This window comes from Perissodus microlepis, chromosome 18 (assembly GCF_051167445.1).
Source record: "Perissodus microlepis isolate ML-2025 ecotype Zambia chromosome 18, ASM5116744v1, whole genome shotgun sequence".
Taxonomy (NCBI): Eukaryota; Metazoa; Chordata; class Actinopteri; order Cichliformes; family Cichlidae; genus Perissodus; species Perissodus microlepis.
In genome coordinates, this window is record NC_140478.1 from 21,688,270 (window position 1) to 21,801,036 (window position 112,767).

General features: G+C 39.5%; 3 protein-coding genes across 5 annotated transcripts; 1 reads left to right on the top strand and 2 right to left on the bottom strand.

Moving 5' to 3' along the window:
- Positions 1-58,167: 58,167 nt before the first annotated feature.
- Positions 58,168-64,084, bottom strand: adcyap1b (adenylate cyclase activating polypeptide 1b). Of its 2 annotated transcripts, XM_084912754.1 has the most exons (5): positions 63,909-64,084; positions 63,552-63,656; positions 62,452-62,586; positions 61,913-62,017; positions 58,168-61,301 (listed from the first exon to the last, which is right to left on the bottom strand). In XM_084912754.1, exons 1-5 carry the CDS (start codon positions 63,911-63,913, stop codon positions 61,118-61,120), a joined length of 534 nt encoding a protein of 177 aa, XP_084768880.1. In that variant the 5' UTR covers positions 63,914-64,084; the 3' UTR covers positions 58,168-61,117. The 2 variants fall into 2 exon arrangements, with proteins under 2 accessions (XP_084768880.1, XP_084768881.1); XM_084912755.1 differs by lacking the exon at positions 61,913-62,017.
- A 6,112-nt stretch (positions 64,085-70,196) lies between these two features.
- yes1 (YES proto-oncogene 1, Src family tyrosine kinase) lies at positions 70,197-103,348 on the top strand. The gene is made up of 12 exons (XM_084913451.1): positions 70,197-70,602; positions 84,591-84,881; positions 85,837-85,936; positions 89,307-89,405; positions 91,494-91,597; positions 92,225-92,374; positions 93,664-93,819; positions 95,597-95,776; positions 97,489-97,565; positions 98,365-98,518; positions 99,003-99,134; positions 101,374-103,348. Exons 2-12 carry the CDS (start codon positions 84,599-84,601, stop codon positions 101,580-101,582), a joined length of 1,644 nt encoding a protein of 547 aa, XP_084769577.1. The 5' UTR covers positions 70,197-70,602; positions 84,591-84,598; the 3' UTR covers positions 101,583-103,348.
- Positions 103,349-103,412: 64 nt separating this feature from the next.
- clul1 (clusterin-like 1 (retinal)) lies at positions 103,413-110,179 on the bottom strand. Of its 2 annotated transcripts, none has more exons than XM_084913453.1 (9): positions 110,098-110,179; positions 106,879-106,990; positions 106,548-106,696; positions 106,287-106,457; positions 105,361-105,796; positions 104,913-105,035; positions 104,615-104,829; positions 103,806-103,984; positions 103,413-103,603 (listed from the first exon to the last, which is right to left on the bottom strand). In XM_084913453.1, the coding sequence occupies exons 2-9, from the start codon at positions 106,979-106,981 to the stop codon at positions 103,588-103,590; spliced, it is 1,392 nt and encodes a 463-aa protein (XP_084769579.1). In that variant the 5' UTR covers positions 106,982-106,990; positions 110,098-110,179; the 3' UTR covers positions 103,413-103,587. The 2 variants fall into 2 exon arrangements, with proteins under 2 accessions (XP_084769579.1, XP_084769580.1); XM_084913454.1 differs by having other exon boundaries at positions 106,879-107,014; positions 110,098-110,129.
- Between the last annotated feature and the right edge of the window lie 2,588 nt (positions 110,180-112,767).

The window sequence follows — 112,767 nt, forward strand, 5'->3', positions numbered from 1 at the left end:
TCAGTTAGTGCCAAGTGGGACTGCCTAGGCTGCCGTGCCAGTGACGGGGACAAGGTCAGCCAGAACAGTATGTAGCCATTGCCAAATCTCTGCCCAAAACTCTGTTTAAAATCATAATCAGCCATGATTATATTCACTGCAATTATACAAGCTAGGTTTTATGGTCATAAACTGTGAGCCTAATGTCTGCTAGTGATTAATTGGAAAGCATAATTAGATTTAGAGATTTGGAACATAATAATCAGCTCAACATAGTGAACAAGAATATGAAAGTGACAAATGCTTTGTTGATATGATTACCTGAATTAGATTAACATATTACAGCCTAGTGATGTTATTTGTTTACAAAATTCTTTCTTTGTACTGAACAGTTGTGAAACACAGATAAATGAAGAACAAAGTAAAACATTTTGCATTTCAAACTGCTGCATTTCATTTGTTCCTTTCAAACTATGGGTTTTAGGGTCGACCCAGTGGTGTGATCATTCACAATAGTTCCATCGCACGACATCCAGTGTCAATCAAGGAAAAATCCAACATGGCACGCTAAAGACAGTTTTCTGTGAAATACTTGCACAGTTTTCATTTTCCATTATCGGAAAGACAGTTCAGAAAGATTTCGGTTTAAAAAAAGCAACAACAAAAAAAAAATCATAAGAACAAAAAATGTAATTTTCTATCCTGAAAATTGCCGGACCTGAAAAGACTGAAGGTCCTTTACAAAAGATGAGCAAAAATATTTGTTAAAACCAGAAGTGAGTCCAAAGATGGAAAAAAATGTGGCTTAAGGGAAGTCCCTCAGGATAAAACTCAGTTGTGACCAAGGTTAGATGAAATTAGGAGTAAACATGGAATGTTCCACCAATGCATCCAAACATTTTCACAGTAATACTGACCTTTAGAGGGAGATTTTATTACTGTATCAAACATAGATCATGTTTTGCGCAGGTAGATAAAAGTGTTTTGTTTATTTGTTTTTTTTGGAAAACTATCTCCTTAGCTTCTAAATTGTGAACAAACTGGTCATTTTTTCATGTAAAGCACATTGGAAATCTTTTTTTTTTTGACATATTTGGACAAGCAAACATTTGATTTTGTTTGAAACAGTGAACCTCTGAACACTATGCTCAACTAAGTCATGTCGTTACATTTTTAGACTTTTTTTTGTTCTTTTTTCAGAGGCCTTAACAGTTTTGTATCACTAAACTGATGTTTTTATTCGTCTCATTTCTAATAATTAGCATACATAAAGTGTGAAGTTTTCACTTGTTCAGGCACTGTGAGTTTGTTTGACTTATTACCAGCAATGTGGATCAAGCTCCTGTAATGGATATATAGTGAACGAATCCCTCATAACAGTGAGCCGGGAACCCCATACTCCTGAACCACTCACCACAGTATACTTCTCTGGATCCATAAAACACATGTAGGTTGAGTAAACTCCCGTGTACCATTCAATATCCTTGAGAGGATAAAGAGCTGGTCCAGTGTTCTGTGACCAGGATGAAAACCGCATTGTTCCTCCTGTATCTGAGGTTCATCTAACAGATCTTGTCTTCTTTCCAGGACCCTGCCATCAACCTTCTCAGAGAGACTGAGGAATGTGATCCCCTGTAGTTGGAGCACAACCTCTGATCCCCCCTTCTTAACGAGGGGGACCACCACCTCAGTCTGCCAGTCCCGAAGCACAGCCCCAGATCTCCGCGCAATGTGGTAAAGATGTGTCAACTAGGACAGTCTTACAAAATTCAGGGCCTTAAGCTGAACCTCATCCACCTAATGGGCCCAGCCAAAGATTTAGCCAAAGTTTAACTGCCTCAGTGATGGGGAAGTTGTTCCCCTGGTCCCCATACTCTGCTTCCTCTATGGAAGATGTGTGAGTGGGACTGAGGAGGTTGGGACATGCTCCAGCCTCCCTGAGAATGCTGTAAAAGTTCTGTCAGAAGTGGGAGTTAAGATGTCAAGGACCAGCACCTCTTCCAGACATTCCCGGAACACCCTTACAATGCCTCCTCTGCCACCTCAAACTCATCATCTGATGTTAACCAGTTGACAGCTCAGCTCCTCTTGTCACCCAAGATCCAGAACATGTGGCTGCAGATCCAATGATACAAGATTCCAAGATTGCTCATTGACCTGCGACCTAGGGTGTTCTGGTGCTGTGTGCACTTATGCACATGCTTATGTTTGAACATGATTTTTGACCGAACACCACTTAGGTTCAGATAAGGCAGGCCATTCCTCCCAATCACGTCCCTCCAGGTCTTGCTGTCATTGGCTACGTGAGCATTGAGGTCTCCCTCTATGAGTTGCCAGATGGAGTACCCTCAAGTAGGGCTGCCACAAACGATTATTTTGATAGTCGACTAGTCTGCGATTATTTTTGCAATTAGTCGACTAATCAGATCATGCATCCATTCAACATAAAACGTACAGCTTATTGCACTAGCATGCATCTGCTCTTATATAACTATCATTAGCTTACAGCTTTAAGTGTTTAAGGTATGTGCTAACCAAAAATAAAGACAAGATGATAGTTTATTAAATTTTAATGAAATTTGCAGATTGTTTCGGTGGAGTTTAATAAACTGCTCCAAATAAAACACTGAAAAAAGCCAAACAACATTTTTAAGTTATCTAAGCGACTTATATATCATGTTTAACCTGAGTAGCGAAAGACGGCGGTGGGTTTGAAAACGATGAACCGGGAGTCCGGTGTTTTTACCAGCTCTAGTGAGCCTTGCCCCCGGCTAACTATCGAGCTGGTGGGTAACAGACGCCTCCGAAAACGTCGGAGCGCTTTTGAAAATATGTGGCGTCTTGATAAACTGAGCAGATATTTGAAGTTTACACAGCTACATTCTCGCCTGAAAATATGTAAAACGTTTATTTTGTGACCCAGAAAGAGTAATAAGAGTAATATTAAAACTAACCAGCTGCCGCCATTGTTGGAACTGAGCAGGGCCGCGATGGGCCGCGCTATGAATTCTGGGACACAGTTTTTTCGTCTTTGGTGTTTAACGGCAGCTGGCATCCTTGTACATGCAGTGCTGCCATCTTCTGTTTCAGTCCGTTATTACACTCTTAAATCCTACTACTTATTCCTGCGTCTTTTGGGATCTTACAAAGCTTCAAACGACGTGTCGACTATTAAATTAGTCGTCGACGATTTTGATAGTCGACGTAATCGTGACTAGTCGACTAATCGTGGCAGCCCTACCCTCAAGTAACCCATCCAGTGACTCAAGAACACTGGGTACTCTGAAATGTCATTTGGCACATAAGCGCAACCCATTACCCGACCCAATGATGAAGGGGAAGAACCCTCTTGTCCGCCAGCAGAGACTCCAATGTGCAGGCAGCAAACCGAGGGGATGCAATAATACACAGGACTGCTAGCGGCACTCTCACCAAGGACAACTCCAAACTGGAACAGAGCTCCAGCCCCTGTCCAGAAGATTGATCCCCTTGTTGGACATCTACATCACTCTACCATGCAAAATGTCTTCGGCATGCCTGTGTCCATACTCATAGGACCTCTCACCCCTTTGAATCCCCCAGACAGCTGAATGAGAGTCAAATTTAGGATCATTATCCTATTCTAAGATCAGTGTCTGGAAGCTCTCTGGTGAGCAGTGAAGCAACTCCAAACCATAACATTTCAACCCTCATCAGTGACAGATGATTATCTCATGGGAGGTTGTATTTATTCTTACTTTAGTCTGCTGTAACTCTGGTCAAACAACACCAAAGAAGGCCAATTCCTCGTAAGATTAATTATTATTTCCAGTATTATTTCCATATCACCAGTCTACTGGTGATCTTTCTAGGGTATCCCCTGTTTGAGATAAGCCCCCTTTTGACCCTGATATGGATCCATGGAAGAAAATGAATGGATGTACAGATGTAATGCTTATGGATCAGTGTCAGTGAAGCAATACAGAAAAAAAACTGACACAAATATTTGCAGAAAAAAACTAATTGTTTTTATTATAACACATGACTTTGATGCTTTCTCTGTATTTGGTGTTAATAGTATGTAGTGTTTGCATGGATCACATTATGTCCGATTATGCAACACTTTTTTGATCACTTTATCAAATTCTAATAGAGACAACAAAGGTCAGAATAAATAAAAATTAGTTTGTTGAATTTTCATTTTTAAATTTTTGCCAAAAAATTTGCACACATGCGATAGTTCATCCTTAGGGTGGATCTGCACCTACATTTGAAACTAGATGTACATATTATGGGGTTCTTAGACTGAATTGGGGCGTCACCACCCAGCCTTGGACAAACTTTGGGGTGATCGCCATGTTGCATTATTGTCCTCGCACTGAAATTACTTGTTCAAAACTATTTGAAGAACTTGAAATGAAATCTCATATAGTAATCATCCCCATCTCTCTTGTTTTTGCTGAAGGCTTTAGAACACTCTTGAGCTTAAGATGATGACAACATACACTTCAAAAGGAAAGATATCACAAGACAAATTTTCAGAGGTTTAAATAATACAGGTTTCATCTGTCACTCCCTTAGCAGGAGATTTGAAGGTATGATAAAGGTAGGGGTGTAGTTATGTTTTTACATGCAAGACCTTATTTTGTTTATATAAATAATAAAACATGAAATGACAACAAAATGTCAATCTTGTGTTTCATTTGTTTGAGTGTCTCACATTCCTATCACATAATAGGCAGTATTTCAAACAGGATCAAACGTTTCTTTTCCAGATATGTCAAAAAAGCCAATGTTTTTCTTCTCGTATGTTTATGAATGCAAGGGTGTATCAATCTTACTGTCATATTCCAGTGTCTCATGTAATGATATAATTTTGCATTTCAACATTTCAACATGTGAATATGTGTCCTGATTTGGTATGGCAGACCTCAGGCCACATATTACATCTGCATGCACACACATATAGGAGTGCATGTGTATTATTAAGTTCAGTGTGTAATATGTGGTCTCTAAAAATCATTGACCATATCACTATGGAGCTCACTCCTCTGACCTTTTCTTGTCTCATCCCAGCAATAGAGCCTAGATACATATCGATGTTGTCTAACTGCTGTATCCCAGACGCCTTGGATTGTCCTGTGCAACACGCTACTGGTGTTTGAAATAAACACTCACAGAGAGAAAGAGAGAGAAACTATGATTTTCATTGCTAAATTGTTCTTTAAAGTTGTCATGTTTGTCTTTTGTGTTAGCCATTTAAGCACAGAAAGCACTGATTTGTTTGATGTGCAAATGTCAGAACTTGAAACTGAGTACCTTCAGTTTGGAAGCCTGAAGACATTACTATGTGTTTTATAGTACTTTATGTAAGAGTCGATTTATGTAAGTGCATTTGAGGTTCATTGAAGTACTTATTCGTATATCTACATCATAAAACGTGTTGTTGTTGTTTTTACATAAAACTATTAAGAAAAAGGATTTTCATAAACGAATGTAACTACAGTAGGTGTGTGGGGTCATGTTATGCCAGACAAGAAGCACTCTATGATGAGCATTTATGGCTTATCAAGAAGGGGGGCTTAAAAACCGGAAGCCAAAAAAGTAGAAGGCCTATCTTCCTACAACGAGAAATGACAAGAAATACTTATTTTTAAAACCATCTGGTGAAAACTAATGTGGACCACACTATACCTTTTATATATGTTCAACAATTCACAGTTGCACTGCATGGTAGAGAAGCAGATATGCTAATAAATGAAGCGCTTAGCACAAACAAAGCTGATAATCAGATTAACATGCTTGACAAACATAGCAATGTCCCAAAATAATACTTTATGCTAAATGTTTGGAACATTAACAGATATTGCTTTGTTTACACCAATAATTCTGTGAAATACTTTGATTCCTCCTTATGGTTATAGAAACTAAAGCTTGCTGTTGATATGAGGCCAAACATGCATTACCTTCTTGAGTAACGTAATGAGGAAGCCCATTAATTAGCTAATGGAAACATGGCCTTTGTTATGTTTACTCTAACATTAGTGGTGAATTAACATGCTCATTAGATTAGTGTAGCTGATGAGTCTGGGGGATTACGTTCGAGTCATTCTCCATGTCCAAATTTTCAAGATAAAAACTAGATTCCAAGGTGAATAGACGAACATGCCTTCGATCCCGAGGACTCGGTCTGACCAGTGTGCCAACATGTCTGATGGCTGGCAGCAAACGGAGCGATGAGTCATTATTTCACTGCTGCAGTGCACAATCACACACACCTTTTGCAGCACGGAGAAATCCCTGTGTATTAAGCTCAAAGCAGATTAGCCAGTGGTGTATAAACATCTGAAAGAAAGATGGGTGACTTTGAGATGTTCGTTATTTTGGTTCACACAATATGTATGTTTTTGTTTTGGAATTTTGGGAAAATTATTTCACAATATTCTTTTGGGGAAGGATAATAATGTAACACTAGAATCTGTGAAAATGAATGAAAGTGTATGTAAATCAGGGTAAATGTGTTATTTTACAATATACAGTCGTATATAGAGGTTTTTTATTTTTTTATTGTCACTAACATTTGAGTCATTGTTTTTTTTTTCTTGAAGCCCCTGAAATATACATCCCAACGTAATGAGTCTAATACTGACTAAACATTTCAACACAAAAGTTGTTCAAAAACGAAACTTTTTTCTACTTCAACACAGTTGAAAAACACGAGACATGAGATTTTTTCCACAGGACCCACACTACAGATAAGCTCACTAAGGACAAGATGAAGTGTCTTTATCAACAAGTTTTAGTCATCTACTTCTTTTAAATGCTTAAAAGAGGGAACATTCAGTGGGATTCAACTGAAATTGTTTTTCATTAGTAATTAAAACTTTGATAATTTTTTCAATCAGTTTTGTTTATTTGTCAATAAATCATAATAATTAGAAAATAGAGAAAAAATGCCTTTTAAGATTTCCCAGAGTACAAAGCAATGCAATTAGTTTAATGTCACTAATGTTCAAAAATGTTTAAATATTAAAAAATACAAATATTTGTATGAAAAGCCAACGATCCTTCTAATTATGCTGCAGATTTGAGATGCAGATTATCTTTAAATCAAAATCTAATTCAAGTCTACTGTTCTTTGGCATCTACCTCCCCTCACCCCCAACTGGTCAAGGCAGATGATCACCCCTCTGAGCCTGGTTCTGCTGAAGATTTCTTCCTGTTCGACTTTTTCCTTCCCACTGTTGCCAAAGTGCTTGCTCATAGTCAGGTTTATAGACTTTATAATACACTGCATGGCTCTTAATTAAGTAGGCTGTTCTTATGTCATGTAATGTACAAACACATGTTCTAGATTTATAAATATAATGTTCCCGTTTTATAAACTCTGTTTATTATTGAGGCTGTAGTCGCTGTTGATTTTGTCTTGCACTCTAGAATTTATTTAGCTTTGTTTTCAAAATGCCTCCCCCCTCATATTGTAAATGGTTAGCTAAACCATTAGATGCAATGCATGATAAAAATGTGATGGTTGCTGAATGCTAGTAATTTCACCTCTGTACTGTATGCAATCTGGACAAGCAGCATATACCATTGTATTACCTTTATTATTATTGTTTTTTAATCAAAATTTTAGCAACATGGGATACAAAATATAAAAATATGTTTCTGAAAGACTGACACACAAAAATAGAAACATCACAAATCTGGCGTTGTCAGGAAATAAAACAAGGCTCCCAGCTGAACTTGAAGGCTAATGGGAAATGGGAAAAAACCCGTTATCATGTTACCAGCACAGTTAAAGGGAGAGCCCAGCCCACAGTTATGATTCCACTAGCCCTGAGACCTCCAACAAGACTTACCTTTTATCCACTCCTCCCAAGAGGAGAGCAGACACTATAACCTTTATTCAGCATGAGTTCAGGCCTGCCCCTCCAGACACAATCACTGGTTGAGACAACCTTTAAATTAAGACAGATCTGCCTCGCCGTCTCACTGTATACTCAGAAAATTGTCTGTTGGTCTACCCTCTGCTCTCCTCTTATGTTTCAATATTGCCATCCTCTCAAAACAAGTTAGCTCTGTGTCAAAAAGTAGACAATCGACTTGCCAGTGGGCAATTTGTTGAAATATAGACAGCAGTGACAGAGAGATCTGTGTTATTGTTCATTTTAGGGTGCCCATCATCAATTTTGCAAAGCAGGTTTTTCTGTCTCCCCTCAATTTGACCTCCTGTTCACATCTGAATAACAATAGCTGAAAGTGACAGTATCACATTATGATATCAGCCTGGGTAATCCTTAGTATGCCATGCAGCCTTGCATTTTTTAGATATTTAAAAGTACATCAACTTATACTGAAGCTGTTGACACAGGAAGTGATTGCAGCATTAATAATTCAACATTTTATTAACATTCTACAATCCAGACTGCTGGAATAATAGCAGCATGAATACTGCAAACCATTTCCATTTTAATGGCGCTAAATATAAAACCTTTTACCACTATGTCATACATCAAAATGGCAGCATTACAAGCAGGCTCACAGTTACGTTGAATGTTTGTGACTCAACAAGTGATTTTTCATGAATCATTATGTTTTCATCTAGAAGTTTTGATTGTTACTGTCGGCACTGCACTTGTGATATGTTTACCATATACACAGATTGTTTCAAGGGCTGAGAAGGCCAATACCAAGGTTTGGACCCAAATGCAGACATGATGGGCAAGTGTTAGAACAAAGGTTTTATTAAACTCGGGAATCTAAAGGGAAAGGTTTCTGCAGGGAGCGAATGTCACAGGAGATTTCATTGAAAGAGAGGAAAAGCTGGATTAATCTGCTGAATAAGAGCAGTGGCATCAAGGTAAGTATTTTGATGGCGAGTGAGAGGAATGAATTCTTCTTGGTGCAAAAGACAGCTGTGATTCCAGGAGGGGTGTCAGCCAGGTGAGCATCAGAGGGAGTGCGGGAGAGATGTCCAAGCTTTTTATGCTTCCAGAGTTCATGCTCAGTTTCAAGGACGACCAATCAGAGTTAATGAATTCACATTTATTGTTCCTAGTTGCTGCAGTGATTGTTAAGGTATCCCTTAAGAAGAGCAGTTCATCTTGGAGAACATTTCTGTTGTCCCTGTTAACTTGAACCCTCTTATTGCACAGTAAGCTTATAGCCACATTTTTAGAAGAACATATTTTCAGCACCACTACTTTAAAGTGCTGAAAAATAAGGAGATATAAACACAGATTGGAGCTCGGCTAATTAGGATGGAAATGCCAGTAAGTAGCAATAAACCTGTGCAAAAGTAAAATAAACTAACAAGGTCATTTAAATGTGAAAGTAATGGACTATTCTTTTAAAAAACCACAGCGTTAGCATCAACAAAACAATAGTCATCATGAAAACTATTCAGCTGTCTTTTTGTTTATCATATACTTGTTTACCTTTGAGGTAGCTTTTGAAAAATAATAGAGCATTTTCTCTCAGTATGACACATGTTTCTCTATACTGTACATTCAGTTAGCTTGGTAACACAAGGTGGGGGTGGGATGTGCGTATTAATATTTGAATATATGACAGGAGGAGAGGTGGAAACAATTCACTGGTGGAAAAAAAAAGGTTTTCATCCATGATTAGTCACTGTATGAAGAAATGGGCTGGTCAGATTAGGTCCTTTCTCCATGTTAGAGCGGCTCATGCGAAAAGAAGTCTTAGTTCACATGACCTCTCAACATCCCATTGCTGCTTTCGATTAAATCTCCCCTCAGCTATTTCTCCCAGCAATTTTTTTTCTTAAGCCACTTATTTTTTGTGGGGCAAAATATTTGAGCTTCATGGGTTAATTTGTCAATCTGCCATAAAGCAGTGCATTCAAAGTGGTGTCGTGGGCACAAGCTGACATAGCAGGCTAGCATTAACAATTCAGATACAGCATCATCCTCACATCTTGCTCCATATGCCTCTGGTTTAACCCGTCTGGAAAAAACAGATGGTGAAAGAGCTTAATAACACTTGAGTCCTCATCTGTCCCCTGGTCACACTCGTTGCTTTGTAGCTGAGATTTCTCTTGACTTTGAACTCTACCCTACAAAAAGAAGCCCTCCTTAACACAAAATGCATTCATTTTTCTTTCTTCTTACAGCATGTAGTAGCTAACTCCAGAACGGCACGTCTATTAAAAACTAACTCTTCAGCATAATTTAGACCTGTGTTATCATTAAAAACTAACGATGATCAAATGAGGTGTTTCCCCTCAGATTCAGCATCCCCAAGATGTAGAAATTGTCACAAACAAGAGATTTTTCTCACAGAGGTCATTCTTTACAAGGTTCCTATGTATTTTTCATCACCACCATCATTCCTCGATTCATCGTACCATGTTACCCCGGAGTCTGACATTATCACAGTCCTGACGGTGCTGAGGACATTACAAATTCATGTGCCCTATTGACTTTGGCAACTCCATCAGCACATCTACCTGCAGACACAGTACACAAACACAGTTTTAGTAATGAGAGCATGAGAAGTTTGGGGTTTTGTCACATTAGTTAGCACAATTTCGATCATGATGGCAATGGCAGTAATAGTGGAGATTGGAGAGTCCTGGGAAATAATAAGCACCTTCATTACCTGCAAAAAAATATACGGGGACTTCCGCTTGAATGTCAAATGCCAAGAAATGGATGTGTGGGAGTGTGCTGACAATTACAATAGAACGGGAAAAGTACACAAATGAATATCCATTTACAAAAAAATGTGCCTGTGCTTGTGTGGCTAGTCTGTCCTCTAGAAAGACACTTGAATAAAGCCACTTTATTTTTGCCACTAACATTTTGGAAGTAATGTATTGTGTTCATCTGTAGCTCTGTTTCCTCTGTTTTGTAGGTCACCTCCTTAATTTGAACGCCTTTAAAATCTTAGAGAGAAAATACAAACAATTTTATCATTCTGGTCAGGAAGTCAACATCTGTGGGCTCACAACTCAGTCTGAATAGCAGGTAAACAGATACGATTTTGCATCCAGGTAGTTTGGATTATGGTTCTCTCAAAATGTATCTGTATTTGCACATTAGTATAAATTCTTAAAATGCAGATTTGGCGTCTTTGTTAGGATTCTTTTGTATTAGCTCACGTGTGATAACATTCATTAGCTGCAAGTATTATCTTGATTTCATCCTGCTATTTTATCTCTTTGTCACTGGTTTTTGCAGCACCCTGAAGATCAATATCTATCTGTTTGAGCACTAATTGCTGGTTCTTCTATTGCTATTTTTATGGTTCATCCCTTACCGCGGGTTGATAGTCACCAAACAGAATTTTGTTATATCTTTCCACAATGACAAATAAAGAATCTTACTGTGTATATTTTAATTGTTTAACACTTCAAGAATTTCCAACTACAACAAACTCTGAAGAGTAGAATTTTAATTTTGAACAAGCCACTTAGGGTTAAGAAATGTGCATGTTTCCTAACCCTAATGCATTTATCCACAGAAAGAAGGCACCTGAAATAGAATCAGGCTAAATTGTGTGCATGATACAATTTTTCTTTCTATCTCCCACGTAACCATAGTGACAGCTGGTTTTCGCTCAAGACAGAAGTAACATTTTCTATATAATCAATAGTGCATAGAAATTCATTTAGGGAAAAAACCCAAAGTCTGCCTTCTTTTCTACTGATTAAAATGCCAGCGTGTCTCCAGTTAGAGCCATCTGATAGACATAACCTTTAGTGGGCCATTAGGAATATATTAAAAAAGACTCATTTCCTGGGAACATGTCACTGATGAATTATTAAAACATCTAAAACGGGCCACACCATTCTACTCCTTCTCCCCTAAAAAAGATCACCACTGATGAAGAGTTAACCCCCTGAGTGACGAACACATAAAATAAAATTTAAATTTGCACTTACAGGACACGAGCAAAGCTAAGATCAAGCTTACAAATCATCAGATACGGCCTCTGATATAATTTTCTTATCGATTTTGAACCTGGCCTTGCTGATTTCACCAGAGCCAATCCTTGCTCCGGCCAATCAGTATGCATTCGAAATCAATGGGTCGAGCAAACGCACAAGGGTAAAGTGGGATCTTTAATTGGCAACTGCGCAGCTATGTTTGACTGGGAAGAAATCAAATCCTGCTGCTTAATTCAAATCAAGCAATCAATTTTTGCATCTTTGAAGAGTAATTTAAGAATGGCAGCTTGAGAATGAATTACAAAGTAAAATCAAATGTCAATACAGAATGAGTGATAAGTCACAGCAATCAACAGACGTAAGCAAGGAGCCATGCAGATGAAAGGCAACACCACACTCAGGAATGATTCATAGTAAGTCCATAATCTCCCTCATCTGAAACCTCTCCTGATAAAACCCACTGAGTAGTTTTCTGTTCTTGAACTAATAATTCAAGCCAATAGCCTGTTTTTACTAAAAAAGCTGAAGGTTAGCATTTGAGGAGATATCTAGTAATACACATACAAATACTCTAAGGATCTTTTTTATTCCTCTGCTTGTGGAAACATTTCTTGAATAGAGAATGGCAGTATCAGTATCAGTCACTTTTGATCATATTTAAGAATGTGAATACTGATAATGATACTGAGGAGTACTCATCTTTTGACAATGGCATACAAAGTTAACTGGTTTTTCCGTATTTCAAAAGTACTTACTGTAGCATATTAACATCACTTCTTTAGGTCTGTGGCAAACTAAAATCGAGTCATATATTGCCTTCATTATTTGTTTGAGACAGATTTTGGAAACCTAATTTAACAGGAAATCATGCCTATGCTTTTCTTTAATAAACGGTCCAATACAAATGTGATGTAGTTTTTAAATGTGTTGGTCCGGTTTATTTTTATTTTTAATGAGTACACAACCCAAAGCAATGCCACAGAGCATTCACAGTATAATGTGATATGTTGCCCTCTGATTGTTTGTACTGCGTGGGCTGGGTTTGCGTGGGCTGGCTAGGGAGTTAACTGATGTCTGTCCATAACTGAGTTTCCACTCTCTGGCTCCAGACAGGCATGCAGGAAGTCCGGCAAACAAGCTGAAAGGCTGAAGCTCATAGAAGTGAGAGGAGGAGATGGCTAGGGTGGCTGAGCTGGCAGGGGAAGGATAACGACTGATGCATTGTGCCCAAGCAGCTTGGGCTGAAGGAGCGTGAGAGAGGCCAGCAACTGGCCCATGAGGTCCACAGATGGAGCCTCTGGATGGATAGAAGAGAAACCTGGTCAGACTTCTCAGATGCACTTTTGGATGACTCACAAGCCCTCAGTGTCCTATACACCGACACAGAGACATGAAGCAGAACGTTGTAGTGCAGCTTGCTGCTCGTGGAAACAGGAAAGGGAAGTCATTACTTCCTCTGACTCTCTCCCTGGACCACTTTCAGATTATCATACTGACATATGACTGTACTGTTGTCTAGGTTAACAACGTGAAAATTAAATCTGACAACTCAGATGGCATGACGCTATTCTGATGAAACATATATCCTCCAAAAAATGAATGTTTTGTTTTTTGGGGGTTTTTGTTTTGTTTAAAAAAAATCAAATTCATATCCAAATCTACAAATGAAATGATAAATGGTGATAGGTTAGATTACATACTTGATGGTTTTGCTTTGACACTCTTTAAGTGAGTCTCCCATACTGTATGTGGCAAAATCAGAAAATAATAATACATACTGTAGGTGGGTGTGAGTTAACTGCACCCAGCAAGGAGTTATTATTGCTGAGGAAGTGAGAACACAGTAGAGTGGAAATCCAGGAGATGTTAAATTGAATTTAGCATCTCAAGTGATGGTAAGTGGTCATTGCACAGCACTTGCAACAGATCTAAATCTTACTAAATCATTGCTACATGTACTGTGAAAACTTTTCTCATGGTCAAGTGGGAGTGGACTTTATTTTTGACAGCTCTTTCACTTCTAACATGTGGGTGTTTATTCGTTTTTTTTTTAAATTGGTTATCATTTTTGTTGCTGCTAGTGCAAATTGATTTATATATTTAAACCAATCATTTGCTGTTTATGCTGCTAGACGAGCGAAAAGTATACATAATGATCCATATTATAGATTGTCTTCCATGGTCCAAAAAATATTGGCTAAGAAAACAAGTAGAGGAAATGGTCTCTGTGAAAAACAGGGACACTCATAAATAAAAAGATCACAGCTGCTTTTTTTGTGCTATATTTGTTTTTTTTCTAGATTATGAGATTTTAAAATATTGCTTCACCATTAAGCCGTGATAGGACAGTAAATCAAACTAACTAATATGTAGTAATTTTCTTTCCCTAAATGAAAATGGCAGGGGAAAAATGGAAAATGCAAGAATATGTCATGATAACATGTGTTTTGTTACTGAAAGTCCATGAATTTCTGTTTCTGTCATGCACTGTAGCATGGAGACCACAGTGAGAATGATACAAATCCCTTCCTAAAGCTCAAAAGTCAATTTAAAAACATGAAGGCAAGAATCTCCTTATACTCTTAATGTCCTTTTCTTTGGAAAAAAACAGAGACCACAATAGGATTTATGAAACATTATGTTCTAAGACTAGATTTTAGGATGCATTAAAACACCCACAGCTCTGTATTTAATATAATTTCCACAAGCAATCCTCCCACTGAGTGACCCTGATAGTTCGGTTCACGTTCCTCGTGCTCTTCAACCTTTCAGACCACTGCAGAAGACGTCTGCAGTTTTAGCGTCATGAGGACCCAGTGTATCATGTGGAGCACACAAACCAAACACTCCCTACAGAAATAAACCAAGACCCTGACACACAGACCTCACTCTTGTCTTGCACTATTTGTGTTTTCTTGCCCATTGTGGCCCGCTGTAACACAATTCTGCCACTCAAACAGAGGCAATGACACATTAAACCCTTTATAGACACATCATGCATATTTGAAGACAAAGCATTTGGCCCATAAATAGCACACAGGTGAAATAACTGACAAAGCAGTTGGTAGACACGTATGCAAGCACTGAGATCTACTGCACATCCTGTATCTGAAGGTTAAGCAGAGCATGAATGACGCTATATTCGAGCAAATGGGAATTGCGAAAGTCTTACTATTAAAAATAAAATAACAGCGCTGATAAAGTTGTTTAGGAGATGAGTGATTGCAATTGTAAATTTTCTTGTGATGTCTTGAAATTCAGTTGCTACATACTTGCAAATTGCGACTGTTGTGGCTGTTAGGTTTGCTATGACATTAGAAATGACAGTAAACATATTGCCGTAAAGCACTTCTATGAATGATTTGCAAACATGGCTGAAATATGAAGTGATAACTGCTGTATAAGTATAATAATGTAGTATTATCTCTTCTGGTATGCAAATGTTATGAAACATAAACTGAGTTCTTTCCACTATTATTGAAAGTAAAGCCAAAAGCCACCATTGTTTAAGGAAATTGAATTGAATATATGTTTTATTTAATGGTCTCTTTTCACTCCCATTCACATGCACATCCAAGATATTTCGTTTTCTTCAAAACTATTGCAACATTTTTGAGTGGATCGGTACTTTGATAGTTTTAAAGCAGTTACACAAGCAAACAAGCAAACTTTATTTACCGCCTTAAACTCCTCCCACAGAGGAAAAAGAGGTTAACTGGTCATTCCAAATTGCCCATAGGTGTGAATTGCTGTCTCTTCCTCTTAACCCTGTAACCTGCCTCTTGCCCTTTGGGATCGGCTCCAGTCTTGACCTGAAAGGCAGCACAACGGTTTATTTATTTGCAAGGAAGTGCAAAGATGAGGAAGCGATCATTATGCAGCTTTAATATTTATTTCAATAAATATAATGGAAAGCAGTAAAAGGTATATTTTTGCACTATTTATTTCTTTTCGGAGTTCCTAAATTGTGATTCTGTGGTTTGATTTGCACTTCCTCATTGAATCTATGTAAAGTGTACGACATAGTCTAAACAAGTGGCCAAGTCATTGCCAGTTTTTTTTAGATGGCAGTGGAGTTTGTCGCTTCAAGTATGTTTATATAACAAGTAGCAAAGACGCATAGAGGGAAATGACGGTACTGAACGGGCCAATCACAGTGTTTGGAGTCTTTGTGGATACATTTCTCAGGACTGCGATATGTTTCATATATCCACTGTAAGTTGGCTGCAGGTGGAAATGTGAGATAGATAATGAATTAATGGGTACTCTTGCACCCAGTTTTGCACCTGGGTTGAAACGGTCCATTTTTGCACTATTACATTAAAGTTAAACATTGTCCACAGGGGCAAAGATAAGCACCTCCTGTCAAAGGTATAATGCCAGCACCACATGGTACTCCCCCCAGTGACAAGCAATTGTAGCCCTAAAGTTACAATAAGGTACTTTATTTTCTGAGAGTAAGGAGCAACTGCACAACTTTCACAATGGCTCAAGGCAGTTAAGGAGAGGGGAAAAAAGTATTATTTCAGTTTTCCTCACAGACCTCGCTAACTAGTTCAGGGATTCACGCTGGCATCCTTCTGGTCTGATATTCTTCGCTCTCACCTGCTGCAGGCTCACAGTGCTGTGTGCCTTTTTATGTTCCCAGCTCTCTGCCAGTTGTTTGAAATCCTGCAAAAGATTCATGTTCACGGTGAAAGGGAGAGTGCTGTAATAGGAGGCATGATTTCACAGCACATAGTGTTTTCTCGCACAGGGGCCAGATGAGGTCCAAGTCTGTTTCTCATACATGGGGAAAAATAAGTCCAAGAGTCGAATGAATTTTTTACTGAAAGTGCCCAGCCAAGAATGGGAATGTAACCTCAGTGTACCCTCACTATTCACTTTGTGCCACACGCATATCGCATCTTCCCTCACACAGGCTCACCCACACAGCAGTATACGCACATGCAAGCACAATGTAGGGACACGTACACAGAAGCACATATGGATTCGGCTGACTCCTGAATAATTGAGATGTTGCTATAAAACAAATGGTGCACCATATAGTGAGAGGTGGTGGCGGAAATAATTAGAACGCTCAGGGAGTGCCTGCAGGTGAGCGTTAACATGTGAACCATCATGAATGGGTTTTAACCAGAGAACATCACGCATTAGCAGTTTGATGTTCTAGCTGGATCCATGATTGTCATTTTTTTCCTTCTTTTTTCTGCCTTTATAGTGCAGACACACACACACAGACGCAGAGTTCAGTGCACAGCAAACAAGTCAGCTCAGCTGGAACAAATTTAACTTGAGGGCCTTTTTACTGCATCCAAGATTACGACTTTATAAAATATGAATATACAAATATTGAATTAATATGTAACAAAAGAGTGACTCTGGGAATGTAGCTTTGCTCAACATACTGTGGTAAAACGTAGAGAGGATTATGCAACCTAGAAAATGGGACCAAACAGTGCTAGTCATGTTAGCCAATGCTTTACACTTCTACTTTGTCGCAGTTCATTTCTGACTGCTTGTTGGGATTATACTTACAGGCTGAATCCATAGTGCTGCAAGCAAGTTTTTTTTTTTTTAGCTCAGTCCAGATTACTACAAACTCTGTGAGGCCATTATGATGGCATCTGCAGTGCTAAAGCTGGGGATGCACACACAGAGCAACAATGCATGTGTGTTTGTTTAATAGTGGATCAACAGAGTGGGTATTGACCAGGTGTCACAATTCCAATTCAATACTCCATTTATTTAGAAGAGTGGGGTAGTAATGATGAGATGAACCCAAGCAACAGCAAATGACAAAACCAATGTGTAATACTTTAAAGTGAAATATAACTCTAGGCTCCAGTGGACCTCCATTCAAGTTAATCATTTTCAAAGTGTCATCATGCAAATCTGCTCCTCCTGATTAGTGTGCTGGTGTTCATTTTAAAAAAATATGTCCATAATTAAGTACATATTACTCCTAGGCTTGGTTGACATGCGTGGTCTATAGCAGTTGACAAGCAATTTTGATAAGACAGTTCCGAGGGACACACGTACAGTTTTTAATTCAGGTGAAATATGAGTTTTATATTTTGTTTCATGTGTTCCACAGGAGGCAGAGCGATGCAGTGGTTAGGGGGCTCCAACATTGCTCTGCTGTATCCTACGCACAGCCTACAGACAGCTTTGCAGACTGTCTACATGTTGTACCTGTTTACAGTGTCACAAACTGGTCTGTGGGCTACTTGTGCCATTTCTGGTCCTTGGCAGCTGTAGAGAAAGAGCTCAAGTGAAACTGGTGAAACCAAGTGTGGAAAAGTGTCCACTGCAGCCACTGTCTGCTCTTCTCATGTTTTTTGTTTTTTTTCTTTGTGCATCTCTTGTTTGTGTTGAATACATAGTGGAGTTTGCATGTTCTCCCTGTGCTTGCATGGGTTCTCTCTGGACTCTCACTTCTCCCCACAGGCCAAAGACATGCATGTTAGGTTAACTGGTGATTCTAAATTAGCTATAGGTGTGAATGTGAGTGTGAATGGTTGTCTGTCTCGATGTGTTAGCCCTGCAACAGGCTGGTGACCTGTTCAGTGCCCACTGACAGCTGGGAACTTGATAAAGATGGACGAGATGTTTTTGCTGTGCAATGGCAGAGTCGGCATATTACATTTTCTGAAGTCTGTGTGCTGTTTATTAGCTTTTTTATTCATCTTCTATTCACAGTAATTATGGTTTGATCTTTGGATAATTGTACACAGTGACCCTCAAGAGGATGTGATGCAAAGTATTTCTTGTTTTTGTTGATGACTTCCAATTTTGATGAAATTCGTGTATATTTTGAAATATTGAATTAAGTAGAAAGTCACTCCATTCATTTAGAAGTCACAAGTCACGTTTCTGTGAACATAACAATCATGTGTTGCAAATATTGGCAGTGGATGTCAGTATCACTTGGTTTGTCCCCTCAATGCACAAACTGTGACTGTTCTGCTTTAATATAATTCAGAATAACAGTAGTTAGCATACAAGGTCCAAATGAGAAACAAATCTATATTTCTAACATCTCAATATCTGTTTGTGGATACAGAAGAAGAAAACTGAGTTACGCAAAGTACTTAAAGGATGAGCTGAGTGCCACAAGACCGAAAGGTCGGTACAAAAATTGGACTCAAGTGCAGGAACCTAGAGAAGAGATAACGGAAAGTTGAAGTTGTTAAACTCAGAACTTCAAAAGTGCGATAAGGGCAAAGGCAACAAAACACAGAACTTGATATGGCGAGGCCTAGCTAATGTGGCTAGGTGGACGTGGATTGGCGGGCGGGCGGACGTTGCGAGGAGGGGGGTTATTGGGCCAGAGATGCAGCCTGGAGCTTGGCAGTTAAGCAGTCACACTGAGGAGAGAGGAAAACTGAGTTGGGGAGGTGGTGGAGAGGAGCTCTGTACATGGTGAGTATATTGTACAACTTTTCTTACTTGCAGGTGGAGGAAGTAAGCGATGAGGGAGGAGTGATGTAAATCTGGAGTGAGGTCAACGGTGTGGAATGGCTGACCTGAGATCCAGAGGTTCCAGATGGTGTGCAGTGGCAGGAGGGCAGGCAGGTGAGGCACAGAGTGATTTACAAAATGGGGGTAAGGTATCCTGAGTCCGAGAGAGAAGCTTAAGCTTGAGGTTTAAGTCAAGGTGAGTTCAGGAATTGTGGCACAAGAAAACAAGGTTAGCAGGGTAAATCACAAAGAGAGCTTGAAACATACGAACCGGCTGCCAACGTGAGTTGATGACAAACTGGCGGTGAATGAACGTCAGCGTGAGGCTCAAATCACTCTGGCTTGATTGCCTGCAATCAGCCCCAGGTGTGTGGAACTGCGGAGGAGAAGATGGCCAAGGGCGGATACCAGGTAGACTCAGGAGCCTGATGGAAAATTCCAGCCACACACCCGGACCATGACATTGAGCCTCTTAATGGGGCTGAATGAAAGCCTTTACCTCAGCTGTCCTACACAGCGAAGACGAGAACAGTGAAGCCAGCTTTGTTTTAATTCATTTTAATCACAGCAGTGCAGTGTTGTTTGTCCTATTTCTTCTTAATTCTAATGTTACCTAACAACACATTAAATTAGCCAATCAAGTATGTATGCGTGCACAGTTCTGCTCCAGTTTCATCATAGTTTAATAAAGTTAAAGTTTTGGCACTTTAATATAGACTTTTAGGGCTTATTAAATCATGTGGCACATGTACAAAGATACTGAGAAATGACATAACCAATGAAAACACTTTAGCTTAATGTAGTTTCCTGTAGTTTTTGGTTAAGAAATACCCCAAACCCATGTGTGGCTTTTTATTAGCTGCTTTTGGGTATGTGGAGATTGCATTCACGGAGATGAATGAATATAATCTGCACGTACTGCGCATCATTTCTAATGGAGAGCCATGTGAGACTAGAAGCTGCACCAAAGTAATCTGGAGGTTGATTTTTTATACTAATTATATCCCCTAAGAGGCATCTATCGCAGCTGAGTGGGAAATGCAAAGTATGCTCTCCAAGTCTAACCGCATTACATTCTATTTATTCCAATGGATAAATGACCATCTTTATTGGCAAATGTGGTCTAACAAATTGTAGTGTCATGAATAGAAATTAAAAAAAAGAAGTTATTTCCAAGCCTTATAGTGATTTATTGTTACCCATGTAACAGAAATAACTTTCTGGCTGCACATCAATAAAGTTAGAATCACCATGGTAATGTAATCTACTTTTTCTAACTTCAACTTTACAAGTTTTCTTTTTTTTATCATTGCTGCCATGACAAAAGGGTGACAGGTTGTGACGCTCTGCTATTTATAAACAGCTGCTGCTTTGAATAAATAATAGCACCAGAATAGGCCTGTAGTATAGGTCACCTTGCTGCTCATTTCGTCAAGTTCGTCAAGATTTTACTTAATGTCTGCGGAAAATATTTCACTTGAGGTAGCTCAGTAAAATATGGATTTATGACACATGGCTGACCTTTGAGAAAATGCCTTTCACGGCTCTTTCTTTTCATTTATTACAAATATCTTAAGTTATTCAAGAGGGTGACAGATTTTTATGTGCTCTCCACTCTGCCTGATTGTTAGTATGATATCAAACACTTTATGAGGATGTCTGAAGCTTCTTTGGGGGTTAGAGCCAAATAGATACACAACACAGTCTGACTGTTTGGTAAGGAAGAGACAGGCTATCATTATTAGCCCAAAACAAAGGATGTGTGAGAATGCAAAAAGCAGTTTCTGCTTTCAAAATAAACATTCTGCCATTTCTTGTTCTTGTTATCTTACCATAATGTTAATGATGCAACACGCTGATGTTTTTGTAAGTTGAATTTGACAAGGACGCAGAAAATTCCAGGTGCATTAAGAATGAGAACAAACAAATACAACAACTGCAACACATTAGTAATAAGTAGCTAACTCAAAGGTAAGACATCTGGGAATCAGAAATAGAACTGAATTTAATATTGCATGCAAACACATGTTTCTATATTCCAAGCTTGATCTTCCAACAGTAGTTTGAAAGTCAACAAGTCAATGATTAAACCATGATTTCGATACCGTGTAATTCAATCAGCATCATCATAATTAACAATGCATTAAATGACTTGAACAAGTTCACGTCAGCCTCAGGTTCAGTCTCTGTGGTCCATCCACCCAACAGCCTGGTGTCATTGTTTGCTGCTTATTTATTTTAGCTACTTGTTCATTTTTATATAGTTATACTTAAAAGTTTTTCTCAACAGTGTTTTGTGGAGGTTTTGTTGCTCCTGTTGTGTGAAACTGGATTCAAAGAAGGTCCTGCACCAACAACCAATGATTGCTTTGGTTGCTGATTGATTGCCACAGTTGCCTGCAGATTTTCATGTTTGTGTGTAAATACTCACTAACTACTTGCAAGTTATACCTCAGTGCTGCAGCCAGCGTATTTCATAAGGAGCCACTTTTACTTTGAAGGTAAATGGTCTGTATTTCCAGTTTGTGTTGTACTTTTCACAGTTTCTCTACAGCTCAGAGAGTAGGTTCAAGGTTCAAGGTTCTTTATTTGTCACATGCACAGTTATACAAGTATAACACACAGTGAAATGTAACCTGACACGCTCCTCGACATGTGCAAAAATGGGGGGGTAGAGGAAGAACATTATATATATAGTATATACATTAGGTGAATGTGCAGTAGTAGCAGCAAGCAGGTGAATTCTGTACATTAATAAGAATAGACATCTGACTATTTTACAGACTAGACAATATAGACATATTTAAAATTAAAGGAATTTGAAATGTACATTGTGCCTGGGTTTAGAGTGTCTGGAAGAGAGTCCTGTCTCAGTCAATTATAGATGATGTGAGAGGACGTGTGTGTGTGTGTGTTTAGGGCCCGGATGGGTTGGGGATAGAAGCTCCTCTTGAGTCTCTCTGTCCTTGCCCAGATGATGCGGAACCTTCTACCAGATTGCAGAAGTTGGAACAGTTTGTTGCCAGGATGGGACGGGTCCTTCAGTATCTGCGCTGCTCTAGTCTGGCATCTCCTGGTGTAGGTGTCCTGAAGCGGGGGGAGAGCAATCCTGCAGCAGCGTTCTGCTGTATGGATCACTCTCTGGAGAGCTTTTTGGTCATTAACACAGCTGTTCCCAAACCACGATGGGATGTTCTGTGTGAGGATGCTCTCCACAGCGCCTGTATAGAAAATCCTGAGGATCTTTGGAGAGACCCTGAACTTCCTCAGTTGTAGTAGGTGATACAGGCGCTGCCTAGCCTTTTTGATCTGGACCTGAATGTGGGCAGCCCATGTCAGGTCTGAGGAGATGTGGACACCAAGATACTTGAAGGACTGCACCCTCTCCACTGGAGCTCCATTGATGATAATGGGCTTGTAGTCTCTGTGCTGACTCCTTCTGAAGTCCACCACCAGCTCCTTGGTCTTGCTGACGTTCAGCTGGAGGTGGTTGTCCTGGCACCATGATGCCAGATTCTTCACTTTGTCCATGTAGGCCGCCTCATGGACAGTGTTTATAGACAGCCCAATCATTTCCATTAAACTACAATTGCTGCAGTGTGCTAGCCACCAGAGCAATCACAAGGATGTTTCTGCCAAACGATTGGTTAATGCACATTGTTCCCTAGCGACATGTGCTTGGTAGGAGGTCAAAAAGCTGTAGACTATCTGTACGCTTGTGTCACTGGGGTTTAAGAAATAACTTTTTAAGCAACTACCACCAACACTCTGTAACTACTCACAGGTGGGTGGGGAATGCTTATTTCCCCCCTTATCACAAGTGATTAACTCCTTATCTCTAGGCCTGCTTCTGTAGTCTTATTCACTTTATCTATGTTGTCACCATATAGATCCTAAAATAGAGCACAAGACATCTGGGTCACATATCTGCAAAACCTCAAAATTAACGGTCATATAGAGTGGAAACAAGATTTCTTTTACTTTGTTAATCAGGTTTTTAAAGCTAACATGTAAACAGCTCTTCAATCACATTACAGTTTACCCCAGTAATGTAATGTGCTACATTTCACTTACAATTATGATGTTACTTATGATACAAAGCATGGTACAGCGATACAGCGATACAGGAGATCTGTATTTTTATTCCATAAAAGAACAAAGAGTGCAATGGTAAAGTGCAAATTGCATCCAGGACTGAAACAACTAAATTACACTGGTAACAGAACTTCAGCTCTTTGCAAACATCTGCATAGCCAGGATGCTAACACAAAGCTAGCGAAGAATCCAGAGTGATGATGAAGCTGAGTAAATGCCAACCTCAGCTCAGCAACCAGAGCTGAAAACAGTAATCATGAAGATGATCATTTTAAGTAACAGGTTACTTGCTACACATTCCTGCACCAAGAGGCATTTGCAATATTATTAATATTTAGACTAGATGATAGGTTCAAATACTTTAACATTACAAAGTATTTAGCTGTCATTATAGTAAAAACTTTTGAAAGCCTTTTTCCTCTTGTTCATTCATGATGCCACTGTAAATGGTGACTACAATGGATCTCTTTCCTAATAGCTGAGCATGCTGATATTGTTTCCTGTGCCCTTTCTCCTTGTGTAATGCTCTCATTGTTTAAACCTGCTGTGTATGGTGCTAGTGATGCACCACATCCTGGAGCTCATTTCAAGTGTGTGCCTTGGCACAGATGTGAAAAATACTGTGTCAACACAAGAGCACACATTAAATGTACCAGGACTATACATGTAACTACCAATGTATGGGAACGGCTCAGTGGACTTTGTCAGTGCGTATATATTTAGCCGCTGCAGTCCTTTTTCAGTGTGGTGACGTCTCCCACAGTCTCACCCAGCTGTTTTTATCAAGTCATTCTGTCAGCCAGGCAACCCCACACTGCTGCATTATTCATACTCTGCTACGGAGACAGGGGAATTGGAAGTCCCGACCACCACTTTGAAGACATGCAAAGAAGGGGGGAAAGACTCTGCACCGCTTACATCTGCTGTCACCGGTGCTTTCCCAGTTGCTGTGATCACGTTGAACGCAGGAAAATTATTAATGAGACTATACTAACATGTGGAGGTGAGATCTAATTGCGAATAGATGCTTACATTTATGTGCACAGGTATTTTGTGTGCATGAATGCATGCACATGCATGTGTGAAGAATATGCAATTTTGCTTAATGTCATTGTCACCCAGTTTTCCTTTTGGTTTTGTACTAATGTTCATTAAAGCCATAAATCATCTTCCAGGCTTTGGGTTTCCCTTGCACAGGCTACAAAAGAACACAGCTCCCCTCTGTACTATAAATATCTTAGATGGTGAAACACCCCTTTCAGGCACTGTCAGAGACAAATCTAACCACCATCTTGTTAAAAAAATTGTCTGTGTTCATTTCAGGATAATTACATAATCTGAAAACTCTGACAAGATAACGGATGTGATGGAAAAATGAAAAAACACGTGCCCCCCTCCCCTCACAATACCTCATATTTCTAAAAGTCTCCTTGTCATTTCAGTTTGATAGAGACTGTAGCTGTAAGGATTATGACTGATCTTCCATCACAGAGATTTTTTTTGTCAGTCCTAACATCATAATAGAAATACAGCAAAGCTGAATAGATTGACAGTATTTCGTAGATGCACACAGACCCGCACACAAAACAAAAGTAATATTCCAGAAATGAAAGAACGCATGAAACCCTGACGTAAATCTAGGCAAATAACGCCGTGACTGTGTATGCTGGTGTTTGGCGATTTGCTCGTGTTTGCATAAATGGGAAAGCCTGATTGACAGAATGACTTCCAGTGTTGACTCAGTGTGATTGAGTTGGAGATGTGAGTGCACTCTGCTGGCAGTGTTCTCCATTTGTCACCATCTTGAGCCATGAGATGGGCCGGAAGACGCCCGTTGGACCAGAGACCTCCTATCTGCCTTGCCGTAATCCCGCTCTTAGGATGTACAGGCACGCCTACGGCCCCCAAGAACACCCATCTCATGGAAACTAATCCATTGATCCCACTCTGTGTCAGCCACCAAAGCGGTTAAAGCTGCGAGCTACAGAGCTATGCTATGTCAAGTGTAGCTCTCATCACCAAGGATTCGACAATGTGAAGATATTGTGGAATGCAAATGGTCAAATGGCAGCTTTGTTTATGAGTAGTACACAAGAAAGAGGTTGTTGAAATAGCTTCTTCTCTAATTAAGACTCAAACCTTTTTATGAAATTGATTAACATGTATAACTAATGAATGGTTTTATATTCATTATAGATTTGTCTGTAACTTAAATCTAATCAAGTAAGACAAGAAAAATCAGAAACACCATTAATCATCATCTGTTTTCCTAATGTCTAAGGCCAGCTTTTTATTCCCCAAGTATATATCAAGTCTACGAATAAAACCCAAATAAAAATTGATATAACATGATTTATGAAAGAGGCTCATTGGAGAGTAGGGCAATGAAAATGCCATCCGCCTGAAAATCTAATAAGCATCCTCTCTGAATCAGCGAATGAGGCGGTGGCATGTACAGGAAGCCTTTCACAGGGTGATCATGTATTAAACAGACTTCCTCTCTTCAAATATTCATGGGCAGAGATTTACTCATTAATCTTTCATTATCTTCTATCTCTCTGTTTTGCATACATCAGGAGCTTGAAGCTGTTATTGGTTACAATCACCTTCACTGCATACATATTCCTACGTGCGGGTGCCTGCACTTTTGAGCTGATTATAGTGCCTACGTGCAGCAGATAATGAGTCAACTTATTATTTGAGCATCTGATTTTGCTGCTGCCTTTTCTGTCTGATTTAGGAATCAAATTTTTAAATATTTGTGATGAAGGAGTCAGAGTGTCTGGATGCCTAGCTCAAGGGTTCAGTGGGAGAGGTGTTTGGATGACCCACAGACTAACAGGATCTCTACATAAACACAGATGTTTGTCTCAAGGAGCAGATACACTTCAACTTGTCATTATGGCTGCAGACCTGTGCATAAATACAAACAGCCAAGTGGTGGTAGAAAAAGCTCTGAGATAATTAAACCTTTATTTACAGGAAAGTGAAACTCTTGAGATTAAGAAACTCATTTGCAAGAGTGTCTTGGGCCATCATGTGTGGCATGAACCTAGCATGTTTTACGTGCCCTCTTGCTGTGAGGGAACAGCACTAAACACTTCACCGTTCTCCTGCTTCCAGTTCGATGACCACCATGTTCAGATCCCCTGCCATTTGCTTTTGAAAGTGTTGTAGTGTATAAAACAGAAGAAAACAGACAGATTCACTACATGAGTAAATGTGCCTAACTACATTTTAGTACTATACAATGCAATAAGTAAACATTCTACTACTTAAATCGCTTTATTCTCATAAGGGGCAGTAAACAAACTAGATTTATGTTAACTTCAAAGCTTTATGATCTGAGCTCACATGATGCTGCAGTGTGTTCCAAATTAGACTTTGGGGGGAGACAGAGTAGGCTACAAACTATCCTCCAAGATGAAAGCAGTTTTGAAAGTCCAGTGAGGTCAGTGGTTCACTGGCTACATACTTGGCTTCCCAGAACCGCCCCCAGCATGATTAAGGATGTGCTGTGATGTGATCCCTCTGATTACCATAGATGACTATAGGAAGGCAAAGCTGTGTGTAAGACTTCAGGGGGACACTGGTGGGCAGCAGTTGTATCGACCTGCTACCTTGGATTCCTGTTAATAATATACAGGGACTTAACACGCCTACATATGTGAACAATGTGCAAGAAGAAATGCCTGGGCAAAGAGAACACACCAAGTCGGGAAAGCAGAGGAACAAAAAAGGCATCGAACTAGAAAATAAATTACACATGCACAAAAAGAAACACTTTTGAATGTAAGACGCGTACACTCCCGTTTCCTGCACATGAGGAAAAACTGCTTTAAATGAGGCAAAATCTAAATGTCGCTCCTGATAATGACTTTCGTTCTGCTATTTGTCCACTACCATCATCATCACCATGGTTCTCAGAAATTGGACCTTGTTATTCTGTCGACTCTCTTTCTACATGGTCTGACTTACTGGTAACAATGCAATTAATCAGAAACTCTGGATCGAGTTTCTTTTTTCTGAAAAACACAACTTTTGGTTTTAACTTTAGGGATGTGCAAAGGAGTTCTTTTCAGTGTCTTCAATCACTAGAAGCATTTCTTTAAAAAAAAAAAAAAAAAAGTTGCTCAGATGATTTGTTTGAGTCCACTGACTCACTCAGGGGACTCAGCTTCGTTGTGTAACCTGTTCAGTAAACGAATCACTGAACCTGCACCTTTCCCCTCGGAGTGACGGGATCTGAGACCGTCTTAGAAGCCACCGAACAACACTCAGGGCTGTCATTCCATGTGTGGTAGTTTCACATGAATCACTGAAAATATGCAGCTCTCTTGCATTGAGTCACGGCTGCTGAAGCACCAATGTGTAAGGTGAAACTAATACTTTGATTTAGCCTTTTTTAGGAAAGTGCGTTACCAAAAAACAAACTTGCTTTTGATTGTGTACCTTAGTATTCATGTGGCTTTGTAAGTGGAAGAACACGACCATTGAAGCCAATTATCTTGTGCTAACTCAGCCACATCAGTCTGGTTAGCCCTGCAAAGAGTCATATTTGTGTATAAGAATGTATTTGCTCATTACTTTGAGTAATGTATATACTGAAGACTGGATGCTAAACTGCACAACACTATATAATATTTTGAAAAGAAACAGTACCAGTGTAGCACTGACATCTACAGACAGTATTACAGTTGATGTTGCACGACTAGGTGTTTGGGCAGTCAGTTAGCCCAGTATAATCAGCAGCAGTTCCTTAAATCTTGCAATATGTCTTTTGGAAGAAGCACCCGACATTGAGTTGATAACATCTTTTGACATCTTTACTGCAAAAATGAACCGGAAAACATCTCAATTTCACAGTTTTGCCATTTGTAGATTACCCTGACCTTCTCCGGGAAACAAAATGTCTCTCCTTTCTGGGAAGGATTGGCTACGGATCCAGACTGTTAACAAGCACAGGGAGATCTTTTCCATCCCAACAAAGAGTGTTGTACTTATTTTTTCATATTTATTTTATGAGATACAAAATGTTTTCTGAAGTCTTCCTGCTAACACTGGAGTTTTCTGATATGACTAATGCAATAGTGAATCAGCATTGTACAGAACCTGGTCAGGCTCATCCTGTTTCCACCGCTCATCCGGCTTTGAAGAGGTACGTACGTCTGCCATCTGTTGTTATCTGAGCACCCGCTGACACCACACAAAGATTCATTCATATTCATTGATTGGAGCTTGTCAGGCCCTCTTCAATGTTAAAAAATAGATGAAGGTGACTTTATGTCCACACTGTCAATCAGAAAGTTCAGTAAATTTGAAAATATATCTAAACCTGACTATAAAAACTGGAGCCTGACCAATATCAGCCAAAACTAAAGTAACTCATCTGCTGAATAGTAATGCATTAGCAAGTGCTGTGTAAAAGTTGACATTTTGCTAGGAAAATGGCAAATAGGTGCAGCAATTTACTGAAAAATATGGAGAACATACATGGAAATACAGTACATAAGCAAACGATTTGTTCAGTTCTAACAAGCTTGAAAGTTAGTAATTGGTAGCAATAGCAATGACCACCTTTATTCTTCATAATAGCCTGGACTACGTTAGGCAAGCATGCTTGTAACAGTTCAGGAGTTCTTTAGGCTTCAAGGACATCCCAGATATCTTCTTGGATATTGTCTGCCTTTTGTGCCACCCTGCATCATGCTCAGTGTTCATTAGCGAGCGTCAGCGTGGAGTGCGAATTTGGACGTGTGAGTGACTGGCTTTGTGAAGAGGGCAGCCTTGATGTGTTTTCCCTTCCCTGGATTCCCTCGAGCCCCTTTCCCTTCACCACTGTATATAGCACTTGGTGTGACTCTGTAAATAAACTCGCTTTAATTGTTTCATTCAGAGTCCTGTGTTTGAGTCCTGCCGTTCACCATGATGCATTTCTATTCAGGTATGCTTCTACTGCATTGTCAGTGCATTTGGGATCACTGTCATGCTGAAAAAGGAACCCACTGTAATCAGATGCTTTCCGGATGGTATGGCATGTTGGATCAAAATCTGACGATACATTTCTGCATGCCCAATTCCTACAGTTTCAACAAAATCCCCAACACCACGGACTGAAATGCAGTCCCAAACTATGACATAGCCTCCACCGTGTTTTACAGGTTCCTGTATCGACTCACAGTTGAACCTCTCCCCTGAGCACCTCCATGCATATTGATGATTCATCACGCCATAAAACCTGTTGGCACTGATTCCCAGGCCAGCTCTGGTGGCAACTGGCCCATACTTATTTTCCTCTAACCTTTCCTTAAGAACATCTTCTTGACAGCCACTGATACCATTTCTTTAAGACCGACTCACTACCTTGGCAAAACATTACTCCATTGTGACTGCAAATCGTGGACAGTCAATAGTACTGCAGGCCAAAGGTTTGTATTTTTCACGTGTTTTGAGCAAAGACTACTTGGATCATGTATTCAGGAAGGAAAAACAAAGATATGAAGAGAAACTACAGATTTTGGGGACTTGTGATCCATACTCTGCCCTGGCAGCTTTATTTAAATCTCTCCTAGAGCTCCAGGATGGTGACATCTAAGTGTATCTTGTAGAGAATTGCTGATCTTCATTTATTTATTTTTATTTATACAGGTAGTCCCATTGAGACTTAATGTCTCATTTACAAAAGAGGCACTTCTAACACATTTGACAGGATGAAAGCTTTCAAAATACAGAAAAGCTACATGTATTTTCAATCTGGATGGGTAAATATTGCCGCTATGCAGGAGGTGAAAACAAGACGCTAACTACATAAAAACTAATGCACAAGGACAAAAGCTATGATGAAGTGTATTGACACTTTTGAAAATGTTCTGGAGAGAGGATATCCAATCAGAATTAATTAAGTTGTGTAAAAAGGCAGGATGGGCTTGGAAGTGATCCAATCAGAAGTTAAGTACTTGTGCAGCAAGGTTATATGCACACAATTTGATCAGCCTCCAACAAACAGGTTTTGAGGGGGTTGGTGAGGAAGCTCCCGTTGGGCAAGTTACTTTGAAAAAGTAATTAATTATAGTTACTAGTTAGTTCTTCAAAAATGTAACTGAGTTAGTAACTGAGTTACCAGATTCTAAAAGTAATTAATTACTTGAAAAGTAACTATTGCGTTACTTTAAAAAAAAAATGTTTAAGCTTCTGGGGTCCAGGTTATAATTGGCCATTTAACCACTTTTGATTTTACCTTGACATTTCACCTTTAAAAACTATTTACTTTGCCTTTTTTGGCATCATTTTTTCAGCACAACTTCATGTGTCTGAATTTACAGTTATGTTTTAATTTTGATATGCTGTATTAACACAACTGATCTAAAATCAGACAAAAAACATCAAATCCGAGTAGAAAAAGTGATATTTGCACTGTAACAACCACAAACATGTTCATTGAATCATCTTTCATAACCTTAAATGCAAATATAAATTGTGAATTTTAAAATCATATGCACAAGGTTTGCAAACAACAAAGTTTTTTGCAGCCATTTACCTTTTACTCTTTTTTTTTATAACCATTTCAAACTATTTACATAACCATCAGCTGTTCTGCATTCAATAAGATGCCACACAAATTATTTGTGCCACTCCAAAAAAATAATTTCTGTCCACTATAAAGGAGAACATCACAGCCTGATACCTGCAGGTCTGACAGCAGCAGGTGTAACACTCCTGTTTTCTACCTGGAGACAGCAGTCGCCTCATTGTTCTGACACACAACACAAAACTATCCACAACACTACATACTGACTACACAACACACAACACACTTAACTACACACTCCAAACACGCCAAACGTCACAAATCTCTCACATCTCAAAACTCGCTCTCCCTCTTTTTCTACTCTTTCTCTCTCTTGCTTTCTCTCTCTCGCCATCACTCCTAAAACGTCCCCCTCTTCCTAAACAACCAAATGTCATGTCGCCATATCATTTTTGATTGGTTGACATGGTGCAGTTTTCCACCAACACGAACGGGCGTTTTTTTGTTTTGTTTTTTTTACTTTTTGCTCATAAGCAGAGAGTGCTTGCTAGCGCTGTCCTTAGACAGTAAACGTGATGAAAATATTGAGGAAAAAACGCTGGTATATATTGTATCATGACTCTGGTTTTAGTGGCCTATCAACACAATTTAAAAACTGGTATATATCACCCTGTTGCTTTGTCATCTTGAGGTGGTCATGTGATTGGCTTACCACGACTACTTTATTCTTCCTCAGTCAAACAGCAGCAGTCACGCGATTGTTTTCCCCCCAGCTCCAGGTGTTGTGCCAAAAAGTGGTTTGTCTACCAGAAAGTGATTGCCGCGCGCGCAGCTGCTTAAAGCTGTAGCGCCCAGATTACTTACAGCTACTTCCTTTGCAACTGATATAAGCTGCGGTAAGCTGAAGACAGCTTCAACCTTCTGTTTGTTGAAAAATAGTAACGCGACCGCACCGCATTTTCTTGTTAGTAACGGTAACGGCGTTGTAACGATAGGAATAGTAATTAGTTAGATTACTCGTTACTGAAAAAGGTAACGCCGTTACTCCCATCACTGCTTCTTACCAACATGACATTCACATACTGTTTATCTTCTGTAAAACGTTTTTCAGGCCTTTCATTTGTTTGACAAACTGTGTTATCTTTGGCATTTTTTTACTAAAGAAATTAGAACAAATGATGTGTTTTTTCAACAAGCTTCAAGTAACAAAATCTCTAAAATGCTATTTAAAATTGGTTCTTTGCTAAATTGTCTGTAACAGTGGTTCTTTCCTTGAGGTAGATGCCTGTTTTATGCTTGAATTAATTATAGGTCAGCATTGCACAGCTTTCAAAAATCCTTGAAATGGCTGAAAAAGCAGCCAAAGTCCAAGGAAAAACTTTGAAAGACCTGTAGAAAACCTGGAGAATTGCTCAAGACCACCTTGAAAAATTACAGGAAAGTCTCTTGGCAAGAAGATAAAAAGAAATGTATCAAGACTTTTGCACAGTACCGTGGTTTTATATATTGCTTTATTTTTGAAAAAAAAATCCTAAATAATTTCAAAAGATGACTTATGTTTTCTATTTGTAAATTGGTTTCCATAATTTTTATGGCACTAGTAATAATATTGATTTCAAAAATCTAACCCTGGTAATGACCAACTCAGGAAAGGAAAGAAAACATTGTGAATGCAAACAAGTAAAAACAGAAATCAATAAGCAAATAAGTAAAAATGTGACTTTAGTTCAATCTGAATTTGATGCTAAAGGTCAACTCCAAAGCCCACACTGTGTTAACAATATCACAACAAACCCAAAGTATCACGATGACACCCATTTGAACACTTGTCACATTCACAGTAAAGATCCAAAGTGTAGAAGAAAAACAACCCACGGTGTATACAGCAAAAATGTCAATTCACACCACAAATCCCCCCTGTGGCCCACACCGTATGCTGTCATGAAAAAAGAGCCTAACTTGTCTCTCAGTGTTCAGTCATCTGTGTTCCACATGACCTGTTAGATATGCTTAATAGCTGAAGAACACTTCAAAGACACAATGACAGAGGACACACAAAGATCCCAGAAGTTTATTTGCCAGCTTTGGATGCAATCAGGCAATCACGACTTGGCTGACGGGATGTAATGGAAAGTCCTAAGACTCATAGTGGGAACAGCACAAACATCAGATTCAAACAACACAGTGCAGCACTGTCAGTAGTAGAGTGCCAGCTGAAACAGATGGGCAGATGAAACAGCTGTGTGCCTAAATTAATAGGGTTTTCAGCATCAAGCTGACAGCTTGTCTCGGTGGACAATGTGTTACTCACTGACTAAAAATGTAATCAGATTACAAACGCTTTTTAAAAATCTAAGTGATGTCTTGTTGGTTTAATTAAACACATTTAGCCCAAATTTTCATGTCGAATTTGATTTTTTTTTCTTCTTTTTGTAGACAGCCGATGAGTTTGTTCGGTTTGTTTTTCCTGCTGATTGTAAATTGGATTATAAATTGGATTTGTTTGTAGATAGTAAGAGCAAACATAAAAAATGTCATGATCAGTGGTTTGCCACCAGGTTTTGGTGTTATTGGAGTTTTTCTTTGGGCTTTCTGTGATCATTTTTGTTCCAGTAAAACTGTTTTTGTTTTGAATACAACCAAGTTTCTGTTCTGTATTTAGAGACTGGATTACTATTTGATTTGCTCATTATTATATTATGACCTTCTTTCCTTATCGAGTCCCTGGTTTCTGTTTTATTTATGGATTTTTAGGGAATAGTTTAGTTTTTTGTGTTTCACATCGTCTAATATTTGTAGATTGTTGTCTTGTGTTTATGCCTCAGTTCCTTTGCATTTCCTTGTCCTGTAGTTGTTGAAAAGTGTTTGTTTTTTGATTTGGGTTAATTTTCTTCAGTTATTTCCTGTTTTATTTTCTAGTTCTTTTTTTTTGTCTGTTCTGTTTTAGTTGCTCCTCCGATCTGTATTAACTTGATTGCTTGAATGTTTTCATGTCTTGTTTATTGTGTTCATTTCTCCTCCTGTGTCTCATCCCTAATGAGACTTTTCCATGTCTACGCCTTTACTCGTTGAGTCATCTTTTTACCTCCCTGTTTATTTGTGTGCTCCGTGTTTTCTTGCATTTTGTTTTCTTTGAGTTGTTGGACCTGCTTGTGTGCTTCAGGCGTCAGTCAGGGATGGAGGCACTGGCAGTCGATTCTCTGGCTATTGAACCTAGGTCCTGGGACATGGAACTTCACCTTTCTGGTGGGAAAGGACCCTGAACTAGACATTGAGAGATACTAACTACATATAGTCAGGATCACCTCAATGGACGAGACAGGTTGGATTAGAACATGTTTGCTGGAGAGGGTCTGGAGTTGCCCTCAGAGAGAGGCAACAAGTGGGGCTGGGTATATGTTATTCCCTCGCTTCCTGCCTGTATGTTGGAGGTTTCTCTCGTGGACTTCAGGATTGCTTCCCTGTCCCTCCAGTTCAAGGAACAGACTTTGACTTTAGTTTACCAAAAAGTTCTTTAATTAAACACTGGTCACCTGCTGACCCATTTGTATCCTTGAAATGTGACTAATTCCACAGAGGAAGGGTTTTGGAATTAGATCAGATTTGTCTATTTTTTAATTCAAAATTATGATTCAGATATAAGGGACATATTTTCTTGGCTATGAGTAGTGTGACTTATCCCACTCCTCACACCTCCTGAGTTGGACATATAAGTATAAGACTGCTTTTGGAGTGGAAACAGTGCAATCTATTTGCTAGTCTATGTAATTTTTTGGAGACATGGTAGTGTATCAACAGATGAATGTTTAATATTCATTAAGACTTGTGTCTATGGTCACCCAACTCACACAAATCCACCATTCAGTCTCCCGTTGGCTGCACTAATGGTTCACCCACTCCTGGATAAAACACTTGGCAGGCATATTGAGTATTTCTCAAAGCAGAGAGGAAGGCCTTCTGAGATATTGAACATCTTCAGTTCAGAGCTAATAATAATGACAGACAGGGTTTGAAACTTCTTCTTACAAACTCTAAACTGTAGATGTCTAGTTTCTGGTACTATGCACGTCACTTCTGGAATGGGCTGCATGACAGCGTTAGGTTAAAGACTCACAATCCCCTGTAAGCGAGAGACGTTAAATCTTTTGCATCTCATTTTTCAGAATGTTTTCATTAGTGTGGCGTGTCTGTGAGTGAGTGCTTGTTTGTGATAGATGTTTTAGTGTGAATGATTGTAGCACATGCATTAGTTATGTTTTTCCAGTTACTTGAGTATTTAATTCATCATCCACCCCAGTGCTTTTCTGCCCTCTGATCTTTACAAAAAAAAAATAATAATTATTATTTGTGTGTTAAGCAGTTAATTTACAAAATGATTTTTCCATACTTACGGAAAGTGATTTTCCTCCATCATACCCCAATGTTTCTGAAGTTTGTGTAAGTTTATCATTGCACTCATTGCCAGTAGAGGAAAAATAAGCAGTGCGGAAGGAAGTATTCTGAACTTGACAGTCTTTTGGGAATGACTGTCAGCATTCTAAAAGAAAATTCCTGAGACATTATTACTGCTCAGAAAGAGAGGGACAACAGCGAGGTTATGCACTGCAGACTATTTACTGACTGGAAATTTGGCCCACCATGTCTACATCATAGCGCTCATTATTTTACCTGATAATGAGCACTGTGATTAATGAGTAAATTACAAACCCAATAAATCACTTTACATTAAAACAAATGTCATTGTTGGTATTTAACTACACAATTCTATTGACTTCTATTAGACAACTGAGCTATAACTTCATTTCCATTCTAGTAACAGTTCACATCACCATTTTTCTCAAGGCAAGATAAAGATGCTGTAGTAGTAAAGGGAAACCCCGGTGATGAGACCAACCCCAATGACCAAGCGCTTGGCAGCAGAGGAAAAGAAGAACTCTCTTTTAATAGGAAGGAGGAGGCAGGGTTAAAAGGCGACCGTAGATATAAGTTTAATGTGTGAGCCAAAGGACAAACCCTGATCAAAAAACTACTCCGTACTATAAAGTTTACACTTTTAATTGTAACATTATGACTGAGTACGCATTTTTATTATAAATGTTGTCATTTAAATTCATGTTTATGGCATTATGTAAAAATGCATTTATACACTCCTCTTTCAGCCACCTTGAAGTGCTTTGTGTCAGCTGCCTGCAGCAGTGTGACCTTCCTGCCTCTTTCTCTGGCTTGCTATTTATATATATATATATATATATATATTAGATTGCACTTTCTTATAGAACTGGAGACAGTGTGAGACACCCTGTGAGCTTCACAAGAAGTGCATCATATTTGAACGTCTTGTGAAGTTTACTCCCTGGCCTATATTTTTAAATTCCTAAGCAATATTCAAGGATAGAAGAAAGGATTTTGGAGAAAGAGATTTTTGTCCTCTATTAACAAAGAAGCTTTCTCCTGTTTTATCTGTAGGGCATGTTTGAAAATGTGCCTCATGGATTGCTGGTCCATGAACGGGGTGTATGGGGACCAGATGTGTCACCAGGTTGATGACGTGTTACCACTGGGAAATGCTTCTGAGGATGCAAACTTTTGACATGTGGATTTGATACCGTCTAATGGTTTCTGATGAGCGGGAAATCACCTTGAGACTAAACTTTTCATATATATTCTTAGGAGAGGAAAAAGAAGCCAAAAAAAGTATCATCTCTCTTGTGTGTAGGTCAGTCCTATAGCTCATAATGCAGCTTGCAGGGACATGGAGACTTATAGTAAGGTAGACTTTGAGTTTCCTTTTAGAGGAAAGGGTCACCATAAATCAATAAAAAGTTGCTCTCATTGATCACCTTTATCCTTTGATGGTGTGGTGGTGTTTTCTTGCTGCTCACTTTAACAGGACACTGGGTATGAAAATTATATGCAATGGCATTCAAGGTCACGAGGTTTTAGGTCTTACATAGCAATTTCTAGGTTATATCTTTTGGAAGAACGGAGTTGCATCCCTCCACCTGTGTCACAGAAACTTGTGGGGTCAATGCCAGCATACACTGAAGCTGTTAGGAAGATATTTTAGGCTCGTTTTTCCTATAATTTTTCACCCCCATACCTTCAACCCCAGATGTGTCTGCCATACAGACACATAAAAAGAACAAAGGGTTGGAAGAATACTGTCTAAGGTTTATTTTTAGATGAAAGAGAAAATAAATAAAACGCACCTTTTTTGAACAGTTAGCGTCAACACCAACAGTCAGCGGCCACGTTTTTCCTCTAGGTTTTATCTGACTTGTGTTTGGATCTATTTGTGAACTCACCAGGGAAATGTTATATCAGCTCCAATCAGTCCCACCGACTGAGGGAACCAGCTGCAGCACTGCAGCATCACAGGAGGTTTAACTGTTCCTGCACTAGAGCTGGCCAAATCAACAAATCTGCTCTCTAATAAAAACTCGAGTGCAAAACAGTCATCATCTGGAGAATGCTGTGCTTGCCAATAGTGATGCATTCACTCTGGCTCTCTTGTGGTTCTTCCCTTTCTTGATCATTTACTTAAAAATCTAGGAGTCAAAGTCAGTTTATTTATGGCCAATGGTAAATGGTAGATGTTACAGAAAGAAGATACATTAAAATAGGCAAAGTTCATATCATGTTCAAAAAGATTCCAAACACATGCTAGTAAAATGAATATATTTTTTCATTTTAGTCAATGATCAGTCTCTTTTTTGTATTATTGGAGTAAGTCACACAATAATTTACACAGTTTCAAAGCTGGAAAAACTTTTTAATCTGTGTTTTCTTGCCTTTTTGAATCCATCCAAATATTTATTACAAATCTTTGTCAATCTTACTGAACAGGAGCCGTCGTGATTTCAGTGGGGCATTACAAAAATAATAGCAGATTGAATTTATTTATGAAGCTGCTTTTGAGTGAATTACTTTCAAGCCAAGATGTGATGCTGGCTATGTGTAGTGGTACAGCTGCCTGAGATGTTAAAGGAGCTGCTTTTGCCACCGTTAGCTATTGCAAAAAAATTCATCTTCATCCTCCAAAACATTTTCCCCACAAACATATATGCAAAGGACATCTGTACGAGTTTTGTCACTTGTGCTTTACATTTGAAATCCACAGATTCATATCTTACCTACAAAAGCTAGTTTGAAAGTGCATTATGTCATCACAAAATAACCAGGTTGACCAGGTGGGACTAAATGGGTTGAATCAGGGAAAAACATATAAAAGAATATGGGAGGAGGACAGGAATGTCTCTTTTTTTTTATTTCTTTCCTGTGTGAACATTTCATTTCATCTAGTTTTTTCAGCATATGGGCTACAAGCACGAAACAACAAAGAGTAATAAAAACAATTAATTTGAGATGTTATGTTAGATATACGTTATGTTTTACATAACATAATGATAGAAATAAGGACAAGGAATGTGAGACCACAGACAACAACATAAAATGGTCCCAGTGAGCCAATATCACCTCTGGTTTAAATTTACTAGTACACATATTGGATATTCCTGCTTTCATGTCTGTTTATTTCACATCATTGTCACTGTTAGTAAAAAATGTAAATTCACAGCTCTGTGCGCACAACAACTACAGTCTGTCCAGACTAAAATGCAAAGTCTGTATCCATCTCTGAGAGCAACCAAATATTGTCCAACTAAAATAAAGAGAAATAAGACATCTTGCCATCTGAATAGCAAAAGACTTCACCCTGCTTTTAACAAACCTCAGATTCCCAAATCAATCTGAATTAAAGTATTTGATTATCAGTTTCCTAGCAACCCAAGACCATGGCCATCTGTTGCTTCTGCAGGCAGACGAGTCGGCCGGCGCTGTAGCCAGCAGGGAGGAATTCCACCACCCTTTCCTTCTCTCAAGCTTCTGCAGAGCCCCTTGTTTTATTCCAAAAGAAAGAGAAAGACCCAAAAGGGTACAATTTGCAGTATCTGCAAAACCCATCACAAATACTACTTTCCTGAGTGCATTCTGTTCAATAATTCAGCTGCGGACAGAAGGAAGAAATGAAATATACACACAGATAAATGTCCCGCTCTGTTCCATGCAGGCCCTGGGAGAACAGCATACTTCTCCTAACACGATGGACTTGAAATTGCAGATACGTGAAGACAGGGTATCAGTTTGAGTTCATCTTATGACTGCACCTGCCAATGTAAATTTGCACCAAGCATGTTTGAGGAGAAGCAGTGAGAGAAATTCTCAGTAGTGAATATATCCTTTTCAAGCCTTTCATGAGAGTGAACCATTCACCACATCCACTTTATTATTCTCTTAACCGCTTAACAAACATAAGGTCACATGGGAGTAGGGATGGGTATCGTTTAGGTTTTATCCGATACCAGTACCAAACCGGTACTTTTGAAACGGTGCCGGTGCTTAAACAGTGCTCGAACCGGTGCTTAAAGAATGGAGAACACAAAATTGGTTCAAAAACCTCTCATGTTCAGCTGTTTTTTTGTAAAAAGATAACAATGTTAGCCTTTTCTGCAGCTATAGAGCATATATGGTATCACTCTTGGCTGGAAGCAGTGCTTAATCAATGGAAAAAACACCAATTTTGTCTAAAAACCTCTCGTGTTTAGCTGTTTCCCACTTTTTCTTTGGTCATTTTAGCCTTTTTGGCCAGGGTGAATGGAGTATCTGCCATCAAACAAGAAGACAGCCGCATGTAACTACGACGGTGTTTGCTAGTTCACCTTACGTGCATTAATGTAATAATGTGGTTAGCCTACTCAACGTAAATTACACACGAACAACATTAAGCTACTCACGCAGAGAAGAACGTCTGCTGCTGCGATCATCATCCGTCATCATTTCTGCTACACTGGCAGGGCTAGGGGCCAGGACTCTCCTCTCCGGGTTCTTCGGGTATGTTGCTAACTCCGGGACTGATAACAGGCACCACTCTCGCAATAGATGTGCACGGTGTGAGGTCTCGCAGCAAGCTATCAAATACTGTGCATTTCTCGGCTTTTAAAAAAACGCTATGCGTCGCCAGGTGTTTCATCAGATTTGAGGTGTTACCTCCTTTGCACAGTATCACCTAAAAGCACTTGTTGCAAGCTGCTGAGTTTGCATCTTTTGCTGTGAAGTACAGCCAGACTTTTTATTCTTTAGCTCTGCTCTAAAAGAACGTACGTACCTGGGCCCGCCTACTATCCTCGGAAAGGTAAAGTGATTGGCTAGAATCCAAAGTGTATGATGTCTCAGGAAAAAAAAGCACCGAAATAAAGCCCCGAAATGTGCGCTGCTTTTCGGTCTGGTTACTACCGTTTATGTCAGAACCGGTGCCATAATGGCACCGGATACCGGTACCCATCCCTACATGGGACACACAACCACATACTTGCACACCCACACTTATGGACAATTTAGAATCACCAAAAAACCTAAGGAGTATGTCTTTGGGCTGTGGAAGGACACCCACACAAGCACTGGGAACAACATGCAAATTTCACACAGAAAGGCTCGAGCTGACCAGGACTTCAAGCTAGGAACTTTCTTCCTGTAAAACCTCCCAGCAAGAAAGTTGTGGATTGTTTTAACTCCCTCAGTGGGATTATTAAACATTCACTGAGGCAGTGAGATGCTCCCACTAGAGCTGAGGAAAAGGTGCAAACTGTCTTCAATCATAAAACATAAGTACATAAATGAAAAATGGGGGAAATGCTTTACTCACTTGCACTGATTTTCAAAAGTCAGTTAGTGGTTCCCTGCAAACCACTGCTTGATCACCAAGTGTTATCCCCTAGCATTGCTGTGGAAACTAACTGTATGTTCCACGTGAATCTACACTTTATTTGGAATCCAAGCTCCCACCAACAACAAATCACTCCATGTCCCAATAATCTACACATATTGGCAATTTCAGAAGCCACAGTTTTTACTGGCCTTATCCAAGTCAAAGAAGAAAAAATGTTTCCATTTGGTTGTTCAATTTGTGGCCCTTCACTTGCTGTAAGCACTCTAACTCAGTCTGTCCCTCTGAGAAAAGATGTTTCCTCTCGGCAAATTAATATTCCTTTAGATTCTACAGAACTTGTCTGATAACTTTGAGTCTAATCCAAAGCAGGTTTTTTCCTGAAGGCTCAAACTCAAAATGTAAATTAAAGGTCACACTAGGATTCAGAAATATTTGTTGACACTGAGAGAGGCCCAATATAGAGCCATAAAAACAGAAATAGGACTGAATTTCCTCAGAGTCTAGATGCTGTTGGTGTTGGAGTGAGTAGGAGGAAATATGAAACCTTTCTTCTGAAACTAAAAGAACAATTTGAATGTGCAGTGTAGGTGGGGGATTGTGTAATTGTAGTTCTGTAAGGAAATATTGGTGCTTTAGAGCCAGCATCAATTGACATATACCTTTGAGAGGTTAAGGATCAAAGCTGGGATAGGCTCCAGTTTGATAAGTGGAAGAAAATTGATGGATATAAACTTAGAACAAAAAGAAAGGAAGTTTTGCTTGGTGGATTATTTCTTACTTGTGACAATGGTTCTTGTTAATAAAGCTTATAAAGTTGGAAAGCCTGTTTATTTCCCCTTAAATGGTGCCACATTTGTGTGGCAAATACATTTGTGGTTTGAGCAGCAGAGTTGAGTATGTGGGTTAGACCCAGAAAAACTTGCTAAATCTTTGCCAGTGCCAAACAATTTATTCTGCTACTGACTTTGAGCTTCTTGTACCCCAGATTCTGAAAATCAGGTCTCTGGTTGGTACCTGATGAGCATGGACCTTGCTACAGCAGCCAGTTGATTCTCTACTCCCAGCATGTCACATTCTTGATAGAGCCCTATCCATAGGGTAATATCAAACTGGTGTTTAACAAAGACAAGTTGCAGCATTATTTGGAGTGATTGCTAGTGCCATCTCCAAATTACAGGGCAAGTTCCATAACACAGGAGATGTCAGAGACAGACCAGTGGGGCCCCAATAAGACAACACGACAGGAAGCTGTTTCTTCATCATGTCAGCACTTAAGAACCGTAGGCAGTCTTCTACAGATTTGCAGGACGATGTGGCTGTCTGCTCTCTACCCAGACAATCCAGAACAGACCGCACACAGGCAGTCTCCTATCTCACAGGGACACCAGGGCAACTGCTGGTTGAAGAACGAGATCCCCTCCCACTACATTGTATGACCAAGTTGTTGACTAGCATGAGGAGGAGGTGCCAGGCTGTTGTGGCCATGTGTATATATACATCAGTCCTCATTAGCATAGTGATTTGTACCAGTGTGTAGTGACTATATAAGTTACAGAGTAAGCAATACAAAGAGTAACAGATTACTTTCTCCCGAAAGTGAGTAAGCAATGAATGCATTAGTTTTAAAAAAAAAAAAAGTAATGAGTAATGTGCAGTGCATTAAGTCTTTTGAGTAATAACCCCAACACACTACTTATCAAAATAACTCAATTATGGAAGATTTCCTGCCCTAATAAATACATTAGCCCAACTTAAGATACATTTTTGTATTACTGAAGTTTCTACTTATTTGTGTCTATTTGAGGGTCATATAAACTGACCTTACAGGTATTTTTAAACACATGAGTGACTAGTTCAGCAGATTTTGTCACTGAGTTTACAAGACTAGCATGAATAATTACTGGACAGTTTAATTTATATTTATCAAAGGTTGGGAGGAAGGTTTGATGAAGTGCCTGGACAAGGACCAGGAGCAGGGCTTTGATGTGGATGTTGAAGGGACCTCAGGTGCATAATCCTGTTCCACTGTCAGGCTGAGCCCTCAAGGATTTGTTTGCTCCAATTCAGTCAGTAAAGCATTTTTGACATTGTGTGCTGACATTGGGGTTCAGCTCAGTCCGTGTATTAATTTTGTGGTGTTGGTGTAATAGTATTGGCAGGTCCTGCTAGTAAAACATACAAAGCAAATTCCAACTAGTCATTGAACATTCTTGTTGTTTATTTGGGGACTGCCCACATAAAAAGGTTGCCAACAGCTAATTATATTATATGGAGCATAAACAATTGATAATTTTCTACATTTGCAACAGATTGTCTACTATACTCCAAAGAGAAACATGCTTTTAGGGCATCTAAAAAAAAAGTGCTGGCTATTTTCTTGCAGTAGTAAAACATCCAAGGTTTGTGCAAAATATTACCTAGGACAATTTAATCACCTTATAAAGGAAATCACTTTAAGCTCTAATACAAAAAGTCAAGATCCAATAAGATCTTTGGGTTAATAGATATACTGAGAGAGAGAAAAAGGTCTACAAATGAAAGTTATTGTTAGCATTATTTGTTTCATGGTTCTTGCATTCAAATAGCTTTTTGTGATCAAATAGTTTGTCTACTTTTTATCACAGTTTTCAATAACAAACAACATTTTACAAAAAAGGGAAAGAAATACTTTTATGAACTTTATATTTAATGCAGTGACCAGATGGAAACATGTGCTTTGATGTATTTAAAGCAGTGATACAGCTTAGTGATGAGAAGCACATCCATCTAGCGTCCTATTAATGGGTGATCTGTAGCTTTAAATCAATTCCTAAGCAAGCAGTATCTACACAAGGACTGTGATACATTGTGACACACCCGAATAGATTTGCTTTAAACCTATTATTGTATCTTCTTAGGAATATCCCATGGCTTTATGTGAAACCTCAGCTACCCGTATCTCTCCAAGAGCATATCAATAGCTGTAATCTATTGTGGAGAAGGAAAGAAAAGGTTTGATCATCATTTTCTTTTTACCTGTCCAAACTAAATATTTGTGGTGGAGGAAGATAAGCTCACGTTATTTTTGCCGACCACACAATTGGTCCAAATTTGACAAAAGCTTCATGCAGCTGTTTGCAGTCCTGCCAGCTGGAGATCCAGCAGCCCAAGTAACTTGATTTTTTTGTTTGTTTCTTTTATGTCCTTATGAAACAGCTTGTCTTTAATTTTGCTTGCGGTGTTGGATGCTATACGAGTCATGAAAACAGTTTCGTCCAACTGGGATTCAGTAGCAATCAATTTGGTAGTGGGACACCTAAGCAGTTTAAAATCTCTCTGTCGTCCTCTCTAACGCTAACCCTCCTTCTCCTCTCCTCTACCAGCCTCAGAGACAAAGTGATTTACTCCAGGGCTATGTTTAGAATCCACTGTCACATCACTGAAACACTCAGTAATGTTCGTCTATAATTAGAAACTCTAGTGTCACTTCTTGTATTTTTTTTTTTTCATTTCAGCCTGCTGTTGTCTTCATCCCTTGTTTGAGTATATGAGCTATACTTTGCCACCATATGGCTACCTGCAATATAAGTAACTTTGTAATATCCACAGTTTTGTTGCAGCACATTAATTTCCCTCCTGATTCTGTGTATGTCTGTAATAAACAGTATTCGCTAAGTTGCTGAACCTTTTCTAATTTATTCTTATTGGGGGAAGAACGTTTCCCGATTCTGTGTTGTTGTACACTTAGGTTAATTAATAAGAATGACATTTTCTGAACTTGCTTTTTCATTAATGTTAACCAAGTTTTGTAGCCAGATGTTCTGCATGTTTACACTGCAAACATAGAGTACTGTGCAAAAGTCTTGAGTCAACCTCAAAGGTATTTTTCTCTCCTCACAGACTCACACCAGGAACTGTTCACATGTTAGTTACAGGAATGGTTTAAGTCTGGCTCCTTTGAAGCGAAACATAAAGAAATCAGGTTTGAAACCAGAGTTTAGCTCAGTACTACATACAGTCAGAACATTTGGGAAACTGACATCTAAAGTATCAGCATTTCCTCATTTTCTTCATCAGAAAATATATAGACACATCTTCTTAAAAACAGGGCTGACATAGAAACACTTCATTCATTCAAAGGAAAGCACTTAAACATCCATCTTTGTTTGTATTAGCTGTTGTCTGTTTGCTCGTAGGACCCTCCCTCTCCCCTCCCTCTCCCCTCCCTCATCCACTGCTTGCCATTCTTCCCCGCTGCTGGCATTAAAAGGGGGGGGACACCACCCCCTTTGGAATCCTTCTTTGCCATCATTAGTATTCTGTGGGGAAATAAAAGGACCCATCTGTGGAGGTGGTGATGAGGGGGTGACAGGAGGAGGAGGAAAAGAGGGAGGGGGCATCCCCTGAGAGACCAGGGGATTAACCACTGACACATGGAGCCTGCTAATAAGGTGGTTTGGTAAAACCCATCCATAGGATCAGTATTTACATGTGTAACAGACACCAGGCGCACATATCCATACACCTACATGCATGCTACGACAACAAAATGGCTTATACACTTAAAAAAGTGTCAAAGTCTATCACACACTGCAGCCAGACACACACAGTAGCAGTGCAGCACCCTTTATTAAATTTGTAGTAGGGCCACATCTGGTCACATACATCCAGAGAACAAAAGGAGAAGTGGAGGAGGTGGGGGGCAGTGTCAGATATGGAGATTTCATTCCATGCTGTAGAGTATTAATGTGCGTGTGCACACGCCAAGCATCTGTCACGTATAATTGGAGGGTGTCAGGTGTGGACATGGGGCCAGATTCAGTCCACCCACAACATGGATTGTCTGCTCCCGTGACTGGTAGAATCTGTGTGTCAACATCTATATTTATTACGGGGCTGACCCAGAGGTTTGGGAAGATGACTGGCTGATAGCGGATGAATGACTCTTGAGATCGTCATGAATCATGTTGCATCACCCACAGATGCCTCTCATCTACAACAGCGTTGCAGTTGTTGATTTAATCGGAATTCATTGATTGCTCCAAACATTTCTCCAGAGGCTTTTTTTTTTCTGGCTAAGTAATAAAATAAATAAATACTCTGCTCAATGTCAGCTGTGTTCAGTTAGAGCATCTTTGTTAAAGCAGTAAAGCAGGACTTGTTTGTTTTGCTCTCCACATTATATTGTCACCAAGTGCGACATCCAAGTGCTTGAGATCATGAACATGAGACCCTTCCTCTCAGGAGACTTTCCTGTCACTGGCACCGCTCACAAGCCCCACAAGAGTCTCCAATGCAGCTTGATAGGAAAAAATCTCCACACCCCTCCTTTTGCGGGGAAGGTTCTGACACTTTTGCAGTTTTGTTTGCAAAAGCAGTCTCCGTGTAGACTTCGAGTTTCTGCATTACCAGACTGTTCGTGAACGTCTGCTGACACGAGGAAGGGGGATTGCTCATTACCTTCGGGTTTCATTCATGCTAGCTAGGTAATGTGTCGCACGGGTTGATAGCACCGCTCGGAGTGGGAATTTACTCATGGGATGAGGCAATTAACTGGGATGCAGTGCAAGCTTCACAACAGTATGACAAGGAGTTTTGCCTCTGTCAGTCTCTCCGTCTCACCTAAATTTAACTTAAATGACAGTCTAGTTTAGCAAGCTCGTATATAAATAGATCACTGCAAATTGAGGAACAACAAGGTAATATAGTGCCATTCAGCGCAAATCAGGGTCTGATTGGCTTCATGAGATATGCTGGATCTAGAAATAGAATTTTGCTGACAGAGGAAGCAGTTGGGACCAAAGATCGATACGCTCTCTCTCGCTCCCTCCCCGCTTTAAACCTTAGGCATTTTGTCTGAGCGCTGAATTTTGTTTTCCCTTTTCCTGTCTGGCCATGCACTGACTAAAGAGACGGTGGTTTTGATTGTAATAAAGTTTACCTCTGAAAGACTCTTGCGCCTGCAGAGTCAGCTTGCCTCAGAATTATGCAGACTGAGGTTTAGCCACTTAGGAAACATTAGTTTTAAATGTTTAGCATTAGTGCTCAAAGGTTTTTTGGTTTGTTTGTTTTTTTTCAATAAATCTGCCTAAAAACCAAGGAACTTAGACTTTTTTTGTCTAACTTTCTTTTTTCTTTTCTTTCTTTTTTGCATTACACTGAAATTTATGTCCGGTGGTGCTGTTTGAACAGCATTACCTAATGATTAGGCCACGTTTGCCTAACTGTAGTCATACAATCCTTACTTAATCATAATCATTAATAATAATAAAAAACATAATGAGGACAGTGTTGGCATGTGGAGATATTAGAGAGCAAAAGTATTTTAAAAACATTAGCATTTTATAGCTGCAGAACTTCAGTGTAAATTGAGATATTTTGTTTTTGTTTCTAGTGCAAACTTGGGTGTTTAAGCTGAGCCAGAAACGTTAATGAGCATGCACAGTGGGTTGCAGATTGCACTTCAAGAAAGTTTTTTTTGGCTTCTATGATAAACTTCTAGTTAAATGAACGAGCATCTACTTGAAGTTAAATATTTAATTTTTATTGTCATGGCTACCAAGTCCTCCTGTGCAGCACTTCCAGTTTCTATCTGCCTCTTTGGCTCTCTCCCTGTAAATGTGTGAATACACAGGGAGTATTACTTCATGTAATGTGGGAATTTGCATGGGCTGTCCTTAACGTAGTTATCTGGTCGTACATTTGTGAGAATAAAGTAATTTATTTATGACAGACAGTCATGTGACACTGGGTGCTGAGTCGAGTATTTATGTCCTGGCCTCTGTGGTGATTATAAGCTGTAAATTAATGTCCTAAACGAGCAGCTAGATGGCGTGTGTCCGGGAGGGTGCGAAATTTGAAACTGTGAGTCAAACAATAATGATTTTGCCTTGTGAAACATGCGCTAGTCAATCTTTCCCCATATGGCTCCGAACATGCTTGCAAGCTGCCGTCGGTCAGTGACGATTCCTCCTACACCAAACAGTGGAAGTGATCTGGGCCTGCACTGCACGTCCAGCAAAACAGCAGCAGATGGTGAGAATTCTGGATCTGCGAGCCTTTGTGATGGACACCTCTGAGACTCGAGTGAGTGACAGCTGTTTCTCAGTACGTGTCTGTTTACTGTGCAATCAGCTGCCCGGGGGGGGTTGGCACAAAAAGCTTAATCACAGATGTGATGTCATGAGCATGTGCCCTTCGGTGTATCATTAACTAATGATGTAGGAAGAATCGGCACAGGATAGACTTTTTAAAGAACTGCATAAAATGTCATTCTTTTAAAAAAAAAAAAAAAAAAAAAATCCTTTTTTGAATATAAAAGCAACTTTTTCATTCTTTAAAGAAATTCATAAATATTCAAAACACAGCCTCTAAAAATAAACTCATTAAGCTGCGTTGTTTTTCTGTAGCCCACTGAACACTGAATTATAATGGTTTCTGAAAATAGATGTGTACTGTAATAGAGCCTTGATTTTAGCGACTTTACTGATACCAGTTGTGGAGAGTTAAAACAAAACTGATGATATTATATTGATTATTTATTTGTATACACATATAAAACATATATAGACATGTGGTTATGCCTATACATGGTTATAAATGGGGTCTAAAGTCTGAATATATGTTTGCTTTGCTGTAATATACTACATATATTTTGTGTTCAGTAATCCATGATTGTGTCCAATATTTGCTCATTTAGAATGAGGTATTTCAAAACAGTCTGAACTCAGCTTGTAGTCACAGATGCAAAGGCATCCTCGTGATTTGATTTCTTACTATAGATGAACAAAGGAACCTTAAATTGATCTGGAATGAGTTCACAGATTCACTCTGGTTCCGCAGTATTTCTATACACTGTAATAATAATAAAGAAAAATATTATTTAAGTGTATACTAATAATAAAAGACAGCTGCAAGTATCTCCGGTTTGAGATATTATGTATCTGAACCATCTAAACACCCCATTTGTAAAGCAGCGGTTGATTACACTCATTGCTTCACACCGTGGGAAAACCTTAAAATTGGGAAGCTAATGGGTCATTAAGAGATTTAAACATTTTACTGCCTCATTTTCAATATTTATAGCCTTTGTTTACTGTTTTGTTTTTTGTTTTTTACATTATTTTCCTGTTTCGGAAGACTTTATTGTTTTAGCTGTTGTCATTTAACACTTATCACACAGTCATTTAAGTATATCATACACTAGCAAAATGTATGTGATTATTTGAATCTGTTCAACACTTAATTTGGACAAAGATGTAACATCGTAGATCCGGTCATTATGTAGCTTCTCATTTTTAAGTTTCTTCTCATCTGTGTTTTTTTTTTTTTTTACCTGACTTTTCCAACTTTGTTGAAAACTGTGATGTTAACCTCCAAGGTTTGGTGAGCATCTAATATTTGCTGAATGGCTTCACTAAATATTGATGCTGATTTTCCATTTTCATCAAGCACAAATAGCATCATTTTCACATGAAATAAACACTCATGAGCTCTCACTGGAAGAAAAGCATCTGAAAGCGTGGTGTGATCATTGCTGAGAAATATTTGACCAATCCACACAGGTCTTATGCAGGACTGACTGGGTTGTTGACCTTGACTCGGTCGATTATTGGTAGACTTAAGCAGCCCTGGCCCAAGTTTAATCCGGCTACTTATTTTTTGCGGTGAAAGAAAACCTGAAAATGCCTTTATTTCATCTTTGTGTCTTATGTTTCCACTCTTCTTAAGACCAGTCAATGAAATTATTTCTAAGTGATTATCTGCAGTCTGTTTGTTTGTATTTGGAGACGTCTTTGGTGCTTAGCAGTCATTGCCATGTTGTTTTCACTGCATTTCTCAGTAATCACTGTGCCAGCATGATGATGTCACTGGACTTGCAGCAGCTGCCAAACCTCCAAACAAACAGGCATGAGCTGTCCTACTGCAACTACAAATAACAGAAGGGATGAAATTAACACAGTGCCTCAGTGACCATGTCTGAAGAGACAAAAATATCTGCGACATGTTAAGGAAGAATGATTCCATGTCAAAAATGCTGCTTTCCATTGATTTGAGTTTGAAGCAGGCAGCTGGACAATTTTCCAAACCTTTTACATTGTTATTATTTTGCACCAAGTCTCATCTCTTTTCATTTCACACATGTTAATTTACCACAACAGTGTGTCATTACATTTTTGTCTTTTCTCTCTCTTATTCGGTGTTTTGTCCTGTCTGTCTATTCTCTCTTTATTCCTTTTCTCTTTCCCCCATATGACTGCCCCTCCTTCAACCTGGCTCTGCTGGACGTTTCTTTCTGTTGAATGGGAATATTTCCTTTGCACCATCACAAAGCTCTTGTTCATAGGGCGTGGCTTGATTTTCCAGGTTTCTTTAAGAATACTGTAATATCTTTACTCTGTAAAGTGCCCTGAGGCGACTGTTGTTGTGATTTGCACAATATAAATAAACCTAAACTGAAGTGAACTGAAAAGCTGTTGATACAACTTCTTATATTCTGTCAGAGAAGACAAAAGACTTTGTGTTTTCAGCAGAAAATCTAAAAAGATTTACCTCGGAAATTCTGCAGTTCATTCCAAGCCAGAGGCAGCATTAAGATTCAGTGTCAGTCTTCCTTTAGATTAAGTTTCACCAGGTGGAAATGCTCCAATGTCAGTGTTCCCTGTTTCCATTAAAAAAGTTTTGGGGGAAAGTTCCAGAAATAAGTCACCACTACTGCTCGAACGAACAGAACAAATTTTCTCAGCCAGCTAACTTTGGCATTATTGTAAAATTTAACAAGTTGCACCAACTGCGGCAAACTAACCATCACAAATTTAACATGAAACCAAAGCAGGTATAATAAGATAAGATTGCCATCCATGTGCAATACTGTGCACACCTCATTTCTTAATGTTTTGCCTCCAAGGAGTGTTTGTTGACTGAACAGAAAGACTGAACATAAATGACTGAATGACGGGAAACGCACACAAGGAGTTGACAACAATGAGACAAGGAACTGACAGAAACTGGACTGGTAAATGAGAATTGGAAACAGCTGAGAACACAGCTGGAATGAATCTAACTAATGGAACAGAGGAAGTAAAACAAAACATAATGCACATAAACAACAGGTTATCACAATAAAGCAGGAAACATACATAGGAAACTAAACAGTGTCCATACTGAAAACACTAGGTCAACAACCCAGGTACCTTGACAGTACCTGACCATTTTCAGAGGAACAGTTGTTTGTTTGTTGAGCCAGTTAACACTAACCAATGAATCCTTCAAGCATAAATATGGCACCAAACTTACAGAATGAACCCGTGTTGGGTTTAACAACAGTTTGTGGAAATGGTGGAGAAGTCTACAGCTTCTTAGGAGTGGAGATACAGATGTCACTTTTATTTTTATTGCACAAAAGAAGAAGATTACAATGGTGAAATGCAAACTGTGTCCAGGACAAAAACAACTGCAACAGCTGATACACAACTTCAGCTCTCTGCAAGCATCTGCATAGCAAAGTGATGTTAAAGCTGTATGCTGACCCCAGCCCAGCAGCCAGAGCCTCTACTTCAGTGGATAGTGAAAGCAATGAGAGTGAGCAGTAAGGCTTGCAGGACTATAGCCTCCTTTTTTCCGCCTGTACATGTTTGTACTGTATAACTACTTTGGTGATGCTTGGAAATCTGTTTTTAACTTTGCTTTGTGTTGTTAGTTTTGTGTTCATACGTGAAAAACTAAAAGAAAGTTGTGTGTGTCCTCATCAGGATAGGGATTCATTTTGGTGTGTGGGACTGTAGTCTCAGGTCATTTTATGGAGTAATGCAAAAGTAATGCAGTGATCTGTCAATCTATGGATGCACACAGCAGAGAGTTTAACAAAGAACTCATTTTAATTTGTATCTTTTTTGAACAGGGCACTTTCTTTAGCTGAAACTACAAAAACAATTATCCAACTATATCTGGCCTTATAGTAGATTCATGCTTCAAGAAGCCATTCTTCAAGGAGAAAAGGCTGAGTTATGCCATACTACCCAAGAACTCGTGTTAAAATCAAATGGAACAGGTCTAATGGACACAAATTTGTCATTTTTAGTGTATATGTTCATCAATATGTAAGGGAGAGAAACAGGTTCTGTCATGATTTGGGCAGCATTTCAGCCAGTGGTGTTGGAGATCTTGTCAGATCGATGGCATTATAATTGCAGAAAAGTACGGTCATTTTTGAGTCACACGCAATACCATCTGGAAACCTTGTAATAGGCAACAGCTTAATTTTTCAACATGACAATGACCCCAAACACACTGCCAATGCAGTAGAACCATAACTGGATAGAAAAACACACAATGCGGCACTATCAGTCATGGATTGGCCTCCCCAGAGCCCAGACCTCAACATTATTGAAGCAGTGTGGAATTATCTTTACAGAGAATGGACCAAAAGGCAGCCAAGATCCAAAGAAGAGCTTTGAATGTCCTTCAAGAAGCCTGAAGAACTATTCCTGAAGACTACTTAAAGTCCGCTCATCTAAAAAAGTTCAGGCTGTGTTTAAAAATTTGGCCCACTGTCTAATGTCATCAGTCCAGCTATCAAGTTATCCGTGCTGCTGTAGACAGTGTTGCTAAACCTTGCCACCACAGTAACGGTTTGTAAATGGCGGAACAGGCATTGTTGTCGTTTGTAGGTCTGCGATTGTGTAACAAAGTATGAAATGCAAATGACATGGATATCTGCCTTAGGAACATTAATGTTTCAGCAGTGTGTCAATCATTGTAACAAATGTTCCCTGATGGGAAGAGCTGTGTAGGAGGGCAACCCTTCCAACAAACGGAAGAGGAAAAAAAAAGAAGAAGCGAGAAATGGTGGGATGCGCAAGCACAGTCTGTTTTTCTACTACACGATTTGGATGCTTTACCCGGGGAGCACAGGATGCTGTTCACAGGTGTGAATGAAGAACCTGGTTGGTTGCCTCGCCTCCCTATGTTTCCCACTTACACTTCTCTCCTTATAACACAGCTTCACTTTTTATAGAGCTGCCACAGACAATTCCCAAAGAGTTGTGTGTTTCTCTGTGACAGGCATTTCCTTTTGTTTTGAATACGTGTGAAAAAGATGGGAAAAGCCTGCTTTGTGCCTCTGCCTCTCAAAGCGAACACTTACCTTTTTGGTGTGCGTGTAAGGATTGGGGTAAAGCAATCTCTAGGATCTCTATATGTGAACCCTTGGAAGCATGAGAAGTTTGTAAGACTGGAAGAAAAGGAGAAGATGCATTTTAGAAAGGCAGAAAAGGAAACTCTTCCTATTATAATCAAAAGATGTTGAAATAACACAGGTTTCTTGAATCTTTTGTGATGTAAACTGGAGAAAGGGGACTTTGCAATTTCTCTTTTCTCCAGCAACTTTTTCTTCAAACATTTGTTGTTTTCTTTGTCCACAAAACTTGTTTTTGTCAGGAGTCATGCATTCAAAAGCAGTACTGTTCCATCTGTCTGTATTCTACAGTCACCTCAAATATTTTGCCTATTTATTAAAGCATTTCCCAACCCTCACAGACACACACGCTCATATTGCGTTCATTAAAAGGAAAGAAGAAAGATAACATAACCACAAGCTGCGTGTCAGTGTGAAAATTTGACTCTCATGAGCACATAACCCATGAAGCCTGAGCCTGACAAGCGTCTCTCTCTGCTCTCCACTGTTCTCCATTCATTAACACTCATCTCATTCAGGAAATCTCTCACAACTTTAGAGACGTGAGGGTGAATGATGTGGAAAGGGGTGCAGCAGTGGGTGTCTGTAGGGGGAAGGAGTAATAGGCTGTCTTCCTCCTTCATTTTAGAGGCAGGTGAAAGAGATGGGGAGGAGAATTAAAAGAGCATGAACATATTTCTTCTCGCAAATCTCACACTGAGTCTTCGCACCTAACTTCACCAGCAGTGATCCATTATTCAGTGTTTGCACAGCCTCGCCCTAAACCAGAATGGGCACAGCGAATGTACGAGCTGCAAGAAAAATTAAAGGCGAAAAAGACGGTCAGGCTGCAAGATGCTGGTTTGTTTGCATCCCGCTGAACCTTTAAGGTCTGCGTGCGTAAGGTTTAGATATTGTCGTTCGTGACCCTGTTTCTTCTCTTCAAGAGCCAAAAATGTTCTTTGAGTTTGACGTATTAGCATAACAAAACGTCCCAGTACCTCTCCCACTCCCCAGGAAGTTCAAATGCAACCCACCCTGCCACTACCACTGCTACCAGCAGAAATGTTGAGAAGCACATGGGACAAAACAGCTCTTAGATCAAGTCTTTTGGAGAACCAAGCTGGGATCAGACAGCTTTAAAGAAAATTGTTTGATGTTGAACAACGCAGAGCCATGGGGTTTGGGGAACTTTTTTTTACAGTTAAATAGCAGCGACTAATGGGAATATAGGGAGTTCTGGGAATAAGCCAATTAAAATGTGTGTTAACAAATTAGGGTTTTCACTGGCATGTTGGACTCGCATGTGAGAGACAGTGTGCAAATAGTCTTTAACTGAGGGTCCAATTTGCAAACTATTCATTATTTTCTATTTATTATGTTTGAGCCTACACTTAGATCAATGGGTGTATGTATTGGCCTCCACAGACAAGATTATTGTCTGCACAGTCCCAGACCTTCTGGCAAACGCTTTGTCTTATTAAGTAAATCCACATCTATGTAGACTAGACCCAAGCATAACAAACACCCAGCTTTATAACACCTGAAGCATCTACAAATGGAAGACTTGATATGGCTGTTTGATTTCTTCTTCAGAACTGCTCCAGTCAATATGTTTATATTGACTGGATCAAATTACTGTGTGATATGAAAGGACATACTTGTACAGACGGTTCATCCATTTCCTGCAGCTCCGCAGAGGGTTTTAAAGTTCTACTGCTTATTGTTCAGATTTTTAGTTCGAGTGCAGCAACAACTTCACTTTCAGCCACAAAAGCAAGATGTTTTTCAGAGGAATGGGCAACCAGAGCGCTTAAGACAAAGATGTAGACAAACAAAGAAAGAAAACAAAAAAAGAAAGAAAAAATCAGAAGCTGAAAGGGTCTGAACTACACTTGGAGAGGTGGATGGAGACATAACTACACATCTGAGATCTGCTGCATATCTACAGGATATGCAAATAGGCAACTGTTTGCTAGCATAGAAGCTGTATAAGTTTATAATATCTTGTTTTTCTAGCCTTTCGTGCTAGCCTCAAGGTGTCTAGAGATGATTCATTTTTTCACAGATGTGTTCTCTGTTCTCTAAATAGGTTAGAATGTGTAATTTTTATTCATGACTTTTAATTATTTTCTTTTTGTTTATAGCAGGCGTATTGCTAAATGCACCATTCTTTAGTCATTTCATTAGTAGTCATCAGCAACAATGTAACCTCTTAAGAGCTTGAAAAATAGAAATCAATTGGACTTCTTCAAGTTTGTGATGAAGTTTCATGTGCTTCACATCCAAGACGAAACTTCAGTTGACCTATGTCCAAAGAGGTAGGTCTTTTGACCTTTGCATGTGTGTCACATGATCCAGTCTTTGGAGGTTAAAAGACAACAGTTGCCTTCTTTTTTTCAAGCTCTGAAGATTACTGTGAACTGAATGACTGAGGACCTGCACAGACAGTTACAATGTAACCTGTATCCTGTGTCCATTCTATTTTATTGGTACTTTGCACATTATGTTTTACATTACTGTACATTTTACTTTGCTTTCATTTTAATTTTTTTCTATTTTGTTGTTAACTGCTTTTCATTTCCCCTAATCTGAATCTTTTCTCACTTTTTTTTTTTTACCATGTATGAACTGATTTTATTATAGCTTCATTCATCATTTGTTCTGCCATTTTTAAAACTCCTAACTCCTAACTTGGCGACTGTTGGAATAACCACTACACGTGCTATTTTGAGCTTATTTTTATAAAGTCGGGTTGTTGTTTTTTCAAGGTGCACTCATGTTCAAGCTTAGCTTGGAGACGTGTACATTTAGTAAAGTAGCTGAGAAAATGATGGTTGAGGTGATTTTCTTTCCAGGCCAAATACCCTCATAATAAATGATGGATAGTTCTGGTCACCCATGATTACTCAAGCAGCACAGGTAAAGTGTTTCCTTCTAAGCCAGAAGCAACTCTTGATCAGTGGTCCATGTCTACAAACCCTCGCCCACATCTCCTATTTTCTCCCTCCCTGTCTTTGCTGTCTCTCTCTCTCTAACACGTTGCTCCCAGAGGGGTTGATGTTCACCACAGTGTGCCGCCTGCTCAATGGTAGATGTGACAGAGCCCGCCACAAGAAGGGATTTAAGGGAGAGGAGGATTGAGGGATTCGTGGCTGCCACAATCAAGAGTTTCATAGCAGGCATGACTAGACTGCCCCCCCACTCCGCTCAAACCTGGCCACTGAATGATTCATGGGGTAAAATGCGAGGGGGTGGAGTGGGTGGGAGGGTGATTGCATCACTGCTGTGTCTGGGCCTTTCTTGTACTCCTAACCCTGACATGCAAGAGAGATGTTACGGAAGAAGGAGGGGGCAGTGTTTGCACTTGAGATAAATAAACACACAAACACACACACACAAAAGTATTGTGAAGGGAAGGAAATGTTAATCATACACACAATAGAGCAGTGGTGCTCATTCACACACACATACACACTTCTGGCTTCACATGCTCATCAAAACATGGTGACAAAGAAAGATGGGTGTGGCCATGTGGGACTGGGAGAGGTGTGGGTATCCCCACTGGAAAAGCCCTGAACAAAACCTCTCCTTCCCCCTCTAACACTCCATACGTGATTAAGACGTGTCTGGAGGCAGAGAGCTGACTATTAAAAGCCGTGTTTGATTCCAAACTGTTTATTGAGGGAGTTAGACTCTAAATTTAGGAGCTCTTTCCATTTTCCCCCAAGAGAACGAAACAAAACAAAGAACCCAGAGAGACAACTCCTGCGAAAAAATCAGTTGTGGAACAGCTCAAAGATGCTAATACAGATTTAAGACGTAGAGTGCAGAGAGGAGAGATGATGCGGCACTATGAGGAGGGAGGAGCCATCTTTTATTGATTCAGGCATTAATGTACATTATGTACAAATTGGTCAAGGGTGTCCCCTTATGTGGAAGCTGTGCAAACAAATTGATGCATTTGTCTCAATATCCACTTGTGGGGGTGAATATCAAATCCAATTTATTTATGAATACATTTTTTGGTCCGTTTCACCTGCCTCATTTGCTCCATACAGAACAAGTCTTGCAGTCTCTGCTTGCCAGGTGGAGCGAAGCTGCTTTTCACTTTGACAGCAGAAGAGCAAAGGGGTAGAGGGGGTATAAATAAAGACCGGAGACAGCATTTATATCACACAGGTAGGTTTAGCACAAAAAAAAGGCCCCTGACAACCAACAATCTGTCAGCCTTTTCTTAGCAACAGGGCAACTCCCATGAATTGGTGTCTTCGGGGAAGAAACAGAGATGCGCGTCTCCGAATGAGTGTGTGGCAGTTTCTCATGGCTAACTCACTTTGTTGAATTTCATTAATCATATTTAATACCTGTGCTCCTCTGTGGCAGTGGCTGTTGGTGTTATTACTGTGTCTCTGATAGACACACATTGTGCATCTGTTTCTTCTGTTCAACAGGCAGCGTGTGCACAAAAAATGTAAGGTGTGATGCAGAACCCCATTCCAATGCAGAGCCCGCTCAAGGTCTGCCTGTGCAGTGCACACAAATAGCCCAAAACACTCAGACATGCACACAAACGTACACAGTCTCCGTCTTTGTCTCGCTCCTTTTTTCCACACATACAAACACACTTGACACATGCGTATACATAACCGTGTCCCTTTGTGGACCGTTGCCATGCAACATTTCTCTGATTGGGTTAGTTGAGCTCTGGTGCATGTGCACTCACAGACACATACACACACACATACTCCTGCTGGCTTATGAGTATCAGATCACACACATAATCCTTTGCCACACCCATCCTCCTCGTCTCCCACAGGACACAGCTGCACTTCCAAGGCCAAGGATGGAGTGAGGAGAAACACAAGGCAGTCCAGGAGGAGAGAAGCCCTGTGTGGGGCTCCACAGCTTCTCTTGATGAGCTCCTCAGAGATGTTTGATGGTTCTTCAGTTTGAATTGCAGGTTCATTTATTTGTGCATATTCAACCTTTTTCCTTTGCTCAACTTGAAATGCAAAAACACATCTGTGATTTCTCTTTTGACGCATTGCAAACGTGTCTTTTAAAAGTTAGACCATCTTCACACAATGCAGTTCTGCTGTGCAACTTTATGTTTGTTACAGGAGGAGATCTGTGCTCATGGAAATAGGTGGTTCTTCATGTAAGCTCAACATTCATAAGCGGGCAGTAAACTGCAAACAAAATATATATTCTAGTCAGCATGTGTGATGTAACTTTGGCTCTGCTGCACTTTCTTTGTTCAAAAGACACGTCTCCTCGAAAAACAAAGTGATGTATTTCAAAGATTAGACATTGATTAGAAAATGTTGTTGTTTACAAAAATTTATTCATACAAATCTTACAACACTTTCATAACAATGACAAACGTAAAACCCCATATAAGGACTCCTGTGTGTATAATGATGTCACTTGTACTAAGGTTCACTTTTAAAACACATTGTTTTCAGATAGATAAGAGATTAAACATTGAAGTAAGGCGTTGGGCGCTTTCAGAAATATCAACAACAGGCATTTTCTATGATCTGAACAACATCTCTATTATATTCTCAAACCCTTTTAAATCTAGATAGTGATGCACAAAGTTGTAATATGTAGGGGATATTTTCTCATTGATAAATTACTGACCCAAAATAATCGACAACACGTCATAATCAACGAACACTGGTCATTGTCTACTGTTCTCACAGACACTGAACACCCCATGCACACACACACACACACAAACAAGCAGACACACACGCATACATCGCCTGCTCCACCGACATACACATTCTATTCACTTTTTTAATATACTTTATACTCAACAAATCATTGCCATGCTTTAAAAGAAAGCCTAATTCTACTACTCTTGGGGCAGACTAAGCCGAGCGATTAAACAGAGGAAAAGGAAGTTTTAATGTAAGCTAATGGACTGCAGCATTGTAGGGCCACTAAAATTGCCATCTGTCACTTGTGGTGAATATTCTTTTTAGTATTTTTTTTTTTTGTATTTTTTTATGTTTTTCTCACGTCGAAGCAAGGCACCAAAAGCCAAAAGCTGTTTCCACCTCCGCATGCATGTTCAGTCACTCGTCCACACAAACAAACATTAAATGCACACACGCTCACAGATAAACGCAATATGCACATACGCACTCACGCAAAGCCTGTACGATGGAGCCAAATTGAAGAAGGAGTGTGTTGATAGTTTCTATGGGGGAACACAGGCCACTGATTAGATTGCAGGGGTGCATAAAGCTGCATTTGCATAATGTTGAATAAATACATGAGATATCTCTCTAATAAAAGTCATAGGGAATATCCCTCTGCTGTAGGGCTGAATTTCATACACCTCTGTTCTGCTGGTCTCATCCACCTTGACTCACATACTCTTAAACCTTCTTATGAAACCAAAGTGAAGGGAATTCAATGTCTGACATTTTTTTTATCAGACTCATTGACCCTGATCTCACTTCAGCAGGTGAGCAGAGGCAGTGGTGCCATCACTTGTTTTGTTTGTTTGTTTGTTTCTGTATTGACGTGTGACAAACCTCCTCTGGCTCGTGGGTGCTGTAACCTGTGTCTTATGCAACAGGCTACTTTGCTTGCCTTTCCTCTCTCATTCTCTCTCTCTCTCTTTCACACACACACACAAACACACACCGTCTCTTTTTCCACTGCCTTTTCTTCGACTCCACACACACATCTCTTTATCAGCTAACACTCTTCACCTGCTTCCTCACATACTCTAACACAGATCAGCTTTACAGCGAAACTAGAGCATTAACATCAAACCAGAAACTTGGCATGGCAATCTAGAAGCAAAAGAACTTGAACTACTACTACAACCAAGACAAAGGCAATCAGCATATAAGGGAGGTGAGGGGGGTCCAGTGTCTTGTTCTATGATATCCACAATGACAGCAGCAGGACAGGTAAAAATAAAATCAACAAGTCAGTGCAGTACCAGTTTCTACCACTTCTAGCCCTCTTTCTTCACATTTCTGTCACAAAACATCTGAAAGGGGGGGGGCTGAAAGAGGCTTAGCACAGCTCATCTCCTACACAGCAACAAAAGCACAATCGCATGCAGTTTGTAAGTGAAAATTAGCACGGTGTCAGTTTTCACATGCACCATTAAATCAGAAATAAGAGTCCAGTATCTCTAACCCCAACTCAGACGCTACCTTCCCTCTCCTCCTCTTTTGTCAAACTGCATCACTTTCTGCTCCTTCTGAGTCCTTTCTGAATATTTCTGAGCTCTGTCAAAATACAATCAACAGTTTAAGCATTTTTTTTCCTTTCTCTTCTCCATTTAATCCTGTTGACTGAACAGAGACAACACTGAGATGACTATGTGCTCTGTGTAATTTTTATACTGTACACAATACACATATGTGAAACATTCCTTAGACAGTTGTATCGAGCATAATTTATCTCCCACTGTATATGACTCTCGAGGCGAGTGAGCAAGCAGTGTTTTCTGCATACTGTTAACAGCAACTCGAGTGCTTCCTTTCTCTTTAGTAAAGGCATCAGTGCCCTTGCAAAAGCCTGCAATGAAATTGGAAAGAAGGTTGAATTTTTACCAGCACTTACATTGACTGAACGTGTAAGTCAATCGGTTAACCATCAAATGAGAGGCTGTGGAACAAAAGCCGTCTGAATTCCCCTTGGAGGGGCAGCAAGCTATACAAACCCACAGAGCTCCCATTAAGGGAGCGTGGAGAAGCGTGGACAAGGGCAACATCTATCATTTAGGATAAGCCGGATATGCCTCACATAGCATGCTCACTGCTTCTTTGGGCCTGTTTGGAAAACAAACAACACTAAAAAAATAGAACGTTGGTTACAAAAATAAGTATAACATTCAATACTTTGATTGTCTTTTTAAAATCTATTTATTTTCTGCATATGTAGATGACTTTTAAAGATTTCAAGCGCATAATGTTGAAGGTGCACAATTATCTCTTTTTTTTACTGGTTTCTTCTTCTTCTTCTTTTTTTTATCATTTTGTTTTGTTTTCAACATCGTAAACATGAAAATAAAATATTGGTCCACAAAGTATAACTGTGCGGTATCAAGTGCTTTTGTACAAAAAGAAAAAAAAACGATATTATTATTAAAATATTCATTTTAATGGCTTTACTTCATACATAAATACATGTTGAAAGAACACAGGCGCAATCCACTGGTTGGTCAGATATATCTGAATGACTTCGATTTAACGACTGGATGTATATACACAGGAGGGCAGTTTGAGCGCCTTAACAGCGCTACAAATAGGCAAGCCGGCGTCCTTTGTTCCTAACTCTCTGTCTGTACCTTCTACCCAGAACCGCTGCCAGGTATTTCTGCACGGCCATCTGCTTTCTATAGCGACTGTAGCTGTCAGTGAAGATCCCATCTGAGTGTCTTTTGGATAAGGGCTCTGATTCTTCCTCCATGCTGTTGTCGTCACTGAAAAAATACAGAAGATAAATAAAACAACAGTGAGATTAGTTAAAGCTGTGAGGTCTTGACTGGTTTGTGCTCTTTTTGATGTGGCATTTCAACTTTGATCATCTCTTCATCTGGCCAGTAGTCATTAATAATGCATTTATGGGCCTTTATTTTTTATTTTTTATTTTTTACGTTAAAAAATATATATGTGAGGAAAGATTTTGTGATTTAAGCGTTTTGGAAAGGTTATCAAATATTAATTTACATTACATATTCTGACGCTTGCTTTTTTCTCCCCCCCACCACCCATTAATGTTTGTAAAAGCAAAATCAATTGATAGGTAAGACAAGGGCTACAAATAGCGCTGTATTTCAGTATCTTATTCTTAAAGAACATAAATCGTGGATGCAATGTCACGCCACATCAAAATAGGAGCAAAACGGTGGAATGAAAATGTCCAGACGTTATATAGAGGGGTAGCATTTTTTAAGAAGAAGAAATAAACCACACACGCACGTAAAATGACAGACAGTGACACAGCAGCCTGAACTTGAGCAGCGCAGAAACATAAAAAAAAATAAAATAAAAATGATGACTGCAGGTGAACGCTAATAAGAAATGCCCTTACCCTGCACGAATTGTCATCAGAGAATGCAGATAATGTCTCGCTGTTAACTGACCCAGGATCTCCCTCAAGGCTCTATCTAATTCTTCCTCAGCATGCCTTTCTGGTCTGAGATGATAAAACGCCAAAACACATAGATCGTCAGTGACTAAAATAAAAATAAATAAATTAAAACAAAATTAAAAATATATATATATTAAAAAGCGCGGACAAAATGATCAAAAGTAGCCTAAAATGTTCCCGCCCACTCGCATGTCCAATATCACGTCAAGTGCAATAAATAAATAAGAAAAAAGAAAGAAAGAAAAAAAGGGATTACAGGCTATCCTTTACGAATCTGCCGACCTTTTTTTTTTTTTAATCTTGATTATCAACTGCAGGGAATCAACATTTTAGGCTACTCGGTATGAAAATAAGACAGGACAAATAACATGAGAAACTCTGGGAAAAATAAAGCAAGCAAACATTATAGCAAACAGCAACAAAGTCATTAAATTGGAATCCAGCCCAAGGCTTTGGCTGTGAAACGAAGGCGCATTTACCTCTTCTCCTGTGGGTAGTATAGGGTGTATGCGTCGTCGTTTAAGGATGGCGGGCTTCGTATAGCAATCTGATCACTATCAAAACCCATGTCGGATAACGAATTCCCGTCCTCATCGAATGCGTCGTTTTCAAGTCTGCAAAAAGAAAGAACATTCATCACAATTTTGATCAATGCACACGTGTGGACGCAGGAGTGAAAGGATGCCAAATGTCTGTATCTGCCTTTAAAAACAGCGGGCGGTTAAATGCAATGGAAAAGGGTGAAAACGGGGGGGAAATAGGCTTTTTAGAGTAAATAAATAAATAAAAATAAGCCAGAAAACGAATAATTTAAATTTGGCGAAAATAATGACTTGAATTTTATTAAATGCATCCTGCTGTATTGTTTTCTTTCTTTGAATATGTTTTTCTTTCTGGAAGAAATCGGGTTTTTTTAATATATATATTCCACTTGATGCTGCCGGCTCCAACCTTATTAATTATTTAAAACTCGAAACAATAGGTGTGAAAATGATCACATTTAGTGTAGGCGTGGAGCTCAAAAATATTAAAAAGAATTCAGAAAATACCTTTTTTATATATTCATTTATTTATAATTTGATCAACGAGAACCACGCCCAAATAATGGATATGCTTTTCCCGAAGAAGGAAAAAAAGAAGAAGAAGACTAAATCTTAAATGGATAAAGCTCTCCTATTCGTTTTGCCTCGCCTCTCCTTGGTGACGCCAGTCCACCGTCATCCCGAGGGCTATCCATTGCATCGACTGCATTCTCATTTTTAATAAGGGGAGTTCCGTGAACCGTCCCACCGGACAGATACTCCTGTGCAATTTCCATACTCATTTTCCACACCAGCCTTGCATTTGATTGTTTAAAAGCCTGCATGTCCTTCTGTTATCATGCTTAACTGGGAGATTCTAAAACTTGCGCGCGGAGTTTCTGCGCAATTGCGCGCATTTATTTGAAATAACGTGAACAAACCTCTTTTTCGTTGATTGCAACAAACGTAACAGCAACATTAAATGAAACGTGTTGCTGAGGAGCATTTCAAATAGAACATAAAGGACAACGATAACAACCCAGAAACCAGAAACCTACCTAATCTTGGGGTAACTTAGTCCAAGAGGTGTGCAGAAGACGCTGTAGTGCATAAAGATCCCGTAGATGAGCAAGATTAAAGTCGCTTTACTCGAACTGGCCATGCTGTTAGGAAATGAGAAACAGACACAACATTAAACAGAGCAGTTACCTGACAATAAAGAAGCTTTTTCTTTGTTGTATCAAAATCACAAGGCGGTGCTACTTTATCACCACTGATAAAACTAAAAAGCTGGTTCGAACATGAACCTGTTTGAATTAACTGGATAAAGATAGCGTCCACTGGCTTATACCAAAAAAGGATAATTAAAAACGAGGGGTGGGAAGAAAAAACTGGATATTTTGTGTTTTATTCACCTCATCTTGTAAAAGTTACACTGCGGTAATGACACCAAATCCTCTATGTTCAGCGTCAAAGTAGCTAAAAAATTGCAGATCTCCACGCAGTTCACAAAAAGGGAAAAATTTCCATTACTTTATCTCGCTCTGGAGCATAAATTTCTCCGAGTTGTAAGACAGTCCGCAGATAAAGCACATACCTATAGCAGGAAAGCAGAGAGGAGGCTGTGCTGTAGGTTGTGATCCGGGCGCGGTTGTGGCAGTGCGTGTCTGCGTGTGTGTGAGAGAGAGAGAGAGAGAAAGAAAGAGAGAGACGGTATCTTTCTCACGGCACTTCTTCCCTGGCTGAAGCGCCTCCGTCGTCTCCTTATGTTCCTCTCAGTGCTGCCTATCTCACTTTTATACCCAATTAATAGGACTCAACCGGTCGCAAAGCCAAACAAAAACTCGGTGGGAGAGTGCGCTGTCTGCGCGTCTACATATCGTTGCTCTAAACTTTTGTCCTGTGCTGTGATTGCCTTGGATTTTTATCCATGTATCGCAAGCCTTGCCCCCCTCCTCCTCCTCCTCCTCGTCCTCCTCCTCCCTCCAATAAGTCACATTAAGGATGCTATAGACGTCATCAAGTCTTCCTCCCGGAATATAATAGTACAGTTCCTTCCTCATCGATGCATCCGTCAGACTCACCCCCACCTCCCTCCGAAGATGGAAGTTTACTTTCAAACTTTCTTCTTTTTTTAAAAAAAAAGAGAGAGAGAGAGAGAAAGAGAGAGAGAGAGACCCTTGTGAATGCATACATGAAATCATCAGGTTTTGATGTGACGCCCAATACAGCTCAGTTCGTCAACGCCTTAACCACTACATGCTTTTCTTGTTTTGTTTTTTTTCTTCTTTTTTTAAAATATAAAATAAATAAATAAAACTCTCACGTCACCAATAGGTTAATTACGCTTTAGTGATTGTCCCTGATCTGGGAAGTGGTGCTGGTGGTTTCAAATGACTTGATGGTTTTGATGGAGGGTGATCAGGCTTCCGATGACCAAGTCCAAGGCCCCTGGGGAGTCAGGAGCTGTCCAGTGCTGAAATGACTCGTCTCAAATTGCGGCTTTCAGACTTTACATTCACTTTTCTTTTTGTTCTAATCGTTTACAATAATTGCTCACTGGATGTCGAGGGGTGGCTTTAATGGCCGTGCAATGAGAACGCTAAGGTCTAAACCTAACCTCTGGATTGTTGAAATAAACGAGGCACATAATCGGATTTGAACAAGGGCTGGTGACGCAGGATGCTGGTTCTGAGAGTCTGCGTGGCCGAATAAACGATCCACGTTTTCCCAGCATTGTTCTCAAATTATCTATGTCATTACAATCTGCTGATTGATGTGTTTAAAAGAAAAACGACGACGCAATGCTTTTTATATAGAACATGTGTCAAATAACCAAGAAGAAGGCCTAATCCTCTCCACCCATAGTGGACTGGTGACGTCTAATTTCGAGCTCGTGGAGAGTAAGTCGAACCTCTCTGTATCTGCAGCTTCTGAGCAATTTGCTCTTTATTGTTTGTTCTAATGCCGCAGTCAGATGATTGGAGCAAAACTTGGCATTCTTTTTTACTCCATACATGAGACTTTTCATTTTGGAGGTTCGGAGGCCGGTCTAGCAAACTTGAATATTTTTCGTGGGGACTGGTAATATTCGCCAAATGGAGGGGTCAGGAGACGCTTAGGTTTAACTATGCACCCCCACTGAATCAGATCTATAGCTCACCAACCAATTGAAGAGTTTGCCAAAGAGGGGAGACGGAGACATTCACGTCAGCGTTTTGTTTACGCTGACGCAATATGACGAAAAGAGCCAGTCACTGCGGGAGGGGGGCTATCTAGAACCTCTCCTTTATTCATATGAAGAGAACAACTTAAAGCCCATGCGTTTCAACTGGCGCAGACTGCTAATATTAGGCCGGGTACAGCAGGTAGCATGCAGCTCCGTAGCCTGAGCAAACGGCGCCATCATGAGGACAGAGGACAAACACGCTGAGCCATTCTGCCGAGGTTTAGTCATCATCACAGAAGCACACAGAAGGAAAGAAAGAAGGGAGAAGTGGAGCAAATCCTCACACCAGTAATTCCTCTTCATAAAGTGTCACCTTGTTAGTGAAACAGCTTAACTGAAAGCTTCATTTAAAATTCGTGTGATTTCGGCATGACATTACAACTGTGAGGGTTATTTTGCATTTAAAACACAGACGCGTAAAATGGAGCTACTCCAGCGTGGCCTTGAATGTCACTGCATGTGTTTAGTGAAGGCTCATAAAGGCCAGTTTCCCTATATAGCTGACCCATAATTGAAGTACCTCCAAACTCTTGCAGGCTCTTTTTTTCGAACTGGAACCTCTGTGAGTTGCTAAACATCGGCCATCAGAATCAGAAACACACAACACCACAGAGAGATCAGAGATAAGGAAAAGGGATATATGTTCAACAGCTTTTCTACAGATTTCTGTCCGATTTGTTATCTGTGGAAGAGTTAAAGTGCCCAAATTCAGATTTCCCTTCAGTCCATGTTTATCTGTTACATAATGCAATGCAGTAATAATAATAACAGTTTATGTGCTTTATCAAATAAAACCAAATTCAATGATTCAGTGATCTCAAAAGCCATATTTGACAAAAGACCATAGAAACAGACCAGCCTATGGAAACACGTCTTCTTTTTTTAAAAAAGTCTGTAGACAAGTGTGAACTGAGGAGACCAGTTGCTGGTCTTTGGGGAGAGAAATGTTCCATTCTTGTCTGCTATAGGATTCTAGTTACTCAACAGTCTTTGTCATATTTGTTTCATTAATTTTTTCGGTTGGTGAAAGGGTCTCCGCGGGATTCTTTTCTAATAGAGCCAGGTTTAGCATTCTCTTACTGAAGGCTTTCCCGGGTAAACATGTCATCTGGATGGAAGCACATGTTGCTCTAAAAGCTGCATATACCTTTCAGCATTGATGTGCTGCACACATCTGGTCTTTCCAGCTGTGAAAGCTGCCAATTACACAGACGCTAATGAACCCCCATACTATCAGAGACACAGGTTCAAATTTTACATTTCAGTTCATCTGAACACAGAACAGATTTCCACTTTTGCCTCAGTACATTTTAAATTAGCTTTGGTCCAAAGGAGAAGACGGTAGCACAAGCTTATGTTTATGTTTATTTAAAGAGATCATGTCTATTAATTAACATGAGAACTTAAATTCATCATGTAAATATGCCAGATTAGCCACACAGGCTAATTTTCATCGGCATATGGCTTCTTTTTTGCATAGAAATGCTACTTTCGACTGCTCCCTCACTCACAAGGGGTCACAGGTAGCTTTGCTTGTTTGATTTCATAGATTCTTGCACTAGATTACCTTCCTAACCCAAATGGTTTTATGTCTCTCTGAAAATAACAGGTATTTAATATTGATTTTCAACCCCTTGCACACAGAGATTTCTTCAAATTCTCATGTTTTGATTATGTTATTTGTTGTAGATATATAGATATTCACAATCTTCAAATTTTTACATTGAAGAACATAAACTTGAAATTGCTCCACAATTTGTAGACACTGTTTTGTTGAAAACTGGTGATCTTCCATCTGTCCTTTCTTCTGAGAAACTCTGTCTCTAAGAGGTTCTTTTTATACCCAGTCATGTTTCCTGTCCAATCACAGCTCATATCCGATCATACTGCCAACCTCTTGTTAATCAACCTAATTAGTAGCAAAATGTTGCTCCACGTGTTTCTTTTTAGTTCCACTTTTTGTTGCCCTGTCCCAACTGTTTTAATGTGTGTTTCTGCCATGAAATAAAAATGAGCTAATATTTATCATGAAGTAGTAAAACATCTCAGCTCAGTTTTCTATGGTGAATAAAATATGGGTATATGAGATTTGCAAATGATTGCATTCTCGTTTTATTCACAATATCCACCTTTTTTGGAATTGGGGCAGTACTGAACTACTACCACAATACTACTGCTATTTATAATAATAATAATAATAATAATAATAATAATAATAATAATAATAAGAAGAAGAAGAAGAAGAAGAAGAAGGGTGAGGTGAGGTGGTCAAGATTATCTATGATGGATAATGGTATATTGCTCAGTTGCCTCTCCACAACAGCTTCAAACTTCCTAATCAGGTCATTTGGACTATAGCTGCCACTAGTGCAAATGCTACTCCCCCATATAATGACCTGATTACAAAAATAAGAGGAAGGCTTTCTTAAGGACATTTTGAAATGCTATTAATCTTGCATCTCCTTGCAAGCCATGCACGGCCCATTGGCTGATACCCCTAAATCAGGAGGTCAGCAATTAATGGAGGGCACCACCAATAAGCTCATAAAGAGATCAAATTAACACTGAGCAGAACTGAGTGTAGCTTATTGGTGCAGCCCTCCTCCACAGTCCCAGTTTCTTATGTGACCCTTAGGGAAAATTAATTGCACACCGCTGCCCTGAATGGAATTTAACCAACGTGTTTGAGCAACAGTTGTGTTTATTTCCACCCCAATAACTGGTTCGCATGATATTTAATCTGAGCATGGATGTTTACTGTAAATATTGTCCTTTTTTGTCCTGTCTGTCCCCTCACCCACAGCTGGTGACGACAGATGGCTGCCCCTTTCGGAACCTGGTTCTGCCCGAGCTTTCTCCCTGTTAAAAGGGAGTTTTTCCCTCCCACTGTCGCTAAGCGCTTGCTCCATTGGGGGGAGGGGGTCTGATTGGTGGATGGTGGAGTTTTTTCTGTATTGCTGTAAGGTCTTTACCTTAAAATATAACGTGCTTTGAGATGACCGTTGTTGTGATTTGATGCTATATAAATCAAATTGAATTAAATGGAATTGAATTATTTAACTTTAAAGGCTAACCGATAATAAAATATAATATTAAATCTGACCGATGAAAAAAACAAAATGTAGATATCGAGCAGTGGAAATCATTGCATGATGACAAACAGTGACCGTGGAAACTCTGAGAATCCTTGCTCGTATGCATCCGAAGTGTTTTGCAGAGGGAGCCACTTTCCAGGAAAAAAGCATCTGGGGGACATGCTGTGGCGCCTGCGCACTGTGTAGTTAGAGTCAGTAGGGGTCAGCAAATCACTTGAAAATTGTTTCATCCCTTTACAGACACACTCCCGCTGTGTCTGTAGTCAGCTTTTGGTTAGGTGTTCAAGATGAAAGCCCAACATTAGCTTCCCCCTCCCGCTCTCTTTCCTTATCTCATTAAATTTTTTGAAATTATTTTAAATATGATTTTTTTAAACTACCGCCTCTGTGTAAGTTTAGAAATCTTATGGAAACAATGAATATTTTAATAAGTGTTTTACACACTATGATTTTCCACTCTGTGCTTCGCAGACAGCCTCGCTGGAACACGCAGTCTTTTACACCTATTGTTAACTCAAGTATCTGCGTGAACACACCTCTTTTAACCGTTTGTAACATCCAGATGGCGCTAAATGCCTGCGCAATATGAACAAAGTTCAGAGGTGAACACCACGATGCGACTGCGCTTTATTTTTATGGCCAAATAATACATCTTTAAAAAAAAAGAAAAAAAACGAATGAATGGAGATTGTTGGAGAGCATAACTGAAAACGCTTTAGCTGTCCGGGCAGATGGTGGGCTTTCTCCTTTACAGGGATGTCGGCCATATTGGGCACACGGGAAAACCGTTCAATAGGACACAATGATACCTTCAGGTTCTATCGGAAATAATAAAACGTCGACATGAGCAGGCGTGGGCTAGATAAAAGTTTGATTTGTCTTTTTTAATGACCAAATAATTGAATTATTCAGATTAAAAGACTCTTTATCTTGTTGCAGTACAAAATATACCACGGAGTAAGATATCCGTTACACATGAGTAGTTTACTGACAGATCGATCTAGACAAAAGTAATTACTTTCCATCCTCGGTGTGGTTATTTGCTGTATTTCTGTGAGCAAGCTAAAAATCTTTGGGTTTCGTACAGTCTAACAATTAGAAGAAGCAATTTGGTGATATCACATTTTTAAAGAAACAAAGGGCAAACATTCAGAAAAATAATGGTCAGATTAATAATAATAATTATTATTATTATAACATAAGCGTCTTCAATCCAAATTATAGTATACACACACAAACAAACCGTGCTATTATATATATAGTAACACTGGATAAGAATGGATATTTATATTATGCTGCCTCTCAAACTGGAGGTCTGATTGGCGTTTGAAGTTGGGATTTGCCGATGTTCGAGTCTAATCTGAGCAAGTGAAGGCAGCATGATTCCTTCTTTGGCCTCGTCTGTTCCTCGGTCCTAGTCCGGCTATTGTTGTGTGTCTTTCAGGGCAACCCTGACCTATCGGCAGGCGGTGATTTCTGATATTTTAAACTGCTTTGCTCAGCGACTCCACCGCCATATTAAGTAGTCTTTGTCAGCTGGCGGCGTGTCCTCGCTTTGAGGGAATAATAATTAAAAAAAAAAAGGATCCCAGTGAAGGGCTCAGTGCTCGTGAAGTAGTTAATCGGTATGGGACAGACGGAAGACTGAGATTCCACGTTAGTAGAGTCTGCTTGTGTCGCCCGTTTCCACTTAAGGTTGTCGACGTAAAATTGAAAACGCTGGGGGGAAAAAGGCTCACAGGACGCATGTAGCCGACCCACCACACTGCTACGGTCGCTTTTGAGGTAAGAAACGCTCGCCAACAACTCACATTTTACGTTGGAAGTCGATTCAGCAGGGCCTCGTTGTGTTTGTGACACTTGGAGAAAGTTGGGAAGGGACCAGAGGAGTTTCCTCGCTGTGTTACATTGTAGTAATAGCATGTTTCATTATTAATCCGCGTTTAAGACCCCGGTTGGGGGGGGGGGGGGGGGGTCGGTCCTGTGTTGGAGAGGACAGCTGTTTGGAAAGGCTCCAAAACCGTCCTGGGACAAGACGAGAGCAGAGTTGTAGCTATGATGAGAGGTATTATTTATTCATTTACATCTTGTAAATCTTTATTTCAACTACATATTTTGGTTCTTTTCATACAATAAAAGTTTACCACCCTGTCCCTATCTCTGTGCCTCACCCAGTCTCCCTCTCCACACATGCATCAGCTGCTTTAGGCCTCAGCTGTGATAGGCCTTTTAATGCAAGGCACTCATCAGATTTTTCTAAATGGCAACATTAATTACATGTTGCCAGTGTTTTGATGCCAACTTTGCTCTTGCGTGCTTTTATTGTGATAGTGCAGCTCTGTTCCTCAGACTTATACACACGTGTGTAAGATTTTCAGGCATGCTGCTGTGTTGGATTGTGTATGTATCCTAACATTTACTGCCCCTGACTCTGCATGTGTCTCTCGGTGTGCTTATATACTCTGGTGCCACGGTAATCCCTCTGTTAGTACAGCCCCAGTTGGCTGGACAGTTGTGTCTCCTTCTCACACAGACACAAACACACACATATACACACACAGCTGGAATGGAGAGGGCAGTTGGTAGAGGAGTGAGGAGCACTAACAGGTGGTGTTGGCTGCGGTCCAGGAGCTTGAATTTTAACTGGGTTGAAGGATCCTTGCATACTCTTTGAGTGTCCTCATGGCACGAATGAGACTCTACACTGTCATTAAAGTTTGCTGATTAGAAGCCTCCAGTCTTTTGTGCCACAAGTGGAAAGGCTGAAGTCGTAAGGCAGCTCCACACATGTTGGCAATCTGAACAAATGTTTGGATTTTTGGTGAAAAATAAAAAAATAAAAGAGGAGAATTCACCGTGGGCAGAGGGAACAAGAAGAGCTCTTCTTTTTAATAGCTTGAAGATGGCTCTTTCTCTTTCCCAGCCTCACTCTAGCCTTTGACGGGCACAGCAGGTGGCCTCGACATGAATGGATTCGGAAGGAAGTTCATCTCCTAGCTCCCCGACAGTCCCCTCCTCTCGCTGTGATTGGCAGAGATGGCAGGCTGCCCTGAAGATAAGACCGAGCTGGGCCTCAGAGTGTGCCAGGGCAATTACTGCGTTATGCTTTAGTAATGGGTTTTCAGGCCCTTGTATATTTTCATTGCTCAGTGCTTGTGGCTGGCGTTAAAAACCAAGGCGATTAACTTTAATATTATGCAATGGCTTTATCTTTATCAGAATGAGCAGTTTGGCTGTAGAAATAATGTTTACTTATGCATATTGCACATGATCATTAATAACTTTTTTATGGTGCTGAAAAGATCAATGAAAAACAAATAAGCAAGGCTGGAGTGATTGATGAATTCATCTGAAGAATCTATAAAAAAATACTGAACGATTGCTGGTTTTCAAACTTTTCAAATGTGAGGTTTTTTCTGCATTTGTCTCATTTACACCACTATAACTCAGTTTTTTCGATTTTTGTTTTCAGTGTCCAAAAAGTTCAAAAACAACTCATGTTTAAGGATTTCCAGCTGATAGGGTTAATCCACTACCCGGATCACATAACCATTAGGAAATTGGTGCACGTTTTCATCTATTCTTGGATATAGAGTATAAACATGCTTCTCTCTGTAATTGTACCTGCTCTAATAATCTGGCCCTCCAGGTATTTGAGTATTTCAATACAACGTTTTTTCTTTATGCAATGTTCCAAATAGGGCTTCAGTCTATATTTGTCTCTATAAGTTGTGAAATAGTGGTCAGTACTGCTCTGTGCCAAGTTTCACTCTCTGGTCACTTCCATGTTATTGTTGTCAGATGACATTTGCAAACATTAATGCCTTTTTTTAAATTTAAAATGAATAAATAACTGTCCTTCCTGAGTTATGACCAGTTTGTTTAACCACGATCTCCATTAGCAGCATCAGATCCATTAGATCAGCCTCAGGTTAGCTATTTTTAGCTTAGCTATTTATCCTGGGGTCCCTACACACAGAATCCAACAATCGCAACATACAAACAAAACAAGGAGGTTCTTTGTATAAAAAGAACATTTTAATTTTAACAACTAACTTATATCTTTTGCTTTGGTTCCAAGATCAGGGCTTTAAGTTTGCGTTCATATTCACACAGTATATTTACATCCTGTCTCCATCAGCTGTCTTCATTATCCATTTGTTAATACTGCTTTAACAGATATTTAAACTGATTTAACTTGTGAGAACATTGCCGTGCACATCATGCAGATTCATTTTGAGCTATTTGTAACTTATTTATTCCTTTTGTTGAAGCACTGGAACAGATCACACTAATGCATTTTATAACCTCGTGTCATTCATTTTAAAGCTCTTCTAATGACTGACAAACCTCCACCTGTTTTACTTACATTATTATCAGACTATGTTAATTTACAATCCACCATTATATCAAATAGTTTTGTTTTCTTCGATAGGAACATTCTTAACACTCAGTTGGTAACATTTAACACCAGTTTATTATCTGTCACACAATCTTCTACAGCCTTCAACTCCTCATTACGTGTTTCCTTTAACTTATCGGTTGAGGCTATAAATACACATACTCTTGAGTCATCAGCATATATAGCAATCTGAGCCTATTTTAATAAGATAATTAATACAAAGACAAAATAATAATGGTCCCGAACAGCTACCTTGGTTACTCCACACATTACATGTCTTGTCTTTGACAGACCATTAAATTAAATAATCTGCCTACTATTTCACAGACAAAAGTTATGTTATAGCTGAAATGAGTTTGCTGACCTGGAAGCAGTACATATGTTATCACTGCAAGATAACATCAAGTATTATTCAGGCATTTACAGCTACCATCTGAGCCTTTCAGTGACAAACACAGCACTTTTAGTCTGACATGGACAGTTGTCTAGTGCGATTACATTGCAGTCATTTCATAGTTACCCATTATAGCATTCTCAATCACTACCAATGCAAACAGTTGTGGTCCAACCAGATTGGAACCAGTTAGAAGAAACCTGGTTTATACAATGTTGATAAGCCTGTAAGCTACCAGAATACTTTGCCTTAAAAAGCTGTCAGAAACAGAGACAGAATGATGAAAACCTTTGCTGATAGCTTTCCGTACTTGAGTGTTTTTTATATTTTGACTTACACTCTATTCTGGCTTACATATTCTGACTTAATATACAAAGTCTTACACTCTGAAAAAATACATCCTCTGTTGAGCTCCGGTCTCTGGTATACACCCTACAAGCCCAGTCTGCGTCACAGAAATGTCCCAAGTGACTGCAAAGTTTGCAAAAGGCAGTTGTGTAAGGGTCAAAGTCTTCTCCAAAGTTGCGTCATTCGCGATCTGTCACCTCAGTAGCCAGAGTAAGGAGCTTCATCTCACAGGACATAATGCATGAATGTCGCATTTATACAGAGCTGTACTGAACCATTTTTCTGAGAGCAGACATGCTGGAATTTGTTTTGTTTCTTTTTTTCAAAAAAAGCCCTCAAATAATTAAAACCAGTTTGTCCATTAGGATTGAGTTTGTTTTCTTTTCGTTTGACTGATCTGAGATTTAACATGACGTTTTCTTTTCCCTGTTTTTGCTTAGTTAGTCTGCTTACAGTTTCTGCCTGATATCTGCATCAAATTGCTATACTGACTGTATAACTGGTTATCTCTTGTGTGGTAGCTCGCTGACTCGTGCCATTATAACAAGTATAAGGCTAACAGTTTGTAATGCTGGAACTTTTCTTCATTTGAATGTTGATGCATGCCAGCCGCAGCAAATAGCTTCCCGCCTGTAGTGCAGCTTCATTGTTGTATTTTCCCCTCTGGGAAGCAGCAGCCTGTGTCTCTTTAATCTGCATCAGCATCACTGGTAGTCTGGCACATAGCCTTGCATGTCGCATGTCCCTGGATAGAGTCTATTGCCAGCATTTGTTTGAACACATACCAGTCGCTGGGAGTAAAGTTATTCATAAATATGCGTGGGAGTATCTGGATAAGTATATTTCCTTTTCTTCTGTTATTCCACACAGTGGTGGTTGTTTGAAGTGCAATGCAACTAATCAGTATTGTCATTCTTTATTATTGCACCATTTGTTTTCTAAATTAACATATTTTTCATTTCTGTAAATGGTCCATTTGATCTGAAGGAAGATCAATAAAATTTAATGAACGTGAAGGTTTATGGTAAATATAAAAAAAATACCATTCAATTAATGTTGTTGACCTAAATGCATCAAAGCTTCAAGCACTGCCATGGTAATCAATGTCCAAATCAGTGCTTCAGTTTTTTTTTTTTTAATACATGTACTTTACTAAAGAAATCAAAGAGACCACAAAATAACTCACAAAAAATCCTCGAACATGATTTATAATGCATCAACATTATTAAGGTCACTTGATTGATCATGTTTGACGCAAGCTGTGATGACACCACAGGTCAGTCACCACGTATACAGCCGCTGAGGGTGTGCCATACTCACTGTAGTGTTCTTCTGAGTGATGGGTGTCGCCACTCAGACTTCTATACAGCATAAGTGCTGGTCTAGGAGTAGAAAATGTCAAAAAAGACAAGCAAAGATAATCAGAATTTGTTTTTTTTCCTTTAAAGTATTCTCCGGAAAGTCTGATCTTCTCTGGAAATCAGAGGTTCTGTGCTATCGCTGAGGTGGTGGTTAAAAACAACATGACCAGCTGGAACAACAACAAAGCGTGGCACGCAACAGCGGATGTGGGGCCACCCTTTGTGGCGCTGTTTGCGGGGGCAACATCAGTGGTTGTTTATTTCAGACAACATTTAATGATAGGCGAGACCACCACAGCTATCATCTGCCAACAAGTGACACTTGTCAAAATAACTTGTCTGGATACAGTCTATAAAAGAAGCTACTTTTAACTGCACGCTTATTCTCAAAGGATCACCACAGCAGGCAACTCTGTATGTTTGATTTGGCAATTTTTTTTTTCTTTACGCTTGATGTCCTTCCTGGTCCAACTGGAATGATTTCCAGTTCTTACCTAAAAGGAATTTATAGGTTACAAATCTACAGGAAGTTTGGCAAGTAACCACAACAGCTTTTGCTAATGCAAACTAGGACTGCAACTAATGATTATTTTGGTAGTCGACTAATGTGCCAACGATTGTTTCAATAACTCTTATCTCCACTTCGTGTGGGCAAACCTCCTGCACCAGGCTCCACTACCTCACCTCCTCAAGTCTGCTCACCTGTTAATGTCACCCTGTTGTCTCGTCCCGCAGCAAATTAAAATAATGACTCACAAACATTTGAATTTGAAAATTTAAAAATAATCTAATGTAATTGTAACATTTCTCAATAGGACATGGCAAATTCTAATTGTACTATGATTGCATTCTCTTTAACGACTAATCAGGCGATCGTTGCTCAAGAGTTGGGAGTTCGCCTTGTAATCGGAAGGTTGCCGGTTCGAGCCCCGGCTCGGACAGTCTCGGTCGTTGTGTCCTTGGGCAAGACACTTCACCCGTTGCCTACTGGTGGTGGTCAGAGGGCCCGGTGGCGCCAGTGTCCGGCAGCCTCGCCTCTGTCAGTGCGCCCCAGGGCGGCTGTGGCTACAATGTAGCTTGCCATCACCAGTGTGTGAATGGGTGGATGACTGGTTGTGTAAAGCGCTTTGGGGTCCTTAGGGACAGTAAAGCGCTATACAAATACAGGCCATTTAATCAGTACACAATAAAAATATAGTTCAGATTACAGGTTTAGCAGTATTACTGCTGTTTGCAAGCACTGCTTCCATCTTGGATGGTGATGTCCGTGTTGGTAGGGTGTCTTTGAATTTTCAGGTTGGAAGTTTTTGGGGATTGTTCCAGTTGAATATTCTAACTCATAATGCCATAGATCATAGGCTCGTTACATGATATGATGTTGCCCACACCTATGCTGATGTGTAGTGCACAGCTTGTTTAATTACTGTGGTTGTTCCAAGTGGTGCCAGTCGATAGACTTTTTTTTTTAATGCCAAGATTAATATGTTTTTTCATTCTTGTGTCTATTTGTATTTGTCTATTCATGTTGTACTTATTTTTTTTTTTACAATCTCTTCTATTCCGATAGTTTTAGTAATCGGCCTGCAGGAATCTGCTAACATTTGTAAGCCCTTATATTGATACTACGATTAGTGTTTTTTATTCTGAAGGGATGATTGTTATTCTCTTACTGATAATTTAAAAAAAAAAAAAACTGGCAAAAAACTAGCCAGAATTGAATAGGAAGAATTGACGGTGCTGAACAGGCCAATCACAATAGTTGAGGGCTTTGCTGACCTGACACGTAATTACGGTTCTCTATAGGAGCGCGTCAGGTTACAGCATAGAGTTCAGAGGGTTTTGTGGTTATGTCATAGGTCACAATGTAGGTTTCACGCTGTAGCAAAACTTGAGCATAGCTCTTTTGCTAGCTGCTCCTGTTGTTAAACTGTAGAACAAATAGTTCTGCCTGTAAAGCAGTGCAGTGTTGCTGATTATCTAGTAAAACTTTTTGAGACAGGATCAGGCCGATGCCAGATCAGCATGCCCAGTTTTGTCAAAATCACTGTTATGTTATGTTTTTGAGAAACTATGGGACTAAGACGTCCTTTGTGAGCTGACAAAATACTCCCATTTCCTAAATAAAAAAAAATTATAGCTCAGCTTCACAAAAAATTGACTTTTTAAGAATGTATAGTTTGCACAGGGCAATAACACAATGGTAACATGCACTATACATTATCCATCTTAAATCAGATCATGACCCAAATCACTGTATGGGCTTGAGGCACCATTTACCGTGCCCACTTGGAACCACCAGAAAAATGGCACATTTCTTTCAGCTAATCTCATTGTGTGTATAACAGCCTCATTTAGGAAGCCATCTGAGAGAAGATACAGTAATCTGCCTGTAATTTGATTTGCTGTGAAGGCGATTTAAGCTGTTGGCAGATTTGTCACACTAGAGAAAACACTGGTAGTAATATTTATCTTTGTGACATGCATTATCGGGCTTTTTTTTTCCTTTTACAAAACTGCAATTGATGTATAGTACAATGATTTGGCTAAGCTGTTGTAATGATACCATTTTCTATTCATGCCAGCTGTACTTGTAAATGTTTGTCTATGAGGCCATCTGGTTGTTTTGAATATTTAATTGGAGCATTTGATTGATAGTTGGCTGTTGGGTGCCGCTGTAAGAACAGTTCTGGGCCCTTATAAGCTTTTGTGCTGTTGGTGTTGTAGGAATATGCATGGGATCGTATAGTTCGGGGGATTCTGATGTGCTCTGTGGGGGAGCACCACAAACTCCTTTCTCTTTGTCCATAACAAAAGGGTGGGGGCAGACAAAAGAGAAAGCCAGAGGGAGAGGTGAAGTTTCTGCCTTTTCTCAGAGCACATTTCCCAGTTTTAAGTATTAAAGAAAAACTGGGTGGTTCATTTGTTATGTTCCCCCCCCGAAAGAACTGAACCAGAATATGATGGACAACTCCAATGATGTTGGGACATATTTTGATATGGACAGTAGAAAAGCCAGTTCCAGTTCTAAAGGAATCACATTCCACATGTTTTTAAAGCATCGTTGAAGACTTGTATTTGATAAGTTGCTGCTGTGTTATGTCTAGATTCTGCTTCAGGCCAATTCTTGAGATCTAAAGTGAAACTTGTGGCGGTTGAGCCAGTTTGACATTCGGGCTTGCTCAGGCTTGTTATCCATCCATTACTGTCTTAGAGAGCAAATAATATGAAATCATAATGGTGTAAACAGCAAAGGTTGTTTAAACATATCTGTGACTTTGGGAACAAAACGGTAGTCTTCACAAGAGAAAGCCATGCTTTTGTCTAGATTTTTTAAATCTGTAAAACATTTTTATGTTGATACAGTGATCCATACTGATTTAACTTGATTTGGTCTTCATCTTTCCAGTTATTGACCCTTCATCTTAAAGCAGACATGCCACTTACATTCTTCTTCATCAGTTTTTATGCTATTAGCGGCAGGCTAAAGTGCTGCTTCCAAAACAAACAGAATTTTGGATGTTTTTTCAGAAATGTTTTCACAGATTTGTTCCAGGTCAGCTCTAAGGTTCTGCACTTTGTGTATCGGACAGATGAAGCAGCACGTTTTGAAAAAAGGTGGGAAAGTGAAACAATAGACCAAAAAGGTTGTGCAATGGGGAAAAAAGTATAACAAATGATACGTTAGTCATAGTTTCTGTCAACAACCATTTTTTTTCCTAACTCAAACAAGAGGATAACTAAATAAAAACTAATGCACATGGACAAAAAATATAATGTAATGTATCGAGACATGTCAAGGCCAACATGTTCTGGAGAGATGAGATCCAAACAGAACTAATTAAGTGTTGTAGAAAGGCGGGACGAGTTTGGAATGGATCCAATCAGAAGTAACCTCCTTACGCAGTAAGGTTAGATGTGGGCATGTGATTTCCCCCCCCCCCTTCCCAGCTAACATGGTGGGATGGGGGTGTTCAGCTAACTCCCACGCTTCCCATTTCTCATGAAAATGTGACAAAATGCCAACGAAAATAAGATTCCTAGTATTTAGCAAATCTGACTGGTAAAAATCTGACTTTTACTTCTTTACTTGATCTTGTGATTAAGAGTTGTGCAACAGTTTGATGTTGTGTGTTGTGTTTTATGAATGAGAAGGAACCCAGAGCTTCCAGAGAAAAAACACAGAAGTGGGGAGTATATGCAAGCGCGTCATCAATGTTCATAAGTCAGTATTGATAAGTTATGGAGGTGCATTAGTGCACATGGCATCTTTATACATCTGTGGAGTCTCCATTATTGCTAAACAAAATCATGGACATCATAAAAGAGAGGCATGGTACTTTAACCTCCTAGGACCTGGCGTCCACATATGTGGACATCACATTTTGGGTTATTTAGACCAAAATACTCAATTTTGCCCTACATGGGCCTGATATCCACTTACGAGGACATTATACTGCTACTGTTCTATCAAAAATTTTAAACAAATATCCTCATATGTGGCTCTTATTTTTCTTAAAAACAAAAATAAGGTAAAAAAATAATCTGGTAATTCTTTGTTTTTACATTCATCGGGCCCCAATATGCCCAAATATCAAAGAGAAATTGAAAATGCATGCCGTGGAAGAGTTCGGGTCTTAGGAGGTTAAATGTGAGTTATGTTTTTGTTGGTAGAAAGTCAGTAAAAGTATCAAGTGTTTGGGTTTTTTTGTTTTGTTTTGTTTTTATAGTCTATTTTGGGCGAATATGTCTTGGTAACCAATGAAGTGCCCAGAGCTGGTTCGAGATATTTGCTAAACTCAGAGGCTTGCATTTGAAGGACTTTGACGATATAGGTTTTCCGAGCAGCTTATTCTGCCAATTGTGTGGTTTCTTTTTCAGGAAAGGCCTCAGAAGATGATGTCATTCATTACAAAAACACAACTCCATAGCAGAGCAGGCTGAGTGCTGAACTGACCTGGACACAGCTCAGATCCATCACACATTAGAAACATTAAGAGCATTAAAGGGGAGGCCTAAACGGCAAATGTACATTTTGGTGGCATCAAAATAAAAATCATTGTTCCCATAAAATCCACTTGGACCTGGTTTTTTTTTTTTTTTTTTGCTTTTTTTGGTCAGCTTGCTAGCAGTATAGAGTTTCTGCATTGAAATACCTGTGTAAGTATTCTGTTATACTAGTAATTTAGTAAACAAATTAAAAAAAAAATGAATCTGGAGAATATTATTTTCTATCCCAGCATATTTGGTTTTCCAAAACAGTTTTCTAATCTAGTTTTTTTTTTTTTTTTTGTTGCATTTTATAATAACCGACTTTAACTAATTGCCAGTCGTAGTGCCGCCGTGCCCACACAGCTCACATGCTGCTGTCACCAGCTGGTTATCTCGTCTGTGCTAAAACTTCTGTTAGCTAGACCTCCTTCTGCAGAGGATGTCTGGATTCTGAAAAGCAGCTGACTCATCCTCATGATTTCTAGTAATATATTTCATTATAATTGTCATATTTGCATTTGATTTCTTCTAACATTGTTGCTCTAGACACATAAATAGAATTTAACTGCAATTTAACTGTGCAGTACAGTATAAATATGAATATTGATTGTTTCAGGTCTGATTCTTCTGGCTCAGCATTAGCTTTCCGTGAGTCATGTTTATTTGTTCCGAGAAAGTCAGTGCACCATCCATTCATATAAATGGATCGATGTGATGGTTGACAAACAGGAAGTTTGAATTGCTGTGTTGCTGTGGTTGTAACACAGCAATTCACAATCCGAGAAGTGATTTTGTTGGTCCCAGTTTGATGAAACAAATTGGGCGTCTAATGTCTTTTGCTTGCTTTGTTGTTTATTATTGCTGTCGACCTTTAGCTGGATTTTAAGTAGAAAGGCTCAAAGGGTTAACAGCAGTAACGCTGTAGGTCTCAGTGCAGTGTAGCTTTTGATTTTGTTGCTGATATAATCGCTGCCTTGCTGCTTGCACATTGCGATTGCGATTGCGATCAGGCTGTGTTGGGCTCCTTTGGCGCTATTCCCAACAGTCGGCATGTTTTCAATCTTTTATTTACTCTGTGGTGCAGAGCTGCACTGAGCTACACACAAAGAGAAATGTGCAGTCGTTGTGTTAGGGCTCATTTATTCATAGAGAACAACAAACGGGCCGAGCAGGGAATTTGTGCTGCAGTTTCTTTGTCGGGTGTTTTGTTACTTAATGGGAGGTGACTGCTGAACAGTGTTTCTTTAGCTTCAAGGCCACTTAACCTTGGAGCCAAAGCTCAGAGCCACCAAAGCTACAGCCTAACCTCTTAGCACAGAAGAATAACTTCACCTGACTCAGCCGCTCACATATTAAGTGCTATAATCCTTAACTAGCTTCAGAACAAAGATACTAATTCAAATTGGAACATTAAAAGAGATTTGATGTACTTATATAACCCTTAATTAGGCTTAAATTGTGGTATGTTTAGGGTTATTATTATTATTATTTTCGCTTACAGAGATACTGAAGTTTATTCAGGCTTTTGAAAGGCTGCAATTTCCAAATTACAAGATTCACACTTTTAATGATAACTCGCACAGCTAATGTCTTAACAAGCTGGAGGAGAAAAAAAGTTCACTTAAAGTTTAGTCAACCGGTCATGTTCCTCGCAAATGTAGTCAACTGTAGCTAATTAGCTGAAACGCTGCAAGCTTGCGAAAGTTTCTTTAGTCAGAAGTACCACTTTTGTTCCATTTTAATGACTGAAGAACACTTTGTGAAGTTGAGTGAAAGAACAGCAATTTGCACATAGTTATCAGATTTCAAGTGTCTTCAAACCGCGTCATGTGGTCTGGAATACAAAGATAACGTTGCAGTAGAGAACAACTGGAAATCCTAATATCTGAGACACTGAAAACTTTTGTGATTTTTTTTTTGGCTTCAGATACGGTATAAACAATGAATCCATTATGTTAATGTTACAGATCTGATAAACACACTATTAAAACATTTACAGCCCGTGCAGCCGTAGGTCACACACCAATGAAGAAGTTTACCCATGTGATTTAAGCCAACCAAAACCGAAAACAGAAAACAAGGCAAACACTCAACCATAATCCAGCATTTGAACACACATTATCTTTTTTTCTTTGACATTTGAATGACAAGTTAAAAGTAAAATCAGCGACTAAAGCTAAAGATGCTTCGATCCAGCTTTTTTTCAGTTTCCCACCCAGTACCAGTTACATTGGCTTTTAGTATCTGAGAATATGACGTGATGGTTTTAAATTGATGAACTGTAGTTCTCACTGTGAGGAAGGGACTGTGACTCATTCTTTTATGACGTGCACTGAACCAGCGTCCTTCTACCTTCTCCCTCAGTCTCTCTGACCGAGTGTAATGAGCGCAAAGTGTGACGGGAAAAACAACCATGATCTGATATCTTCATTCATGCCAACTCACTTTGGCCACAGCTCTGCCGTTTACCACTGATCCCTAACATAATTATTGTTAGTATTATCAGAGAGTATATGCGATTATACAGTAACATTGTACAATGTAGATTCTATAAACAATTATCCATTTATAATGACATATTATAAAAAGCAGTACTTTTGGATACATGTGGTTAGAACAACTTATAATGATGTATAAATAAATATAACATCTTTTTATGAAGCTGAATCTGTGTATTAGATTGGCATATTTATTTATACCATATAAATATATTATAGGTTGCATAATCAAAACAGTTATATAAAATGAGATGGATAGTGTTTGGAATTAATTAATTAACTCCTTTTGGAGAGGGTAGTGATTAGATTATGTTTTTGTGAATATGATGGATTTATGATTTTTTTGTGTGTTATCACATATTATTTATGTGTGAATTGAAGATTTGACTGATTGAAAATGTTGTTTTTCCACAAGTAATTTTATCTTCACCAAGTGCTGATTGATTAAACCCGTAACAGTTGTATGCAAATCCTTTCAGCATTAACGGTATCATAAGGGATGAGTGCACACTTCAGCTATTCTGTTACAAATACCAATGTGACCCTTCACTTACGGGCACTTGAAACTATGTTGTAACATTTTACAAATGCCAGGATATGAGTCACTGAAACTGGAGCAATCTTGGAGTTGAGTATCCATCTGCTGTGTAGTGGCAGCTTGGCACTCTGCTGCCGCGCGCACATGCACTCGACCTGCATACACACAAGTAGTTTGACATAGAGGTCAAAGGTGAGAAAAATGAGTAAACAGAGCAGGCACTGTAGAGGATGCTGTCAACCCTTGACAACACACACGAGCTCTCACACTCAGACACCGAATACGTTTCTTTGCGATCACACACTCTCCTAATTTGAGCCCAGATCATACGCTGTGCAGACTAGACTGCTAAACTGCCATGTACATGCTTTTATATATCTTTATCCCAGCATGCATTTCATGCACAATGCGAGCATCCAGTTTACTGCTCTAGGGCAGGTGTGGTTGGTATGCTTGCACTGAGTTACTGTCATTGAAAAGTTCCTTTTTGGGGCTTATTGGGAACTTATTCTGAAGATATGAGCCAAAATATTACTTTTTTCAAATATCCCATAATGTGACTGTATAAACAGATACAGGTCCTCACAATTTGAGTAATCCCTGGACCACACACACACACACACACTACTAACTCACTGAGTCATGTGTATCAGTAAGCCTGGGAGGGAAGAGCACCAGCTCTGAATGCCAAAGGGCTTTTTCTCCCTTTCAAATCTGTGTCAGTGTAGTGTGAACACAGGGGAGAGATGCCCGTAGGCTGGAATCGTTTCTTGCTGTGCAGCCTTGAGAGGTTTTGTCGGGACTTGTAAAGTCACGTGAGGTCACTCCTTGTTTTCTGTTTGCTAGAGTCAGGCTGAAACCCTCCAAAATGCTTTAGGCTAATGATGAACAATATAGTAGTTTCTGTTCATTTGTGTCATTCAAGTTCAGCCCTCATGACAAAGCTTATTATCAAGTCAACATTTATGGTGTTTAGCATAAATTTCTTTTATCCAGCGAGACATGATGGTGGCTCATGTTACAGATATTTTTCACAGATTTGTACTTTGTTTTTGTTTTGTTTTTTAAAGTTGCCTAATTTGGACACATTTTTTGGAAATTATATCATTTGCGTTTCATATTTTATAGTTAACAGCATTGCATTTACACCACAAGGGTGACAAAAGCATCTTTAACCCAAAGCATCTTTCTTGGGCTACTGGTATCCTGGTATTTGATCGTCAAATCTTCCTCTTCCTCGCAGGCTTGACGATGGGTTGTGTCAGGAGTAAAGAGGACAAGGGCCCGGCTCTGAAGTACCGACCAGACAACTCAAATGCCACTCCGGCCAGTTCGCTCCTGGGCCACTACGGGCCCGAGCCTACAATGATGGGTCATTCACCTGCTATGAATGCTCACAACAACAGCTACAACAGTCATGCTGCTGGCCTCACACCCTTTGGCGGGACGTCTTCAGTCATGACGCCCTTTGGCGGTGCCTCCACCTCCTTTACTTCAGTGGCTGTGAACAGTCCCTTTCCCGGTGTCATCTCAGGTTAGTTTGTGGTGAATCAACATATTCTGTATTCATAGATTTATGTATTAGAGAAGCTATAAATGAATGACTTGAACAGCTTTCCTTTCTATTGTGTGATGCACAAACTGTTGTACAACTTTAGAATAAACTCAGTTGATCATTTGTTATGCAGAGGACGTTATAAGCAGCAGATGTTATGCAAATGAGACATTTGAAACGAGTCAGCCAAAACATCATTGCTGAACAGAAACCAAAAATAGGTCTGTATTATGGGAAGCAATGCAGAGGCATGGCCTCTCCTGAGCCAAGAAAAACAATAACATGGACTGGATTGAGTGGCTTTAGTAAATGCAAATTGCATATCGAAAGTTTTTATTTCCTACACTAGTTAGACTTAGAATGACTTTAGAATTAAGGGTGTGTCGGTCATAGAATGACTCTGAGTGGATTTATATTTAAATTATGCAGGAAATGTATGCAACAAAGCATAATGTTGCCTCCTAAAGCACGCACACATCCCTCATTCCCTTCATGGCTTCACGATGCTGTGGCCTGAGGGGCTCCTATGGATCTAATACAGCCCTTTTAATTTTCTCCCCAAGATAAACATAACTGAGTCCCGTTGTCTCTCTGCACTCCATCACTTGTCAGTTCTTTTTATTGTGAATAAAAAATTAAATGACCTCCCTTTAATTTGAGGTGATGCCACTCAGTTTGAAAATGCTAGGAGGAATATTCTGCTTCCCTGATGAATTCTTAAAAATAAATCAGAGCTGAGAGAGCCAGGTGTATATGCAGACCAGCCTCTGGTGGTATAGCAAGGAAAATAAATATCTGAAACAATAGTTCGCCGTGTTCTGCCCTATTTCCATCTTACATTTGTATTAATCTGTAATTTAAGGCTGTAACAAAGAGCGATCAAAATGAGTGTGTGTTTAGAGGAATCAGGCGTTTCAATTTCTCTCACTTTCAGGTGGTGTAACGTTTTTTGTAGCGTTGTACGACTACGAAGCAAGGACGGCAGACGATCTGTCTTTCAAAAAAGGGGATCGCTTTCAGATTATCAACAACACGTGAGTATATTTGCTTTTTACACTGACAAAATGCTAGGCGGATTTGTGTGTGTGTGTGTTTGTGTGTGTTTAATCCTTCAGTGTATTCAGGTCTGATATTAAGGCCGAGATCTGTCTGGGTTAATGGGTTCCTTTAATGGGCCATCTGTTTAGTGTCCATTGCTTTTCTCTTGCCAAAGAAAAACATGCAGTTAAATTTATGACATTATACCAAAAAAAGGATGCTTATTATTGGCGCTTTGATGATAACTGAAGGTCAAGCTCATTAGAGTATTGACAAACCAATTAGCTTTGTAAACCAATGCTCGTTTGCTTCTTTTAATTTTATTTTGTGGATTACTCAAGTCTTGAATTTGATAATTCAGTATCAGTCATGTTAGTTCTCATAGTGCTTTGTAAGGATATCATGATTTGGAAGGAGAAATATGTCACTCAATATCTGCCGCAGCAGCTTTACCTTGTACCCCACATGTGCTCAGGTGTGAAAATAGGTGGCGTGCCAAGTGCTCTGCTCTTCTTGTTTGTCACATTCCACGTCCCATCCTACCACTGTGTGTGTTCACATTGCTTTTGTGGTGATGAAAATGCCATCTGCTTCTAGAGAAGAGGTGGGACGAGTACAGATTTTTTAAAGGTTTTCAGACAGATTCTCTCTTCCTAATTTAAGCTCCACATCTGCTGTTAAACACACCAGTAATTGTGGCTACTTGCTTATTTTAGCGTTCTAGAAAATTTTGATTCTTCTCCAATCAGTTTTACTTTTTTTTTTTTTTTTTTTTAAATAATAGAAAAAGCATATATAACATTATATAGGGCTTTGGAGTTGATATAACGGCCCAATGTATTGTGGGACCGCGGCGCCATATTTGCAGGTCACGAATCAAAACAAGCACACTGTGTTGGACGATTGCTAGAACCATGCTTAAAAGCAGCTCAAAAGAAAAGGGACGGGATAGAGACTGATTGCGTCCGGATGCGAAGAGACGGTACTTGGAAAAAATAGTGCGTTGGTAATGTGGACCCGTATGAAATACGGCTGTGGAGTAGAAACCCTGATGACCTACCGCCATTGCCCTACCCTGATACCTTCTCGTACCTTGTATGTCAGGGGTGTGCAACTCCAGGCCTCGAGGGCCGGTGTCCCTGCAGGTTTTAGATGTGTCCTTGAACCAACACAGCTGATTTAAATGGCTAAAGTAGCTCATGCAGTTCTCCAGAGGCCTGGTAACGAACTAATCATGTGATTCAGGTGTGTTGACCCAAGGTGAGATCTAAAACCTGCAGGACACCGGCCCTCGGGGCCTGGAATTGCCCACCCCTGTTGTATGTGGAGTCAGCGCATACATGGCGAACCAGTTTCGGAATTATAAATCTCTGGAGGCACACATCCAATTCACAAATGGTTGGGTTCAAGATTTGGCTGTTTTTAAGCCTCCGCGTTGTGAGTACGTTGTCATTCAAACAAAGGTAAGTCAACTACTTGAGTACCGCGAGTAAAACGCGATTGATTTCCCCCCTCCCTCCGTACATTCAGATTAGACATTTATTAATGAACTGCACAATCTCCATATCATATTGTGTGTCAATAATTGTCACTTAAAGTCAGGATTTGTTTCATCCATTTCATAGGCTGGTTTGCCTGCAATAACGCCAAATAATTAGCAAAACATAGTTCCTCAAAATCACTCATTAGGATGTTTGTTCTATTTCGCTATGACTTCAGAGCGCATTGAAAATAAAACTAATAGGCTATAAAGAGCAATATGAACTTATATGAACTTACCGGAATGAAATGATGGAGCACACCAACAGATATCTGGGGATAATAGAGAACTGCATATCAGGTTGTCTCACAGCTGCTATCCAGGCTTGACGCCTTTGTTTGGTAACATCCGATTCTTGAGATCCCACATGTTGCTTCCAGGAGGGGAAAGAATGAAAAGGTAGCCCATTTTCAAGCTTATTCCCTTGCCGGTCATGCAATCTAACATTACAACCGACCACACAGCAAAGTACGACCCATAGCTGATGTTATCCGTGTGCTTTTGCTCGGCTCAATTGTTAGCTTTTTGTTTGGCCTGCAAATATGCCGCCTCAACCAAAAATCCTGGCCATGCCCCCTCCCACGATGTCATGCTCCAAAGCCTTATAATGTTATTGAGGCGTAATTTAACTTTTCCCTAACAAATTACTTTCACATTTTCTGCCAGTGACTTCCCTCAAAAAGTAGTTCAGTCAGGACCACTTCTGTTAGGACTCACAGGTCACACAGACCTGGAAACCAGTCCATCGCCTCCCACGGCAACCTCTGGTTGCTAAGGAAACTTGTGGTGATAGTGCAATTTCAAAAAGAACAATGCAAACTGGAAAAGATGAACTCTCACTATCAAAGTAAAAGCTGTGCCTCCCCTCTGAAACTTTGAAGTCAAACGGCCTCTGTTCCTGCTTTATGCCACACGTTTCAGTTTCACTATCACTTGCCGAGTAGTTTGAGTGTTTGCAGACAAGTTGCAGTCTTCCATGAAAACTACTAGCGACCAAAGCAATTGCAAGAAAATTTTTGGTGCAGCACCACATTATCTCTTTGCGAACATTTTCACACTACCAGCCGCCATCAACCGGTCAGGAATACATTTGCAGCTTATGGTTAGCAGTTGGTTGCCGACCAATCTGGTCTGTGTAACTGGGGCTTTAATTAAATAATGCATGCAAAGGAAGAGCTGGGTTAAGGGTGGGTTCCAAATGGGTTTGCATCAACAGCAGTAACTGTAGGCGATCTTGAGTTATTTAAATAGTGCTTCCTGCTGAGGTTAGCTGTTATCAGCTGATCGCAAGCTGAGCTTGACTTCCTGTTTTGACTAAATGCTTAATATGTGGTCCTTGTGTCACATCACAAGTCTTTGTCAGTTGTTTGCAATTAAAATAAAGAAACTCAAACCCTTGAAATTTATTTTAAACATGTTTTTATCATCTGTACAAGTAATTTTTTTTTTTTTTTTTTTTTTTTTTTTTTTTACAAAAAAGCTAATGTTAGTCATCATATATTAAATAATTTTGTATTCTTGATCGGTTCATTTAATACTATATATAATATATCAGTTATTTAGTTTCAGTTGATTTAAAAAAAAAAAAAAAAACCTAAAAAAAACACCAACAACATTCAGCATCTGAACTCCACCCACATTTTGATGACTCAGACTGCTGACGTCTTTGGATGATGTATAATCCTACCTCTCTCTGTCTTTTTTTCCCCCTTTGTATACTTTCATACCAGCTCCCTTTCTTTTGGAATAGGATAGTTTTTTTTTTTAAGTCACACTTTTGTGTTTGTATTATGTGGTTCTGATTTCTAATTTACTTCTCCCTTCAGGGAAGGCGACTGGTGGGAGGCGCGCTCCATCAACACTGGGCAGAAAGGTTATATCCCCAGTAACTATGTGGCTCCAGCAGACTCCATACAGGCTGAAGAGTAAGAACTCACACAATCACCTTTCCAAACATAGTATCTTTGCCTCTCTCCGTCATCCAACAACTTTTATTTCCACGTCTATCTTTTTTTTCTTTTTCTTTTTTGTCCCTTCTTGTTATTTTCCTGTTCCTCACCCAACTTAGTTTTCCTCTGATTAAGACAAAATGCTGCTGCTGGGTGGACACACAATGTGACAAACCCATCATGTACACATGGCAGAGAGTCTAAACAATGAAGCCATGTATTGTCACAGGAGCCGATGGCGTTCTCTTTTCTGTTCTTCTTGTGTGACAGAAACATTGTGCTGCTTTTACACAGTTGTGGCCTAGTTTCTCTTTTAGCTGTTGGCCATTTTCACATTTTCACTTATGTTTGAGGTTTAAACTGCTCATTTAAATTAAAAAAAAAACTGGGTAAACCTGCCCAACTTTGCCTTTAGCATGAAAAATAACTTACTGTGACAGAGTTTGCAGGATTTTAGTATATGAAGCAAAAAAAAAAATGTACTCATTTCTTTGATTGAACTTCGCAAAGTAAGCCTTACAAATAAAAAATGTAGTTTTTTGTTGTCATTTACATCTGGGAGACAAGTGGAAAATAGAAAATAAACCATGGAATGGCTGTTCCAGCAAATTCATCCCAGGGTCAGACTGTGCGATGTTCAGAGAAATTGCAAACAAAGCCCAGACACTGTATACACAAACAGAACAAGTATAGCTTGTTTAGAAGGGATGCCAGGTGAAGAAAAAAATGGCGGCACTGTTTAGGTTTGCAAAGTTGCAACTGAACAAACCACATGACTTCTGTACCAATGTTCTTTAGAGCGGTGAGCTAAAGTAGAGATATTTGGCTAAAGCGTCACGTTTGGTGAAAACCAAACACACCATATCAGAACAAACACACGTCATACCAGCTGCAAGCACGGTGGTGGAGGCGTGATGAGTTGAGCTTTTTTTGCAGTCACAGGACCTGAAGGGTTTTATTATAACACAAGATTAATCACACTGTGCATGTCCTCTGACTGGAGCCTTTTGTTTTGCCGAGCCAGCTAATTCAAAAAAAGCCTCACTTTCTTGAACCTCCTCTGTAGTAGACCCCTCAGTTCATCTTTCGGTCACTGAGTCAACCATGAATTCGTCTTTAGATACCTAAATATTCTAGAGTCAGAAGCCATCTGTCCGACAGCTAAAGCTTGGCTGAAATTGGGTCATGCAACAGAACAGTGATCCCAAGCACAGCAACAAATCTACAACTGAATGTCTGAAAAAGAAAAGAATCAGGTTTGTAATGGCCCAGTCAAAGTCCAGACTTCAAGCTGATTGAGATGCAAACCTGAAGGAACGCTGTAAAGAAGAGTGGGGCAAAATTCCTCCACAATGATGTGAGAGGCTGATAAAGTCGTACAGAAAATGAGTCCTTCGAGTTATTGCTGCTAAAGGTGGTTGTACCTTTTGGCCTATTAAAGCATGGTATATGTTTTTAAAAGGATTGCAAAATCTTGTGATAACTTTATTTTCACATGACTATAAATTGAAACATGCAAAACGCTTGCTGAAGCAAAGTTTTAAACAAGTGATTATTATTTTACCTTAAATTATATTTTATATTTTTCCCCTGCTTTATTTTGAATTTGAATTGAATTGAAATTTTTTATTTCAGTCAACAACAACAACAACAGATTATAATTTTACATAAAAGTACTCAAACAGTAACCGAAAAAGGAATAGGCTGAAGCCTTATGGCTTATACTTATCCTATCCCTTACCCCCATAGAAATAATCAAATCCTTAACCAAGAAAATAAATAGCATTGATAAATAAGTTGTATAACAGTTTGAAAAGAAATCAATGATAAATCAAGAAATTAAATCAACAATTTTTCAATGCAATAATATTAACTCCACATATAAATACCTGTCAACTGGTTGATGTCAAATATATTTAATTTCTGAAGAAATTTAACTCCCCGCTGTCACATCACTAAAAAACATATCTCTACTATATGAAGAAGAAAATGTCAATTGTGTGCAGTGTATCACAGTGGGCTCTCCTCCTGTGACTGATTGTTTGACTTTATTTCTTTTGGCAGATGGTACTTTGGTAAAATGGGCCGCAAAGATGCAGAACGCCATTTATTGGTTCCAGGAAACCAGCGGGGAACTTTCTTGGTACGAGAGAGTGAGACGACTAAAGGTAGGATGATTTATAACAGACATAAAGATGGGCGTGGGTATAGAGACGTCACCCCTTTCCTTTAAACTTGAACTTTAGCATCATGACGATTTTCTTCTTTTGGAGCAATAAGTGACTCTATTTGGACACGAGAGCAAAGTGTTAGCTTGCCACGTCACATTTGCTGACAATTTATTTAGAAAGATGTTTCTATAGAGTGCTGGGGGCATCACAGGAACACAGATACCTGCTGATTCGTGGAATGAGTGTAGCATTTTTTAATACTGGATGATATTGAGATCCGGTGCCTCAAGTTCTCATTTGGTGAATTGAAATTTTTGGCACTTTTGTGTTTCATTTTCCTTCTCTAACTGGACACACTAGCAGCGTAGCTATACGAATGGCTGTAATGCTTTGTCACTTGACCCACTATTATCGCTTTACTGTATAGTTTACTGTAAAATAGAACCATAGATCTATCTGTCTGTCTTTGTTCACCTCCCGACTTTCTCTTTAGTGCCATCATGAGATTTGTAGGCTCATCTGTGACTGTGGCTAAATATTTTTTTATTTCTTATCGGTTTAGTTATTTTAGAGTGTTTATTTTCCCGAGCAACACATCTAAGTTCATTTCTGTGGATTGTTAAGGTGCGTACTCTCTGTCCATCCGTGACTGGGACGATGTAAAGGGAGACAACGTCAAACACTACAAGATCCGCAAGCTGGACAACGGCGGCTATTACATCACGACACGAGCGCAGTTTGAGTCATTACAGAAGCTGGTGAAACACTACACAGGTATGCTGCACACTCGGGCGTCTTATTTACATGTGGAACACATTTAGACAAAGTGTTGTTTATAACTGGACAGATCTTTTTTTTTTTTTTTTGTTCTTTCCTTTTTTCAGATGCATGTTTTATGAAGCCTAGTGGTGTTATTTGGGCAGATGTGATGTAAAAGTCACTGAGACCATAGAGACTTATTCTTTTGAAGGGTTTTAGCATTGCAAGTAGTCCCCTGCCTCCTACTCTGGCTCCATACAGTGTGTAGACCAGCAGATTCAGTGCTCACAGTGGGAAATGTATTATTCAGCTGCAGATCTATGTGTTGAATATGTATGCGTGTTACAGAGGCTTTTTTGCTATGGTGATTCTGAACTAGTCACAAGCAGCGCTTTCACCGACACGATCACAGCTCAGTAACTCAGTAACGAGGTTCTAAAAAAAAAAAAAGTTTAACCCACTGGGACTTAAGCCAGAGGAGGCCATGAATACAAAAAATGTTTCACTTTTTAAAAAAAAAACTGCCTCATGTAGCTGAAATCTGCACAGTATTGATAAACAGTCACTCTAAAGGTCTCCTTAGGTATCTTAAAAGAAAGCGACTGCAGCGCATGGTGTGTAAACACATTCAGTACAAACTGTTTTTGAGAACTGCACAAATCCTGTTAAACTTGTAAGAAAATCTATTTTAAAAAAGAGTGTTTGTTAAAAGATACTGCGTTTCTAGTTGTGTTGACCGCATTTTTCCACATAACTGATAGAAATCACTCGCTGCTGTGTGGGGTTTTTTTTTTTTGTGTTTTTTTAAAGAACTGTTACGGCTCAAAGCTCTGCAGCAATGTAGCCTTTGATCTGCAGACAGAAAGTCAGGAACAAGTGAGAAAATCTTCACTGGATCTTAACTGCTCAGTGTTTGAATACAGGCTGGATTTCCTCTCATTCCTCTGTTTTCCCCTATTTTGTGTGCAGAATTCCAGCAGGACATAATGTAGCGAGTGCTGCTGCTGCCAAACAAAAAACAAAAATCCAGAACCTTGATCTTCTTGCCTTTTAGTGAAGTTGAAATCAAAATAAAACACGGGATACTATTATGGTGAAAATCAGATTATTTCTGGAGGGCATGTTGGAAATAAATAGTTATTCTGTGAGGTGTGGGGACGGGGAATCAAATCTGTTGTGATTTGATTGTAGTTTGCTACCTGCTGGTGGCCAGGACTGCATGTGGATAAAGCACTCCACATCAAAGCTCATTCACTCACTCACTCATTCCCCTTCTTTTTTTTTATGTACTTCTTCCTGTGTAGAACATGCGGATGGTCTGTGCTACAGGCTGACGACTGTGTGTCCCACAGTAAAGCCGCAAACTCAGGGACTAGCTAAGGACGCCTGGGAAATCCCACGAGAGTCACTCCGGCTGGAGGTCAAACTGGGACAGGGCTGCTTTGGAGAAGTTTGGATGGGTAAGAGGCCCCTAGAGCCGTACTCAAGCACACAGTATGAATGATATTATTTATTGAAATCGGCCTGCAGGCACAGAAACCAATGCTTCTATCTTTCATTGTGCTCACTTACACTAAAGAGTGACAAAGCAAAATTCATCTACATGCCCTCCAGACGTTATGTGACAATGATGGCTGTAGTTTTTGTTTCCTGCACAATTGGTTGACAGCAAGGACGCTACTTTTATGTCTTTGTTAAATATGGAGCTGGGGATTGAAAACAGCAGAGACTTCATAATAAAGAGACATGTCACTGAAAGAATCCTAAATGGAAGCTGGTGGTAGGAGTATAAACCCTTATTATAATCCTTATTGATGCACAAGTGCTTGAATAAGTGCCTGGAGGCATTTCAAGATGGTGAGAAATATGTCAGAAATACTTGGAAAGGCTGCCAGAAACAGGAACTTTACTCAGAGCCATGTTTCCAAAGAATTTGCTGTTTCAGGACGAGGTGATGAAGCACAGCTGTAAACATGACCGCGATGAGCCGCGGCGTTTCGAAAACGTCTTAAAAATTTGATTTGTTGTCTTTGTGTCCTTTTCAATTAAATATGGGATTTGATTGATTTGTGGGTCATTGCATTCTGTTTTCTGCACTCTAATATTAATGAAATTATTAACAGGGTTGTAGATGGCGATGTTAAGGGATACCTCCGTGCGTTCGAGCAGTACTTCCGATGTTAACAACTTGCAGACATAAATCCCCTCTGTAGTGCTGGTGTTTGACACAAACACTTATGAATTAGTGAAGAACAGGAACAACTTTGTGGACGTAAACACACACAGTCATTAGGGCCTACAAACATGCCCACTGTGCATGATTTATATGCGCATGAATATGTAACTTATGTAGAGTTAATGTGAAAAACAAATGACACTGGTTTATGTTAGTGTTTTAACATCAGGAGTGGGCTTGTCTTGCTGCCTCACCGGCACACGTACTGATGTCAGAGCTGATTACAGATTCCTGTGGGTTTTCATAGACACACACACACACACACACACACACACACACACACACACACACACACACACAGAGCTCCAGTAATCACAGGTCACTTCCTACGCTTCTTTTCACTGGCCTGCTTGTGAGACGGGGGCCTCTGAGTGAACACGACTCCCTTCTTTCATCGTTGAGTCTTTAATTAAGCCTGCCCTGCAGCAAGCCTCGACCTGCAAGCCTCCACTGAGCAATCCCAGGAATCCCTCTCTGTCGCTCACTGCTTCGTGGTTTCGTGATGGTTTTCTGCTCAGCTGCAGTTCGTGCTGCTCGTGCGTTTTGTTTTTTTTAGATGATGTTCTCTTTGCACTCCCCACCTCACGTTATTACTTATAGATATTATCATTGTCCTACTTTGTCCTTCAGCTTCTGTGCGTGCACGCAGAGTTTGTTCGCTATGATTCATTCATGAAGCTCAGCCCTCTGACGAAAGCAGTAGATCTCCTGCTTTGGCTTATTGTATGTAAGCAGGGCGTGAGTAAGTGGCTCTCAATCAGGAAGTGGCCGATTATTTCAGCTGCCATGTTCTCTCCATACATGGGAGCCCTGCCAGAGGTCCGAGTGATTTTAGGATTGACTTTTTAATCACGTGAAAGGGTTAAAAAATGGGCCTTTTAGTCTTTTAATGAATTGGAAGTGTCTTAAATTGTATTTCCTCTATTGTATCTTTCAAGCAAAGTATTTACTTTTGCAAAGTAAATAAGTGATCATTCACATTTTGTTTCATATATATTCAGGCACATGGAACGGTACGACTAAGGTGGCGATCAAGACCCTGAAGCCGGGCACCATGTCTCCAGAGGCTTTCCTGCAGGAGGCTCAGATCATGAAGAAACTGAGACATGACAAACTGGTACCTCTCTATGCCGTGGTGTCCGAGGAGCCCATATACATTGTTACTGAGTTTATGGGCAAAGGTAAGAACTGTTCAATTTCCAAACCAGATGTTATGACGATGCACACAAAGAATGTATATCTTAAACTTATTTGTATAGCCCAGTATAACATGGAGGTTCCAAAGAGATTCACAGGAACTAAAGCATATGAACCCAAATGAAAACAGACATTTAAATAAACAAACAGTCCATCAGAAATAAACACAAATAAACACACAAATCGTGTTTGGTTTTAGAGCCAATAAATGAAGAAATGAAATTTAGCTTTAAAGCATTTGCAGTCATTCATATGTTAAACACAGTGCTAAAAAGCTCATTAAATCAGTGTCGCCTGGCTCTACAGACAGCTGTGTATCGACTGCACAACTATGCTAACAAATGTTTTGCTGTTTGGTGACGTTTCCAAGTGGCAGCATGTATAAGGAGAAAAATAATGGATCAAAACAACTGCCCTGTGGAACGCCATAGAAGTCATGAGTGGTTGATCTCCATAGATGATGATGAATTTTCTGTTAGTGATAATATAATATGATCTAAAACATTCAAGTATATTATAAAAGAGTCGTGCTGTGACATTTTTCATCTTTCTTATAATTTTTTTTCATCCATAAACTGTTTAGGAACAGCCAGCCAAACATGCCCATACCATTTGCAGTGACGTCTCTTTGGGGTTTGTAGTTAAAATAACATTAAAAATCAAAAGACAATCACTTTGAATCAACTTCAGATGTGTGCTTCATTTGGCATGAAATAACAGGAGAGCTCGCCTCGCCTGGCCACGAAACTGCTCGTCAGTCAGTTGTCTGAAAATGGAGACTGTGTATTAAAAAAATGGCCAAATACCCAAACACTTAATGCATTCATTTTTGTAAAACCTCTGAATTAAAGCTGAAAAAGCTTCCCTTCAAGCACAAATTGATTTGTTTATTTGGATTTAAATCCACTGTGGTGGCATAGAGAGTCAGAGCGGCAAGAAAATGTATGTTTATGCAGAGCTTGTTTGAGTGCAGCTTTGAGATAAATACATTTTTTTTCCACTCCAAGAGTGAGGCAGGAAGTCTGACATATCTTGTGTAAACCTTAGAAGTGAAAATATCGACAGACCTTTTCAAAGAATAAAAAAAAAACAACCTGACGTCCTCTTAGAATAATAATTTGTGTCTGTCAATTTTTCCATTAGAGTGTTTCTATGAAAGATCTTCTGTTTATCTTTTAACCTCAGAAAAGTAAATGCAAATTATTTCAGAGCTTATATAATGTTATCCCTGGCCTCAGAGCTCTTTTTAGAGCTGTCACACCGATTATACTTAAGCCAAGCGATCAATAGTCAGTCAGTCCATAGCCACTCCTTTCACTCTGATTGATTGATTTATTTATTGAGCAGATGTTAAACAAGAGCAGCAAAAAGGTAAAATTTGAACTCATTAACTGGTACAGAACTGTGATTAGAACAGCCAGATGGTTCCATCAACATTTAATAAGTATTTCATTCTTAATCTGACCCCATTAAACACACACAAACCTTCCAGTCAACAACTTGCTCACCACTGGATCCCCAGCAGTCCAGCAGCCTTTAAAAACACATCACAGTTTATTTGAAGGGTTGTATTCACTTTTTAACAGTCGCGGTGCCTCCAGGTTATTTCTGTTTCTGTTTATTTTTGTGTTGTCTTTATACACGTTGCAGACGGATGTATTGATTCTCTTGACAGTAGTCTTCTAAACTCTGGCAGGTAGTTTACTGGACTTTCTGAAGGAGGGAGATGGAAAGTATCTGAAGCTTCCCCAGCTAGTGGACATGGCTTCACAGGTAGGATGAAAACTCAGTGTTTAAATGCTAACACAGGTGCAGCAGCTCCCCGTGTCTCTTCCCTGCCCGGCTGCTCTTTTAACTCTGACTGAGGGGAAAGATTATCATACACCAGCAATGCAGCGGAGAAAGCTCCACGCTGGCTTCTTTCCAGCCGTGTGTGTAGGTGTGCATGAGTCAAATATTCACGCCCTGTGAATACGGGTTTCGGTTTGTTCTCCATCTGGCTGGCATAATTTATTTAAAATCTACCCTTCCCCTCTCTGCCGCTTCCTGTGCAACAATGTGCGCCTCCTCTCCCCCTCCGACAGCTCTTCACCGCTGCGTGTGCCTCCCCTCGTTGTCCCCCACTTAACTGCCTGTAGCACTTAAACGCTGCTCACCAGAGGCCATTTAAGCTCGCTGGTTCAGTCACCTACTGTGATCTGCTCTTAATTTGCCTCTTCACACTCACAGGCTCCCTCTCCGTAATTTTTCTTTTCCTTTTTTTTGGGGGGGGGAATTAAAACTGAAACAGGCTGAAACCCAGAGACGCCTCAGAGGGAGTTTACAACAAGTGAGAGAATGGTGTCGAATGGCTGTGTTTAGGATGTTTATCCAGATGCTGTTGGTGTCATTGTCACAGGTGTAGAGTGCCTTGTTTGAGTTTTGTCTTTGTGTATTCTTGACACCTAAATGCAGCTATGTTTATTTGATCTATAATTGAAAATAAAACGTCCTTTTTTCATGCTTCCACTTTTGCTTTCTGAAGCTGTTAGAATAACACCATTATGTCCTGTCCAATCAAACTTAATCCCAGATTGCAGACGGCATGGCCTTCATTGAGAGGATGAACTACATCCACAGGGACCTGAGAGCTGCCAACATTCTGGTCGCTGATAACCTGGTGTGTAAGATCGCTGACTTCGGCCTGGCTCGGCTCATCGAGGACAACGAGTACACCGCCAGACAAGGTGTGTGACAGGGAGCGGATGCAGTTGGACGCATGTTTGTCTGCACTGACTATAAATAGAGAACATGTTTATACTGGGCCTCTCAGTGCCTGCTCTGATCTATTTAGTTATGACTGCTGCTTAATACAGGACTTGGAGCTTAAACAAATTGAGTTGAAACTGAAAATGTCACAGCAGATTTTGATATTAGTTATAAATAAAAATGCAATTTGCAGGCCCGCTACATGAACCATGATTTTGTTCATTTAGGCTACATGTGCTCACATTTTTTGAGCTGAAGGGTGGTTCAAAAAATCAGTTAACGTTTCTAATCAGTTGACCGATTTGGCATCCTGATGTGAGGACTTGCTGCTTTTTCACAGTTTCTAACATTTGAAAAGTTTAAACTATTGATTTACCAACTGAGGAAATATTCAGCAGTCTTATTGATGTTTTCTTTGCCCTTGCTTGACTCGCCTCGCTCTTTCCTTTTCTTTTTTGCCAGGTGCTAAATTCCCCATCAAGTGGACGGCACCTGAAGCTGCCTTGTATGGACGCTTTACCATTAAATCAGACGTCTGGTCGTTCGGTATCCTGCTGACTGAACTTGTGACCAAGGGCAGAGTACCATATCCAGGTAAAGACAGCACACGCAGATACATGTAATGCACTTTTAATTTTTGCTGTAGATGCTTTTGGCCCCTCCTCCTTTGTTCAGCTGAATGGAGTTCTCCTGATGGTTTGCCCCAGGAGACAGTTTTGCGTCATGATTATTTTCCAGCACGCTATTGTCATCCTCAGTCATCTGGGGCTTTTTCACCCTGTGAATTAGAATAGAAATCCACACATGTGATCTGATATGAGTCATCTCAGGTGGTTAGTGACTTGTCAGTCATGGGCAAAGTACCCTTGCATGTGTGATCCCCCTTCTTATCCCTTTCTTCCACCTCGTTTCTGCCCCCTACTGTATGAGATCAGTACTGCAGTGTGTGCCTTTAACTGTGTTAAACTGACAGTGATTACAGAGCATGCCATATGGACGACTTAACGATGTCTTGTAGAGGTCCATCTGGCTCCAGTGGCCTTCTTGGTTTCAGTGCAAATCATTCCTCTAATTATTTCACCCCAGAGCTGCAGATTCAGGGGGTTGAACCCACTTATTTGCATTTTTTAAACCATAATGTGTCTAACTGTACATGTATGGTCTGCTCTTCTTATTTGAATTCGATGCTAGACAGTGCAGATGTATTTGGATGCAGTTAGACCAAGTGTCTGGACCATGATGTGTCATTTCTTTTCCATTTTATATCGAGTGTGTGTGTATAGGTATCTACTGTTACCCGAATAGGCAGACATGATGTTAGAGCTGAGGTTTTAACATGCGAGATGTAAATCATGCTACCACCTCAGCAGCCGACATATTGCTGCCACCACATCCTGGTCTCAGCAGCTGCTCGGGGCTTTTCCTCTCCTCTCCGACTGTGAGATAATCTGATCCCCACTCTCCCACAGAGAGATGGAGGGGGGAGGATGCGGCTATGCTGTGACCATGCCGCTGACTCTGTGTCATAACCTCTTTTAGCTGCAGTTGATCTCCCCACGGAGCTGTTTCTGTGCTGTGTCACAGAGTTCATGATCACGGTCTTCCTGTCTTGGGAAGAAATCTGTGACACTGGGACCCCGAGCTGGAGCAGTTCTGTTTGTTTTCTTGTTGTTCAGTTTTATGAGTAAACCAGTAAACTGGAGGAAGCTACGCAGACTTCTCTGTGAGAGCGCTGGAGCACCTGCACCGATCAGTTTATTTCTGCTAACAGTCTTATCTCCCTGTATGTTTTAAAATTGACTAAAAGTCTTAACAGGAAATAATGAGTGAACTTCCAACTGGGTCATTGAGGTTTTTTTCCCCCCTTACCACAGTGGTCTGCGTGGGCATTTAATCCTGCTGTCAGCTGTATGACAGCAGCGCTTTCTACAGTCAGGCTGCACACTGAGCTATTTCCTAATCAAAAGTTGTACTAGTTTTCTTGACCAGAAAACTTTGGAAGACTCCTTCTGTTATATGGTTTTTCAAATAACCACGGAGAGGAGAAGTCATATTGACGTGGAAGTCAAACTATATTAGTTGATTGTGTGTGTGTGTGTGTGTGTGTGTGCGCGCACGCGCGTCCAGTCTTGGCTGGATATTTTCCAAAAGACACAACTTTTAGATACTATAGAATTTTTATTTATTTTTATTTATTTAGTAGCTAATAGTGCTAATGCCTGGCAATCTGTTTTTGGCGATTCAACTAAAGAGATTGAGAAGATTAATTTATTTTCTGCCAGTCTGTTTGTAACAAAGTGCCTTAAACATACAATTTAAATGTAACTGCAATCAATTGGTCCAGTATGTGTAGCCTCAACATTGGTTCATCCCTTGAGCTCGGTGCCGTTTTGTGCTTGAATGCTTCAAAGGCAAAAATAAATGAATACATCCTTACAAGGACTGGAGTGAAAATTAGTGAAAAAGCTGCCAATGTCCAAAGAAAAACTTTGAGAGATCTTCAGAAATTCTGAAGATCTATTACTCATGACCATAATAAATAAAATAAATTATATAAAAAACGTCTAGAGTTATATTAAACCACCAATTTATGAAATTTTATTCCCATCCATCAGAGTGCACAGCTTCACTCGGCACATAGGTTAGATGGTGCAATAATCTCCCTTTTTGTCTGTCTATAGTGTAAATTTCCACTATTACAATCCCATTGCCTTACTTAGATCAAATAAATGAATAGATGTATGAAGTAACTTTGTAATGCATGTTTGGATAACCTGACTATATAATGGCTGTCCATTTATATTGTATTTCTTGTCCTTTTTTTTCCTTTAAGGCATGGTGAATCGAGAGGTACTCGAGCAGGTAGAGCGAGGTTACCGCATGCCCTGCCCACAGGGCTGCCCCGATTCACTGCACGAGATGATGAAGCAGTGCTGGAAGAAGGAGCCAGATGAAAGGCCGACCTTCGAGTACATCCAGTCCTTTTTAGAAGACTACTTCACAGCCACAGAGCCACAGTATCAGCCAGGAGACAACCTCTAGTCGGGAGGATCTGGGACTAACTCTGGCAAACCGGGGTACATCGGCAGAGATCAAAATCCAGGAAAACCAACAAGTTTCTGCTGAAGCTGCAGAAAATACTTTTTTTTTTTTTTTCCAAACTTTTCCAAACTGACATACCTGATGTAGAGGAAGTAGAGGTTTGTCCCTTGTGTACCTGGGGGGCCAAATATGTGGGGAAATGTCCAAGCGTGCAGATCGGCGCTGGCGGGTTGAACTCTGAGAACTCTGCATATCACAATAATCCATATAGGCTGGCCACAACACTGTGATCCAAATTTTCAAATGAATGGTTACTCGTGGATGCATTTTTTTAATGAACGGTTTTTTTTTAAATGAGAAGTTCCCCTACCCTTCCTCCAATCCACCACCTTTTTTAAATTAAATTTAACAACAAAAAGTCTTTGATATTCGAGTGAGAGCTTTTATATGTATATGAGTTTGGTATGAATATGTAGGTTGATAAGAACAGACTGCTGACAAATCAAAGGAAAAACAAACGGCGACTCAGTGGGCACAAAAGGGGCAAAGGATTCGAGTATTTCCTTTAATTTGTCAGCCATATGTATGTAGTGGGCGCCTAATTACTGTGTGAGATGTTACGTATGTGCTCTGACTGTAAAGTTTGGAGCATTATGAGGTGGAATAAATGGAGGAGGAAAAATGGTGGTATCGTGTGGATGCAAGAATGTACTGAGAGATGACCGCAGATGTACATACAGTATGTATAAAAAGTGTATTTGAGCAGGTGTGACGAGGTGGAAGAAGCAGGAATAACAAGTGTTTTATATGATTCTTTTTTTAACAGGGTTGTTTGAATCTCAAATGAAATTTTCTTTTTTTTTTTGTCATTTAATCTGGGACTTGAAATCATAAAGAGGTATTTTGCTAATTTACAAGTGCAAACAGTTTTTCCTGATTAACATTTTGTATAAGAAAAGAAAAGATTAGACAGTTCAGCTGTGAAATTTAATTAAGATTGTCTTCATCTTTCTATAAGATTTGCTTCTTGTCTTTCTTTCCCTGTTGCACAGCTCTGATTGCTACAGAAGATTCTTCTAGATTTCTCTTCATTATTGCACACATCTACACAGTCGAATTTTGAAGCGCCGCGACTGACGGTGCAGGAGTCGCCCATACGTGGGACTGTGTGCAGATCGACACTGTCCTCATTTCAGATTTTTCTGGAGGGAAAAGCTTTATCCAAAGCTACAACCTCAATCAAGTATTCTCATAGGTTTGAAATGCAACTATGCAAAGCCGTGTGGTGATGTTTAATGAAGCATCTCCAGTGGTATTTGCATGTGAGCAGCTCCCCTCTCGTATGATTTTCATAGTTCAGTTCCCGGCGGTACAGATGATATATCACTTCGTGTGCGAGTTAACTAGAAACAGACAGACAAAACAAACACCTGGCACACACTGTGTTCCAGACAGGGCTTTAGTGCTTTTACAGATCAAAATCTAATAACAATTTCTTAGAAATGCTTCCATTCTCTGTCCAGGTGTGTGTGATGGGGAAATTTGGGAGTATGAAAGCTACAAAGATGTGAACTTTTTTGTTGTTGTTGTTGTTGTTGTTGTTGTAATTCTTTCTGTTCATCACTCAAAGAACATATGTGATTGTTCTTAAACATAAAGACATGGGGACTTGAACTAGTAGGGACATGAATAATGAAATGAATGAGAAAAGTTACTAATAATGATTTTTGTACAGGAAAAAAAATAAAAGGTTTACTCAAAGGTTACTTTTACTACTTGTGTTCTTGACGAGTTGCAGTGATCTTCTTGAAGAGTCGGACCCAAGACGTCCAGGTGTTTTCTTAAACGTGGCCATTTTTAAAAAAATTCCTTTAAATTTATGCTTCTTTTTACTTTACTGAATACCGATGATTTCTGACTTTGATTTGACATTTGTAGATTTCAACAAGATGATGGCTACAATACAAACATGCTCGAGTTGTATTCACTGTTGCACACTGCAGTATTACTCATCTTCAAACCTGTAAAGAAGCAGAGAAAGCAATACCTAAATGATCTCCACCATCGTAGTAAAACTGATGAATATTGCATCAATATTTCCGAAAGATTCAGCCTTGCTATCTAATGACATTTCTGCCTTTTCTTTAAAAAAATTAAAAAAAAAAAAGGACAAGTGATACTGACAAAAGCATGGGTGAAGGGTTCAGTCATTCTGGCTCTCACCTGACCATCTCCTTGTACTTCTCCAGAGCCTCTCGAGCCACATACTGAATGAAGGCTGGGTCCTGCAGCTCCAGCTCACTGGGAACGGTGAGGGTAAGCGGAGGAGAGTTTAGGATGCTTACCTCCACCTTGGTCTCACGAACAGCCTCATTCTGTTCATTGTGGCTCTCTGGTGCCACCTGGAGAGTGGAAGAAGTCATTTTACATCAAGCACTCATTTGCAGTGGCATATACAATAAATATTCCACTTTTACGATCAGATTTAAAATGTTCCTTTTTGCTAAAGCTTAAAGTTCGGGCTGGATCAGATGACTGAACCATTCCTATGTTACACTCCTATAGGTGAGTGCTGCTGGGGAGGGGCTTCCCGTGATGCACCGAGCATTTTGTCTTCACTCGTCTCTTTTCACTCTGTGCATTTATTCTCCACTGCTGTGTTTAATCATTAGCAATTAAACTCTGGCTCTCTTCTATATTTTATCTTTTGTCCTATTTTCCTTCCCTCACCCAACCAGGCATAGCAGATGGTCGCTCCTCCCTGAGTCTGGTTGTGCCAAAGGTTTCTTCCTGTTGAAAGGGAGGTTTTTTTCCCCATTGTCACCAAGTATTTGCTCATAGCAGGTTGTGTGATTGTTGGGGGTACTATTTTATAAATGTTTGCGATTTAAATTCAGTTTATTGAAGATTTAAGAGTTCCATGACAAAAGCTCTGTGGATATACCTCCATTTAAATTTCTCTTTAAGAAAACATATATCTGCTGTTTTTATTTCATCATAGCTTTGCCACCTCTTCCACCATCCCTCCTCACCTTGGTGATGTGGAAGATATTTTGTGGAGCGCTGCTGTTGCTCACAGCCTGAGCCACCCAGCTGTATACAGCCGACATGTTGCTGAGCCAACTGACTGTTTCATCAGTGTGGTGCTGGACAATAGACAAGATCTCATCAAACTGCTCTTTGGAGATTTCCAGCAGCTGAGAAACTTCATCCAACTCCACGTGCAGTTCCCGAACACTGGGACACTCTGGAGCCAAGAAGAAGATAAAGTTTTAAGTTTCAAAATGTCAGCTCGAATAAACGTCCAGGTTGAGGCTGGTGGTTGCTCACCTGTGAGCAGAGCTCCCTGGCAGTTCTCACACTCGCTCTGTAGCTGCCAGCACTCTGATGTCTGTCTGCGGAGGGCTCTGCACAGCTTCCTGTTCTGCAGGAAGCGAGGAAGACTTCCCCTCTCTACAACAGATTTTTTTTTTTTTTAGTTTACTAACACTTTATGGAACAGCTAAGAATGATAAAACTGAGTCTGTACAGTTAACTTACAAATATGAAAATGCACTGAAATATGTTCAGTTACATTTAAAATGATTTCAACTCAGTAGTTCCAAACCATGTGACACTGGGAGCAAGGAATCTGCATATTTTAATTCCAACCAATTCCAGCAGCACCTCTGTTATAAATTTACAGATGGAACCAGAGAAATCTGCAGCTGTTATCATTTTTTGTATATTTTTAACCACACTGGCACACGTGAGGCAAACTGCTCGGCTTAATCATTACCTTTCTTCTTCTCCTCCTCCACTGTCTTGTGGATATCATCAAACACCTGGGTCACCACAGCTCCAAACTCATCCACCACACTTTTAGCAAAGTCAAAGAAGGATTCCAGTACTTCCTCTAGTCCCACACCCTGCAGGAAGCCCGAGTCCCGGGCAGGGTCGTAGGGATCAGAGGTGGTTTCTTCCATCAGGATATCAGTGTTGTTCAGAAAGGCTCTCTGAAGTGCTTTGTCAAGCCTGCTGCTCAGCTTAGAGACCAGGGTGACGCTACGGTTCACCAGCATTCCCACTTTATTGACCAGTTGGTTGAAGGAGTCTTCCATCTGGACGATCTCTGTGTCTGTGTTGTTATCCTGGTTTACCAGAATGTCCCCTGCTTCCAAGTTGGGCTCACGGGGACCAAAGCGCTGGGAAACTGTTTTAAAAAAGTTTTCTACCTACAAAACAGAAGTGATGGAAATTGATGCATTTCACAGAATAGAATAGAACAACTGTGATTTCAGGATTGGGAGATAATTCAAAAACATCCTGTTTTAGCTGAATTTAGCATGTACTACTCAAACGCCAGGATTTATTTTGAGGTATTGTTTTATTGTTAATATACAAAAAAAACCCAAAATTGCTAAAATAACAAATACACAATGAAAAAAATAAATTAATGATAATAAATTAATAAAATAATATTTCAGTTTTTGTCTCAGTATGTATCTATTTTTAAAATGGATTTGCACTCAATTTTTATGACTCCCATTACTGACTAATGTATTTAAGCGACTTCAGTCAATGTTATTCAATGCATTGTTATGAAAATACAACAGTCTGTCAGTGGGAGAAGATTGCGCCAACTGTACAACTGTCATTTTTCAACTGAGAACATGTAACTTTATTTCTAGCAGCATTATTTGAAGGGCATGAAAGTCTGCATACCTTAGTATGGAAAGAAACAAAGCCCCTGCGGCAGGTGGAGGTATAGAAGTTTTTACATGCATCCTCCAGACAGGGTCTGCAGTCCTCCCACTCAGTCTGCAGGGAGTCTTTGCACTGCTCCTCTGCCTCTTTTAGCTTCTCAGTCACCTCCTTGGCTAGTTCTGCTGCCCCCTGGTGGTCAAAATAGGATTCTTTAATATATTTTCATCATTGACTTGAATCTTTTATTTTCTTTTGCAGGAAATCAAACGTCGATCCAACCTTCTTCTTTTCGCTGCTGTTTCTCAAAGACCTCATCAGGTGTTCATGCTTCTGCTCGTTCCTCCACATCACCTCCTTCATCTGCTTCACCCCATACAAAGCTCTCCTTACCTCCTCATCCACAAGCTTCTCACCACCCAGTGACAACTCTGAGAAAACAAGAGGAATCTGAGTGCATTTTAGTCTACACATAAACACACTATTAAACCCTAAAAGTTTAATATTAAGAACAAGAAACACATTTCCTTCAAAGTCACTTTCAAATATTTCTGAACAAAAGAATAATTAGATGAAACAAATCTACTTGGAAGAGTCTGTTCTGCAAACTCACGTTTTAAAGTGTCCTCTGAGATGCCTTCGCTTTGATCCGTAGGTACAGAATCGAGGAGACCCAGCGTCACCAACAAAAGTGTTAAACCCAGCAGGAAGTTCATTTTGGAGCTCTGTCACAGCGACAAATAAAGAGTCTGACAGGATATACCAAGTGTGGTTTAGGGTATGAAACCGACTCACATTTAGACATTGAGATTTAAACACAAGTAGAGCCTATCTGTGCATAAACTTTAAGATTGTTATCAAAGAGATCGTTTTGCAAAGATGAGTAAGCAAATACTTTAGAAAATATTACACTTATGAATACTCAGTCCAATAACCTGCAAATATTCAGTTAATATAGGTAAATATAAGGCATGGATAGACTTTAGGTCCAAAGACTTTGGAGCACTGATGTACCATACAGAGTTATTAGAGTTTGTATTTCTAATTGATTTTATTTTTATTTTGTTTTGACTTTTAGTTGTTGTTGTTGTTGTTGTTTTTATACTTGACTCAGTCTTGTAGACATCCAAACTCTCAATAAACATGTCAATGTGAGTTTTACTAAATTAATAAATATTAAAACTGAGGGTTTTTTCCCTCTAAATTTTTATTTTATTTTACTTAGTTTTCCAGGTTCACAAAATTGCCTCAGTTTTTTATTTACTTTAATTTTAGATAACTAAAACATTTAGTTCAGTTTTTGGTTTTGTTCTAGTTAACTGTAATAGCATTGATGCCATGGCACTTCAAAGAGCTGCCAGTCTCTCCATAGATGAACTGAAGACGTCAAAGAAGCGCCCACTGTTTCTGTCGGTGTCTAGCTAAATGCAGTTATGCACTGCTTAAAATAATTAAGAATTTTGTTCCTTATAAACACCTTTCAAAATTAAATATTTGATTAGTCAAATAACATACACAAGTATTCAACAAGTATTCAACAATTCAACAAAGTCGGGAAAGTCCTTTGACTGAACATGAAGGTGATACATCTAATTACCTCTGCCGTTATGGTTTTGGTGTCATTTTGTTTGTGAACACAACAGCTTGAAAATTTTGAATGAACTGTGCTAAAACTTTGTAGGGGTGTAGAGTGAGGTCATGTTAACAATGCATGAGCATTTCTCCTACATCTACCCAGCTCTTCAATTTAATGATTTGTTGGTCAAAAAATGGCAAAAAGCTTTTTAACTTCGAAAGTATGCACCACCAGGGGTGGTGTGTATTGCCAACATATAGAAAGCACCATATAAGTATTTAAAATATCATGTCAAATCTGACCTCTGACCTCTCTTTTAAGGTCACTAGATTAATATGCTAATAATGCTGCACATAGTTACTTCAAATGTCAGTTTGGAGACTGACAAGAACTTTTTGAATACAGCTAAATCTTATTTTTTATGTACATTACAATTACAAGTTGTAATACTTTAAATACATATAGCATGTTCATGAGTATTTTAAAACCTTTTTAACTTGATATTTATCCCTAAACATTTAAACATTCCATTGTTTTAATAATCAATGAAATGAATGCTACATGTGAACTATATGCACAAAAATAAAAAATACTCAAAATAACAATTATACTCAAAATTATGTCAAGTATATTAAGATGGTAAACACCTGCACTTTGCACTTGGCTTTACTGCACTACAAACTTCTAAAAAGGACGATGAAAATAACATGAATATATAAAGAATACACTTCTTTTCCTTTAAATGTAACTACTCCCCAGAGAGTGAGCTGCCGAGGCGGAGGTTTGTGCTCTCTGGAGTTTTTTTCTTAGGCTTTCTTTTCTTTGCTTTCAAATGTAACAATTTGACTTATTTGTGCTTGCATACACAAATCCATCTTTATCCATTTTAGAGAAAACAATAAGTGCTATCTAGTCAGCCACAAAGGCGACAGGATTTAAGGGTGAGCGTGAGCCTGATTTAACGTGGTCATATAGAAGTCTGCCACTTGGTGGCGCTACACAGCCACTAGGCGCTGAAAAATCCGGATGATCTGATATCGTTGTGTTGGTGTTGTTCCTGGAACAACATAGTAAATGTTGTTCCAGGATCAACATTGCAAGTGACCAATCACATTCTTCTGACGTTATTCTTTGGCGCACCAAGCCATTCGTGCATTTATGAAATTCCAGTGTTGCAAGGACAATATCAATTCTGCTTAGCGTTTATTAAAGGGTTGGGGTTAGGGTCAGGGTCAGATCGTGCGAAAAATCCCACCTCTCTCATACTTACTTCTCAGTTACCATATTTGTTTACATTTCACCAATATTTTCCTGCACAGAATAGTGATCACTATACTTTACTGCATTTAAACAAATTTAACGTATATTGTTTAGAGCAATGGTGTAGCCTGTTATGACTCTATGAGGAGGCTTTGCCCTTTTTCTTTTCTTATCTTTTTATTCATTTGGCTGACTGAGTTTAGTTTTTACTTTAAGCAGCACCAGTGTGAAATCAGCAGCAGGCGGTGATCACCAAGCAAAAGGCACCGTAGGGTCAAATTCAGCTCAAAAATCTTGCAAGCTGTGTTTCCGACAGGGACATCTGCTGTGTCAGGAGGTTAAGCTCCATAAAATCACAAGGATACACAAAAGAGGAAACTTTAAAAATACATTTTTGAATTGTTTTGAGTTGGGTTGGCAGTTTGGTAACAATTAAATCATCTGCCTGAATTTTCTAGAGCCTGTGCCTCAGTTATAAGCCTCGTGAGTTACACAATTTGGCATGCAGCAGGGATTTACAGTAAACAGGGATGAACTTTTTAGGGATGTGCTAATAACAGCTTCTCTATTCTATTTTACTGTCTCTAGTTTTTATTAAAATATGTTTAAACTGATTCAGCTATAACCCAATAACAGACTGCTGTCTTTTCCTTGGCGTATCTCACTTTTTGCCCTTTGCCAGCTGACATCCAGGATGAGTGGGTAAAAAAAAGGGGGAAGAATGGTGTAATTTTTTTTAGCATGATTTCATTATTTATGGTTATGGTTATGAATTTAGGTTAATTTTTAAATACAGCTGCTGAATATTTGAATTTTATTTATGGCAATAATTAAAGTATCTATCTATCTACAACTGTTGCTGTGCTATCACAGCTCATGGAAAATTTCCGACTTCACTTAGAAAAAGTGTTAATGATAAAAATTAGCTGAAGAAGTGTTGATTAACTAAAAGACAAACATAACAACAACAGAGCGATTACATGAGGCACAACTCACCAGCAGCAGACTGAAGGTGCTTCTCTGTCGACCGAAATAAACAAAGTGGTTGGTGTGGACAGATCTAGTCAGGATATCTTGATCTGTTGGTAATCTTTCCACTTCAGCTTTATCCTATTACTGTCTTTGCTTGAGGTTGATGCCCGTTAATCCGGCAGTTGTCACGCTGACTGAGTGGTTTGTTTTGGACAAGAGACTGCTTAGTCACATCAAACGTACTGTTGACAACCAGAAAAATGTATTTATTTCAAATGTTGTAATGGGGTATCAGCATATGTCAGACAAGACTAACCATCAGAGGCCAGAAGTCTTGTACGTGCACATTAGAGGCTGAAAGGTTTGAGCGAGGTTTACTCTCTGGCTGCCTTTTATATGAGGTGCAGAGAAGATGTCCCTGAAGGGATTCAAGTTAAATAACCACAAAAGAGTCAAAATATGTCTCAGAATCAACTGCAAATTCTGATTTTCTGATTCTGATTCTGACAAATATTAATGTTAAATTAACCATTAACCAGTCAACCAAGCAACCAAGCACACATGGTTGTCTTAGTCCTGTTCTCTCACACACACACACACACACACACACACACACACACACACACACACACACACACACACGAGTGATATAAACACAGTGAGCTGAGCTTTGCACGTTATTCTTTCTGTTGTTAAGCTTGTTTTGGGGTTTTTTTTTGACCTGGGCCAGACTGATCTCATAACCTATACTGGCACAGATGAAAGAGGTGAATAGTACACTCTGTTATATATTATATGAATAGAAGCCAGTCCAGCCTATTTTTTAGTAAAGGGACACATTCCTCTCAGCAGAAAGCTGTTTCCATTAAAAGTTTTCATTCTTGGTCAAATGCGAGGGACTCTCTCACTGCTGCTCCCATCATTCTCAAAAATGTGCCCTCTTTGCATGGTGTGACCCAGATAATAGAGTCCTTATGGATAATAATCAAAAACAGCCAGTGCTTCAGCCTCACTGACACCTTCTGCACCTGGTTCCTATAACACTGCAGGGAAAACCCGTTCCTCCCATGTCCTTCCATGGCTCAGCTCAACATAAAACAGTTGAATGTATAAAATGGCACTTGGCTGTGTAAGATTTCAAGCACACAATTACTCATCGAGAAATTCAGGTCAATTTTATTTATATAGCGCCAAATCACAACAACAGTTGCCTCATGGCTCTTTATATTGTAAGGTAGACCTTACAATAATACATGCAGATAAAAACCCAACAATCATATGGCATCCTATGAGCAAGCACTGTGGCGACAGTGGGAAGGAAAAACTCCCTTTTAACAGGAAGAAACCTCCGGCAGAACCAGGCTCAGGGAGGGGCGGGAGAAGGAAGACATGCTGTGGAAGAGAGACAGAGATTAATAACAAGTATGATTCAATGCAGAGAGGTCTATTAACACATAGTGAGTGAGAAAGGTGGCTGAAGAAGAAATACTTAATGCATCATGGGAATCACGTAGCAACCTACACCTATTGCAGCATAACTAAGGGAGGATTCAGGGTCACCTGGTCCAGCCCTAACTATATGCTTTAGCAAAAAGCAAAGTTTTAAGCCTTATCTTAAAAGTAGCGATAGTGTCTGTCTCCTGAATCCAAACTGGAAGCTGATTCCATAGAAGAAGAAGGCCTGAAAACTGAAGGCTCTGCTTCCCACTCTATTTTTTAAATACTCTAGGAACAACAAGTAAGCCTGCAGTGTGAAAGTGAAGTGCTCTAATAGGGTGATATGGTACTACAAGGTCATTAAAGTAAGATGGGACCTGATTATTTCAGACCTTGTATGTGAGGAGCAGGATTTTGAATTCAATTTTGGATTTAACAGGGAGCCAATGAAGGGAAGCCAATACAGGAGAAATATGCTCTCTCTTTCTAGTTCCTGTCTTGTTGCAGCATTTTGGATTAACTGAAGGCTTTTCTGGGAGTTTTTTGGACTTCCTGATAATAATGAATTACACAAATGGTGCTGGGTGTGTGTGTCATGTTTAATATTGTGGCACTGATCAAAGTCTGAAGTCCTGGGTTGAAGACATAAGCAGAGAACTGACTTATAATGAATGAAACTGTTAAAAACTGTTAAAAACTGTGCCACTCCTGTCAGCTAAGAACAGAAAACTGAGGCTATAATTCACACTAGGAACTCATAAGGATCCTTTCAAAACAGGTAAAACCCATTGATAAATTCTCTTGATTACAGCCTGTTTACAAAGAGGAACAGGGATATTAGACATGAAAACAGATACAAACATTGGAAGTGACTTTTTGGCATGACACCTGCATTAGCAGCATGCACCTAATAAAATGTGTGTGACTGTATTTAATTCATTTGATAACCCCTTTATTCAATATTTGCATCTTTTTCCATTTTATTGAGCAGTTATTTATACAGACCAAAAGAGAATGAAAAGAAGCGTGGAGCACTATTGTACTCAGATCCTCAAATGAATACCAGAGCTCCTCATGTATTCTGGACGCGCTAACACCTCGTGATGATTAACTCCCCAAGCGACCAAAAGAGAAAAAAAAATCTTCTCCAATTTCTTCACATTTTTAACTGCGCATATTTAAACAGCTGGAGCTCCTCTTAAAAAAGTAATAATAATAAGAATGATGACGTAAAAATAAAACTATAATATGGAAAAT

What these genes read in the sequence shown, in the direction of transcription:
- adcyap1b (XM_084912754.1), bottom strand. An exon ending in CTAAGTTACCCCAAGATTAG is followed by an intron (nt 62,587 to 63,551) that starts GTAGGTTTCTGG and finishes TTCTTTTTGCAG; the next exon opens with ACTTGAAAACGACGCATTCG. An exon ending in CTGATGACAATTCGTGCAGG is followed by an intron (nt 61,302 to 61,912) that starts GTAAGGGCATTT and finishes GTATTTTTTCAG; the next exon opens with TGACGACAACAGCATGGAGG.
- yes1 (XM_084913451.1), top strand. Translation starts at nt 84,599, where the DNA reads ATGGGTTGTGTCAGGAGTAAAGAGGACAAGGGCCCGGCTCTGAAGTAC. An exon ending in AGAGAGTGAGACGACTAAAG is followed by an intron (nt 91,598 to 92,224) that starts GTAGGATGATTT and finishes TGGATTGTTAAG; the next exon opens with GTGCGTACTCTCTGTCCATC. An exon ending in CGAGTACACCGCCAGACAAG is followed by an intron (nt 98,519 to 99,002) that starts GTGTGTGACAGG and finishes CTTTTTTGCCAG; the next exon opens with GTGCTAAATTCCCCATCAAG.
- clul1 (XM_084913453.1), bottom strand. Translation starts at nt 106,981, where the DNA reads ATGAACTTCCTGCTGGGTTTAACACTTTTGTTGGTGACGCTGGGTCTC. An exon ending in CTCAGAGGACACTTTAAAAC is followed by an intron (nt 106,697 to 106,878) that starts GTGAGTTTGCAG and finishes TTGTTTTCTCAG; the next exon opens with AGTTGTCACTGGGTGGTGAG. An exon ending in GGAGGAGGAGAAGAAGAAAG is followed by an intron (nt 105,036 to 105,360) that starts GTAATGATTAAG and finishes AATCTGTTGTAG; the next exon opens with AGAGGGGAAGTCTTCCTCGC.